Here is a 144,179-nt window from a genome sequence, read left to right on the forward strand (position 1 = left end):
AAATATAAATGAGTTTACTTTAGGATGTAAAAGTAAGACCCAAACTCCTCTGGAGGTAGGATGCGATACCCTACATATGCTGTATCATCTCAGTAGCATTATCAGCTGATTCATCTCTCTTACACTATAGATGAGAAAGCTGAAGCTCAGAGAGTTTGAGCAATTTGTCCAGGGTCACACAGCTGGTGAGTGATGGGACGTAGAGTCAAGATAGTGTTTATGGGGGCTGCAGAGCATGTTCATTTCCCCTAGTCTACCCTGAACCACTCTGAGGATGAAGCTCGTTCACTTGTGAGTTTCTCTTCTCCTCTGTTCACCTGTATCAGTTACTGATTGCTGAGTAACAAAGTAGTCCAAAACATAGAGATTCAAACAACATGCACTTTAAAAAGAGGTTTGTTTTTTTTTATTGAAATATAGTTGACTTCCAATGTCATGTTAGTTTCAGATGTACAGTGTTAGTTTCAGGGGTACAGCAAAGTGCATCAATTATACATATACATATACTCACTCTTTTCCAGATTATTTTCCCATATAGGGCATTACAGAGCACTGAGTAGAGTTTCCTGTGCTATACAGTAGGTCCTTGTTAGTTATCTACATTATATATAGTAGTGTGTGTGTTAGTTGCTCAGTTGTGTCCAACTCTTTGTGATCCCATAGAGTGTAGCCCACTAGGCTCCTTTGTCCATGGGCTTCTCCAGGCAAGAATACTGGAGTGGGTTGCCATTTCCTTCTCCAATATATAGTAGTGTGTATATGTAAATCCCAGTCTCCCAATTTACCTCTACCCCTACTCCCTGATGACCATAAGTTTGTTATTGACATCTGTAACTCTTTTTGTTTTGGAGATGCACCATTTACAATAGTCTGGACATGAAAGCAAACTAAATGCCCATTAACAGAGGACTGGATTAAAAGAAACATGGTACAAATATACAATGGAATATTATTCAGCCACGAAAGAGAAGGGATTAATGCCACTTGCAGCATCATGGATGGAACTAGAGAGTCCTACTAAGTCAGACAGAGAAAGATAAATATCCTATGATAGAGCTTATATGTGGAATCTGAGATAGGGGCACAAATGAACTAACCAGCATGCACTTATTATTCTAGAGTTTCCCTGGGTCATGGATCTGAGCCCTGCTTAGCTGGCTGGGTCCTCTGCTCAGGGTCTTTTTAGAGGCTGCGGTCGGAGCATGAACCCAGATCTCTCACATCGAGGCAGTAAAGGGGCCAGCAAAGGCCATCACCATCTCAAGGCTGGACTAGGACTGGACCATCTTCTGAGATGATGCATCAGGTTGTGAGCGGGATTCAGTTGCTTCTCGTGATGCTGGACAGAGGGCTTCAGTCACTCGCTGACTCTTGGCCTGTTTCTTCCCAGGTGGTCCTCTCCATTAGAATGAGTCTGTAAGAATGACCAGAGAGAAGTGTCAGTAAGAGGAGAGTCAGAGTCCTCTGTAACCTAGTCTCAGAAGGCGACATTCATCTTGTCTTCCGTGTCCTCTTGTTACATGGAAGTCACTAGGTCTAGCCAATACCCAGGGGGAGAGGACTTCACAGGATGTGAACACTGGGGATGGGGACTTTGGGAGCCATGTCACAATCTGCTGACCACATCGTCTTTCAAGATCTGAATCCCTGAGGGACTTTCACTACAACAATACTTGACAAGGGGGTAATAAGCTCTGGGTGGTTAAGGTTGTCTCAGGTCTTAAGACTCATGAGGGATGAGTAAACACTTGAACTTGAGTCCTTCTGCACTTATCTTTTCCTCTTCTGTGTGATATGCTTCTAACTCCATCCTCAGAGTGGTCAAGTCTAACCCAGTAGAAAGTATAGACTCTGGCGCTCCTGTAAATCTCAGCCAGATTCCATCACTTCCCAGCTGTGTGACCCTGAACAAGTCACTCAGATTCTCTGAGCTGGAGCAACCTCATCTGTAGAATTAATGATACTGCTGCTTGGCAGACATCACTACGAAGAGGAGTCCATGAGAATTCATATATGAAGTGGTATGGTTGGTATCTGTGGCTCACGGGTGCCCAGTGAGTGGAAACTCTTTCATCTCTGAGGTTCTCCTAACCTCCTCTCTCTTCTGCTTCCTGTGACAGTCTTGAGATGACTGGCAGGGGAAGTATGATCATCCCATTTCCCAGATGGGGAACCGGAGCTCAGAGTACCTTATCTGCCAAATATAACCAAAGTCTCCACCACCTGATGTTATCTAAAGAATCTGGTTATGAGTTTATTTATTGTCTCCGTGATGAGAATATGTGTTCTGTGGCTGAAGGAACCACATGGGTTATTTATTGCTTCACCTCCACCACTTCAATCCCTGGCTGCATGGAGTCTTGCTTTATACACAGTTGTTGGAGAAATCAGTGCATGAGACCTAGTTTTCTTCCCTAGACCTGGTCCTCATCTGGACCAACCTAAAGCCTTGCAGCACTTACTTAGTGGCTTGGAAGGAGACACAGGAACAGTGGTTTCGACAGCTTGTATTCATTCATTCATTTCTCATTGCTGGTCCTGGAGGAATCTGAAAAAATCATCAAATGAGCATATTTTGGGTAAAAGTCTCACAAATTCAGAAACTTTTCAAAAGGCTTTCAAAGCCTTTCTGAAGCCCACTCATTGACCCCTGGGGTAAGAACCCCAATTTTAGAGAGATATCTAGGTAGAAACGTGTTCATGCTCATATGAGTTAACCACCATCTACCCAGCATTGTCCTTTACTCAAACAAGCCCATGCAGCTAAGAGACAGAACTTGAGGTTCTACTGTGCCTGGTTGTTTGGCCACTAGCTTGGCTCTTAGGAAAGAGCCAGGTGGATCCCACTCCTTGCCACTCTCTTACCTCCAGCCCTGACAGACACAGCCTGGTGCAGGCAACGCTACCTCTGGGATACCAGAAGCCTGACCCTTGCCCATGTGGTTTTTCTCCACATCCAGTGCCCCCCTCCCAATGAATGTTCAGTGGAGGGGCAATCATGAATATTCATTAGAAGGGCTGATGCTGAAGCTGAAGATCCAATACTTTGTTCACCTGATACAAAGAGCTGACTCATTGGAAAAGACCCTGATGCTGGGAAAGCAAAAGGAGAAAGGGGCAGCAGAAGATGAGATGGTTGAATGGCATCATCAACTCAATGGACGTGTATTTGGGCAAACTTTGGGAATTAGTGAAGGACAGGGGAGCCTGGCGTGCTGCAGTCCGTGAGGTTCCAAAGAGTCAGACATGACTGAGTGACTGAACAACATGAGTGCCCACCTCCCAGCCCGAATCACCTCCTGGACCTGCTGCTGGCAAGCAGGTTCCTTCAGGGATTCCCAGGCAATACTCCCCATGCCAGGGTTCAGATGTGGGGAGAAGGGCCGGATGCTGTCAGACCCCAGCACTAGCATTTTGGTCTGGAGGTTCAGGCAGTGCCACAGGCAGCCAGCTAGCTCACACTCTACCTCCTACTGACTGGAAATGACTTGGGCAAGGCATTTACCTCCAGGGTCTTCAGCTTCCTTGTCATTAAACAGAGAGTACCTGGCCCCTACCCAAGCTCGCAGCATTTAAGTAGGGAAAAAAATGGCCTGTGGAACATGGAAGAGTTGACCTCACTGTCCAGGATTAATGTGGGGGCTGCCAAAGAGAAGGGCATCATGGTACTGCAACGAGAGATATGGTCTCTGTGAATTCAAATCCCTGCCCTGCACCCTCACCTGTGCAACCTTAGGAAAGTTATCTATGAACCTGAGCACCTGTTTCCTCATCAGTAACATAGGGATGATACCAGCTCCTGTCTCATCAACTGCAGTGAGGATTCAGTGAGCACAAAGCAGTTGGGACTGTCCCTGGCTCATCCTGACAAGGGGTTTAGGGATGCTTCTTGTCACATGATCACATCAGTGATGCTGAAACAAGCCCACAGGAGATGCCTGGTGTGTGCAAGGGAAGCACACACACCTGTACCACTAATTCCCTGCCCTGGGCCACAGTAATTTTGTACAACCTCAGTGCTACTACGTACAAATAACGAGTGGGTTGTTTTCAAGGATAATGGTGTAACGGTCTAGAAGCAGGGGTATTTCCTGAGTCGGGATTCAAATGAAGATGACTTTATCAGCATCCTTTGTAGTTAGGTGGCCTCTTGCCCCTGGGTTCTGGCCACCAAATGGGTGTGGAAGTCCGTTCCTCTTTCTCTCAACCCCAGTGCTCACTCCTCTTCTTCAAAACCCATGAATTATGGATGGGACCCACACTAGAAGGAAGTAGGTAGATCCCTGTGTCACTGCATAGAAAAGAGCTGCCAATAAAGGGCATCCACAATACAAGGCATGGTAACATGGCCAAGAAAGAATTCTAGAAGGGACTCAGTCTAAGATGAAAAGATGAATCTAACATCAATTCTTCTTTAGAAAAAATAAGATTTAACTTTGAAATTTAACTTTGAAATTTTAAATTTTCAAAACAAGATTTAACTTTGAATGCTTACCATGTGGTAGACGCTGGGCTAAGTGGTTTTTGTACATTATCTCAGTTTTCTGTTTTAACCATCATTGAATCTGATATTGTTGGCATCTCTACTTTACAGATAAGAAAATCAACACTTCAAGAATTTAAGGGACTTCCTTAAGGCCCCAAAGGTAGTGAGTAGCAGAGTCTAAACTTAAAACCCAGGTGTTAGGATTCTCAATCTATCCATGTTTTGGGCCACCTTGTTACCATGGTCTTTCTTCCTTAAAGGGATCCATGATCCATTAGTAGAAACAGTCCGTGGACAGAGAGAGTCAAGTTATAAAACAGAAAGGCTTGAATGCCATAGAAGAGGGCAGATAAAATGCTGTCAGGATTCAGAGGCTGCTGCTGCTGCTGCTAAGTCGCTTCAGTAGTGTCCGGCTCTGTGCGACCCCATAAACGGCAGCCCACCAGGCTCCCCCATCCCTGGGATTCTCCAGGCAAGAACACTGGAGTGGGTTGCCATTTCCTTCTCCAATGCATGAAAGGGAAAAGTGAAAGTGAAGTCGCTCAGTCTTGTCCGACTCCTAGCGACCCCATGGACTGCAGCGCACCAGGCTCCTCTGTCCATGGAATTTTCCAGGCAAGAGTACTGGAGTGGGGTGCCATTGCCTTCTCCCGGCTTCAGAGGAGGGAAGAGTAACTTCCAGCAGGGAATTCAGGAAGCCTCTCTTGTGGATGTCACATCAGTTTTATAAATCTCCATCATACTCTGAACACCTGGACTCTGCAGCAGCATCCTCCAAATTCACCTCTCTGTCCTTCACCAGGGTGGTCCTTTCTTCTTCTATTCTTCTTCCACCTCCGACCCAATCTTATCCACCTTGTTTGTCCACCTGACATCCCATATCTTCTGGCCAGCTGCCCTAAGAAAATACAAGAATCCCTACATATGTTTTGAAATAGTAATATGACTACAGCTATCCATATAGGGGTGTGAAGTCATAGATCACTGAGGTATCTCAGAGAACACTAGGGAAAAAAGGGGCAATGGGCTGGTACCTTGGAGAACTAACCATAGAGAAAGGCATAAAGTATTCCCTTGGAAACAAAAAAAAAGGTAAATACCAGCAAAAAAGCCATCAATGACAGCTGGTTCCTCTGAGAGATGGGAGTAAAGTCTGGGGCTTGAGCTGCCCTCAGCCCTGGGGATGAAGTTATGGATGTCAACTGGGATAACCATAGTACACTACATATTACTTTCCTTACAGAACTATTTGAGATATGTTACACTGGAAATTCTTTACATTTCTATCTGGGTGACTAATTATGCTACAATCTTTGGAACATGAGCCAGGAGTATGCATCTTGACAAAGCTCAGTAGATGATTCTGAGGCATTCTATTAGTCAATACAATATGTTCTGGAATAAATGGTCAGTAGTATGCTTCAGCTCTACCCAAGAGCCTGGGCATGATACAGGCAAGTCTCAGGCTCCACTGTGTGGAGATCAGACCTGGCTGGCTGTATGCTTTTCCCAGGTCATTTGCTCACTTGCTCCTGGAATGGGATTATTTGGCAGTCAATGACAGAGCAGGAATTTGCTTCAAAGATGAGAATTAAGGATATTTAATCTTTGCTATTGGCTGTAGAGAGGATGAGAAAATGCAAATTCAGGAATATGAAGGCTTCTTCTCAAACACAAGCATTTTTCACAGACTCCAGCAAAGAAGAAGAAGAATCCACCCAAACTACCACTCTGGGTGTTTCTGGAGTAACATACTGGAAATGTGTCTTCTCAGAATGAAAATCAACCCAACCATTGACAAAGAGTTTGGAGACCAAATAATTCCAGTGGTTATTTGATTCCACTGTCTTTGCTACATGATGAAGAGCATTCAAATTCATCTTTTCCTCTGGGTCATGCTACTAGATTAAAACATTTTGGACCACTTGATAAAGCAATACATAGCAGTGAGTTCCACACCTAGAATCTCCAAAATGGCTATCTGCAATCATGATCATTATATAACTAATCTAAATTACTTCTAATAATAAAATTATGAGATCATGTTGCCCAACTCTGTCACATGTAAATATGGGGAAACTGAGCCTGGTAAAAATAACAGGCTTGATTGGCATCACACAGTAAGTCAGTGGCCTGTGTTGTCAAAGTCACCCCTGCCTTATGGTCTCCTAAAGAAACTTGCAAGTCCCATGGCAGAATCACAGCTGTTGGAATGGCCCAACCAGGATGTCAGTAGAGGGGATCTGAAAACCATATGGAACAAACTATGCATTTTATAGAAGAAACCAAAACTTGAAAAATCAGAGGGCCAGAAACACAGCTTTTGGGATTTGATATTAAAAGATGCCAACAAACAATCTATTATCATTGTACTCAGTAAGTTTGTAAAAAAAATGTAATAATACTATTTATGGGACTAAGTACATCACGGGTCTTTTACTTACACACGAGCAAGTCAGGAATTCTTGTCCCCATGTTGAGGTTGAGGAAGTGGGTTCCTGGAGGTGAAGTGACTTGCTGTGGCCATGAAACTTGTCATTTGCAACGTCAGAATTCAACCCAGGGGTATAAGGATGCTTGCTTTTGACACCAATCTTCCCGTGCCTGCCATGCTTCTTCCCCCATCTAGGCTGTTCCATGAACACTCAAAGGTCATGGGAAAGGAAATGTAATACTTCAGGGAGATTTTGGAATCAGGACAATATTGCCTTTTCAGAAAGTGATAACTTGCTGGAAATAAATGAAGAGTGAAAAATCCAGACAGCTTGGCGTTTTCTCATAAAACAATAGGTCGCCTTGTAGTTTTGCTGTGAAAAATACCCATTCATTAATCAGACACTGGCTGAGTACCTACTACACATTGAGCCACAGTGCTAGATCTTATAGAGGTCACAGTGGAATTGTTCCCAGGCTCTGCTTTTCAGGGGCTCAAAACCAGGGCGGGTAAGACACGGTTAATTGTATAATTGCTCTTAAAGATTTCCTCCTACATCCCCACTCATTGCCATGTAGCTTGCTTCTACTCCCTGTGGAAGTTGTGTCACTCTTACCTCATTGACTTTAAACTTGGCCAGTAGGATGTGGGAGTATATTATATCCAAAGTTTTAAAAGATATTGCAAATGTTTTCCATTGCACTTCTGCCCTCTGCCATGACAAAGGCAGGTTCCAAAGAGCATTTGTTGCTCCATCCGTCTGGGTCCCAGTATGAGAAGACATATGGAGTAGAGCTTCTCCTGACAGGGGTGCTTCCTGGAGCTGAGTCAACCAACACCCTACATGAGTGAGAAAAGGATGCTGCTTTAGTTTGCTGGGTTTTTTTTTTTTTTTTTGCAGTTGTCTCTTACAGAAACAAAGTTGACTGACAGAGAACATGAAATCTGACACAAGGTAGAAGCTGATGAATTCTAAGAGAAATACAGACACCTTTTTTGTCTATAGAAAGAAATAGATTGCTTATGTTGATAAAGCACAGCTTATGTTGTCAGGGAGACCTTATAAAGATGGTGGTATGTGAGATGGACATCAAACTTACTAGGACTTGAATATGGAAATAAAGTGAGACCATTTCTGATGTTCCCATTATTCAGGGCTGGAGAAGAAGGTTGGGGAAGGGGAAGTAGGGTTAGAATATCTGAGAACAATCTGCTTCTTTGGTGTCATCTTGCAAATCCTTTAGGGCTGTACTCATTTTGGTGAACTACTCTTTATCTACAGAATCTCAGGAACTGATCAGAGTAGACTAACCTTGCCTGCAGATATGTTCTGGAGAATTAAGTGTCTGATGGAATATGCACCTGATCAAGATTGGGAAGTCTGGCTTAGATTCAGAAGTAGAGGGAAAATATGAGACAGGACATCAGACTAGCTGGGCTTATTGCAGTTCTTGAGATGAAAAGACTTTGTGATTTGGGTTTATGATCTTCCCTTACCTGTCCTCAATCCTGCCATCCATTTGCTGAGGGGATAGAGTAAGAGTCTCTGAAAAGTCTGAGCTGCTAAGGATTCATTTTTAGGAAAGACTCCAAGGTTAGATTTTATTTCAGCTGACAATTAAGTGTCATGTCACACAGGCATATAAGATTACCCTGTTGACCCAGACAGTGGAAAACATTAGCTTTGTCTATGTAAAGGTCTGCAGGTTAATTACCACTCTCCTTATTTCCCTTGATCTTATCCTTTTATATTCATATTAACCTTAAGTTTTCCTCTCTCATTTATTAAAAGCTGTATATATTCTTTAGAAAACTTTTCTTTCTCTCCTTCTTTAAATCCTAACTGCTTGTAAACAAGTACTGAATTCCATATTCAATTTCTTCTCTTATATTTCCTTATGACTTCCTCTAATTCTGACAGAACCTTAAGTTTCTTACTCTATGACTGTTTCTGAGCTGTTCAAGTTGAAAAACTTAAGTTATTCCTGCATTTTATCCTAAACACCAAAACTACCCTCTCAGAAAATTTCATTGACCTTATGTTAAAAATAGATCCGCCAGTCCAGGTTCGATGCACGATACTGGATGCTTGGGGCTGGTGCACTGGGACGACCCAGAGGGATGGTATGGGGAGGGAGGAGGGAGGAGGGTTCAGGATGGGGAACACATGTATACCTGTGGCGGATTCACTTTGATATATGGCAAAACCAATACAATATTGTTAAGTTAAAAAATAAAGTTAAATTTAAAAAAAACAAAGATTAAAAAAAAAAAAAAGATCCAAACTGTAATCTCTTCTCACCAACTCTAACATGATCACTATACTCGCCCATCATTGCTTCTGTAGTGTAACCAGAACCCCTAGTCACTACATTCTACTCTCTAATGGTTGCTAGGGTAATACTCTACAAAGTAGATTTGGCAGCCATGGAAATGTGCTGCTCAGATCTGCTTTCGGAAGCATACCAGTGAACCCAGCTACTGCTCCTTCAAGTATGTCACCATATCTGTGCCAAGGCTGTGCTTCTCAAAGTTTGCTCCTAGTCAACGATCGAGCATAATGGGTGTACTGATGCAGACCCATTCCTATAAGATGTAGGATTCTGCCAGTAAGTACCTTTGGCTCAAGAACAACCATTGGTTTGGCCAAACTCTTCTTAGAATGGTCTAAGACTATTCTTATTCAATCCTATTTCTTTCTTTCTTCTATTTTCTTAAGGAATCCAATCTACATTGAGATCTGAAGTCTTTCCTCAACTACTCCAGCTGTCATAGGCATTCGCACCAATTTAGTTCTAAATTTGAAGAACTCCATTCTCAGACACATCAAAATCAAACTGTTGAAAACTTAAAGAAAAACGTCTGAAAAGAGCTAGAGGAAAAAAGTGACACATTAGTTCTAGAAGAACAATTATCTGAATGGCAGGATATTTCTCATCTAAAGCCATGGAGGCATGAAGGAAGTGGGCAATATTTCTAAAGTGCTGAGAGAAAAGAGCTGTCAACCCAGAAATCATAGTCAGTGAAAATATCCTTCAGGAATGAAGGTAAAATGAAGATATTCTCAGATGAAAGGAAACTAAGTAAATTTGCTTATTGCTTAAAAATAATCCTGAAGAATGTTTTTCAAATGGGAGGTGAATAACCCTAGAGGGAAACTTGGAACACTGGGAATAAAGAACAAGAAGAAATAGTAAAAAAAAAAAAAAAAAAAAAAAAAAATTTAGTAAAATTCTTGGCATATAGATTATTTTCGTCCTCTTAAGGTCTTCAAAACACATTTGACAATTGAATACAAGAATTATGACATTGTCTGATGAGGCTTCTTGATATTTTAAAATGCAATGTATGTCAAAAAACAAGAGCAGGAGAGTATAAAATAATATGCATGATGGTAAGTTTTCTACATTGACTTGAAGCGGCAAAATATTAATTCTAAGTAGAAAGTGAAATGGTAAATATGAATAGTGTAATGCCTTGGGCAACAAAAATAAAACTTTAAAAGATATATAGTAAAATGAAACCCAATAGATTGATTAAAATTGGATAAAATATGATTTAAATAATTCAAAATAAGACAGGAAAGAGAAAACAAGGAGATAAAAAGGGTAACACATTATACATAACAAAATGGTAGACTTGACTCTAAAATTAAAAAAATTACATTGTACATAAATGATTTAAACATGATAATTAAAAGATAGAGCATATCAAATTAGATAATAAAGGATAAAGCCAAACTGTGCTTTATATCATGATATAAGTAGGTTAAAAGTAAACAAATGAAAAAATATATACTTTGAAAACTCTAATGAAAATAAAAATGAAATGGTTATATTAATATCAGACAAAGTAATCTTGAAAGCAAGGAAAATTGTCAGGTATAAAGTGAGATACATGAAATGACAAAAGGGTCAATTTACCAGAAGACAATCAAATTAAAATGCTTAAGTACCTAACAATAGAGCTTCAAAATATATGAAATAAAAACTGATGGAGTCAATAAAATTGAAAACAGGAAAACAATAGAGAAAATAAATAAAATCATAAACTGGCTCTTTGAAAACCATCAATAAACATAAATATCTATCTAGGCAAACAAGAGAAGAAAGAAGACATAAGTTACAACTTGATTATTGATTGTAAAGTGAGACTCCATAAATACTAATGAAGTTGTTATAAATAACTCTACATGTAGATATTTTGATAACAAATTATTATAAATTTTGACAGCTTAAATAAAAGACCAAAATCATGATCCATAAAAGGAAAAAAATGATAAATTAGATTTTATCAAAGTAAAAAAAAAGCTCTGTCAATGATAATGTTAAGAGAATGAATATACAAACAATACACTGAGAGAAATACTTGGAAATGAGATAATAAATAAAAGACTTGCATCCACAATATATAAAGATTTCTCAAAGCTCAATAGTAAGAACAATAGTCCAATTACAAAATAAACAAGACTTCAACAATTACTTCTCAAAAATATATAACAATGAAAAATAAACACATGAATCTGTGCTCAACATCATTAACCATCAGGAAAATTCAAGTTAAAACCATGATGAGATACTACTACACACCTTCTAGAATTGGAGCATTGCTAAGTGCTGGTGATAATACAGAATAACTCATACTTTCCTACTCTGATGGTGGGATTGCAAAATAGGATGGCCATTTTGGAAAACACCTTGGTAATTTCTTTAAAGTCTTGCATACATTGAATACTCACCATCTGACCCAACAATCCCAATCCAAAGAATTAATCCTAGAGAAATGAAAGATTACATTCACACAAAAACCTGTATGAATGAGTCTAGCAGATCTATTCATAATTGCCAAAAACTAGAATCTACCCAAATATTCTTCAATGGGTGAATGTATAAACAAACTGGTAAATTTATCCAAATAGTGGGATACCCTTCAACAATAAAAAGCACTGAAATATTGATACACATAACATAGATATGTCTCAAAAGCACCATGCATTTCAAAAGGTTAGAGGATACATGCATAAAATGTAAATAATAAAGCTCAATAAACTTTGAAAACAAGAAATAGAAGGAACCCTCCTTAATGTAATAAAGCATATCTACTTGAATTTATGACACATATTGTTCTTCATGTTTCATTAGAAATATTCTGTTTGAAATTACGAACAAGACAAAAATGCTCACTCTCATTGATTCTATTTCATATTACCATGTAAATCCTAGCCAACCGAATAAGGGGAAAAATCAACATGGAGGAAAACAAAAAGGTATTTTGTGGCTCATGATTGTCAATATAGCAAACCCTAAAGATCCCTGGGTCAGGAAGATCCCCTGGAGAAGGAAAAGATAACTCATTCCAATATTCTTGCCTGGAGAATTCTATGGATAGAGGAGCCTGGCAGGCTACAGTCCACTGGGTCTCACAGAGTTGAACATGACTGAAGTGACTTACCATGCATGCACAAAGAACCAACATATTATTAAAAATAAAGTTTATAAAAATTGCTACATATAAAATCAATATATTTTAAATTGCATTTCCATATTCAAGCAGAAACAATAAAAATAAGTTTTACTTTCAATAGCAATAAAATATATGTGTACATACATCTTCTTTAAAGATGCACACCTATTAAAGTAATAAAATATATTTGAAGTCTTTTTAAAGACCCAAATAAATGGATAGACATACCGTATTTAGCAACACAATGGCCCAATATTTTAAGAGGTCAAATCTTCTCATGCTGATCTGAAGATCCAATGTAATTCCAATCTGACTCCTCATAGGTTGTTTTAGAATTTGATAAGCTGGTAATGAAATCTACATGGAAGTACAAAGGCCTGGGAAATATAGAGGATATTCTGAAGAAGAATAAGCTGGGTAGAACCGTTTACCCTGTCAGGTTTCTAGTTTTGTAGCAAAAGTAATGAAGGCAATGTCATATTAAAGCTAAGTAGCTAAAAGTTCAGTGTAACAGAAGAGTTCTAATAGGGACCCATGTGTTGAAACAGAATTTGATAGAGAACACATTTTGGAAACTGGGGAAAATGATCAACACATGAATGGTGTACATCTTTTGGTTATTCATATGAAGAAAAAAGAAAATCAATCCCCCTTTACAAGAATTCCACATATATTCAAGACCAAATTGTAAGATACAACATTAAAAATGTTAAAACATTTCTATAATATCCAGGCAGATAAGGGTGTTTGTACATAAACTTCCCCTTTCACACTTGCCATTTCAACCAAGGAAGACATAATGACATAAAGGATGTGACTGTAAGTTTAATTGCATTAAAATCCAACACATTTATCCAAAGATACTATGCAAGTTACGAAAAGGCAAGTCATAAAACAGAAGAAGAGTTGAAACACACAAAGCAACAAAATACTTGCATCCAAAAAATAATGAAGGTTTAACCCAAGTTACAGAGAAGGCAATGGCACCCCACTCCAGTACTCTTGCCTGGAAAATCCATGGATGGAGGAGCCTGGTAGGCGGCAGTCCATGGGATCACTAAGAGTCGGACATGACTGAGCGACTTCACCTTCACTTTTCTCTTTCATGCATTGGAGAAGGAAATGGCAGCCCACTCCAGTGTTCTTGCCTAGAGAATCCCAGGGACAGAGGAGCCTAGTGGGCTGCCGTCTATGGGGTCGCACAGAGTCAGACACGACTGAAGCGACTTAGCAGCAGCAGCAGCAACAAAAGTTAATGAGAAAAAACACAAAAATTCAACAGAAATCTGGATAAAATCCTTGAACAGTCCCATTCATCTATACCTATGTCTGTATCTATATCATCTATTCAGTCTAATTAGTAACCATTTAAATACAAATTAAGATGATTGGCAACCAATAGATAAGTAAAAGGTAATATAATCAGCAAAGCTAAGTGTTAATAATTATACTATCTTGCTATTACTATTGAGAGTAGCAACTGGTACAACCTCTTTTAAAGCATTATCTTGTAAATGCACATTTCCATTCTCAAGTATGTTACATTCATTCTGTTCTCAGGTGTATATACTCTTGTTCATGTGACCTAAGACACAGGTACAAGAGTATTTATACAAGTATTGGTCATAGCAGCAAAAAACTGAACCCAGTTCAAGTATCTATTAACTGGTAAATTAAGTATTTTGAGGTATATTCATGTAGTGGAATTTGCACACTAGTTAAAATGAATCAATGCTACCTACCAACATAAATATATTCTAAAGTTTAAGGTAGGTTGAAAAGCGACAGGTGTAGAATGTTACGTAGATAATGGTTCTGCTTTATAAAACCCCAAATAATTAAAAAAAATAATAAATAGTTCAGGAATAAAAATAAATACATAATAAAATGTTTTAAAAAGGCAATATTGTATGACATCCCTTATATGTGGCATCTAAAAAAATATGATACAAATGAACTTATTTATGAAACAGAAAGAGACTTACAGACTTAGAAAATAAACAAGTTTGCCAGGGTGATGGGATAGTTAGGGACTTTTGGAAGGTCATGTACACAATGAATAACCAACAAGGACCTACTGCATAGCAAATGGACCTCTGTTCGATGTTATGTGCCAGCCTGGGTGTGAGAGGACTTTGGGGGAGACTCGATACATGTATATGTATGGCTGAGTCCCTTCATTGTTCACCTCAAACCATCACAATATTAATTGGCTATCAGTTCAGTTTAGTCGCTCAGTAGTGTCTGACTCCTTGTGAACCATGGATTGAAGCACGCCAGGCCTCCCTGTCCATCATCAACTCTCAGAGCTTACTCAAACTCATGTCCATTGAGTCGGTGATGCCATCCAACCATTTCATCCTCTGTCATCCCCTTCTCCTCCTGACATCAATCTTTTCCAGCATCAGGGTCTTTTCCAATGAGTCGGGCCTTCTTATCAGGTGGCCAAAGTACTGCTTCAACATCATTCCTTCCGATGAATATTCAGGACTGATTTCCTTGAGGATTGACTGATTGGATCTCCTTGCAGTCCAAGGGACTCTCATGAATCTTCTCCAACATCACAGTTCAAAAGCATCAATTCTTCAGAACTCAGCTTTCTTTATAGTCCAACTCTCACATCCATACATGACCACTGGAAAAACCACAGCCTTGGTTAGATGGACCTTTGTTGAAGTTACTTGTTGTTAAAGTAACGTCTCTGCTTTTTAATATGCTGTCTAGGTTGGTCATAGCTTTTCTTCCAAGGAGCAAGCATCTTTTAATTTCATGGCTGCAGTCACCATCTGCAGTGATTTTGGAGCCTCAAAAAATAAAGTCTGTCACTATTTCCATTGTTTTCCCATCTATTTGCCATGAAGTTATGGGACCAGATGCCATGATCTTAGTTTTCTGAATGTTGAGCTTTAAGCCAACTTTTTTACTCTTCTCTTTCACTTTCATCAAGAGGCTCTTCAGTTCCTGTTCACTTTCTGCCATAAGGGTGGTATCATCTGCATATCTGAGGTTATTGATACTTCCCCCGGAAACCGTGATTCCAGCTTGTGCTTCATCCAGCCTGGCATTTCACATGATGTACTCTGCATATAAATTAAATAAGCAGGGTGACAATATACAGCCTTGACATACTCCTTTCCCAATTTGGAACCAGTCTATTGTTCCATGTCTGGTTCTAACTGTTGATTCTTCACCTGCATACATATTTCTCAGGAGGCAGGTAAGGTGGCCTGGTATTCCCATCTCTTGAAGAATTTTCCACAGTTTGTTGTGATCCACACAGTCAAAGGATTTCGCATAGTCAATAAAGCAGAAGTAGATGTTTTTTTCTGGAACTCTCTTGCTTTTTTGATGATCCAACAGATGTTGGCAATTTGATCTCTGGTTCCTCTGCCTTTTCTAAATCCAGCTTGAGCATCTAGAATTTCACAGTTCACATACTGCTGAAGCCTGGCTTGGAGAATTTTGAGCATTACTTTGCTAGCATGTGAGATGAGTGGAATTATGCAGTAGTTTGAACATTCTTTGGCATTGCCTTTCTTTGGGATTGAAATGAAGACTGACCTTTTCCTTATAGTGGAAGTGACAAATAGAATCAAGGGATTAGATCTGATAGAAAGAGTGCCTTAAGAACCATGGACAGAGGTTCATGACATTGTACAGGAGGCAGTGATCAAGACCACCCCCAAGAAAGAGAAATACATGTTTCAATTCCATTCTCCAGAATCATCCCCCCCTCACCCTCTCCCACAGAGTCCAAAAGACTGTTCTATACATGTCTCTCTTTTGCAGTCTCACATACAGGGTTATTGTTACCATCTTTCTAAATTCCTTATATATTTGTTATTATACTGTATTGGTGTTTTTCTTTCTGGCTTACTTCACTCTGTATAATAGAGTCCAGTTTCATCCACGTATATTATCATATGTGAAACGAATTGCCAGTCCAGGTTCGATGCATGGTACAGGATGCTCGGGGCTGGTGCACTGGGATGACCCAGAGGGATGGGATGGGGAGGAAGGTGGGAGGGGGGGTTCAGGATGGGGAACACATGTACACCCATGGCAGATTCATGTCAATGTATGGCAAAACCAAGACAATATTGTAATTAGCCTCCAATTAAAATAAATAAATTTATATTTAAAAAAAGAATGGGAAATACAAACAGGCAAAATGGTTGTCTGAGAAGGCCTTACAAATAGCTGAGAAAAGAAGAGAAGCGAAAGGCAAAGCAGAAAAGGAAAGATATATCATTTGAGTGCAGAGTTCCAAAGAACAGCAAGGAGAGGTAAGAATGCCTTCCTCAGTGATCAATGCAAAGAAATAGAGGAAAATAATAGAATGGGAAAGACTAGAGAGCTCATCAAGAAAATTAGAGATACCAAAGGAACGTTTCATGCTAAGATGGGCTCAATAAGGGACAGAATTGGTATGGACCTAACAGAAGCAGAAGATATTAAGAAGAGGTGGCAAGAATACACAGAAGAACTATACAAAATAGATCTTCATGACCCAGATAGCCACAATGGTGTGATCACTCAACTAGATGGTGTGATCCTGGAATGCAAAGTCTAGTGGGCCTTAGGAAGCATCACTACAAACAAAGCTAGCGGAAGTAATGGAATTCCAGTTGAGTTATTTCAAATCCTAAAAGATAATTGGCTATATCCCAATACAAAATGATTTTTGGTGTTAAAAATTGAAATTAAAAAAAAAAAAAAGCAATAAACCCAAAGTTATCCCAATGGGGTGTTCAACAGAGCAATGGCGAAGTATACTTTATGGGATTTTATAATCATATTTCTTAGATTTCAGCAACAACAGACCTGCAGTTAGGGCAAGGCTCAGGAGAGATAACCCGAGTCCACCCTTCTCAGTGCCAGCTGGGTTGGTTCTCTGTCTGGGATGGGAGTCCTCAGAAGGCCTATTGACTCACACATCTGAGACTCATCAGCTGATGCCTGCAATGTCAGAGGCTGCTGCGGCAGCATCTCCTGCTCCCGCTGCCTCAACGTGGTCACTCCAGCTTCAAGGCTTCAGCAGGGCCAGCCTTCTTAGATGTTGGCCCTGGAATCCTGAGGTGTATGTCCAAAGAGAGAGCCAGGCAGCTGCTCCTCTTCAAACTCAGCCATTTGCAGCAAATGGATGGACTTAGAGACAATCACACTAGGTGAAGCAAGTCAGAGAAAGACAAATGTCATGATATCACTTACATATGGAATACAAGACATGATAAAATGAACTTACTTACAAATAGAAGTAAACTCACACCCAAGGTAAACAAGCTTACAGTTACCAAATGGAAAAGGAGGGTGTGTACTTTTGTGTGCTTAAGCGTTCAGTCACGTCTGATTCTGTGACCCCGTGGACTCTAGCCCAACAAGCTCCTCTGCCCATGGGATTCTCCAGGCAAGAATACTGGAATAGGTTGCCATTCCTTCTCCAGGGGATCTTCCTGACCCAGGGATCAAACCCAGGTCTCCTACATTGCATGCAGATTCTTTACCATCTGAGCTACCACAGCAGCTCAGATACACAGTAATAAATATAATATGGTCCTATTGTAGAGCACAGGGAACTACATTCTATATCCTGTAATAAACCATGATGGAGAATAATATGAAAAAAATATATATATATGTATACTGAATGGCTTTGCTGTACACCAGAAATGAACACAACATGGTAAATCAACTGTACTTCAATAAAACACACACAAAAAAAACAGAACCAGGAAGAAGCTGTCCTCTTTTTCAAATTCAGCCTCAGAAACCATTCAGAGTTTCTCTTGCTCTGTCCAAGACATCTAAAAAGCCCACCTACTTTCAAAGGAGGGAAAAATATTACTTTCTGCCTTTTGATGGAGAAATATGAAGTTTCTGGAAAAACATATGGAAGCAGAAATTCTACTGTGGCCATTTTGGAAAAATGTGTTCTGACACAGTGTTCTCTGTAGTCCTTCAGACTGGATGGAGTTGAGGTTTCAAGTAAAGAGATAAATGAGAACCAAGGCTGGAGGGAGATGGAAAGTCCTGAAGTGTAGCGGTGCAGCCTACACCGAAGGAGTCATGAAATTCAAGGATCAAAGGGTGATGGGAAGAAAACCATTTGAAGAGGATGTTTGTACCAAGGTAAGAAGGAAGTGGGAGAAGGTTATGGCACCCCACTCCAGTACTCTTGCCTGGAGAATCCCATGGACGGAGGAGCCTGGTAGGCTGCAGTCCATGGGGTTGTGAAGAGTCGGAGACGACTCAGTGACTTAACTTTCACTTTTCACTTTCATGCATTGGAGAAGGAAATGGCAACTCACTCCAGGGTTCTTGCCTGGAGAACCCCAGGGATGGCGGAGCCTGGTGGGCTACCGTCTATGGGGTTGCACAGAGTCGGACATGACTGAAGTGACTTAGCAGCAGCAGTAGCAGCAAGAAGGAAGTAAGCGAGGAGAAGCTGGTATCAGAAAGATTTGGAGGCTGTCTCGGCTAGCTAGGCAAGTTTAAGAGGACCTCAGGGACGGCTATAGAAATGGTGAGAAAAAAAATCAAACACAAGGGCATGCCACGGAGATGCGGAATGCTCCTGAGTAGGCAGCAGTTGCCAAGAGTCCACATGGATTCTGGTGACTTCATCACTAAACTCCATCATCACAAGGAAGAGTTCCTAAACGCCAGAGCCCTGGGTCGCAAAACTGTCTCCCCGAGCAACCTTGCGCCGGTGCATTGCAGGCAGAATGTGATGTCCTGTCAGAAGGGGAAGTGAATAATTTAGAGTGATGTCGTCCATAAATATTTAATGATATGAAAAAATGTTCATGAGACAATGTTAAGTTAAAAAAAATCACACACACATATTGCAACATAGTATAAATGGCCAGAAAGAAAGGAAGATGTTCCCTAAAATATTAACAGGATTTATCCCCAGCAGAGGAGGAACTTTCATTTAAATGTTTTTTATCTTTACTTTTTTATATGTCTAAATTTCTACAGTAAAAATATATTAACATTTTAGGCTGCTCTCGCCTTCTGAGATGGTCCAGTCTGTCTGTAGACTGTGTTTTTTTTTTCTCTGAATAAATTCACTTCTTACCTATCAAAAATATGAATATTTTAATAAATAAAAGATAGAAATAGTCATAATTTTTTAAAATATCCAGTCTTATGCTAAATAAAATCAGATATAGGATATTTTAATGAGACTTATTCAATCAACTTTTTACTGTAAAATTTTATTTCTTCTGTTGAGAGATTTGCTCAACTAAAGCTGCATTTTCTTACCTATTAAAATACATAGCAGCTCTCAAAGTATGACTTTTCTGGGGTTCAAGGATGGCATAATTATTTTTGTGATAATACTAAGATGCTATTTCTCTTTGTCAGTGTGGTGTTGACACAGGCACTAAGAGTGCAAAAGCGAGTCAGGGTGGAACGGCTGGTGCCGTAGCGTGAATCCAAGGGGTGGCACCACGCTGTCCCGCGCTTACTGTGTCCACAACCACAGGCGTAAAAAACATACAAACAAACAGGGAAATGCCAGATTTATTCAAGCATACCCTTAATGGAGCAGTAATATACATATATATTATATAATATATATTAATTGCAATTGTAATTGCAGTATATATTTTAGAGTAATACATAATATAATTAATATATAGTAATTATATATAGTATTTATATACTATAAATTAATTTAAATAAATTATATGTATATGTAATTATATGTATACAATTAATTGTCTTGAATTTTAGCCATTGAGTACAATCTTTTTAATATTCTGTGTGACGAAATGGGGAGTCCAGTTAGGACCCTGTGCTGCGTGACCAGGTACTTGGGGAAGCATGTATGTGACTGAGTTACAAATCAAAGCAGCTGTTTGTTCTACAAGCTCACCCGCTCACTCTTTTTGTTTGAAAGAACTACTGATGAACTCAGAGAAGGCAATGGCACCCCACTCCAGTACTCTTGCCTGGAAAATCCCATGGGTGGAGGAGCCTGGTAGGCTGCAGTCCATGGGGTCGTGAAGAGTCGGACAAGACTGAGTGACTTCACTTTCACTTTTCACTTTCATGCATTGGAGAAGGCAATGGCAACCCACTCCATTTTCTTGCCTGGAGAATCCCAGGGACGGGGGAGCCTGGTGGGCTGCCATCTATGGGGTCGCACAGAGTCAGACACGACTGAAGCAACTTAGCAGCAGCAGCAGCAGCAACTGATGAACTACAGTTACTAAACTTGGGTATTTGGCAGACGTTTTTGTAAAACCGAGTCAAGGGATCTTCCTGCTTCAGAGGAAATGGATGACATTATTTGTTGCTAAAGACAAAATTTGAAACTTGAAGGAAAAAACAGACTCTTTGGATAAACTTTACCTTCTACTATGAGCCTGACTTCTCAAAAAGAAAAGACTTTGTTTTTTTGATGGAACAAACAGTGACTTGTTTTTAAATATTGTATATAAAATATATCAACATTTGGAAGTTCTCCATTACTCAGTAAAACAATATTTTCCAAAGAACCAATGAATGATGTTATAAGATTGTGCGTAGGCAAAATTTCCATTTAAAGTGCAAGAGATCATGAAAGAGAATACAAAAAATATGTATCTTCAGATTCCACACTACTACTAACTTTCAAGAAACTACCATTTGTTGAGCTCTGATGCAGTAGAAATGAAAAATATCTACAATTATCTGCAAAGACTACAGAAGCACTTCTTTTCTCATTTTTGTGTGAGGCCAAAATTTTATCAGCGACTTGAACCGAAGTGGTATATCCAAGAACTTGTATGCAGAAGCTGATCTGAGAACCTAGCTGTGTTCCACTGAGCCGGCTGTTAGAGATTTGAATAAAAAGAAAAGCAATGTCATTTTTTACTACGTAAAAAAATATATATTGCTTTTGCTTTAGAAAATATGGAAATATTTTTGTTGTTTTTCATTAAATATTTTTAAAATACTTCATTATTTTTTAAATATTTCACTAAGTATTTTTGTTATTTTTCATTAAAATGATGCTTTATTAGCACACAATGAGTTTGTTTTTATTTGTAAATAGATAATTCAAAATTGTCAGTTTTAGTTTCTATTAAAGTAAATGTTGATACATGTAAATCACAAACAATCTTTGGAATTCTGAGACCAAACCTCTTGGGAACCACTATATTATAAGATAAAGGTGTATATAGTCAAAACCATGGCTTTTCCAGTAGTCATGTATGAATGTGAGAGTTGGACCATAAGGAAGGCTGAGCACTGAAGAATTGATGCTTTTGAACCTTGGAGCTAGAGATTTTTGAGAGTCCCTTGGATTCCAAGGAGATCAAGCCAGTCAATCCTAAAGGAAATCAACCCTGGATGTTCTTTGGAAGGACTGATGCTGAAGCTGAAGCTCCAATACTTTGGCCACCTAATTCAAAAAGCCAACTCATTGGAAAAGACCCCTGTGCTGGGAAAAGTTGAAAGCAAGAAGAGAAGGGGGCAAAAGAGGATAAGATGGTTAGATAGCATCACCAACTCAGTGGATATGAATCTGAGCAAATTCCAAGAGATGGTGGAGAACAGGGGAGCCTGGCATGCTGCAGTCCATGGGGTCACAGAGTCAGACACGGCTAAGAGACTGAACAACAGCTATTATAAGATGTGTATCGGATACATAGAAGAAAAGTCCCTTCTTCCTGGATGTCTTTATATTAAGACATAATGTATGGAGGTGTCATCGCCATCTTGAAGGGTAGATGAAATGTGAAACCAACCAGCTGAGGATGGCAGAGCACAACCACAGAACAAACGGGTTCTTGCTGGCATCCTTAAGTCACTGAGTTGATCAACTGTGTTGACCTCCCTTTGGACTTACGTGAGTTAATAAAACTGTTCTGATCATTCAAGCCACTCTTAGGGTCTTCTCTTACAGGATCTAAAGGAATCCCAGCTATATGATCCACCTCACAGTATGGGCAACCAGACACTTATCCAGTTATGTCTGGTCCTATGTTATGAGATCTTAGATATATTATCACACATAACCCTCACAACCAACGTGGTGAAAGATACGGTACTATTCCCACTTGACAGATTAGGTACCCGAAGCATAGAGTATGCATACTAATCATATGAGGTCACACAGATAAAATCTCAACCAGTACTCAGACCATAATCAAAGTCTGTCCTCTATCAATTATAACCTTCACTAGGTTTAATATCCCAAGTCTGTATTTCCCATTATACCAAATAAAAACATCTCAGAGTGCTTTTCAAGCACTATGATAATCTTTCAAATTTAATGATCAAATACAATTGAGCTTGGTTTGTTTTTAATTTTCAGTTTTGCTTCATAATTACCCAGGCAGTTAGTGCTTCCTTGTTGCACTTGCAAAATTATTTTCATAATTCACATAACTTTTCTCACTCTGTACTGTAAGTATATCTTGTTATACCTGTATTCCTAGTGGACTGTGAATTCCAGCACAGGACTTGACACATAATAGGGGTTTCATAACAGCGAGTGCAGTAACAAAAGTTTATAGGGTATTGGACTAGGTGTGAGTGTTCTCAGTTGCTCAGTCGTGAACGACTGTAGCCCATGGACTGTAGCCCACCAGGCTCCTCCATCCATGGGATTTTTCAGGCAAGAATAGTGGACTGGGTTGCCGTTTCCTCCTCCAGGGGATTGTCCTGACCCAGGGATCGAACCTGTGTCTTCTGCGTTTCTTGCATTGCAGGCAGTTTCTTTTCTGCTGAGTCACAGGAGCAGGAGGTCAGACTAGGCAGTTCATGTAAATCACTGTTTATCCTATTGGTAGCTCTTTCATTGATTTATTTGGCTGCACTGAGTCTTTGCCGAGGCATGCAGAATCTTGAGAGTCTGACACACAGACTCTCAAGTTGCAGAGTGCAGGCTCAATAGCTGTGGTACATATGCCTGGTTGCTCCACAGCATGTGGGATCTTAGTTCCCTGACCAGGAATCCAACCCATGTGGGTGGATTCTTAACCACTGGACCACCAGGGATGTCCCCTGAAGGTAGCTCTTAGACATGGTTATTATTATCCCCATTTTATAAGTGAGGACATCAAGGTTCAGCTAGGCTGACCCATGTAAAGAAATACAAATAGCGTGTGAGGCAGAATTCAAGCACTTATCCTTCTGACAACATTAAGGAACAAAACTGGAAAAGTTATTAAGCCTCTCTCACTTAATACCACTAGTGATTAGAAAGTCACTCTTTACTGGAATCCATTCTTTTACAGAGAGGCCTAATAATTGCAAAGTTCTTCCTTAGTGGGATTTGCATTTCCACCCATAATCCTTTGATGACAAGAATCAGACTGAACTGAATTGAGTTACAACTGAGCCCTGCAGAGACAGGGCAGGTGGGGCTGGTGTATGTGTGTGACTTCAGGATCCTGAGGGGAAGGAGGGGTGCTAAGGGTGTGGTTAAGTTGAGAAGGTCTTTAGCTGCTGAGATATGGCATTTCTGTTGTTTTTTGGTATTTTTATCTTTATCACATTCCTTCCTTTTCACATATCGGCTCCCTTGTACATGCTCAACACCATGATATGCACTTAAGGATGACCTCTTTGAATTCTCCTAATAAGTCAGTTAGGTGACTTTTATTGTTGGGAAAAATGAGTCACTAAGAGATGAATCCACTTGTTCAAGTTTACACAGTTATTGACTGACAGAGCTCTCCTAGGCCTTATCTCTCCAAAGCCTGTGCTTTTCATCACTGTACTTCACTGCTTTTTCTGCCTTCCTCAAAATGAAGGGATAAAATACGTAAAATCTATGGGAGACCCCTCTCTGCTAGCATAAGATAAAATACTCAATTACAACAAGCTTTAAATAGTTTGCTCGAGTAGCCAAATTATACATTATAATTCTTCAAAAGCAGAGTTTTGTGAATGACCCAATGAGCAATTTTAATTTTTCCGTTTGGCCTTCAGACTGTGTTTTGTCCTTTTAACTGATTCTGGAAAGAGAACTCAGCCAAATGAATTTCAGGAAATGAATGAACCTTGATATGCATTTGCTAGAAAGTCTTCCTTTTTGTGCTTTTATTTCCCATGCTCAACTAGAAAGGGTTAAGGTGAGAATTCTCAATTACCACATTTTAATATATATATAGTGAGATGCACAGATTTTAAAAGTATAGTTGGAGAATTTAGACAAATATGTATACGCGTGTGACCAACATTTAAACTGTGTTAAATGATATCCCAGAAGCTGCAAACAATCCCTTCTCTTCTCTCTCTTGCCTGCTGTCCCTCCCATCCAGAGATGGAATCTGTTTCTCCTTCCTTGGCTCTGGGCTGAACTTGTGACTTACTTTAACCAGCTGAATGTGGCAGAAATGAGGCTCTGTGAGTCCCAGACCAAACCCTTAAGGAGGACTGTATATGTCATGCTGTAAGAAAACAGTCCAGACCACTAGTAACCCTAGTGCACATTTCAGGGAGTCACAGAAATGCTGAACCAAGCTCTGCACACAGGACAGAAACTCATCAATGTTTTAAGGCACTGTAACATATGGAAACACAACAAAGGAGATGCAGGACATTTCATTACCACAGAGCATTTCCTTATGATCATCTGCGGTCAATCCCTGCCTGCCTCTCACAGCTAACGTTTCACTCTTTTCTACTCCCATAGTCTAGTTGTACTCGTTCTTACATGAACTTAAACTTCAAGTGATCTTTTATATGAAGGAAATGATGCAACATTTATTCTTTTGCATCTGGTTTCTTTCACGTAATGCAACCTTTCTGATATTCATCCATGCTGTTCATTGGCTTTTATTTAGTTTGTTGTTTTTCATTGTTGTATAGTATTCTATAATTATGCTAAAATCTGTTTATCTATTCCCCTGTAAAACACATTTGGATCTTTTCTAGTTTTCAACTTTAATAAATAAAACTGCTTTGAAGATTCTGATAACTCATTTTTGTGGGCATGAGCTATCATTTCTTTCCCATAAATCCCTAATTTATGGGAAAGTGACTGGTTCAAGGGATATGTGAACCTTTAACATGCATCTTTAACTACTTAAAGGCTTCCCGAAATGATTATGCCATTTTACAGCTCCCCCACCCCCCTGCAATGTCTAAGATCTAGTTACTGTATATCCTTATCACTATTTGAAGTAGTCAGTGTTTTCGTTTTACTCATTATAGAGGGTGTGGGCTTATTCCACTGTGGTTTGAATTTATATCTCTTAGATGACAGATATATTTTAAGCATCTTCTAGCATTTTTTATCTTCTTCAGTGAAATAGATGTCTATATCTCTTGCCCACTTTTATTGGACTGTGATCTTTTTATTTTGATATGCGGACATCATTTATATGTTCTAGATACAAGTCCTTTGTGTAGTAAATTCTTATTTTCCACTCAGTGGCTAACTTGTTAATCTTCTTGATAATGTCTTTTGATGACTAGAAGCAATTGATTTTCATGACGTCAAATTTGGTAAATTTATTTTTCTCATATGTTTAATGCCTTTTGTATTCTAAGAAATAAAGTCACAACATTGTTTTTCTGGTTTTTTTCCCTAGAATCTTTAGAGTTTGGGGCTTACATTTAGTTTTATGGCTCATGTCAAAATAATTTTTGTGTGTGTGTTGTCAGGTAATGTTCTGTAATCAGTTGTTTTTCCAGATTGCTACCTAGCTGATACAATACCATTTCTTGAAAAGACTTTTTCCCACAGTATTGCATAATGACTTGGCCAAAAATTAATTGGCCACATGTTTGTGAGTCTACTTTTGGATTTCTTATCAAGTTCTAATGATGTATCTTCATACCGTCACTCCAAAAACAAACTCTTTATAATATTGTAACTTAGAGAGACAATCAGAGAATATAAGTTCTTTAACTTTATTATTATTTAATGATCATTTAAATTTCTACATAAATTTTAGAATTAGTATGTCAATTTTTTAAATAATTCTTCTAGATTTTCAATGGGATTGTATTAAATCTACAGGTCAATTCAAAGAGGTTTGACACTTTGACAGGTTGTCCCATTCATGAATATAATATGTATCTCCATTTATTTAGGCTTAAATGTCTTTCAGCAATGTTTGGCAGTTTTTCGAGTAAAGGTCTTGCACATTTTTGGAAAATATATCTCTATGTGTTTTGTGAGTAAAGAGACCACCTGCAATGCAGAAAGACCTGGGTTCGATCCCTGAGTAGGGAAGATTCTCTGGAGAAGGAAATAGCAACCGACTCCAGTATTCTTGCCTGGAAAACTCCATGGACAGAGGAGCCTGGTGGGCTACAGTCCCTTGGGTCGCAAAGAGTTAGTCACGATTTAGCAACAAAGACCATGTTATAAATGGTTATTTAAAATATTTCATTTTTGAGTTATTCATTTCTCATATAAATTCATTTTTTTGTATTTTTCTATTGTATCCTATAATTTTGCTGGATTCATATATTAATGCAGTATTTTGAAATTTGGCTTATTTTTAGATTCCCTAAAGGATTATTTTTGTTAATATGTAATCAGTCATCTATAGCTAAAAGCAATTTCATGTCTTTTGTGCAAATCTTATTGTGTGTGTGCTTTGTTGCTCAAGCATGCCCATGGGACTTTGTGACCCCCATGGACTGTAGCCCTCCAGGCTCCTCTGACCATGGGGATTCTCCAGGCAAGAATACCAGAGTGCGTTGTCATACCCTCCTCTAAGGGATCTTCCCGACCCAAGAACCAAACCTGTGTCTCTTATGTCTCCTGCATTGGCAGCAGGTTCCTTTACTGCTGAGCCACCAAGGAAGCCTGACCAGAATCAGACCCTTCATAAAAATACTGATATTAACAGGAGTCTTGCGTGAATATAGTTATCAAAGTTTAGTCTAGACATTTCTATTAATTATTTTTCAGGAATCTGAGATCACACACAATATAAAAAATACTTTCTTCAGACCCCATTTTGTGCCAAAGACTTGGCAAGCAGTGTCACTTGGGACTGATTATATCTGTAGGCAAGTAACAGATTTTCTTACCATCACATGAGACAACTGAGTCATAAAAAATTGCCTTGATTTCATCAAAGCTATAGGATTTGAATGTGTGACCACTAGGATTCAAGAAATTACCTAGGAAAAAGAGAAATTATCTAATATCTGTAATTTTTCCATTGATCTTTCCATTAACCTAGATATTTCTCAGATCCCTGAGACTTCACCATATCAGAGATGTGAGTGTCCCCATTCTTCAGGCTCACCTGGGAAGTACTAAAACATGTATGAAAAATTGGTTTCATATAGATTTGCAAATGTTGATTGGCAGTGGTTTATGTGATACTATATGTTAAAAAATGTTGAACTTTCTTTGGAATACTGTGAAAAAAAAAAAAAAAACTGCGAAATATCAATCCTGTTTATCATACCCCAAAGTTGGAACTGTGAATACAAGTGCCAAGTAGTTGAAATGAACAGGAAATGAGGCTTTGCTTCCTGGAGGAAATCATTTATTAATATAAATAATAGAAAAAGGAAAGAAGATGGCAAGGGTTCTGAGAGGGGATGATTTCCACAACAAATGCCACTCTATATTCTACCACTTCCATACTGAGTGAGTCCAACTCTCTAGCCAATACAATGAGGCAGAGAGTATTTAAGCAGGAGTTCTTCAAAGCAATCCTAGGATAAGCTGCATAGATTGCTAGAGAAAGTCACTTATGCCATTTCTCAGTCCAAAGTTTCACCCAGGCAGCACGCTAACAGAATATTCCAAGTGGATTTGCAACGACTTTGGTGTAGTTATCACACTAAGTTTGAGAAACCACTGGAGAACTCTGGAGAACACAGGGTCAAGAGCACCCTTTTAGATGTGATTAATTCCTCCTCTTATGACATTTTTTTCATCAAGCTAAGCATCTTTGGAAGCCTAGGAATACCTGATGGCCTTAGGGAAATTTTAGGTACCATTATTTATACAGGCTGTCATAGACTGAAAATATGTGTGGTCCCCCAAATTAACATATGAAATCCCTAATCCCCAGTGTGATGTGTTTGGAGACAGGGCTTTGGGAAGATAACTATTCATGAAGCTGAGGCCCTGATCCAATAGGAGCTATGCCTTTATAAAGGAATAGAAATAAAGCTTTCTCTCTCTTGTTGTCTCATCCATAAGAAGACACATCAAGAAGGTAGTCATCTGCAAGCAAAGAAGAGGTCATTGACCAAGAACCATATTAGCTAACATGTTGCTCTTGGACTTCCTATCTGCCAGAACTGTGGGAAAATAAATTTCTGTTGCTTAAGCCATTTAGTCTATGGTATTCTGATATGGCATCTCAGGCTGACCAATACATAGGTTTTGTAGCTATTCATTTCTATTATTTTCTATGAGCCATGCAACATTCTAGTCTCTTTGTTTGCACTTATTACTTTAATCCTCCCCCAAATCCCCTTCACAGTAATCCCATGAGTTAGGTATGTTATATCCATTTTACATGGAGGGAACTGAAACATGATGAAGCCAATAAAATACATGATTAAGACTCAATGTAGAAGAGTTGGGAAGAATGTTTGGTTGCCCACAGCTATATACGCTGGGTTGGCGTGCATTTGAGCATTAGATACGAAATATTCCATCTAGCTGATTCAGACAGACATAGACCTTGTTATGGAAGTGTAATCTTCCCTTGAGTTCCTCTCAGAATCTTGTGTCAATTATCCAGGACCCTGATGTTGGGAAAGATTGAAGGCAAGAGGAGAAAGGGGCAACAGAAGATGAGATGGTTAGATGGCATCACTGACTCAATGGACATGAACTTGAGCAAACTCAGGGAGACAGTGATGGGAAGCTTGGTGTGCTACAGTTCATGGGGGCACAGAGTTGGACACGACTGAACAACTGAACAACTGGATACTTACCTCTCTCCTTTCAGACTTTTACCTAGGAGACACTGGCTCTAGCAACCCTAGTAACATGTGAGAACTCTTCCAAAATGAGCCAAATCATCTGAAGATTTGACTTTGAGTGTTGAGTAAGGCCTGCTGAATAAAACTTTGTGAACCCAACTTACCTGCCTGACCAGGTTCATGTGCTCACACCTATTTGAATAGCATCCTTAGGGTCTGGTACTGTGGCTCACAGGGTCCCCTCAGTCCCAATCTTAGACTATACTCAACCCTGACCCACGACACCCACTTAGTGATGATATCACAGCAGAAAGATACAGACCTGTTTCTCTCAGAGGTCAGAGGAAAATGTCCTTTCCCTTAAAATATATTACTGTTCTCAGGTTCCAAGAGGTTCAACCTCAGCATGAAATTATAAATCTGGAAGCTTCTTTAAAAGTCAGGCATGGGAATGTCTGTTACGTTTGACTTTAGTTGAATTACTTCAGCTACTTTCTTCCTCTCATATCTGGAGTTCAGCCAACCACAGGACACTTGTTTTCTGTTCATTTGTAAATTAATATAACTGGAAGCGAAGATTGTCTCTGAAAAGAGCAAATTCACTTTCCTCCTGATATAATGAAATTATGTTTGGGAAAGCCTCTGTTGATGTCCAAGAATCTTTATGAGCCTTTTAAAGCCATTGTTTCCTTCTCACAAATGAGAACTTGCTGATGCCAAGGAGTAATGAACTGGAAAACCACATGGCCACTTGGTTCTTAAGCTGGCCTGCTGGGGGAGGAAACGTACGACTTCCTTAATTCTAGCTTTCCCTCTCTTTGCTGTTTTCCCTCTTTTATCTGCCCCTCCCCCCCCCCTTATTCCTCATGCAATAAATAAAGGCTTTGGAATAGACTGATTTGGGTACAAATTTCCTTCTGCCACTAGTTGTGTGGTCAGTTAGTTCTACTGTGTGGACATGATACTTAATCTCACTAAGTCTCAGTTTTCTGCACATAGAGGTGATACATTCATTCCTCACCCTCTGTCTCCTAAAAGAATCTATCTTCCATTCAGACATCTCACTCCATCCTCTGTAACTCTTGCAACTCGCAGGGGTGGGAAAGACCCCCAGATCCAGCGATGAGATTCAAAATGTCACAGTTAATATTGATCATTAATTCCTCTGGAGAGCAAGGGTTTCAGGAGGCCAGGCTCCCCTCTATCAGAGCTTGGGATCACTGATAGATTAGCTATGATGTAGGGAAGCAACCTTCTTAATCTGCCCCCTGGAAGCATGCTGACTTGGAGATTTTATCCATCAGATGACTTGGAGAAGATACCCTGCAGATGAAGCTATCACACCAAAAGGAGACAAAAAAAATAGGAGAGAACTGAAGTTTGGTCCCTGATATATCTCTACTGGATCTGCACTTCCCAAATGTGAGATAAAATCCTTTATCCTCAAACTAGTGTGTGTGTGTGTGCATGTGTGTGTGCATGTGTGTGTGTGTGCACCATGTGCTGTGCTCAGTCACTCAATCATGTCTGACTCTTTTTGACCCCATGAACTGTAGCCCTCAAGGGTCCTCCATCCATGATATTTCCCAGGCAAGAATAATGGATTGGGTTGCCATTTCCTTCTCCAGGGAATCTTCCAAACTCCCAGGGATTGAACTTGTATCTCTTGTCTCCTGCATCTCCTGCATTGGTAGGTGGATTCTTCATATATGGAATGGCTACCCACTGCAGTATTCCTGCCTGGGAAATCCCGTGGACAGGGGAGCCTGGCAGCCTACAGTCCATGGAATCACAAAGAGTTGAACATGACTGAGTGACTAACACACACACACACACACACACACATATATCCAAAGCAACCTAATATATGTGAAAAACTAAATGTGTTAATTACACCCACACAATTAGTAGCAATTACCAGGTATTCAAGAGATGTTCATTAACTTCCTTCTATTTTGTATTTCTCTCCTTTCTCATGGATTCTTTCATCTTCTCTCTGTAGCACAAATATATATGGACATTACCAGGTCTTAAAAACCACAGAAAGCATGAAGATGTTGCTAGTATGTCTTGATTTCTAAAAAGCAAGAGATCCTCTGTATTTATTCAAGGCATGGAGGGTTTAGTGTAAGGAGACACATGTGTGAAAGAGAAAACTGGATTATTAGCCACTCGTCCAATCACTGCATGTGGGCTAAGTAGCTTCAGTCATGTCTGACTCTTTGTGACTCCATGGACTTTAGCCCTTCAGGCTCCTCTGTCCATGGGATTCTCCAGGTAAGAATAGTGGAGTGGATTGCTGTGCCTTCTTGCAGGTTATCTACTCAGGGATCGACTCCAAGTCTCTTATGTCTCCTGCATTGGCAGGTGGATTATTTACCACCAGTGCCACCTCGGAAGCCCTGTCCAGTCTTTGGATAGTTTCAAAATCATCTGGGAAGAACAGGAATCACAGGACTTCTGAGACACATGATTCAGTGCTTTTCCAAGTGCTGGAACTCTTGAGTATTCTTTTTATGCCTCCAACTGAAGAAATTTGCTCACCCATACTCTAATGGGACCTAGTAGCTGTCTTCCTACAAATTATCTCTGTACCAAGTATCTCTGCCTCAGGATCTACCATTCCAACCCCAAAGACAAAAGATCTGATGGTTACATGGCCCCCCGGAGGCAAAGCTCTTAAGCCATCACCCACCCTATAGATTGGCTGTTCCATCTTTAGTCCAATCTTCCTACCAGAGTTCCTGGATCTCACAGCATAAGATATGAGCACTTATATTCACTTCAACAACTGTCACTTATCAAATGATTAATTTTTTACTTTGTGCTAGATTCTGCTCTAAATTCAGGTCATGAGTGAAATAATCAAATAGTTTTCCAAGTCAAGTTTTATTTTTGGAAGTGGGGGGATGTGTGTATACTGATTTAAATTGAGTTGTAATACTAAAAGGAAATTTGGAGTAGAAGTTAGAGATCATATGTGTGAGAGATGGTGCACTTGATACATGGAAGGCAGGGAATGCCACTTTGGACTATACCTGAGTCAAGATCTAAACGCAGAGTAGAAGTGGACTACTTGAATATGGAAATAAAGTACTGGAAGGGAACCTCAGTACCAATGTCCTGGGAAGTGTTTACTTTGTTGGCAAAACATCCTATAAGTCAGTATGGTTGCAATGATGTGAGAATAGAAGCAGATAGGAGATTTAAACAGGTGGTTGAGTCAGAGCCCCCATCTTTCCAGAGTGTTCTTGCTGTTCAGTCACTAAGTCGTGTCTGACTCTTTGTGACCCCATGGACTGCAGTACACCAGGCTCCCTGTCCTCCACTATCTCCCAGATTTTGCTCAAATTCATGTCCATTAAACCAGTGATTGAGTTGGTAATGTATTTCCTGAGTAGTGTCCTTAAGGAATAGATTTTCAAATAAGTTTTTTTTTAGAATTTATTGGCGTATAGTTGCTTTATAGTGTTGTATTGCTTTCTACTGTACATGGTGAACGAGCTGTATATATATATATATATATATATATATATATATCCCCTCCCTTTTGCACACCTCCCTCCCCCGCAGCATCCTGCCCACCTAGGTCATCACAGAGCGCTGAGCTGAGCCCCCTGTGTTATACAGCAAGTTCCTGCTAGTTATGCTAGTTATCTGTTTTACAAATGGTATTATATACATGTCAATCCCAATTTCCCAATTCATCCAACCTCCCCTCACCCCAATGTCCACACATCTGCCACAACAGGCATGCTTACATGAAACAAACAAACAAAATATAACAAAGCTTTTAGCCTATTTCTACTCTAAGGTCCATACGTGTGTGCAAGCTAAGTCACTTCTGTCACGTCTGACTCTTTGCAACCCCATGGAAAGTAGCCTGCCAGGCTCCTCTGTCCACAGATCCTCCAGGCAAGGTCTCTACAGGAGCACACATATTTAAAGGACAGGGCCATACCTACTGCATTCCCCAAAGTGTCACAGGGAATAAATGGAGAGAATGGGTTCCCAAGAGTCACTGGACCATTGGCTGTGAAGTGCTCTCAAACTGAAATGCATCAGAAAGCAAGAATTGTGAATCCAGTTGCCTGAGGTTCTGCATCTCAAAGTTGAGCATCCTCACTCAGCTCACCTGGTCTACAACTTGGTGCTGAAGTTGAGGCTCTCAGCAGCTCATCCTTGTCACTGGCTTCACTGCTGATCATGGTTATTTCAGGTGCTTGGTCATGAACTCTCCTTCTCTCCTTGCTCAGGAGTGGGATCAAACTTGTGTGGATACCCTGTGGCTTTTTTTCTGGTAGTGCGAACTGAGACCCACATCTTGGACTTCAGTGTTTCACAGAATGAGGCCATTTGCCCCATTTCTTCCCATTAGATCGTATTAATGGGTTCAGGGTTTTCTCCAGTTTCTGGTACTTCCCTATGGCTTGCAGTCCTCTCAGACACACTTGCCTTCTGAGATGTCTCATTCTGCAGTCAATTGGAATCTCCTGGGGGAATCTGAAGACGTAGCATGAGTCCTGCATGCCTCCTGCAACCACAGCTGCTAAAAGATGGGAGCTTTATTTTGTGCCCAGGACTAACCCTGGTGGCTCAGATGTAAGGAGTCTTCCTACAGTGTGGGAGACCTGAGTTCGATCCCTGGGTCAGGAAGATCCCCTGGAGAAGGAAATGGCAACCCACTCCAGTATTCTTGCCTAGAAAATCCCATGGACGGAGGAGCCTGGGGGCTACAGTCCATAGGGTTGCAAAGAGTCGGACACGACTAAGCGACTTCACTAATCTCACAGCCTCACCTGGCACCTGGCATGTAACAGGCACATAGAAAATCTTGGTGACTGACAGTCTCTCTGGGGTCAGCATGATTGCCTTTGACCCTCAGTGAAAGCCGCTCAATTGTGTCTGACTCTTTTGCAACCCTATGGACTGTAGCCTGCCAGGCTCCTCCATCCATGGAATCTCCAGGCAAGAATACTAAAGTTGGTAGCCACTTCCTTTTCCAGGGGACCTTTCCAACCCAGGGATCAAACCCTCAGGTCTCCTACTTTACAGGCAGACTCTTTACTGGCTGAGCCACCAGGGAGGCACACTCGACCCTCAGCTGAGCCCATTTACAGTTATTGTAGCCCTGAGGTCCTGCAAATTGAAAAAGAGTTTGTCCTCTGCCCAACAATATGAATCACTCTCTGGAATCTTGGCTGGGTTGAATGCATATGAGTTCAAATTTTAATAGTTTCCTGTGGTGTAATTAAAAAAGAAAAAGAAAAAACTGGTCTTTGTCCACAGTTCCTGATCCAATGCTTCTAAAGCCTTTCTGAGTAATAAGAGTGCTACCTATATAATAAGATGATTCATGGAATTACAAGGGGCTAAATGACTTGGTCATCAGAAAGACCAAGTCATGATTAGAAAATTGGCATTTTCAGTCCTGCTTCTTTACCTCCCTTGGGAGAAGAGAGCAACTGGAGATTGAGTTTGATCCCCAATGGCCAGTGATTTAATCAGTTATGCCTAAGTATTGAAATCTCCATAAAATCCCCTAAAGGATGACGTTGAGGAGCTTCTGAGTTGGTGAACACATGGATGTTCTGGGAGAGTGGTATACCCTAGACTGCATCCACTCCCTGTGTCCTGTTCGTCTCTTCTATTTGACTGCTCTTGAGTTGTATCTTTTGTAATAAACCAGTTGGATTCCCTGGTGGCTCAGATGGTAAAGCACCTGCCCGCAATGTGGGAGACCTGGGTTTGATCCCCGGGTCGGGAAGATCCCCTGGAGAAGGAAATGGCAACCCACTCCAGTATTCTTGCCTAGAAAATCCCATGGATGGAGGAGCCTGGTGGGCTACAGTCCATGGGGTTGCAGAGTCAGACAGGACTGAGCAACTTCACTTTCACTTTCAATAGTAGGTGCTATCTTGAGCTCCATGAATTGTTCTAGTGAAACTTCCAAATTTGTAGCTGGCCAGCTAGAAGCGTGAGTTGCCTGGGATATGACTTGTGTGGGTGTGAAGTGTGACTTGCAGTGAGTGTCTGAAGTGAGGGCAGTCCTGTGGAACTGAGCCTTCAACTTGCGGGACCAGCGTTAATGTAGGTGGTGTCAGAACAGGATTGACTCGTTGGACATGCAGCTGGTGTTGGAGAATTGAAACATTGTTGGTGCTGGGAAAAGGCATGCAGTTCCCAAAAGGCAGCCTATTATCTCAGTGTTCTTAAATCTCTCCTGTCAAAGATTACGGATTAATTCTTGGAAGATTATTAGAATATCAGTACAGAAATATGATCTAAGAAACCCTATCTCTAGGGATAAGAGGCAGAGTGAAATAGGTCAGTGGCTGAGTTGCTGAGTTTGGCTGGGGATGTAAGGTATTTGCAAAAACAAGCTAAAGAAGCCAGAATTAAGATTGAGCCAAAGGCATAGGAAGTCTCAAGGATCAAAGCCTGTGAAAACAAGAACCAACATGTATGACCTTGGAGCCATAAAGGGTTGCTTAATCCAAGGGTCAGGATCTAGGCCAGGACTTGAGCCAGCAGGTACAGCCTGGGACTGGGTGAGGGGTGGACAAGAGCGATGGTACTGAAAGGCCCTGGAGAGTCTTTATCTCCCTTTTATCTCTTAGTTCGGGCAATTGAGAATCAGCTTCCCTTAAGGGAAGCTTAATTCTTAAATTAAACCTCATCAGAGAGGTTACCTGGTATCTTATTCCAGGATAATGGAGAGGATTAGTATTGCAAGGAAATGGAAGGTCAAATAGGCAGCCAACAGAAGTCATGGATGCCCCGTAGGATAAATAAAAAACAATTGTTCTCTGAATTCGGTAGACTGCACCACAGATACCATGCATGTTTATTTACCACGTCTGAGGATGATTGCCCTGGCAGCCTTGGGGAAAATTATTTAACAGGAGGTCTGCTGCCTCTCCATTCCTGTGATGTGGAGTCACGGAAGGAACTCCATGGTTCTAGGGATGGCTGAGGAAGCAGACTGAAGTTAGAAAGGTTCTGCCTTTAATTGCAAGGTGAGATAGCATCCAGCTAAGGCCAAATACGATTAGATTGACTAGTTTTCTGTGAGTATGGTTTCAGTGTGTCTGTCCTCTGATGCCCTCTTGCAACACCTACCATCTTACTTGGGTTTCTAGGACCACAGCCTTGTCTAACTCAATGAAACTAAGCCATGCCCGTGGGGCAACCCAAGATGGGCAGGTCATGGTGGAGAGATCTGACAGAATGTGGTCCACTGGAGAAGGGAATGGCAAACCACTTCAGTATTCTTGCCTTGAGAAGCCCATGAACAGTATGAAAAGGCAAAATGATAGGATACTGAAAGAGGAACTCCCCAGGTCAGTAGGGGCCCAATATGCTACTCGAGATCAGTGGAGAAATAACTCCAGAAAGGATGAAGGGATGGAGCCAAAGCAAAAAGGATACCCAGCTGTGAATATGACTGGTGATAGAAGCAAGGTCCAATGCTGTAAAGAGCAATATTGCATAGGAACCTGGAATGTCAGGTCCATGAATCAAGGCAAATTGGAAGTGGTCAAACAAGAGATGGCAAGAGTGAATGTAGACATTCTAGGAATCAGCAAACTGAAATGGACTGGAATGGGTGAATTTAACTCAGATGACCATTATATCTACTACTGCGGGCAGGAATCCCTCAGAAGAAATGGAGTAGCCATCATGGTCAACGAAAGAGTCCAAAATGCAGTACTTGGATGCAATCTCAAAAACGACAGAATGATCTCTGTTTGTTTCCAAGGCAAACCATTCCATATCACAGTAATCCAAATCTATGACGCAACCACTAACTCTGAAGAAGCTGAAGTTGAACGGTTCTATGAAGACCTACAAGACCTTTTAGAACTAACACCCAAAAAAGATGTCCTTTTCATTATAGGGGACTGGAATGCAAAAGTAGGAAGTCAAGAAACACCTGGAGTAACAGGAAAATTTGGCCTTGGAATATGGAATGAAGCAGGGCAAAGGCTAATAGAATTTTGCCAAGAAAATGCACTGGTCATAGCAAACACCCTCTTCCAACAACACAAGAGAAGACTCTACACGTGGACATCACTAGATGGTCAGCACAGAAATCAGAATGATTATATTCTTTGTAGCCAAAGATGGAGAAGCTCTATTCAGTCAGCAAAAACAAGACCAGGAGCTGACTGTGGCTCAGACCATGAACTTCTTATTGCCAAATTCAGACTTAAATTGAAGAAAGTAGGGAAAACCACTAGACCATTCAGGTATGACCTAAATCAAATCCCTTATGATTATACAGTGGAAGTGAGAAATAGATTTAAGGGCCTAGATCTGATAGATGAAGTGCCTGATGAACTATGGAATGAGGTTTGTGACAGCGTACAGGAGACAGGGATCAAGACCATCCCCATGGAAAAGAAATGCAAAAAAGCAAAATGACTGTCTGAGGAGGCCTTACAAATAGCTTTGAAAAGAAGAGAAGTGAAAAGCAAAGGAGAAAAGGAAAGATATAAGCATCTGAATGCAGAGTTCCAAAGAATAGCAAGAAGAGATAAGAAAGCCTTCCTCAGCAGTCAATGCAAAGAAATAGAGGAAAACAACAGAATGGGAAAGACTAGGGATCTCTTCAAGAAAATGAGAGATACCAAGGGAACATTTCTTATAAAGATGGGCTCGATAAAGGGTAGAAATGGTATGGACCTAACAGAAGGAGAAGATACCAAGAAGAGGTGGCAAGAATACACAGAAGAACTGTACAAGAAAGATCTTCACAACCCAGATAATCACGATGGTGTGATCACTGACCTAGACCCAGACATCCTGGAATGTGAAGTCAAGTGGGCCTTAGAAAGCATCACTATGAACAAAGCTAGTGAAGATGATGGAATTCCAGTTGAGCTATTCCAAATCCTGAAAGATGATGCTGTGAAAGTGCTGCACTCAATATGCCAGCAAATTTGGAAAACTCAGCAGTGGCGTGGCCACAGGACTGGAAAAGGTCAGTTTTCATTCCAATCCCAAAGAAAGGCAATGCCAAAGAATGCTCAAACTACCGCACAATTGCCCTCATCTCACATGCTAGTAAAGTAATGCTCAAAATTCTCCAAGCCAGGCTTCAGCAATATGTGAACCGTGAACTTCCTGATGTTCAAGCTGGTTTTAGAAAAGGCAGAGGAACCAGAGACCAAATTGCCAACATCCGCTGGATCATAGAAAAAGCAAGAGAGTTCCAGAAAAACATCGATTTCTGCTTTATTGATTATGCCAAAGCCTTTGACTGTGTGGATCACAATAAACTGTGGAAAATTCTGAAAGAGATGGGAATACCAGGCCACCTGACCTGCCTCTTGAAAAATCTGAATGCAGGTCAGGAAGCAACAGTTAGAACTGGACATGGAACAACAGACTGGTTCCACATAGGAAAAGGAGTATGTTAAGGCTGTATATTGTCACCCTGCTTATTTAACTTATATGCAGAGTACATCATGAGAAATGCTGGGCTGGAAGAAACACAAGCTAGAATCAAGATTTCTGGGAGAAATATAAACAACCTCAAATATGCAGATGACACCACCCTTATGGCAGAAGTGAAGAGGAACTAAAAAGCCTCTTGATGAAAGTGAAAGTGGAGAGTGAAAAAGTTGGCTTAAAGCTCAACATTCAGAAAACTAAGATCATGGCATCTGGTCCCATCACTTCATGAGAAATAGATGGGGAAACAGTGGAAACAGTGTCAGACTTTATTTTTTGGGGCTCCAAAATCACTGCAGATGGTGACTGCAGCCACGAAATTAAAAGACGCTTACTCCTTGGAAGGAAAGTTATGTCCAACCTAGATAGCATATTCAAAAGCAGAGATATTACTTTGCCAACAAAAGTTTGTCTAGTCAAGGCTATGGTTTTTCCTGTGGTCATGTATGGATGTGAGAGTTGGACTGTGAAGAAGGCTGAGCACCGAAGAATTGATGCTTTTGAAGTGTGGTGTTGGAGAAGACTCTTGAGAGTCCCTTGGACTGAAAGGAGATCCAACCAGTCCATTCTGAAGGAGATCAGCACTGGGATTTCTTTGGAAGGAATGATGCTGAAGCTGAAACTCCAGTACTTTGGCCACCTGATGCGAAGAGTTGACTCATTGGAAAAGACTCTGATGCTGGGAGGGATTGGGGGCAGGAGGAGAAGGGGACGACAGAGGATGAGATGGCTGGATGGCATCGCTGACTCGGTGGACGTGAGTCTGAGTGAACTCCGGGAGTTGGTGATGGACGGGGAGGCCCGGCGTGCTGCGATTCATGGGGTTGAAAAGAGTCGGACACAACTGAGCGACTGAACTGAACTGAACTGAAGGCCAAATGCTGGGTCTGCCACTTCCTGTCTGCATGATTCATCAACAGCGACGTCTCCTTGCTAAGAGGGTACCTTGTTGTTACTCAGTAAGTTTTTGTTGTTCACCCATATATAAAAATAGTCTATCAGGGTAAAATAAATAAATAAATAACAAAAAAAACTTCCGTTCTTGATTTCTGGTATCCGTTTCAGCTGTGTGTGTTAATTGTACCCTTCCATCCAGTTGTATGGACTCACCTCAACTCATCCCAAAGCATTATCTTTAGCTCAAAAATCTATTCAAACAGGAGCTTCTCCTTGAGCACCTGTAAGCAAAGTGGTTATGGATCAGTGAGCTCTCTGAAGTGCTCAAACACCAAGACCAAGAAGAAAGTGCTAAGCAGGAGTCCGTATTTAGAAACAGGACAGAGAATGTACACTCGGAAGGGTGCTTCCCCATGGAAACTGAACGTGATGGAAGAAGGGTGACTTGCCTAAGGATGCAAGGTTGGTCAGTTAATTGGCAGAACCTAGAGTAATGACCAAGAATCTCAATATACTGTTCAATCCACTTTACCAAGCTTCTTTTGTATTATAGGCAGGTAAACATGATTTTTTTTTTTCCAAGGAAAGGAAAAAAAAATTAAGGCATTTTTTATCTTTTTAGTTGTTATTCAATACTGTAATTTTAGCACATAAGTACTTCCTAGAGGGGGGAAAATGGAAAAATCCCATACCACCCATCATTCACCTTCCCCTAGGTGGTATTTATACCCCCCTCATCAGAGGCAAAATGTGGCTTATTGAGTCAGAGTCAGAATAAAACCCTTGTCATCCTCTCACTTGGTTGCCAGGAAGGAACCTTTCTTCTAACGCAGGTTGCATTAAGCAAAAGTGGTTGTGTGTTTGAAATTAAATCACTCAAATATGATTAAAAACCGGATACGTGAGCTTCCGTTGGGGTGCCTGCTTGAATGGGGCACCATACAAAATCAAGTTGTATTGTATTGTACGGAATGGCTTTGTATTAATGTTCAGAATAACAAGGTCCCACTGAGAGCCCTTCATGTTTCTGAATGGTGCTTGGAGTTTGTCAAAATTTTTCAGGAAGGGATCTGCACCGCCCTGACTGCATGAACAATAGTTTTTTTCTAAAAAAAAAAAAAATGATCGGTGAATAAAAATGACATTTTTTTACATTGCGCTCAGGTTTCGAGCTGCAGCTAAATGAGAACCTAGGGAATCTCACGCTTGCACATTTACCTTCTTCGTATTTGTGAATTTAACTGAGCCATGCAATGTGACAGGAGGCACTTGGGTTGTGTAGCCATGTGTCAGGGGCCAGCTCTCCTTCTTACCAGCTTTAACAGTTTCCTTGTTTATAAAGAGAGACATAAAGATAGCAAGTTTAAGAGGTTGTTGCAAATAACGAAGAAATGAATTTTGTGGAAAGTTTACAGCACATAGGAAGGAAAATTGCCAACACTGAGCAAATGGAGAATGAGTAGGAGACAAAGAAAAAAATAAATAAGTAAAGTGCAGCCTTCTTGCATAAGTTTGCTAGGGCTGCCAGAACCAAGCACCATGGATGGGGTGGCTTAAACAGAAATGTATTGTCTGGCAGAGCTAGAAGTCCTAGACCAAAGTGTCAGCGGGGCGGGTTTCTTCAGAGACTTCTCTCCTTGCAGATGGCTGTTTTCTTATTGCCTCTTGACATGATCTGTGCTCTCCAAATGCATACCCCTGGTGTCTGTCGTGAGTCCAAAGATCCCCCTAAGGACACCAGTCAGATTGGATTAGGGACCACTCTTAGGATCTCATTTTAACTTAGTTACTTTTTAAAGTCCCTATCTCCAGAAATAGTCACACTCCAAAGTTCTGGAGGTCAAAGCTTCAGCATGTGATTTTTGAGAGAATGCAGTTCAACCCAAAACAAACCCATCTTATAGTTTTAACTCTAGAACCATTTAAATATGTTATACATGTAAAAGTAAAGTTAAATCAAAACTTTCTGAAGATATATATATATATATATATATATATATATATATATGTATTTAGATCCAATTCTGGCCAAGATAGAATGGTCTAATAACATGTAAAATAATTGAACATAATGCAAAATGAAACTACCTAGGGATTCTGGAAACTAATCAATAATGGCCAGCAGTGGGGTGCAGGGGGGTTGTAAACAGAAGTAAACACATGAGTAACTTTTCATTACTGGGATATTTTCAGGGTTTTTTTTTTCCTTCCTTCATCTCCCAGCTTTGACTCAAGAATGACTTAAATGATCAAGTATAGAGTGAGCATGGGGGAAAAAAAAAAAAAGCTTCTAGTGAAGCCCTCTGTTTCCAGGCAGAGGACAGAGACAAGTGCACGTCAGCGAGTATGAGACGATAAAGTCTCATAAAGATGATAAAGTCTCTTTATACTCAGAGAGTATAAAGATGTCCCCTTTACATTTTTTTCCCTCTCCCAGTCATGTCGTGAGGGCAATCACAGTAGCAAACAGTCCTGCAACCACGGCAGCATCACAGACATCTAGAATTCCAAGAGAAGACCCTGCTCTCTCTTAAGGGGATGCTAAGAAAATATTGTTTGAAGAGAATATTTGAGAGAATACTCTTACTACTTTGCACTAAGTTTGTCTTACTGACATGGAATTAGTCCAGTATCTTTGTGAGCTAGTATCTAGAGAAAACTCTGTCTTTCTCGCCAGAGGGAATGGAAAAAGTGGCCTCTGAAAGTTTGTGTGGAGGAAAATACAAAGAAGAGCGGTCTGAAAGGGTTCCCTATTTCTATGCATGAATCTACACAAGCTTCAGACTCATTCCTGGACCACTCATGGGTGGAGCAGAGCCAAAGAAGCTGAACAAAGGCTTTAGGAACCAGACTCTGAAATTACCCACAGACTAAACTTCAGAGTAACTTCTGGGTGGTACACGTGCAGAGACAATGCATAACAAGTGTTGGTGAGGACGTTAAAAAAAAGGGAATCCTCATGCACTGTTGGTAACAATGTAAATTAGTACAGCCACTATGGAAACATTATGGAGAGTCCTCAAAAACTTAAAAATTAGAACCTGTTGGATACGATCCATCAATTGTACTACTGGGTATTTATCTGAAGAGTACAAAAACACTAATTAGAAAAGAACCATGCACCCCCTATGTTTATTGCAGCATTATTTACAATAGCTGAGATTCGAAAGTCAACTAAATGTCCATCAACTGATGACTGGATAAAAAAGATGTGGTATATATGTGTGTATATATGTATATATATATATATACACATCCAAACAGCAGAGCAAGAAATTTGAAAACGTAACTGATGTTAGAGTCACCAACCAAAAAAGGTAAGATAGAAGTACAATGTCAGTCTAATCAGGGTGATTGCCAGTTAAAACAAAACAAAAATAAATTGTTCTCTGTGGGATTTTAACTGAACTCAGAGCCTCACAAAATAATAGTTAAAATGTCCAGAATTCAATCCAAAAGTCACTTGATAAACACAAACAAAAATCTGACCAATTCTATAAAGTTGAGGCAATCATTATATTCCAATCTCAAGATCAATCATATGTCAGAATTGCCAGAAGAAGCGTTTAAAGCAGCTATTATGAAATCATCCTTGAAATAAAGGCAAATACTCGAAACAAATGTAAGGGTAAAAGTTCTGAGCAGAAAAATAGAAACAATAAAAAGGAACACAATGGACATTTTAGAAGTGTCAAACTCAATATATAAATAAAAATTCACTGAAAAGGCTCGTAGCAGAATGAAGATGAAATAGGAAAGAATCAGTGTGCTTGAAGATAGATGAATAGAAATTATACAGTCTGAAGGACAGAGAAAAAAATAAAAAATGAGCAGATTCAGAAACCCATGAGAAAGTTTTAGAGGTCTAACAATAATATTGCAGAGGAACAACAACAAAAAAGTAGGTATGGAAATAAATTTTGAAAGAAATAATGCCTAAAATCTTCCTATATCTATCTATCTAGAAAGATTCAGAAAATTCAGCAAAATGAAATCAAGATAGGTTGAAATATGTCCAGCAAAGTAGTTGAAAATGCTGAAAACTAAAGATAAATTACAAAAAAATCGCCAAAACACAAACATACAAAAAAGGAAAATTTCTTTAGAGCAGTATAAGAGGAAAATAAATTACATGTAAAAGAAAAACAACTCAGAGTGACTAAGGATTTTCCTTGGTACCATTAATGCTATTTCATTAATGCCATTCCCTTCTCCAGTGGACCATATTTTGTCAGAAATCTGCACCATGACCAGTCCTCTTTGCATAGCCTTACAAGGCATGGCTCATAGTTTCCTTGAGTTAAACAAGGCTGTGGTCCATGGGATCAGTTTGATTAGTTTTCGGTGATTGTGGTTTTCATTCTGTCTGCCCTCTGACAGATAAGGGTAAGAGGCTTATGGAAGCTTCCTGATGGGAGAGACTGAGCGTGGGGGAAACTGGGTTTTGTTCTGATGTGCGGGGCCATGCTCAGTTCAGTTCCAGTTCAGTTCAGTCGCTCAGCAGTGTCCAACTCTTTGGGACCCCATGGACTGCAGCTTGACAGGCCTTCCTGCCCATCACCAACTCCCAGAGTCTACTCAAACTCACATCCATTGAGTCGGTGATGCCATCCAACCATCTCATCCTCTGTCATCCCGTTTCCCACCTGCCTTCAATCTTTCCCAGCATCAGGGTCTTTTCCAGTGAGTCAGTTCTTCGAATCAGGTGCCCAAAGTATTGGAGCTTCAGCAGCAGTCCTTCCAATGAATATTCAGGGTTGACTTCTTTCAGAATTGACTGGTTTAATCTCCTTGCTGTCTAGGGGACTCTCAAGAGTCTTCTCCAGCACCGCAGTTTGAAAGCGTCAATTCTTTGGTGCTCAGCGGAAAAAGCTACCCACTCCAGTATTCTGGCCTGGAGAATTCCATGGACTGTATAGTCCATGGGGTCGCAAAGAGTTGGACATGACTGAGTGCCTTTCACTTTCACAGCCATCTTTATGGTCCAACTCTCACATCTGTACATGACTACTGGAAAAAGCATAGCTTTGACTCTATGGACCTTTGTCAGCAAAATGCCATCTCTGTTTTTTAGTATGCTGTCTGTTTGCCGTAGCTCTTCTTCTAAGGGGCAGGCATCTTTTAATCTCATCACTGCAGTTACCATCCACAGTGATTTTGGAGACCAAGAAAATAAAATATGAACAAATGCAAAAGACAAAATTGTAATATGGTCTGGATGCAATTCTAAGTATATAGATGCAATATATACAACAACTTTAACATAAAGTGGAAAAGGGAAAAGTTTAAATGTAACTTCAAGTAAAATCTAAAACTTTGTAGTAATTATAGTATCAGTTCAGTCACTTAGTTGTGTCTGACTCTTTGGGACCCCCTGGACTTCAGCACACCAGGCCTCCCTATCTATTATCAACATCTGGAGTTTGCTCAAGTTCATCTCCATTGAGCCAATGATGTCATCCAACCATCCATCCTCTGCCATCTCCTTCTTCTCCTGCCTTCAATCTTTCCCAGCATCAGGGTCTTTTCCAATGAGTCAGCTCTTTGCATCAGGTGGCCAAAGTATTGGAGCTTCAGCTTCAACATCAGTCCTTCCAATGGGTATTCAGGACTGATATCCTTTAGGATTGACTGGTCTGATTATTCTAACTAATGTAAGAACAAGCAAATAAATAACTATTTTGGCAGTATTGAAAAGTGGCTTATTTGTCACAAGACAGTGAGTATTTGTATGTGTGTTCTAAGTTGCTTCAGTTGTGTCTAATGTTTTACAACCTTATGGACATATAGCCCACCAGGCTCCCCTGTGAATTCTCCAGGCAAGAACACTGGAGTAGGTTGCCATTTCCTCCTACAGGGGATCTTCCTGACCCATGAATCGAACTAGTGTCTCATGTCTCCTGCATTGGCAGATAGGTTTTTTACCACTAGCACTGCCACAGATAAAATATCAAAGAATAAGTAAAAACCAATCTGATAAAGATAAAAAAAAATAACTCACATAAAAATATTTTTAAATAACTAGATACTCAAAAAAGAACAGAAAATTTAAAAGACCCAAATAGAATTATAACATTAACAATTCAAACTGTAAAATTTAAAACTCAAAGGGTAAGTTACACAGTAGATTAAAATCAGATAAAGAAAAATGGTAAACTGGAGGACAGATTTCTTATGGCCCATATAATCAACAGTTACAAGAGCAGTCAGTTGAGTCAGACCAGAGAACAGATCACAGTTTCAAATTGCTGGAGGAAAGAAGAGTCCACTAGGAATTCTACAACCAGCTAAACTATCATACAAGTGTGAAGGTAAAATAAAGACATTGTAAGAGAAGTGAGAATTTACAAGGAAGAGAACTTGCTGAAAGAATAACTGAATGATGTGCATCAGAAAGAAACACACTCTTTCTCTCTCACACACACATGTCCAGAAATAATGAGGTATTAAAATATGAAATAGTGCTTAAAATAAAGGATTTTTCTCTTGTTCCAGAAGTGAGAAAAGATAGTTTTTAATTTTTGACTGTGTTAAATCAAAGATGAAAGAAAATATAAGCACAATAATAAAATGAGTAACATAGCTTGGTGGGGGAAAAGAGGAATAGAAAATACTTTATCAATTCAATAGAAAATAAAAATTAAAATGGAACAAAAAACTTAAACAATAGAAAACGTAAAATAAAAAACTATAACCCAATACAAATATATCCGTAATCATAATAAATGTAAATAGGCTTAAGTTGCCAGATAAGAAGATAAACTCTCAGATTGTACAAGAGAGAGAAAAGGAAAGATAATCACTTAGTAAAATTTGAAAATCTCAAAAGATTGAGAAAAACTAACCAAAAGAAAGGTTGTGTAGCTGTTTTAATACAGGAGGAAAAAAAAAAGACAGACGTCCAAAAGTATTATGCATTTATGCTCAGTCATGTCTGACTTTTTGTAGCCCCATGGACTGTAGCCCACCAGACTCCTCTGCCCATGGAATTTCCCAGACAGGAACACTGGAGTGGACTGCCATTTCCCCCTTCAGGGAATGTTCCTGACCAATGGATTGAACCAGCCTCTCTTACGTCTCCTGCATTGGCAGGTGGGTTCTTTACCACTAGTGCCACCTGAGAAGACCCAAAAGTATTATAGGGAACAAAAAGGCATCAGGAGGATATTGTGATTTAGGATTTACATAATCCAATTTTATACCCTCATGTTAAATAAAAGAAATGAGAGAATAGGAACAAAGAGCTGAAAAATCTGATATTATATTGGAAGGAATTAATATACCTCTCTCAGTTACTGATGTTTCAGAAACAAAATAATAAAGATATAGAACATTTAAATAACATAATTGCTGAGTGTGATGTAATGAAACATACAGAACCTTGTACCATCTAAACTGGAGATTAAATGTTCATTTTGAGCCTGTATGGAGAATACACGTATGATCATTTCCTAGACCATAGATCTCAAATGTTTGCCAGAATGTGAAACAAAGGAATCTTTCATGCCCTAACAGCTCATGTCTATGTTGGAACAGCCATTTTGGACAGCAATTTGGCAATAGCTAATAAAAGTAGAAAAGCATATACCCTGTGCATCATCACTTGTACTTTTAGAAAATTTCTCTTCATTGCACAAGGATTCATGTACCAGAGTCATATTGCAGCATTGTATGAAATTGTGCAAAATTGGAAATACCCTAAACGTCTATCAACCAGAGGCTGAATAAATAAGTTGAATCATATCATACAATGTAATATTACCAAGCTGTTAAAGCAGTTAAAATTAATGTACTAGAGCTTTGTGAATCAACATGGATTGACTTCAAAAACATACTCGTCCAAATCCCTTTCCTAAAATCTTGGGGGGCCAGATGTGGTGTGTTTCAGAATTCTTTTTTTTTTTTTTTCATTTCAGAGAGGCACATATTTATATTTTGGTAACACCGCCCCCCTCCCAAAGCTGGGCCAACAGTATAAAACCAAGAATATCAGTATTTATACAGAAAAAAATATTTAAAAAAATAAAGTAGAATAAATCAAGGCCATAAATAGCCTCATGTCAATTCTGGTCGTATTTTACCACATAATGGGTTCAGGTTAAGTTAGACTTTGCTGCCAAATATATTATAGAAAAAAAAATTGCTTTTGACTCCTTTTGATGCTGTGGTCTTAGTAAGAGATTCTGGTTTTATATTCAATGAAAAATTGCAAAAAAAATTTTTATTTTATTTTATCTTATTTAAATTTATTTATTTTAATTAGAGGCAAATTACTTTACAATATTGTATTGGTTTTGCCATACATCAACATGAATCGGGGATGATCCTGAGGGATGGTATGGGGAGGGAGGTGGGAGGGGGGTTCAGGATTGGGAACATGTGTACACCCGTGGCAGATTAAAAAAAAATATTTTAGATAGCACAATATTATGATAGCATAATAGACATATTGTGTATTTAACATATATAATATGTTGTATTGTTAAAACATGCTTAGCAATACAATGTATTTTATGGCAATATGTACTTATAGATACTTATAAAAACTACTCAAGAGACTGATATTTGCCAAGTTGAAAAAGAGTGCTTTTATTGCTGGGGAGGGGAAAAAAAATGAGATTAGTGAAAGGGACCAAGAGAATTCAACTGTTTCTGTCTTGTCTTCTCATGGTTGTTTTGTTTAAATAAAAAGATGTGGTGGGGGGGTGGGGGCGGTCTGCTTACAAACTACACCACTAACAGAAACACAATATTTAATCCGATGGAAATAATGAGAAGAGATACTCCAGGCAGAAAGAAAAGAACATGAAGGTCTCTGATGTCTGCAAGAGGATGACCTAAACCAAGATCATAATATGGCTGCTTGGCTGGGGAACAGGCTTCTTGTTAGATGGGGTAAGACATGAAACAAAATATCTAAGCATTATGGAGGGGATGGGATCCAGGGGACAGTATGGTCATATGTGTGGCTTCCAACAGATGGATAGTCGAGGTACTTAACAGATACGGCTACTGTTATATACATGTCTCTGGACGGCAAATTCTTTTGACACGCATCCTCCTTTTAGATCTTCCAAGAATTACTCTGAAGTAGGTCAGGGCAAACGCTACGTCTCCATTTTGAGAGGAAAAAAATTCAATTTGTAAAGATCCCTGTAAAACCTGCTCCAAGTTATAAAGGAGAAATAAGCAAATTCAGATCATCTGATATGATCCATACAATAGTCTGTTTTCTCTCCCAACAGTTGTCATCCCAACAGGAGGGCAAAGAAATAATTAAGGGTGTCTTTGAGATAATTTTCTTGATTGCCAAGAAAGATGTTTTATTTTCCCCCCACAAAAAGTGATAGAAAAGATTCAGTTATTGAAAAGTTTGGATAAGAAATTCTAGATATAAGCAAGCTATTTTTTCAGAATTTCTCCATGTAGGAAGATGATGGGAGGATAGTAAGAAGTGGACCCTGGAGTGTGATCTAATCTGATGTCATTTACACAAAGGGCAAGGCCAGGCTCAAGAGAAAGGCAATGAGACTTGTATTTAGAACACGGTTGTCTTTATTTCAAGTGCTGCTGCTGCTGCTCAGTCACTTCAGTCGTTTCCTACTCTGTGCGACCCCATAGACGGCAGCCCACCAGGCTCCCCCATCCCTGGGATTCTCCAGGCAAGAACACTGGAGTGGGTTGCCATTTTCTTCTCCAATGCATGAAAGTGAAAAGTGAAAGTGAAGTCGCGCAGTCGTGTCCGACTCTTTGCAACCCCATGGACTGCAGCCTACCAGGCTCCTTCGTCCATGGGATTTTCCAGGCAAGAGTACTGGAGTGGGGTGCCATTGCCTTCTCCATTTCCAAGTGCAGTGTCTATTTTTCCTTCTTTGTTAGTAGAAGAAGGTTTTGAGGAGAGACCAAAGGCTGATAAATTTGTGGACTTAGGTAAGAAAATGACAACAGAGGCATGTGAAGAAAAGGTGGTATTAAGAACAGGAATCGGGGGGACTTCCCTGGTGGTCCAGCGATTGGGACACTACAGTTCCACTGTGGGTACACAGGTTCAGTCCTTGATTGGGAAACTAGAGTCCTACCTGCCACGCAACTAGGTGAATAAATAAATGAATAAAGCATGCTTCTCATACAGTTCATGAGGTTCTCATGGTAAGTATACCGGAGTGGTTTGCCATTCCCTTCGCCAGTGGACCACGTTTTGTCAGAAGTCTCTGTTATGACCCATCCATCTTGGGTGGTCCTGTACAACGTGGCTCATAATTTCACTGAGTTACATAAGCCCCTTCACCATGGCAAGGCAGTGACCAGGAAGGAATCTTGGCATGAGGCAGGCCATAGGGTTGAAAACAGTTGGGCACAACTGAACGACTGAACAACAACAACAATCAACAACAAAAATATGCAACTTTAAAATCATTTTAAAAAAGAAAAAAAAAAGGAAAGAAGACCCTTACCTCAATTAAAAGATTTAATATTAGAGATTCTTAGAAGAGATTTTGTGTATGCACAAAGACACACAGAAGCTCTGAGTGCGGGTGGAGAGCTGATCCAAATTCAACAGGAGCCTGAAATGTGTTCTCCTGGGACTTCTTGACAACAAAAATAACTTGGAATGCATCTCCCCCTTTAAGACTTGAAAATATCTGAAGTATGGATTCTACATGTTGGGGATCAAGTATATGCTTTTGTAATGGATTATATTGAATAGTTTTACATCAATCATGAGCAATTGACAAATTATAAGGCTTTAATCTTAGCTCCCAATTCTCCCTGTAAGAGCTGAGGAACTGTGAGTTTAATTAATACCCAAATGGTCAGTTCAGTGTATCAGGTTGAAAGGGTCCATCTTACCATGTGCCAGTTCTTAACTCCAAGCCAGCACCCATGAGACATACCCTCCTGTCCTTTCTGGAGTCACTCGCCTGTCCAGCTTTGTTCTTCCTCCTTCAGTGCTGGGCAAAGAACCCCAGTTCTGCCTCTTGTGTTCCCTTTAAGGACAGCCTCATTCATTCCTTTGGTCACTTTAAAGTCACAGCAAACAAAAATGCCACAAAATGATCACTGAATTTTTCTTACCACAAAAGCAAATTTTCAGGAAAAAAAAGGAAAAAAACAAAAAGCTGCTGTTTTCTTTCCAAGAGTCAGCTATCACTTCAGTGTCATATTCTAACACCCATGAATGTCAGCAAAACCAGCAATCTTGTTCGTCTGGAGACCTGAAAAAATAATTTAAGTCACATATCCTTAATAATGAAGAGATATTAAGCCTTTCCTCTGGGGAGTATTATAAATAATATTCTTTTGTTTATTCAGTTGTACAAAAACACATTCAAGCCATGAAGTTTTAATATCTGCATTGAGCAAAGGTTATTGAAAAGGCATAATATCGAGTTTATATAAGAAACAAACACATTTCTACATGTTCTCTATTTCTTAACCTTGGGGATCTAACTCTTTCATCTCTGGCAAGACCGAGTGTTACTTTCTTCTTCTTTTTCTTCTTCTACTTTTTTAAACCCTGATTTTATTGTCTTTTCTTTGAGTTGCTGATGTATTAACTTGCTCACTTTTTAATAAAATGTTGCTTAAACATCCAGGATGATTGAGATTGTGTCACATGTTTTGAACCAGGTTAAAATATGAATGCCCTGTATGTGTAATGTTCTGGATTTTTCTATATGATTTTTAAACAATTTCATTTTACACTTTTGTAAAATCATCTACTAAAAGGAGCAGAGTATGAGGATATGATCTCTGTGGAAATCATTAACACAACAGCAAGGGAAGAAAGAATGTGGCAAAGGTTGAGTTTTGAGGACTCTTCCACTTTTCTTTTCTTTTAGCCTGCTGGTGTGTTATGGGGATTTTATTTTCTTGGGGTTCAAAATCACTGCAGATGGTGACTTCAGTCATGAAATTAAAAGATACTTACTCCTTGGAAGGAAAGCTATGACAAATCTATACAATGTAATAAAAAGCAGAGACATCACTTTCCTGATAGAAGGCCATACAGTCAATGCTACAGTTTTTCCAGTAGTCATGTACAAATGTGAGAGTTGGATCATAAAGAAAGCTGAACACCAAAGAATTGATGCTTTTGAACTGTGGTCCTGGAGAAGAATCTTGTGAATCCCTTTGACAGCAAGGAAATTGAACCAGTTGATCTTTAAGGAAATCAACTCTGAATGTTCACTGGGAGGACTGATGCTGAAGCTGAAGCTCTAATACTTTGGCCACCTGATGTGAAGAGCCAACTCATTGGAGAAGACCCTGATGCTAGAAAAAACTGAAGGCAAAAGGAGAAGGGGGCAGCAGAGGATGAGATGGTTAAATAGCATCACTGACTCAAGGGATATGCATTTGAGCAAGCTCCTTGGAAGAAAAGCTATGACCAACGTAGACAGCATATTAAAAAGCTGAAACATTATTTTGCCAACAAAGGTCTGTCTAGTCGAAGCTATGGTTTTTCCAGTAGTCATGTGTGGATGTGAGAGTTGGACTATAAAGAGAACTGAGCACAGAAGGATTGATGCTTTTGAACTGTGGTGTTGGAGAAGACTCTTGAGAGTCCCTTGGACTGCAAGGAGATCCAACTAGTCCATCCTAAAGGAAATCAGTCCTGAATATTCATTCAAGGACTGATGATGCTGAAGCTGAAACTCCAATACTTTGGCCACCTGATGCAAAGAACTGACTCATTGGAAAAGACCCTGATGCAGGGAAGGATTGAAGGTGGGAGGAGAAGGGGATGAAAGAGGATGAGATGGTTGGATGGCATCACCGACTTGATGAACATGAGTTTGAGCAAGCTCTGGGAGTTGGTGAAGGGCAGGGAAGCCTGGTGTTCTGCAGTCCTGCTGCTGCTAAGTCACTTCAGTTGTTTCTGACTCTGTGCGACCCCATGGACTGCAGCCTACCAGGCTTCTCCATCCATGGGATTCTCCAGGCAAGAACAATGGAATGGGTTGCCATTTCCTTCTCCAATGTATGAAAGTGGAAAAGGAAAATGAAGTCACTCAGTCGTTGTCCAACTCTTAGCAACCCCATGGGTTGCAGCCTACCAGGCTCCTCCATCCATGGGATTTTCCAGGCAACAGTACTGGCATGGGGTGCCATTGCCTTCTCCATTCTGCAGTCCAAGGGGGTGCAAATAGTCAGACACAACTAAGCAACTGAACTGAACACACTATCTCTGGGAGATAGTGAAGGACAAACAAGCTTGGCATGCTACAGTCCACGGGGTCAGAAAAAGTTGGGCAGGACTTAGTGACTGAACAATGACTAGAGCAGTGTCATGGGGAAGAGCAAACCTCAAGATGCCCAGGTGTAGTTTGGAATCAGTCTCTAGGTATTTTTATTTTTTGGCTTAAGGTCTTTCCAGAGGTTTGCATGGAGTGTGCCTCGTTGTTCCATAGTGTCAGCATCAATGTGCATGGGTTCAGAAGGAGCTGATACTGGGGAGACAGAGAGGAGGGAAAGTGAGCAATGGAGGAGGAAGATATCCCCCTGACTTGCGCAGCTGAGGATGGGGGTGAGGTGCGCTCCTCCAGGTCCTGACACTTGTGCCTTGGTTTCCGTGGGCAGATTTAAGGCCTAGACTACAACAATAGAGTGTGAAGTGGAAAAACCACCGGGATGCCTTTCAACTAAATTAAAGGATAGAATGACTTCTCCAGGACGGTAGCCATCTGAGATTTCACATTCTGGGCCTTCTGGGCCTTCCAGGACTTATCAGAGGAAGGGGAGAAGCAGGAAAAACCCATCCCTCCCCCCCTCAGGTAAACAGAATGGTATCCCTCCTCAAAGAGGTTCACATTCCTAAACCTGGGAATCTGGGAATATGGTACTTGACATGGCAAAGGGGACTTTGCAGTTCAGATTAAATTAAGAACCTTGAGATTAAATTAAGAAGATTAAGAATTAAGAGAGGATTCTGAATTTTCTAAGTAAGCCCAATTTAGTGACAACAGTTCTTATAAGAAGGGAAGCAGGGGAGTTAGAGGAAGAGCCAGGTGGTATGAGCAAGGAAGCAGAGGGATAGGTGTGAGGTGGAGGTGGCCAGAGTAATACCATTGCTGGGAGGGGCCACAAGCCAAGGAATGCAGGTAATCTCTAGAAGCTGGAAGGGACAAGAGACACATTCTCCCTAAACTTTCCCAGAAGGGATGAAGTGCTGATGCCTTGATTTCAGGAATTCTGACTTTCAGATAATAAGATAAGAAGTATATTATATAGTAAATAATAATAAACACATGTTGCTTGGAACCACTGAAGGTGAGGTAACTTACTACAGAAGCCATAGGAAACTCCTACCCACTTCTTGGAATTTTTGTTTTGACAGCTCCTCTCTCTGAACATGAGGGTGTAACATTTTCAGTGAGTGCAAAGATTGGTGATTTTTTTTTTTTTTTTTCCGCTAACATCTCTGTTTCCCTTTCCCCTGAAACTGATCAGTCTTCAGGTAATATATTCCACATTGAAACCACTACACACCAAGAATAAGCCTTACACCTCTGTCAGACCCCAATTACGATAGTTAACTTAATTCCCCAAATAACTAATAGATAAGAAATTACCCTAAAAATCTTTGCACTAAATTTTTACAGTGATCTTATATCCCTAATATGACCCTGCTTACCCAAGGATCAGAGACCAGAGCACATTTGCAAAATCTGGAGGGCAGAAGAGCTTGCACACTCCCCCTCCCATCAGCTGCAGAGGGGGACAGTATGTGAGGAGAAGACAGGAGAGAAACTATCCATTCTGGCTTCATGCTTAACTATCAACATCTTGGCTCAAAGCCAAAGCATTCAGCTTATAATAATAACTGGCAACAATCCAGAACCTTTTAGAAAATAAGAAAGGAAGGCAGAAAGGAATTCAAAGAAGAGGAGAGAGAAAGAAATCCAAGTGGAGAGAAGAGACTCAGGAAAAGAAAGCCAGCAAAATTATATTGTTGATTTTTCTTTTTTAAAAAAAAGGAAAGGAAAAAACCGCATACAACATAATTTTCAAAAACCATCTGTTTTAATCATACTCTGTGGCCTGTAATTAAATTTAAGTGAACATCTTACCTTTCCCGCTTTCTGAAATCAGAATGTAAACATATTCAGCTATATGGTAGATGTCATAAAAATAAAACAACAAAGCAAAAGCAACAAAAACCACACACACATACACTAAAATCATTTGGGCAGGAGCTTTCTTGGTACGAGTCATAAATCAGGGTCATATGTACAAGCCTGGTCTCACTGAGCTCAGAAAAGATGCCATGAGGACACGGAAGCAGGGGCTGCAGGAAGCATGTAGGCATGAAGAACGTGTCTCTCTCTGCCAGACACTATGTTAGGCATGAGAAACACACACAGTCCAATCACCCTTGAAACTATGGTGACTCCCCTCCATATGAATGAGTTCCATTCTGAGAGCACATTCATAAGTCTAATTTGTTCCTAAGTCCAACAAAGTTGGCCTAGGTACCCAACTAACACAATCGGCTATAAAGTACCGTATTGTAATAATGCTATAATGCTTTTCACACAAATAATAGATAAAAAAAAAAAGGAAAAATAAAGCACTTTTAATTTTATGCTACAGTACCTTGAAAAGTGGGGGCTTCCCAGGCGGCATAGTGGCAAAGAATCCGCCTGCCAAGACAGGAGATGCAAGAGACCTATGTTTGATCAGGAAGATCCCCTGGAGTAGGCAATGGCAACCCACCCTAGTACTCCTGCCAGTAAAATTCCATGGACGGAGGTGCCTGGTGGGCTACAATCCAGGTGGTCGCAAAAGAGTCAGACATGACTGAGCATGCACACACACACACACACATACACACACACATGCACACACACACATTTCTTGAAAAGCTCAGTTGTACCAGTTATATCAGCTCTACTTTTATGCTTGCTTCAGGACATCCTGGGCTTAAAATAAAAATATCATACTACTGTACTCCATACAGTTCTGTACAGCAAAGCACACAAAAGCACAACCTCTTGTACAGGATGCACACGTGACAATGTACACTGGACACCTGAACTGACTTGCGTGATCGGACATGCGAACACCCCTTCACATCTTTGAAAGTTTGCAACTTGAAAGCTTGTATGGAGGGGACTTACTGTATGTCGGGAGACAAGAATTGTCAACTCCACTTTTCATCTGAGGACAGTGAAACTTGAAGGGAAGAATGACTTCCTCGTGTCACACTTCCAACAAACAACACAGCCAGTCTGAACCCAGAATAAAGCCCAGTTGATGTTTTGCAGGATCTTTCAGCCTCACTCACTCTGGTTTTCAGGCTGTTCAACAAAAATCTTCCCCAGGTCACCCTGGGGAAATGGCACTGTGGGATACTGTGCTCTGTTGAGAGGGACCAAAGACCCTCAGATTCAAAGCCCCTGTGACTTTTAAGTTTGAGCATAAAAATAAAACATCTACCTTCCTTCCCCCTGGAAACCCTAAAAACTGCCAACAGTCTCTCAGTTTTCTTAATTGGCTGATGTCATCTGGCACTGGAGGAGTTAGACTAAAAGGAACAAGTTATTTGTACTGAAGAAATGAAGTCAAACTTGCATTGATTGGGGGGGAAAAAAAGGAAAGGAAAAAACAGAGAGGTGGTGAAAAAGAGTGAAATTGAAATCTCTTTGTAACAACAGCAAAATTAATAACAGAGACCAGTTCAGTTCAGTCGCTCAGTCGTGTCCCACTCTTTGTGACCCCATGGCCTGCAGCACACCAGGCTTCCCTGTCCATCACCAACTCCTGGAGTTTACTCAAACTCATGTCCATTGAGTCAGTGATGCCATCCAACCATCTTATCCTCTGTAGCCCCCTTTCCTTCCTGCCTTCAATCTTTCCCAGCTTCAGGGTCTTTTCAAATGAGTCAGTTTTTCACATCAGGTGGCCAAAGTATTGGAGTTTCAGCTTCAACATCAGTTCTTCCAATGAATATTCAGGACTGATTTCCTTTAGGATGGACTGGTTGGATCTCCTTGCTGTAGACCTGGGTATGGCATAAGCCCTCTTGGAGGAGGTCGCCATTAACCCCACCATACAGCCGCCAGAACTTACACAGGACTTGAAAATAGACTCTTGAAGGGCACAAACAAAACCTTGTGTGCACCAGGACCCAGGAGAAAGGAGCAGTGACCCCACAAGAGACTGGTCCTGACTTGCCTGTGAGTGTCCAGGAGTCTCTAGCGGAGGCGTGGAGTCAGTGGTGGCCTGCTGCAGGGTTGGGGGCACTGAGTGTAGCAATGCAGTAGCCATTATCTTCATTACCTCCACCATCATTTGGCCTCAGGTCAAATAACAGGGAGGAAACACAACCCTGCCCATTAACAGAAAATTGGATAAAAGATTTACTGAGCATGGCCCCACTCATCAGAACAAGACCCAGTTTCCCCCTCAGTCAGTCTCTCCCATAAGGAAGCTTCCAAAAGCCTCTTAACCTTACCCATCTGAGGGCAGACAGAATGAAAACCACAATCACAGAAAACTTACCAATCTGATCACATGGACCACAGCCTTGTCTAACTCAGTGAAACTATGAGCCATGCCGTGTAGGGCCACCCAAGACAGATGGGTAAGGTGGAGAGTTCTGACAAAACGTGGTCCACTGGAGAAGGGAATGGCAAACCACTTCAGTATTCTTGCCTTGAGAGTCCCATGAACAGTATGAAACACGGAGACCAGGATTGTTCATTTCCATTCATATGGAGGGTATCAAAGGAAAGCATTTTATACTCCCCTGTGAATGTATCTTTGGGTTTTTGCTCCCTACGTGGTTGTAGCTGGGCTACAGTGTGCAGCCCAGGATGTGGATGGAGGGAAGGTGTGGCCATCACATTTGGCTCTTGAGAAATGGTGATGATAAGAAACCATGGTCGGAAGCTGCCTTGGATCTACTGGGTGGTGGGTCATAGCCTGAAGATCCCCACTCAGGGAGCCAGAGACTTAAATACTAGTCTGTTGTACCCCAAGCCCTAATTTGAGAAGGTTCTCATGCTCCTCATCTACTGATGACTCATGAAAGGCTGAATGCACACCAGGCATGTGCAGCCCCCAGAACAGGACGGGGTGGATGGCACATTGCTCAACTCATGTTTCCATCTGAAAGACAGGTGCTCACACTGAAAATGAGAACTGTTAGTCTGAAACTCGAGGGTAAAGATGGAGCGGGCTGAGACGAGCATGACTTTAGTGAGTGCCAGCTCTGAGCTGGACACCTTATGTGCATCACTCACAGTTTCATTCTCAAAATTGTTATTGTTTAGTCGCTCAGTCATGTGCTACACTTTTGCGACCCCATGGACTGTAGCCTGCCAGGCTCCCCTGTCCATGGAATTCTCCAGGCAAGAATACTGGAGTGGGTTGCCATTTCCTTCTTCAGGGAATATTTCCAACCCAGGGATCAAACCCATGTTTCCTGCATTTAGCAAATGGTATAGCGGGTTCTTTACCACTGAGCCACCTGGGAAGACTATTCTCAAAATCACCCAAAGTAAATGCTAATTTTTATGTAAATGTAACCTGAGGCCCCAAAACATTAGATGACTTATCAATTGGAAAGAGATGACATGTATCAGTGCTGAGATTCAAACCCAGAACTGAGTCCAAGACTTCTGTTCTTTGAAGCCATAAACCTTGCCTCAAAATGGAAGATAGAGTTTTCTCCACCCTAAACTGTAGATATGAAAACCAATACACATCAAGGATCAGCCAGCTTCTTCTATCTTCTTCTGTCAGAAAAAGAAGGGGGTATTTTCAGTCTCACTGACTCAGGTAAAGACAGAAGGCCCTGAGATTAATTGAGTTCCCATCCTGCCAGCTGCTCATCCAACATCCAAGCTCTGGACAAGTCTCTCCCCCTTTAGGGCTTGGTCTCCTTCTCTGTTCAGTGAAGCACTTGACATAGAGCTCCTGGAAATCCTTGGTCCTCAGAGTGTCAGCTACCTGGGACTTGTAGCATCAGAATTACATGAGATCTTCTGAGAACTGCAGAATCCCAGGTCCCAGCTGAGACCTGCCAGAGCAGAGCCTGCTCTTTAACAACATCCTGTTCAACAACGTTTATGTTCATGTTAAAGTTTGAAAAGCTGTGCCCTGAAGGTCCTTCCACTTTTAATGCTCTGAGGCTTGATTTTATGCGAAGGGTGCCAACTCAGGCTAATGTAAGAAGGAGAAAGGGCAAGAGAAGGAGGTGAAAAGAAATGCAAGAGGTGAGAAGCTGAGAGGCCATGAAGAGAGGCAAATGAGGGAGTCAGGGATGGAAATCTGAGATGTTGCGGAAGCAGAGAGAGAATATAAACAAAAGATGGGGGAGAGGCAGAGAGATGAGTGAGAGATGCGTAAACATCAAAGGTAAAACAGAAAGGAAAGGAGAGAAAAGAAAGAAGAATAGTAAAGAGGTAGAGAGTCGCTTATTTAGGGCCCAGGCACCAGCCAGCTGGTGTCAGGAGGGAAACTCAGAAATTCTGAGTGGCCAGGAGATGCTGATGGAGAGGGAAATGCCAGTCAATGTCCCAGGCTGGTGGTTAGGCACAGGTGGCCGCCCCAACCTGTCCTCCAGTGTCCAGCATGGTGGCTTTTATGATCCTAACACATTTGTGTGGCAGATTAATCACTCAAGTCAGTTCTGTTGTTAATGAGGAAAATTATCATTACCCATTCCTTCCACACGCATGCACCCTTTGCTTGGATGTGCCCAGTTATAAATTAGCCATTTTCATTATTCATTGTTCCTGGATGACTCATGCTTCAGGAACTCGACTTCAGCCCAAGTCTGGAGAGTTCGATTTCTGTGGTCATCTGCGCTCTCTCATTCCGACAGGAGTTAACCCTTGAGAAAGTCTGGAAGCAGCTGTAGCAGGGATCAGTGATGGCTGCAGAAATCATGCTGGAGATCAGCTCCCCAGATTCTTGGTCCACCTTCTGGAAGCAGCATGGGGTGGACAGGAAGCTGAGATAAGAACTGACTCTATCCCCTTCTGGTTTTAGGGGCAGGTGTGCAGGTGAGGGAACGGCCAACATAAAACCTCTGGAAATAAGCTGGTTAAGGGTTAGTAGGCATCTTGCTTATTCATTTTGAACCAGTTCATTTTCTTTTTGTTGTTGTTATTATAGCAATAATATCTTTATTTGCTTCATCATGATATTTTATATTGCTCCAGCTTCAAACTCTGGCAGGACATCAGGACAAAGGGAAGGACAGGGCTCAGGTCAGTGTTTCTCTTTGCTGCTTTTATTCATGAACTTGGGCAGATTTCTGATACTCTGTTTACTCAGGGGTCAAGTGGGAAAAATGATGCTCACCAATGATCTGGTCACAAGGATAAAGAATAATTTGAATTTTAACTGTATTATTAAAAAAAAATTGCCAAACTCAGTTTAAAAATCAAGCAAACAATTATCAGAGTGTTAAAATGTCCTAAAGAAACTGGTGTTAAAAATACTAGAAGTGGTTTTGTCATATAGAAGGATGTCATGGACGGAGGAGCCTGGTGGGCTGCCGTCTATGGGGTCACGAAGAGTCGGACACAACTGAGCGACTTCACTTTCACTTTTCACTTTCATGCATTGGAGAAGGAAATGGCAACCCACTCCAGTGTTCTTGCCTGGAGAATCCCAGGGACGGGGGAGCCTGGTGGGCTGCCGTCTATGGGGTCACACAGAGTCGGACACAACTGAAGCGACTTAGCAGCAGCAGCAGCAGCAAGGATACCCTTATATAAATACATAAGGATGTGAATAACTTAGAGAAATGGCTTCCCAGGTGGCTCAGTGGTAAAAAATTAAAATCTGCCTGCCAATGCAGGAGATGTGGGTTCAATCCCTGGCTTGAGAAGCTCTCTTGGAGAAGAAAGTGGCAATGCACTCCAGTATCCTTGCTTGGGAAATCCCACGGACAGAGGAGCCTGGCGGGCTGCAGTCCACTGGGTCACAAAGAGTCAGACACGACTTCATGACTAAACAACAGCTTAGAGAAAAAGAAAAAGCTTAAAAATATATAGTAACTATTATTTTTAAAAGCAGTGAATAATCCAGAAAAGCTGACAGTCTGAAACATGCTTTCTGTAGTTTTTACTTTTGTGTGGGGTCCAATGATGGCTGTAAGGGCCTTGGGAGCTTCCTTGCCCAAGTGAAGGTGTAAGGAGAAGCTCCGGGTGCTGCTTAGAAGAGGGCTCCACCAGCACCCATCCATGATGACACCCTGATCCTGGGCTTCCAGCCTCCAGAACCATGATAAATAAATACCTGTTGTGTATAAGCCAGTTAGTCTGTGGGGTCTGTTACAGCAGCCCCGAGGGACTAAGGCACACATGGAAGCTCCCCTCCCTTCCGCGTTGTTGTTCAGTCGCTCAGTTGCGTCTGACTCTTTGCGACCCCATGGACTGCAGCACACCAGGCTCCCCTGTCCTTCACTATCTCCTGGAGTTTTCTCAAACTTGTGTCCATTGAGTCAGTGATGCTATCTAAACATCTCATCCTCTGCCACCCTCTTCTTCTCCTGCCCTCAATCTTTCCCAGCATCAGAGTCTTTTCCAATGAGTCAGCTCTTTGCATCAGGTGGCCAAAGCATCAGAGCTTCAGTTTCAGCATCAGTCTTTCCCCTCCATGTTCCACCTTCTTAATCTTTGCAATTCTATTTCCCGCCTCCTGGTGCTTTCATCATTTACTGATTGGCAAACTTCCGTTCGCCCTTCAAGACCCAGCTTAAACATCACCTTCTCTGACAGTGGTCAGTTCCTTTTCATACCCTATGAACAGGGCTCCCCTGGGGCTAGGGACTGGGTTAGCAGTTGGAGAAAGGCAAAGACCCTTCAGGCAGGGCTCTGAGGGCTCCAGACCACTCTGAGCACCTCCATGCACTTAAGGAAATCCAGGGTCAACACCAGGATTCTCTCTGTTAGCTCAGCTCTCTTTGAAGAGAAGGTGTACCTCCTATTTATTTCCTCCAGGTTCAGAATATTGCCTGGCACATGGTCTGCACTTATTAATATTTGTGGAAATGAATACTGTATTAATGATCTTTAAATCAGTGTGCATCTTCAAATCAAGTTGGCTTTGCTTGTGTTTGTTTCTTTATCTGGTTTTGTTGGTACCAGGGTGGCTAAGCTGGATGTCAATTACAGATACCATTGTGAGGGGAAAAAAGGACCTTCATATCCCTGTCAACATTATAAATCTAAATACTGTTGCAGGCAGAAACAATGAGCAGGAACAAATTGGTCAGCTGCCTATATCTTTCAAGATAATATAAATGAGTTGGGTTGTGGGAGGATCTGGCAAAGGAGGCTCTACCTCCTATCCTTTGGATATCCTTGTTCATTGTGTTCCAAAAGCCAAATGCTAGGCACAGCACTTTGGCCATAAATCGAGCCCTCTCCCTTGAAAGCTGTGATTCCAGTGGTGTCTGGTGTGTGTTCCGTGGTGTGAGATCCCAGAGAGATCACATTTTCACACTTACCCATCTGCCACAGCCTGCCTCTCAAAGAACCAACTCAGTCATACTCTTTAAAGAGCCCCGGCTGCCTCAGGAATGTATTTTGAAAATGAAAGAGAATCAAAAGATGGATGCACCCCCTCTGCAGCCCCCTCCAGGCAGGGTCAGAGGCAGAGGCAAGGCCCTGAGCTTTGGTCCCTGGCCGCCCTTCAGTTGCCTCCCAGCCCAGCTCCCTGCACAGGGATAATTCAGAAAGAAGTCTTTGCTCCTGCACAACCATTTGTAGCAGGAGCTACTCAGATACTCTGAGAAACCAACCTGAGCAACTTGGGTGCCTCACACGAACTGTCATTTTGTAAATTTCTTTCCATTTGGTTTCAGTGATTATGCCTTTGACTTTGTGATATATCCATCGCTGTCTCTGTGTCGCTTTGTTCTCTACAATAGACAAGGGCTTGAGAGATGTTCCAGGAGAGAAACCTGGTTCCCAAGGAAGAGAAAGGGGGCACCTAGCTCGCAGGAGACGATGGACAGAGAAATGCAAGGGATCCAAGGATCGGACATAGATATCTGGCAACATCTGAACAGGAAACACAGTTACTTCTGGCTTCCAAACATCCAGTCAGAACTTGAAGCAGGTCTCTTTTTTATCTTTGCTGAAATTAGCTTTTATCCCCAGTCAAAACCCAGAGCCTGGTTTGTTTTGATTTTTTTTTTGCTTTCATCCCTCCCTCCTCCTTTTTTTAGTTCACTTCATGCTAAAACAGAGAAAACTCGAGTGCTCACTAAACAACCCAGGCACTGGGACTCTCTACCACTTCTGTGCTTTTGCCAACAGTTTGCTTAACACAGGATTTTAGTACATGTGCTTAAGACACAGCGGTGGATTCCCACCCTCACTGGACCTTCCGCAGAGAAGCTGTGAGGCCTGGGGCAAGTCGACTGCCCTTTTACAACTTCGTTTTATTTGTTCATTAGGAAAATGCAGGTAATAAAACTGACTTCCTAGGATTGTTGAAAGGATTAATGAGTAATCGGTAGAGTCATTTAGCACAGAGCCTCTCACAGGGTAACCCCAGAGAAAGTGGATCTTGTTTTCATCCACATTCTCTCCATTTAAACACAAATAAAAAGGCATCCTGGCTATAATTGTGACAATCTAGTTAATGAAATATCATGGGAGGACAGTGGTCAACATCACAACCTTCTTACCCATCACAGTCCTGTCTTCTGAGCAGGGAGAGAACTAGCAGAAAATTGGCTATGCTCTTTCAGACACTTGGATTCCTGTTAGGGATATTCACTCCTTCAGGCCAGGCGTGGTCACTGCCTGTGTGATCTCAGACTACCCTCTCCAGCCAAGTGGTACTGTTTTCCTGACTTGACTGCCCTCTGGCTTCTTGGACAATTAGTCTACAGAGAGACTAGAGGGTGAAAAAAGGGGAGAAACAAGAGTTTACTTCTCTGAGCATCTCAGCAGTTGTTGTGTATTTGTTGGTTCTGGTTCCAGTGGAAGATCTTTTCCTCCATGGTCTCCCCTCCCCTGGGCAGTCCCTGCTGTGCATACCCCTTGACTTAGATGACATTTCTCCACTGTCCATCTCGTGTGTTGCTAATTCCCATAGTAAACATTATGCTTCTAAGATACCTAGATTGAATTCTCTTTTCTTGACTAGACTTTGAATTCAATTGGAAAGATGCCTTTGCACTTGAACTTGACACTGTCATGAATCAGGGAAACTGCAGATGATCCCTTTGGTCTACGTCTCCCCTAAGCCACGTGAGCAGTTTTTAGTCCACTTGGTTTCTTCTTTGCATTTTCAGCTTGGTCTGCTCATTTGCTTGGTAGTTACTGCCTGTTGAGAAGCCTTCTTAAAAATCTAGTGAAATTCAAGATGAAGCCAAGGGTAGTACATGACCCAGTTGATCAGTTGTGGAGAATCAGTTCTGGATCTTTTTCTGGATCTAAAGTGACTGGAAATGCTGCTCTATCCATGGGATCTGTGTCTCCAGCAGAGCCTGTTGCCTCTCTAAACCCTCTCTGAAACCTTCTTCCTTGTGTGCTAATGTTGGAATACCAGCATTCAGCAGTGGTGCTCTCATAGATTAGTGAGGCTGAGTGTTTAACTCCAGGGCACAGAGTGGGAGATAACACACTAGACAGACTAGAATGTTGGTCCAACTCTTACTGGTGTCTTGCAAATCATTCTCCAATTCAGAAAGAGCAGATTGTTGGAGCAAGAAAAAATGAAGTAACAGGATACCCAAGAAATGCCACATTATGTGGTGTTTATAAAAGTAGAGCCTGTCCCAGGGCGGTCTACCTTTGAACCTCAGCATCTTCTTGGTGGACCAGTTTCTTGCCAGTGTCCAATTTCAATTGACAAGCAAGAATACTGCTTGGTTCTTAGAAAGAAAATATTCACCCAGCGTTTGCAAAATGTGGGTAAAACAAATCAAGGGAAACTAACTCTGAGACCTCATTGCACCTCACTGCTTTCTCACTGAGGAAATGAGACAAACTCAGTTTGCAGGGCTCTTATTTCAAAACAATATTTAGGGCAGGTGTTGCCCCACTGAAAGGCCAGCAGAGCAGTTCCACATACTGGCTTTAACTCACTTGAAACTCCAGCACTGTGGCTTTGGGCAAATCAATTAACCTCCATAAAGTGTAGTTTCCTACAATGTAAAATGGACCTAGTGAGACCTAATCAGATTGCTGGGAATGTTTAATGAAAACAATAAAGTACTTACTATAATAGAAATGTCTGAGCTACTATGGCTCAGATGGTAAAGAATCAGCCTGCCAATGCAGGAGACCTAGGTTCAATCCCTGGGTCAGGAAGATCCCCTGGAGAAGGGATTGGCTACCCACTCCAATATTCTTGCCTGGAGAATTTCAAAGGCAGAGGAGCCTGGCAAGCTATAGTCCATAGGGTTGCAAAGAGTCGGTTATGACTAAGTAACTAACACACATAATAAATAAAGTAAATGTGAAATGAGAAGTTTCTCTTTATTATTTTATAGAATCTATATTACTAATAAATAGTCACAGATATCACTCTTTTCAAAATATACACATGCAAAAAATCTAATAGCTAGATTCCTCAATTCCCCCCTGCCTACAAAAAGTCTACTACAGCAAGGAGATCAAACCAGTCAATCCTAAGGGAAATCAATCCTGAATACTCATTGGAAGGATTGATGCTGAAGCTGAAGCTCCAATACTTCAGCCACCTGATGTGAAGAGATGACTTATTGGAAAAGACACTGATGCTGGGAAAGATTGAAGGCAGGAGGAGAAGGGGACAGCAGAGGATGAGATGGTTGGACAGCATCACCAATTCAACGGATGGGAACCTGGGCGAAATATGGGAGATAGTGAGGAACAGGGAGGCCTGGTGTGTTGCAGTCCATGGGGTCGTAAAGAGTCGGACAGGATGGCAACTGAACAACACCAACAAAAATAGGAAGTTTCTTTGCAGTTGAGAGGAAGCCTGAGTGGATCTATATTTTAAGAACTGAGAGATCTAAAAGAAAGTGGAAGGTAGAAAAAGAGCCACATGAATAGAGGATGGAAGACAAGATGTTTCTGTGTGTTTATTGTAGGGAGATGTGTTTAAGAAGAGTGACACCACAGGCCAGGGAAGAGCATCCGGGAGCATGCTGGGAACTCTCTGTGAACCATCCTCATATCCCTTTCAATAGACTGCAGAAAAATGCAGTAGAGGTTTGGAATGTTTTTAATTACTCCTGTTCTATAAACGTCTTGGACATAATAAAACTGCATGACCAAACTATGTGTGCTCAGTGCAAACAGGTTTGGAGCTATAAGCCATCACTTCCGGGAACAGAGTATTTCTAGTAACATCAACACTGACAGCTTTGTGCTTTGGGATGGAGAACTCCTTATCTCAAAGGCCAGAAGTTTTTCACTCATCTTTAGTACAACTGATATAAACAGAAATCTTTCCCAGCCTACAAATTAATAGAAAGTATCTCATTCAGTCTAAAAGAGCAAAAAGCAAAAGAACAATGACAACAACAAAAGCAAGTTCTTCTAACTCAAGCCACCCCAACTGTAGTTCTTCATTGACTGGTCCTCCCACCTGGACTGGTGGCTCAGGTGGTAAAGAATCTGGCTGCAATGCAGGAGGCCTGGGTTCGATCCCTGGGTTGGGAAGATCCTTTAGAGGAGGGAATGGCTACGCATTTCTCTTGCCTGGAGAATTCCATGGACAGAGGAACCTGGCAGGCTACAGCCCATGGGGTCGCAAAGAGTTGGACACGACTGAGTGACTAACACTTTTACCTGGCTGGGCAACGATCAGCTAGTTGACTTCAGGGATGGGATGGCAAAGTAGAATTTTAAGGAAACACATCTTAGTAAACAACATCTGGGCAAAGCAAAGAAGAAACGGGAATGTAGTCGGGTATCACCCGTGCAGTGACAGATTGCATCTTTAATACGCAGGCGCTTAATTAGAAAAGTAATTTGTAAGAGACATTAACGGAATGTGAGTATTCAACTTTGACCAACACACTTGCATTGGAGTCTAGGCTCTGTCACATACTGAGGCTTATGTTTCAAATCTGAGGATGATGGCCCCCATCCGTGAGCTCTCAATGTGGATGCATAACTGTACTGGTTGTGAGAATAATACTGACTACTTGCAAGTACTTTAGAGAGAGAGTTTACATCTGCTTGCTTCCTTTCCCCCAGCAGAAAGCTAATCAAGAGATGAAGACAGAGCCTGGGGACTGAGGGATGGGAGGGTGCCCCTTACCACAGTCATGGTATATGCAGTTAGGAGACACACTGAAGCCTGCTCAGAGGATTTCCTCATTGCCAAGAGTGGATGCCTGAGGTCGGTTGTCAGTCAAGGGACAAGGTGAATTACAGACATCAAGGAGGTGGAACAAAAGCCCAGGCTGAGATGAGACAACAAGAAATAACAAGAAATTGCAGCTCAGGACAGAAAACTCCATCCAAACAATTGTTTTCAACTCCGGTTGGACAGAAGAGTATAACTTTTTAATAACAATTTTAAAAAATATTCATTTATTTATTTGGCTGAGCCATCTTACTTGCAGCACATGGGAACTTCAATCTGCACTATGGCATGTGAGATCTTTTGCTTGAGGCTTGCGAACTCTTAGTTACAGCATGTGGGATCTAGTGCCCTGTTGTGATATTTAGTCACCGATTCCAACTCTTTGTGACCCCATGGACTGCAGCACACCAGGCTTCCCTGTCCTTCACTATGGCCCGGAGTTTACTCAAACTCGTGTCCATGGAGTTGGTGATGCCATCCAACCATCTCATCCTCTGTCACTCCCTTCTCCTGCCCTCAGTCTTTCCCAGCATCAGGGGTTTTTCCAATGGTCAGTTCCCTGAGCAGGGATCAAACCCAGCAACTCTGTGCTGGGAACATGGAGACTTAAACCTCTGGAGCACTGGGGAAGTCCCAGTAGGGTATACATTATAAAAACACTGATAACAGTACCCCAATCTTGATCCAATGTGATGAGAAATTTGGTCACTGAGACAAGACCTTGTATGTTTGTTGATTTGTCTGCTTTAAGTTCCCCCAGTTGAAAACCACCTTAATGTGAGTGTCTGAGAGTAGCATGGTGTGAACATGAGAAAACAGCTGTGGAATTAGCCATGTAGAAGTTCCTGTCCCACATTTGTAAAAACACTTTTTGTTCATTTTTGGTTATCATGCAAACAGGATGGCTTCAAGCAAGTAGGTCTGAGCCTTATTTTTCCCATCTGTAATACTGAAATAATAATATTGCCTGCTTAAGGTTTTTGCTAGGATTAATTTGATATTATCTGCAAAATTTTGATACCCACTATGTCACTCAATCTGCCTTCTAGTATAAAGTTATTGTGTTAATTTCATAAATACTTATTAAACACTAAGTATGTGATCCCATATTCCCAAAAGAAGAAGTCATAAATGGTATTTATTCTCCAGAACAGCAGCTCTCAAAGTTAACGTCCATCAGAATCGCCTTAAAAAAAGACGGCTGGTCCCCAACCCAGTGTTTCCTCTTGTAGGTCAGGGTTGTGACCTGATTATTAATGTTTCTAAGACGTTTCCTGGTGATTCTGGTGCTGCTGGTGGTGTGTGCGTGCATGCTAAATCACTTCAGTCATGTCTGACTCTTTGCGACCCTATGGACTGTAGCCCACCAAACTCCTCTGTCTGTAGGATTCTCCAGGCAAGAATACTGCAGTGGGTTGCCATGCTCTCCTCTAGGGATACTTCCTGACCCAGGGATTGAACCTGCCTCTCCTGTGATCCCTGAATTGCAGGTGGATTCTTTACCTCTGAGCCACCAGGGAAGCCTCAATACCCGTGGTGGTAGGGGACCTCAATTTGAAAACCATTGTCTTAGAAAGTGAGAGACTATTAGGAGGAACAGGCAGTTAATGAATAAATTCTATGAACCGGGAGTGTCTAGGTGGGAGATATGACATTAAGAGAAAAGAGGAGGTGACTTTGAACCTATTCCAGAGAGTGGGGATTTCAGGGAAGGCTTCCTGGGAAGAAGTAAGGATGAGAAAGACTTAAGGGACAGGAGAGGTGGAAGAGTCTCCCTGTGGAGGAAATAGAAAAGGGAAGATTGTGCTTGGGGTGCATGGGGAGCCAGAGAAGGTCAGTGAGGTTGAGGCATGGAGAATGGTGGAGCGGAAAGAGGGTGCTGAAGACTGACAGGTAAGGGGCAAAGCTGGGGAGGGAGCTTGATGCTTTGTTGTTGTTCAGTCACTAAGTCCTGTCCAACTCTTTGCAATCTCATGAACTGCAACACCAGGCCCCCTTGTGCTTCACCATCTCCTGGAGTTTGCTCAGACTCATATCCATTGAGTTAGTGATATCATCCAACCATCTCATCCTCTTCCACCCTCTTCTCCTCCTGCCTTCAATCTTTCCCAGAAAACAGGGTCTTTTCCGATGAGTTGGCTGTTCGAATCAGGTGACCAAAGTATTGGACCTTCAACTTCAGCATGCAAAGGGTGATTGGGGGTAGTTGAAGAGTGCCAAAGAGGTGCACTGATAGTCAGGATTCTTTTATGAAAAGATCTCTATGAGAGCCCCCGCCCCTAGCTGTTCTGTTCATGGGGAGCATACTGGGATGAACATGGAGACTGAAGGGTCCCCAATCTGAGAGTGCTTGGGCTGGAACTTAGAGAATTTCTTGTCTTGAGTGAAAGATAAAGACTCTGGTCCACCAGACAAAGAAGCTTGGATATCCAAAGGGGAGCCCCTTCTGAGACTTGGGATCTCAACATCTTCCAGGGTAAGTTCTGAGAGGTTTGAAAGAAAAACCAGTGAGGAAACCTTGAGAAAGCACAAATTCTAGTACCACCTGGAAGCATGTGTTCCCAGTGAATGCTCTGACAAATTCCCACAAACTTAGTGGCTTAAAACAATAGATTTTTTTTTTTTTTTTTTAAGTTCTGGAGGTCTTCTGGATGCTCTAGGGGAAAAAAATCCATTCTCTTGTCCTTTCCAACTTTCAGAGGCTGCCCACACTCCATGGTTCATGGTCCCCTTCGGGCAATGGCATCACTCTGAACTCTGACCCCTGACCCCTGTTTCTAATGTCATATCACCTTTTATTGTAAGTACCATTGCAACTACATATGAATTGCTAGATAACCCAGGATAATCTCCCCATCTGAAATTCTTCATTTAATCACATTTGCAAAGTCCTTCTTATGGTGCAAAGTAACATATTTATTTACACGTTTTAGGAATTAGAGGATGGAAATATTTGGGGACCTTTATTATGCCTATCATGATGGCAAAATGGTAGGTGGATGATTATTTGAGGGCACAGTCTACAACACAATGGAAGACACGAAGGGTCAGAATGCCAAAGATTAAGAAGGAAAAATATAAAATGAAATGAAATGAAATCCCTCCCATGAGCCAGTTTTGTGTCTTTCTTTTTAAAATAACTCAGTAAGAAAGACATAAGTCCAAGCCTTCTGTGTAATGATTGATGGAATGATTTTATTTTCTCTTAGTTTATTTATTCAAGATAGGTTGAAGGTTTTAAAATCCAGCTTCCTTTTCTCCCATTTCTTTCCTCTTTCCCTCTCTCCTTCCTTCCTTTTCTGATGCTCTTTCAGTGGACTCTAATTTCAAAACTTTTGAAATAATACAGCAGTAGCTATGTGATAGGACCTGAGATAACAAACTCATTTTCCAATAATACAAATGTTTTTAAAACTCCCTGAATCATCCCAACTTATTCTTGCATTAACAAAATATACCTATAAATCTATGGAGTTTTGTCTTTTCATCTCTTCTTCACACTTTCCTCTTATTTTTGAAGTTCACTTTCATGTAGTTTGAAAAGATTTATTTTTCCTTTGGAAATTATCTCCCACACTCACTAAATAATGCAATTTTTAAAATATGTGTGTTTTAAGTCTAAAAACAATTATCTTTATGGAGTATTTTGATGAATCCCCATGGTTTCATGTGAAGTGCTTTTCCACTTCTAAAATAATTTTGCTAAAGAAAATAGGACAGTACTTTTTTCTTTGTAGTCTAGAAGTACTTTCTGACATATGATAGCAGTATGGCAATGAAATAAATTAGATTATTTTTAACTTTTTAAAAAAAATCTGTAAATTTTTGAGGTAAATATGTACACACTTGCATATGTACAATATTATTCCCTTTTATTAAGACTCTTCCGAGGCCAAAATGGTATTATATCCATTTTTGAACAGTTGAGGAATTTCAGTTCTTTGCAAGCTAGTAGAAAAGAATATCTACCTATTGGAAACAGAATTACTTGAACAAACATAAAATTACTCATTAAGATGCACCCACAGGGCAAGTGAATTCCACACTTAGCCATGTTATAGGTAAAGAATTAAAGACACAAAGATATTTGTTTCACACACAAGATCTGAAGCAATGTACTAATTCTAGAATCTCAGTAGAAAATAGAAAACCTTCATGGGTGTAATCTAGAAAGAAAATATATGAACTGAAAAGCCAAAGGTGAAATTCAGCAAAGACAAAAAGTAACAGAGGACAAATAAAATATGATAAATAATAATTACTGACAGTAAGAATAAGGTCCTGTAGTGGAAGGTCTCACAGCTACAAATTTAAGACCGATAGACAAAAAGAAAGGAAAAACAACCATGTCTCAATACAAGATTTTATTTTTATTTAAAATAAATTTAATTTTTACTTACAATTTTTATCTGAAACAGTTAATTTGCCAACATTTTGGGCCGAGTTTTTTTAATCTATGTGTGCCTTTGCTGAATAGTTTTCTGTATGGCATTTCTGACAAATCATTTGCTTTACATCACTAGCATTTTTTTTCTTTTTCTTTTAATTTCTTTTAATTAGAGAGAGAAATAATTAATTTGACAAGAAATCAGAGTGTCAGATCTTTCTAGTATTTTATAAATGTTTTCATTCTTATACATTTATCTTACCTACATGTAATTAGACAGCATTTTTATTTTTTTATATATTTTTTTAAATTTTATTTTATTTTTAAACTTTACATAATTGTATAGAACAGTCTTATGGACTCTGTGGGAGAGGGAGAGGGTGGGAAGATTTGGGAGAATGGCATTGAAACATGTAAAATATCATGTATGAAACGAGTTGCCAGTCCAGGTTTGATGCACGATACTGGATGCTTGGGGCTGGTGCACTGGGACGACCCAGAGGGATGGAATGGGGAGGGAGGGAGGAGGGTTCAGGATGGGGAACACATGTATACCTGTGGCAGATTCATTTTGATATTTGGCAAAACTAGACAGCATTTTTATGTTACTCATCTTTCTTGAAACATTCAAATCACTCAGGGTGGTTTTCATGGTAACAACTCTTTCCTTTTGTACTTAGGTGCTGATGATTTGTGTAATATTTAATTAAACCACGTAATTTACACCTGGTATAATCAGCTTTGAGGGGAAACATAAGTGGCCCTTTCTATGAGAGCAGAGGCCTGTAAGACAGCAGCTTTGCCCCTTGGCGGTGGGCTCTGGTCTGCATTTTACAGAGAAAATGCAGAGAATTGGTGAAGTCAGTTAATTACACGTCAGCTGAGGAAGTCTCTGCTGTCCCTCTGTAGCAACTCATATTAAATGGTGATTTTATGTGTTTAATGATAGACTGAAGCTAAATTTCTGGGAAACAATAACATGGAAAGAGTGCAGAGTAAATAAAAGTAAAAGGAGATGAAAGTCTGTGTCTTCCTCAGGTACATGGAGGGCATAAAGATAAATGTCAGCTTTTGTTTTTTAACTTTTATGGGCTCATAGTTGAGTAACAAGTTGTTAGTTTCAGGTGTAAAGCAAAGTGAATCAGTTATACATAGATATAAATCCACTTTTTTTTAGATTATTTTTTCATGTAGGCCATTATTAATGCAGCCTTTTTCAGAAAGAAAAGTTAAATGTGGGTATTAAGATACAAAAATAGTCATAACATTTATTAAATGAATCTATAGCTTATATACCAAAAGAGGGTAAAACAGTCTTTCTAATACAAGACTAAAAAAAAAAAAAAAAAACCCTGACAGAATAATAATAACAAAAAGCAAAATAATATGATTTCCTTGTGTCCCAATATATATTTAGTACAATAAGTATAAGGAAATGTAGTTTAGATTCACCTATTTTAAAAGAGACTAAGATTTAATTTTTTATTTAATTGAACTGTGCTTACAGTTTCTGCATCATGATGGTCTTGTGGTTATATAAGAAATGATTCATTCACAGTTTTAAAAAATACTTACTGAGAACATTTACAGAAATGAAATATGTGTGAATTTACCTTAAATTATTTCATTTCAGAAAAAAAGGATAGATAAAGTAAATATTGTAAAATCTTAGTAGTTGTTGCATCTCAGTGAAGAGAACACTCAAAGTTCATTGTTCTATTACCTGCTATTGATGTTTTTATGAAGAAAATCTGAGGGATTTAGCTAAAATGGTGTTCAGAAGAAAACACATAGCTGAAAAACATTTATTATAAAAGAACAAAGGTTGAAAATAAATGAGTGTTCAACTCCACCAGGTTTTAGGTCAGCTTTATTAATTGTTACCATTTAAAGGTGAAAGAAATCAAAGAGGACACTAATAGATGAAGAAATATACCGTGTTCGTGGATCAGAAGAATCAATATAGTGAAAATGAGTATATTACCCAAAGCAATCTATAGATTCAATGCAATCCCTATCAAGCTACCAATGGTATTTTTCATAGAGCTAGAACAAATAATTTCACAATTTCTTTGGAAATACAAAAAATCTCAAATAGCTAAAGCAATCTTGAGAAAGAAGAATGGAACTGGAGGAATCAACCTGCCTGACTTCAGGCTCTACTACAAAGCCACAGTCATCAAGACAGTATGGTACTGGCACAAAGACAGAAATATAGATCAATGGAACAAAATAGAAAGCCCAGAGATAAATCCATGCATCTATGGACACCTTATCTTTGATAAAGGAGGCAAGAATATACAATGGAGAACAGACAATCTCTTTAACAAGTGGTGCTGGGAAAACTGGTCAACCACTTGTAAAAGAATGAAACCAGAACACTTTCTAACACCATACACAAAAAAAGACTCAAAATGGATTACAAAAATAAACTCAAAATGGATTAAAGATCTAAACGTAAGACCAGAAACTATAAAACTCCTAGAGGAGAACATAGGCAAAACACTCTCCAACATAAATCACAGAACAGGATCCTCTATGACCCACCTCCCAGAATACTGGAAATAAAAGCAAAAATAAACAAATGGGACCTAATTAAAATCAAAAGCTTCTGCACAACAAAGGAAACTAAGCAAGGTGAAAAGACAGCCTTCAGAATGGGAGAAAACAATAGCAAATGAAGCAACTGACAAACAACTAATCTCAAAAATATACAAGCAACTCCTGCAGCTCAATTCCAGAAAAATAAACCACCCAATCAAAAAATGGGCCAAAGAACTAAACAGACATTTCTCCAAAGAAGACATACAGATGGCTAACAAACACATGAAAAGATGCTCAACATCACTCATTATCAGAGAAATGCAAATCAAAACCACAATGAGGTACCGTTTCACACTAGTCAGAATGGCTGCGGTCCAAAAGTCTACAAGCAATAAATGCTGGAGAGGGTGTGGAGAAAAGGGAACCCTCTTACACTGTTGGTGGGAATGCAAACTAGTACAGCCACTATGGAGAACAGTGTGGAGATTCCTTAAAAAACTGGAAATAGAACTGCCTTATGATCCAGCAATCCCACTGCTGGGCATACACACCAAGGAAACCAGAATTGAAAGAGCCACATGTACCCCAATGTTCATCGCAGCACTGTTTATAATAGCCAGGACATGGAAGCAACCTAGATGTCCATCAGCAGGTGAATGGATAAGAAAGCTGTGGTACATAACACAATGGAATATTACTCAGCCATTAAAGAAAATACATTTGAATCAGTTCTAATGAGGTGGATGAAACTAGAGCCTATTATACAGAGTGAAGTAAGCCAGAAAGAAAAATACCAATACAGTATACTAATGCATATATATGGAATTTAGAAAAATGGTAACAATAACCCTGTATGCAAGACAGCAAAAGAGACACAGATGTATAGAACAGTCTTTTGCACTCTGTGGGAGAGGGAGAGGGTGGGATGATTTGGGAGAATGGCATTGAAACATGTATAATATCATATGTGAAATGAATTGCCAGTCCAGGTTCAATGCATGATACAGGATGCTCGGGGCTGGTGCACTGGGTTGACGTGCACTGGGTTGACCAAGAGGGATGGTATGGGGAGGGAGGTGGGAGGGGTGTTCAGGATGGGGAACAGGTGTATACCTGTGGTGGATTCATGTTGATGTATGGCAAAACCAATACAATATTGTAAAGTAATTAGCTTCCAATTAAAATAAATAAATTTATATTAAAAAAAAGAGAGATTAGAAACCAAAACAAAACAAAACAAAAAAAGTAAAATTTGGTAAGTTTTGAGAAAATGCATACAGTTGGGACCACCACCCAAACTATGCTACTGAACATGGAAGATTCAATATTTAAAGGATGTTACTTATCTCTCATTCAAGCTATAAATGTATAGTTCAATGCAATTCAATCAAAATCCAGTAGCATTCTTTAGGATATATGACTAATTGATTGTAATATTTATCATGGAAAATAAAAGTACAAAATAGACAATAGAAATTCAAAAATTAAAAAAAAAATATATGGTTGAATTTTCTCTACCAGATACCAATATATATTAGATGCTATGGAACTTAAAATGCCAGTGCATTGTCCAACAAATGATAAACAGGTGATGAACTATCAGGATGAATACAGAAGCAGATCACTACGTACAATGAGAACTGAGCATGGATGGAGGAGAGATGACCGCCAGTGGATGAGGACGAAACACTGCCAGATGTATTTCATTTTCTTCCTGGGCCCGCAGGAAACTGACATATTCCATCTCCCCTTGTGTCTAGGGATGAGTCAGTGGATGTAGATGGAAGTAACATACGGCATTTCCAGAAATGGCCCATAGAATGTTCCAATGATGATTCACATTTTCTTCACTCTGCATGACTGGAAGTGAAGGACACCAAGATGGTACAAGTTCAAGAGGGAAGGAACTGGATCTATGAACTTTCCATGAGAAAGAGGTCCTGGGGGAGCACATTTATCTACTCTGAAGTATGTAAGTCAAAGGGAAACAAGGATTATTTCAATAGTTAAGTTTAATTCCTAATTATACAGTAGGGGAAGCAACCATCAATATGTGATTGGAGGAAATGGCTATCCATTATAAATAAAAAATAAAATCTCCAATATAATTAGCACTCTGCTTCTAAGCAGAGAGAAAAGAATTTCAAGGAGGAATGAATACCCAATAATTTTAAAATACTCTTAAAATTACAGTAGGAGAATACCCTGTGACTTTGGAATGAAGAGGGCTTCCTTAAACAAAATACACAATGGAACAAAAAAAGAATCTTAAAAAATTTTTTTTTAAAATGACACTTAAAGATATCAAAATCCTAAAAAAAAAAAAAAAAGAAGAAGTAATCTCAGACCAAAAATCTCAATAGACACAACACAAAACTTAACATGAGGTACTAGGAGAGATGACCTTCACCTTCACTATATAAAACAGTATCATTATTTACAATATATAAAGAATGTCTAAAAATTTATGCAGAAAATTCAAACCACAAAAAAGAAAATAAGTGAAAACAATGGGTAGAAGAGCAAATTCAAATTGTCCCTACATTGAGGAAAAGATGCTCAGCTTCTCTAGTGAGGAAATGCAAGTTAAACAGGAATGAGATAGCATTTATCATATGTTAGATAGTTCAGTTCAGTTCAATCGCTCAGTCATGTCCAACTCTTTGCAACTCCATGGACTGCAGCAAGCCAGGCCTCCCTGTCCATCACCAACTCCCAGAGTTTACTCAAACTCATGTCCATTGAGTTAGTGATGCCATCCAACCATCTCATCCTCTGTCGTCCCCTTCTCCTCCTGCCCCCAATCATTCCCAGCAACAGGGTCTTTTCCAATGAGTCAGCTCTTCATATCAGGACCCCACAATATTGGAGTTTTAGTTTCAACATCAGTCCTTCCATTAAACATTCAGGACTGATTTCCTTTAGGATGGACTGGTTGGATCTCCTTGCAGTCCAAGGGACTCTCATGAGTCATCTCCAACACCATAGTTCAAAAGCATTAATTCTTCAGTGCTCACCTCTCTTTATACTCCAACTCTCACATCCATACATGACCACTGGAAAAACCATACCCTTGACTAGACAGACCTTTGTTGGCAAAGTAGAGTCTCTGCTTTTGAATATGCTATCTAGGTTGTTCATAACTTTCCTTCCAAGGAGTAAATGTCTTTTTATTTCAAGGCTGCAGTCACCATCTGCAGTGATTTTGGAGCCCCAAAAAATAAAGTCAGCCACTATTTCCACTGTTTTCCCATCTATTTGCCATGAAGTGATGGGACTGGGTGTCATGATGTTTGTTTTCTGAATGTTGAGCTTTAAGCCAACTTTTTCACTCTTCTCTTTTACTTTCATCAAGAGGCTCTTTAGTTCTTCTTCACTTTCTGCCATAAGGGTGGTGTCATCTGCATATCTGAGGTTATTGATATTTCTCCCGGAAATCTTGATTCCAGCTTGGGCTTCTTCTAGCCCAGCATTTCTCACGGTGTACTCTGCATATAAGTTAAATAAATACGCTGACAATATACAGCTTTGACATACTCATTTTCCTTTTTGGAATCTGTCTGTTGTTCCATGTTAGATAGGGAAAGATTAAATAGTTGGATAAGCCAAGTGTTGGAGAACGGATCCACTGCTGACAGGACTCGGAGTGCTGGAGACCCCTTGGACCTCAATTTAGCATTTCCTGGGACAGCTGTGCATACCCATCTACCAAGCAACATTTGTAAGTGCTTTCCTAGACCAACACTTCCACACAGGCATGGCAGAACCAAGCAGGACAGCCAGTGAATCACAATTTGCAGGAGCAAAAGTATTGGAGATTATCTTAAGGTCCATAAACATGAGAATGGTTAAATAAAATATGGTGTCTACATACAGTGGAGTATTTTAAAGAAAAAAAAAACTGGATGATGGATTTTCTCAATAATACATATCAAAGAATGTAATAGTCTCTGTGTTGTAGAACACTATATCTAGAACTGTCCCAGCTATCTAAGTATGTAATTGTACACAGATCATATCCATTACTTTTTTCTTTGGCATGCATGCAAATGTAAAAGTATAATATCGGGATTACAGAAGCACACACTACTGTTAGAGTTTTAACAGATAAATGCTGACACACTAAAATTGAGTAATCTGGGATAATCCATATTTCGTTCCATTTGTTTTTACTTTTTATGGGACAATTTATAAAGATGTGGTCAGCTTTGGTGGTGTTATTAAGACATGGTGCAATAGCTGGGTCTTCTAAGAGTAGGAACCTGGGCCAGCCCTAGGCCTGAATGGGTCCATGTCAGGAGTAGTTGCTGGAGAGGAGTTTGTATGCAGGGGGACACCGTCCATGGCACCCCTGCACAGATGGAGCTAAGGAAAGAAAAACTCCAAATTCAGTTATTTGTTCACTTGATAGAGTTCCCATCTACACTTCCATTGTCTCACTTACTCTTTTCCCAAGTCTCTACAATATGAATGGTTCCTTACCCTGATTCATGATGAAAGTTTTATTTTAAAATCCTAAAAAATCAATACTTCCCCTCTGTTTCATTCTGATCCAATATCCCTTCATTGTATTGCAGTTGAAGGACCGGAAGAAAGATCTGTGGGTTCTTCTCATCTTGTGTCTGCTGCTCTTTGGACATGAGAGACAGCAAGTCATATTTGCTTTCTGGATCTCAGTTTTCCCATCTCTAGAATAGGGATGATGATAGTGACAGCAAAGGGTTCTAGGGAAGGTCACATGAGACAAGATGATCTCCTTGCCTCCTAAATATTGCCTCTCAGACTTTGATGTGAACAGGAGACACCTGGGGATCTTGTTAAAATCAACATTTCAGATTCGCTGCATAAGAGGTAGAGTCTGAGATTATAGTGCCCATGATGTCAAAGAAATGATCATACCTCTTGTGGCAAGACTCTGGACATAGAGATGAAAGGGTTGCATCCCAAAACAAGTCTAGGAAACGCTAAGGGAAAAAAGGTATGTTTACTGCTAGACTTTCCAATAGCTCAGATCTACTCACTGTTTTCAGGGACTCCTCAGGGAGATTAATAGTGTGCACAGCAGAATCTGAGAAAGGGTGGTCAACAGAATAAATTAGAAAAAAATAGCTTGAAACTGGGACTTACAGACCACCCATGATTCAAAGCCTTCTTACCTCGCCAGGCCCAGATAAGCCAAAGCAGCAAGTAAAATATTCTACATGCAATGAATAGATTTCACCTTTTAATAATCAAGCCCTTAATTAAAAATAAGTAATTCATAAGAGTGATTAATATTAGGTGGCTAAGTAGGTTTGTTCAATGCTCTTGGCATTTAAATAGAGGATGTAGATTAGAATTCCTTTCTTATCCCCCCAAAAATATTTCTTTAAGAAATGAGTCTTGAGCAAATGCATTTTTTTACTTAATTTGAAAAGAAATATAATCTTCACACTGGATGATACTGTAATGCTAGGCTACTGGCAAACACATCCTTGGATAGAGCACTTTTAAGATTTACTTATCAGCCAACAAATATTTATTTATAGTCTATTAAGCACCAGTATAATATAAGTTGTACTGTGGAAAAGAACAGCCACGGAGCTTATCACCACCTTCAAGAATCTTACATTCTAAATGGCCAGACACTCACATATAAATAAGCAGGGAGTTCAGTGAAAATATAAGACAGGGTGATCTAACAGAGTTAGTGGGGAGGCTGTTTGACTAGGAAGGCCTCCCAGAGGAGGTATTCTTTAAGAGGAGCCTGCAGAATGAGAATTGGGAACTTTACAGCCTGGGAAAAGGGACAAAGCCTCGAAACAGTTCAGTTGGCTAGAATATTTGGAAACAAAGAGGTAAGTAGCACGGCATGAAGTTGAGAGAAGTATGTAAGTGGAGACCAATTTCTATATACTGTATTGTATATCAAGAGAGCTTTGAATTTTAATTTTACTTTAGTGAGAAGCTGTAGGGGTGTTGTCTTTTTTAATTTTTTAAGATTTAAAATTTCAGATTTAAAATTTCATCCTGGGACTTCCCTGGTGGCCCAAAGGTTAAGAATCAGCCTTGCGATGCAGGGAACACCAGTTTGATTCCTGGTTGGGGTAACTAAGATCCCAAAGGCCTTAGAGCAACTAAGCTTACACACTGCAACTACTGAGCTCACCTGCTAAACTCATGAGTCCAGGAGCCACAGCAAAAAATCCCACATGATCTAGTGATGATCTCAAGTGCTACAACTAAGACCTGGGGCAGTCAGATGAGTAAATAAATGAATACGAAAAAAAAAAAAAAAAAAAAACTTCACTCTGGTTCTCTGATGGGCCAATCAGGAAGTCATGAGCTGGTAGTCTAGTGTAATAAGTATTGCAAGAGGTGATGGTAGCCTGGACCACCAGCCAGTATCATGACATTGGAGTTGGGGCTGGTGGGGGAATCAGGGATGTGAGTATGGTTCTGAACCATCAGGAGTTGGACTGGGGTGGGTGGTTGAGAGAAAAGAAACAGCACAAGATTCCTACCACTGACTCTAACACTGAGGGTGAGGGAAGAGCAGGCAGGGGAAGGGATGTAGGAAGTGATCCAGGGAAGATTAGGAAGGAAAAAAGTTTGGGTGATAAGGGACTGATTTTGAACAACACATTTTTGAGGTTCCTATCATATACCCAAGCAGAGTCAAATGTCTAGAGCTCATTAAAGTCTGGGGCGGGGGGGGCGTTGGTTTATCCATGCTATCTAAAGCCACGAAAAAGAATGAGAAAATCTGGAGAGAGATTAGAGAGAAAAGAAAGATCAGGACCTAAGGTGGTGTGAGGGTTTACCACATCTGGAGACTGGTGAGGTGTGTCCCATGTGCAGGAGGAGCACTGGGGGATGGTGGTGTCAGAAAGTTAAGTGAGGATAGTTTCATGAAAGGGAGGTAGATCAAAGCATAGGATATTCAGCCAAGGGGCTGAAAAAGCAGCCAGCAGAAGTCCAGTCCTGGACCTCGCTGTATGGTGAGTAAGGTGGGACAGTCTCTGCCTCAAAGGACTAACCATCTGGAGGGGACATTCGTGTTCACAGTGATGAGTTTGCATTTGGAAGCCTAGTGGTGATGCCATCCCAGGGGCTGCCAGCCAGTCAACCACTCGTGCTCTTCCGAGAAAGTAATAGACATTTACTTCCTTCCACTTCATGTTTTTGTTTGTTTTTCTTTTTTATCTCTAACACTAGATTATGAACTTCTCAGTTCCCCCTATTAGAGCTTCATCAGAGAAAACACTCAATGAACATGTACTGAATCATGAGTGAAATACATGGAAACTCTCACAAAACTTTATGTTTTTAAGTACCATATGCATACTGTTATTTTTATTATTTTTGTTGTGCTAATTGGTCCGTTAACATCTTCATCAGGCCTAGCACAGTATCTGAGAAAATATAGTGATAGTACTTTCATAGCAAATGACAAGCACCACAAACCTCCTTCCACCACTGCCCAGAATGTAAAACAGAATTTGAGGTGGGAACGAAATGACACACTATCATCCCATTCATCATCTACTGGTGCTCTTTCACTAGGGTTGATTCCTCCTCCAGTCTTCCCACTCAACCTTCCAACTCAGAAAGGACAGAGAAGAAGAAACTGCAAGAAAGTCAAACGTGGAATGTGTCATAAGTGAGCCAGAGAACCCACAAGACTTTGAATCATACTGAGGTCTGAGGAGTGAAAATAAAGAGGCCAGGGGGACAGAAACCAGCCACCTCTCTATTAGAGGATGTCTCCATTCCACTCCTGCTCACTGTGTGTGTGTGTGTGTGTGTGTGTACTTAGTCACTCAGTCATGTCCGATTCTTTGCGACCCCATGGACAGTAGCCGGCCAGTCTCCTCTGTCCATGGGGATTTTCCAGACAAGAATACTGGAGTGGGTTGCCATGCCCTCCTCCAGGGGATCTTCCCAACCTAGGGATGAAGGCCAGGTCTCCCGCATTGTAAGTGAATTCTTTACTGCCAGAACCACCAGGAAAGCCCAGGAATATGGGAGTGTGTAGCCTATCCCTTCTCCAGGGGATCTTCCCAACCCAGGAATCAAACCGGGGTCTCCTGCATTGCAGGTGGATTCTTTACCAGCTGAGCTACTAGGGAAGCCTGCTTGTTGACTAGCCCCTTTATCAACACACCCCGAGCTCCCTCCCATTCTGCTTGCTCATCGTCCTGTCCAGGCAGCCATCAGAGTGGCCTCAGGGGACCCAAAGCTTCAGGTTGAAATAGTAGATTTGACTATAGAAGGGAAGCCAGCTACTCCTAAAGCACAAAACCAAACAGTCCAACCTGAAGAAAAATCAGCCTCCACTGCTTCAGGATATACAAAAACTCTGAGAGCTGGCAAAACACTACTCCAGAGACTTTGGGAAAACTGCAGCCTTTGCCATCACCAATAGAGGGGTAAGCAGGCTGGAATTCTACATAGTGGTGATGGTTTGGTTGCTAAGTTGTGTCCGACTCTTTTGCAACCCCATGGACAGTAGCCCCCCAGGCTCCTCTGTCCATGGGATTTTCCAGGCAAGAATACTGGAGTGGGTTACCATTTCCTTCCCCAGGGGATCTTTCAGACCCAGGTGTTAAACTCAAGTCTCCTGTGTTTCCTGCATTGCAGGCAGATTCTTTACTTCTGAGCAACCAAGGAAGCCCAGGTCTATGCATGGGAGGTATCAAATGACATGTTTATTGTATACAAAGTGACCATGGAGATGTGGATAATCAACAGCATTAATAGCAACACTAACTTTACAGTTTTTATAAGCCACATTCTTGCATTCTCCTATATGATATACTTTGAGTAAATTATCATCATCTCCACTCTACAAACTGAAAACCTAAGTAAGAATGAGGAATGTGTGTGAAAGCCATGACAAGCTTCCCCTAACCTGATGTGTCCTACCACAGTCCCTCCTCAGGCTCCAGGCACAGGTTTCAGGATGAGGGTGGGTGAGTATCAGCGTCTTGTGTTCCCAGTACCATTTCTGGAGAAATGGTGTGTGGAAGTCATATCTATCACAGGAGGAAAGGGTGACTTTGAGTGGTTAAACCAAGAAAGCTGATCAGAGATTGCAGAAGAAGATACAAAGGACCAGGTGCTGTGGTGAGTCTACTGTATGACGTATACACTGAAATCGGAAGGGAATGGAAGCCAAGAAGGGAGATTCATGCAATGGCAGGCTGGTGAAATTCCAGCAGCCCAGCCCTTCTGCTGAAAGACCAGATGCACACGTCATTTGAGAGCCTCGATTTGGGGGCCCTTTGGCTTTGACCTCCTGGAAACTCCAGAAGAGCTTCTCAAGCTTTGGTTCCTCTGCTTCTTTGCGCATGCTGTGTCCCTCAGCTGGAATGCCTTGCCCTCTTATTCCCCTCCACATGTCTTTCTTCTTTGCTTCCCCATCCAACAAATGGGGTGCTCCTCCCAAAAGCCACCTGGGAACAGATGAGCTCCAGGATTCGGTCTGTTCCTCCATCTCCATGTTGCATGGCCTCTGAGGCCACTGGATACCGAGGATTTGTTACAGAGTTGCAGTAATGGTAGTAGTAGTAGACGTAGTGGTAGCAGAGATGGTGAAAGTACTAGAAATGGTAATCACCATCATTGTCGCCATGATAGCAGCAACAGGGGTACCAGCAAGGACAACAGTAGCAGCAGTAGGAGTTATCACAGTAGTAGTACTGAGAGTAACATAAAGAACAATAATAGACTAAAGGCTAGGACTTCCCTGGTGGTCCAGTCGTTAAGACTTCACCTTCCAATGCACGTGGAGGGTTGAGCCTTGCTCTGGGGAGCTAAGTTTCCACATGCCTCACCACTAAAATATCAAAACATAAAACAAAAACAGCAGTCACGTTGTTACAAATTCAATAAAGACTTAAAAATGGTCCACATCCAAAAAATATAATAAAAAATAGCATTAGTAAGAAGCAATAAAGAAGTAGTAAGAAGAGGTGGCAAGAATATACAGGAAGACTATACTTTAAAAGTTTTAATTACCCAGATAACCACAATGGTGTGATCACTCACCTAGAGCCAGACATCCTGGAGTGTAAATTCACATGGGCCTTAGGAAGCATTGTTATGAACAAAGCTAGTAGAGGTGATGGAATTCTAGTTGAGCTATTTCAGATCCTAAAGGATGATGCTGTTAAAGTGCTGCACTCAATATGCCAGCAAATTTGGAAAACTCAGCAATGCCCACAGGACTAGCAAAGGTCAGTTTTCATTCCAATCCCAAAGAAAGGCAATGCCAAAGAATGTTCAAACTATTGTACAATTGTGCTCATTTCACATGCTAGCAAGATAATGTTCAAAACACTTCAAGCTAGGTTTCAACAATACTTGAAGTGAGAACTTTTAGATGTACAAGCTAGATTTAGAAAAGGCGAAGGAAGCAGAAATCAAATTCTAGCATCCATTGGATCACAGAAAATGCAAGGGAATTCCAGAAAAACATCTACTTCTGTTTCGTTGACTATGTTAAAGCCTTTGACTGTGTGGATCACAGCAAACTGTGGAAAATTCTTTAAGAGATGGGAGTACCAAACCACCTTACCCGCTTCCTGAGAAACCTGTGTGCAGGACAGTTAGTACTGGACATGAAACAATGGACTGGTTCCAAATCAGGAAAGGAGTATGTCAAGGCTGTATATTGCCATCCTGTTTATTTAACTTATATGCAGAGTACATCATGTGACATGCCGGGTTGTATGAATCAGAGGTTGGAATCAAGATTGCCGGGAGAAATATCAACAACCTCAGATATGCAAATGATAGCACTCTAATGGTAGAAAGTGGAGAGAAACATAAGAGCCTCTTGTTGAGCATGAAAGAGGAGAGTGAAAAAGCTGGCTTAAAATTCAACATTGAAAAAACTAAGATCATGGCACCCAGTCCCATCACTTCATGGCAAATAGATGAAGAAAAAGTGGAAACAATGACAGATTTCATTTTCTTGGGCTCCAAAATCATTGCAGATGGTGACTGCAGCTATGAAATTAAAAGATGCTTGCTCCTTGGAAGAAAAGCTATGACAAACCTAGTGTGTACTCATGCTCAGTTGTTTATCATGTCTGACTCTTTGTGACCCCCATGGACTGTGGCCATGACAAACCTAGACACTATATTAAAAAGCAGAGACATCACTTTGCCAACAAAAGTGCACGTAATCAAAGCTATGGTTTTTCCTGTTATCATATATGGATGTGAGAGTTGGACCATAAAGAAGGCTGAGCACCAAAGAACTGATGGTTTTGAACTGTGGTGCTGAAGAAGACTCCTGAGAGTCCATTGGACAGCAAGGAGACTAAACCAGACAATCCTAAAGGAAATAAACTCTGAATAATCATTGGAAAGACTGATACTGAAGTTGAAGCTCCAATACTTTGGCCACCTGATGGGAAGAGCTGATTCATTAGAAAAGACTTTTATGCAGGGAAAGACTGAGGGTAGGAGGAGAAGGGGTTGACAGAGGATGAGATGGCTGGATGGCTTCACTGACTCAATGGACATGAGTTTGAGCAAACTCTGGGAGATAGTGAAGGACAGTGAAGAACAGTGAAGGATAGTGAAGGACAGGGCAGCCTGGTGTGCTGCAGTCCATGGGGTTGTTGCAAAGAGTCAGTCATGACTGAGTGACTAAACAACAATAGTAGTAGTAGGCATATCAGTGGTATTAGTAATTGTTAACTTGATAGTTCATCTTGCTTTATTATCTCCAGTCATAAACAGCCATAGTTTTGACCACTCAGGGCAGTATCAGGAGACAATCAGTCTCATAATAGAAAAATAAATAAATGCCTTTTAAAATGTGCTTCCAAAAGTCGATAACTAAAGGTGTTTCCATTAGTTTTGCCAATCCAAAGGGAAAAAAAAAATCAGATCTAGAATTATGATAGTGTTTTCAAAGTCTTCTACTAAGAAGTTATTAAAATACAAAAACAAGTGTATCTGGAATGAGAAACCAAATTTCCTATTTCAGGAAGAGCTTCGAGGGCTGTAGGACCACTGGTCATGGTGAGGCAGCTGCCCAGCTTAAGACTCAGGAGACAAATGAGAAATTGGCTGTCCTGCAAGGCACGGGTTTATTCTAAAAGCTGGACCCAGAAGAACTTAGATCCCAGTGGTGTCCGCAGGCTGTGTCTCTCCTTCTGGCTTTCTGACTTGGCTTGTGCAAACAGTCTTATTAATCTGTGGTCAAGTGCAAGCATGCAAGCGCTTGATGAAAGAGAATGAAAGAAAGGATGGTCCTTGGATCAACAGCAGCATGAAGATTCCCAGGATGACTCCCTTCCAACTCTAACAACAGCCAGCGGGTGCCTGACGGAGCAGCTGAGCATGGTGTCTGTATCCCCAATCCTGCTGGCCAGCAGTTTGGTTTGGAAAGAGCCTCCAGCAGACTGATCTGATATTATTAACAGACCTCTGTTTTCTAATGCTGGATGCATCCAAAATTGTTTGTGACAGTCCTGCCTCCACCCCCATAATTCTTTTGGAATGTGGAAAATTGGCATGAGGCACCGGACTGGGAGTCCATGGCAAGTCGGCTTCCTTCTCTATTGACCTAGAACATCTTCCTACCTGGAGTTGCCAGGATGGGACAGAAGTCCATCGGAGAAGAGCTTGTTCATTCTGGTTGTAGTTGAGATCAGACTTGACTGATGAGCTCAGTGCTGAAATGACTGGTATCTACTTGGGAGACAGTCAATGGACAGCTCCCAAAGTAAATGGATTTGTGATCCTCTTTCTTGCTGCTTCTCTTTCTTTTTTTAAGATGATAAAATTGCAAAGCCAAATCCATTAAACAATTCATACTTTGATTTGCAAAAGACAACAAACATATCCTCTGAGCAAGGGGAGCAAGTCTTTTCTTGCATCCGAGTTCAGGAACACTGAGTCTTTCCATTCAGGCCCTTCAAAGTACATCAAGTTGAAGGGTGATCTAATCAGTTTTCAAGGCAAAAGGAGTGTTCATTGTCCACGTGGTTTTATTCAATAATTATTCTGCCACTGAACACACATAGACTCTTCATTTAACACTGATTCTTACATCTGCAAAATGAAATCAAACGTCCCATTCAAAGTGCAAATACAGAGAAATGGGGTGCTCCCAGCACAAGACTTGACCCTGGGTAGATGCTCAAAAGCATCTGTTAAAGGAAAGAGTGACTTTGTCTAAGTGAACAGGATAATGATTCATAGAAGTGAGAGAAGGAAAGGAAGTTTAGCACTCCCACTTCACTGACGAAGAGCTAGACCCACACAGGCATAGTGACTAAGCCAAGGTCAAATGAACGTGTCATGGCAGAACACAAGAGTGAGTTCTCCAAAATTTTAGGCCAACATCTGCCAACTCCAGGTCAACGGATAAAGTTGTTGCTAACTACAGGACAGCTGGAAATTCCCCTTCCTCTCTCTGTTTATGTTCAAAATAATTTGAATGGTAGTAGTACGAAGAGCATTAAAAGACTAGCCCTCTTGACAACTTCTCATTTTCTTACAATCTTTAGGAAACAATGATGCAAATAATACCAAAAGGGATACTGAGTCAGTGGTACTTGGAGTTCAGTTCATGGATCAGCAGCCTCAATATCCCTGGGTAGCCTGTCATCCTGGGTGGGTCCCAGGAATCTGCATTTTAACAAATTTTCTGGGAAATGCTTCTTTAGGCTACATTTTGAGGATCGCTGATCTATAGACCCATGCCCATAAAAGCACCCAGAGCCTGGAATAGCATGCTGTAGCAAGGGTTGTTGGCTGATTACTTACTCTCTTCTCCCTTGTCTGTCCTCCAGTGCAGAGACTTCAAAAGTCAGGGGTTTTCTTGTAGCTAGAGATGGTCCTGAAGCTGAATTCTCCCCAGTGAGATGTACATAGGGATCTAGGAAGCAGAGGTTTTCCTGATCCGAAAAAGCTGCATGAGGGAAAACCCCATGTCTATGTCAACTTAACGTTCCTGACTTTGAATGCAAGGCATGTAGATCTGACAAGTGTTGTACTATAGCTGTCTTGTAGCCAAGAAGAGGAAGTCAAGAGAACAAAAAAGATGTCAACCCAAAACAGGGACTTAGGGACACTAAGCTATGCCAGTATATCCCTGCTAGAGAACAGCGATTGTGTTTCTATTTACATATATATATTATTAAAGATACCATTTTTCTCAATTTGCCTCCACAATAGCCATGGGTAACTATTATATAACAAAATGAAGTGTACATTTCTGCACAACTTGCATTAAAATGAAATACATTCAACTCCTAGATGGAAGCTACCAGAGAAAGTGGTAAAAACTATGTAGAAAAGGAAAAGGTGAAGAAAAGCAAAGAATGACAGGACATGGACTTGATGAGGCATCTATTCCTTTCCTAGGGTTGTTGTAAGAAGCTACTCATAACCCAGGTAGCTGAAAGGAACAGAACTGTATTCTCTCCTGGTTCTAAGGGCCAGAACTTTGACTTCAAGGTATCAAAAGCGTTGTTTCTTTCTGAAGGCCCTAGAGGAGATGCTACTCTGTCTCTTCGGTTACAGATTGAACTGTGCACCCAGCAAAAAATGCGTAGACGTTCAGTCTTGTGCGCATGCGTGTTAAGTCGGTTCAATCATGTCTGACTCTTTGTGACCTGGTGGACCATAGGCCGCCAGGCTCCTCTGTCCGTGGGATTCTCCAGGCATGAATACTAAAGTGGGTTGCCATGCCTTTCTCCAGGAGATCTTCCCGACCCAGGGATTGAACCCCAGTCTCTTAAGTCTGCCGCATTGGCAGCTGCATTCTTTACCACTAGAGCCTCCTGGGAAGACCCCTACTCTCAGTCCATCTGCTGCTGCTGCCAAGTCACTTCAGTCCTGCCCGACTCTGTTCGACCCCATAGACGGTGGCCCACCAGGCTCCCCCGTCCCTGGGATTCTCCAGGCAAGAACACTGGAGTGGGTTGCCATTTCCTTCTCCAATGCATGAAAGTGAAAAGTGAAAGGGAAGTCGCTCAGTCGTGTCCGACTCTTCACGACCCCATGGTCTGCAACCTACCAGGCTCCTCCATCCATGGGATTTTCCAGACAAGAGTACTGGAGTGGGGTGCCATATCGAGTACCTACAAATGTGAAAATAGGATTTTTACAGATGCAAGTTAAAACGAAGTTATTAGGGTAGGACCTAATCCAATATGACTCTGTCCTTCTAAAAGGGAGAGATTTGGACACAGAGGTAGACATACATAGAGGGATGGCAGTGTGAAGCAAAGACAATGCCACATGCAAGCCAAGGAACATGTGGCTCTTCCAGAAGCTAGGAGAGGGCCAGGGCCTGCCAGCGCCCTTCTGGCTTCTGGTGGCTGCCAGCCATCCTTGGAATGCCTTGGTTTGAAAGTGTGTGCCTCTCCCATCTCTACCTTCATCTTCGTATGGCCTTCTCCTCTGTGACTCTGTGCCTTACCTTTTCCTCTCTTTTCTCAGGAAGCATCTGTCATTGAATTTAGAGCTCACTCTAAATTCAAGATGATTTGACTTCAAGATAATTATTTACATCTGCAAGATCCTGTCTATAAATCAGGTTACATTCACAGGTACAAGGCTTAGGGTTATACATATCTTTGGGGGGAATACAATCCAACCAGGTACAAGGTGTTATTATGAGTGTGTGTGTGTGTGTGCACAGTCAATTGCCCAGTCATGTCTGACTCTTTGTGACCCCATGGACTGTAGTCTGTCAGGCTCCTCTGTCCATGGGATTTTCCAGGCAAGATACTGGAGTAGGTTACCATTTCCTCCTCCAGGGGATCTTTCCAGTCCAGGGATTGAATCTGCATCTCCTGTGTCTCCTGTATTAGCAAACAGATGTTTTACCACTGAGTTACCTGGGAATCCTGTTAATATTCTAGTAGGAAAATAAAATTTTATGGTTAATAATGTGGTAACTCTATAAAAGATCCATTCTATGCCTTTTCATTTCCTCAATAACCACAGGGTCAGAAAAGAGAAAGAAAGGTTAAACTGGAGAATAATTGATTGGCTTTGAACTGTTCCTTCAATCCAGAAGGCTTCCAAGAAAAGGCAGAAGTTCTATCAGGTTGGCCAAAGTTTGTTCCGGTTTTTCCGTGCCATCTTAATAGAAAGCTCAAGCAAACTTTTTGACCAACCCAATACCTTATTAGATTCAGGGAAAATTTTTTCATATCTCTGTATCTCTCTTTCCACCTTACGGATTTACTTAAAACAATAATTGGCCCTGTGATTAGAAGGATAAAAGTCAGCACAATAGGTGAATATGCTAATTATTCTTCCTTGCTGCGGACATAGCCAGCTTCAGTTTTTGGTCCTAACCTAAGTATGACATCTCAGTGACAAATTAAATCAATTAAGTTGAGAGCTCCTGGAGTGTGAATAATGGACTGGGAGAAGGATCCCAGAGTTGAAGTAAAGCCTCCACTTCTAATTAGGAAAAGGAGTGTCCACAAGAGCCTGCCCTTATGTGGCCCTTACTCCTTCATCTGTAAAAAATAGAGGTTGGCCTGGCTTGTGTCTCCAATTCCTTCCACACTATGATTCTTTTGCAAATACTTCCTTCAGAATTTGGACAGGAATTGAGTAGTGCTTTTTTTGTTTTGTTTTGTTTTTTTAATGCACATGATCAGTATGGAGATTTATGGAGACACTTGCTTTTTATATAGCGAAAGAGGGAAACACACACACACACACTGCACACAATAGCAGCAAGAGAGCCTCTGCCAGCCTAACACACATTTATGCGGCAACAGCAGACACAGTGACACCAGACTGCAAGTAGGGAAAGTGACTCTGTCAATATTTACAGAGACCGAAATGGGAACGCAGGCTGTTTCCTTCCTTCCACTCAACGAACATGTGTGCAGGCCTTGGTCTCAGCCCTGTGTGCCAGGCACTGGGTCCAGACACTGAAGAGAGCCATGAATAAGACATGGGAGCTGCTTCAAGGCTCCCAGCGTCCATCTGAGAGATGGACAGGGTGGCAGAGCAAGGTGGCGCGTGTGTTATGTCAGGGCCAGGCTTCAGGTGCTGTGATAGCCCCACCTACAACCTTGGGGTCGTTCAGAAAGGCCTCGAAGGTGTTCTGAGCCAAATTCTGGAGGACGTGTTGGAGGCGAAGGTGTGGGTTGCTTTGTTGCTACCTCAAGCTTGTAGGCAATTCGAAATCTACAGTTTCTCAACCTTTAAGTGAACCACACTGAAGCAGGAAGCTTCTCATGCTCTCCTCTTGGCTGAGATGAGCCTCTTTGGACGTCTCCCAAAGTATATCAGTTAATTCCACCAGTTATCATCTTAAACCATAATTCAGATCAAGCCACATCACTTCCCAAAAATGTTCAAGGATGCATCCCAGCCTGGAGTCTGACACCGCCATCTGGACCTTTCTGCTAGTCAAGACCCTTTGGTCTTTGGTTGACCTTTTCAGTATCATCTCACACCACAAATTAAAAGAAAACATGATACATCTACAGGAAGTAGCTTCGCCTTATTTTGTGAGCTTCCTGGATGACTCGGACGGTAAGGGCTCTTCCTTCAGTGCAGATTCCAGGCCGATCCCTAGGTCAGGACGATCCCCTGGAGAAGCGAATGGCTATCCACTCCAGTATTCCTACCTGGAGGATTTCATGGACAAAGGAGCCTAGTGGACTACAGTCCGTGGGGTCACAAAGAGTCAAACACGACTGAGCAACTAGCATTCACTCATTCATTCACTTTATTTAGGTACAATAAACCACATGGATAATCTGAAATTCACGTCAGCTGGCCTATTCTGTGTGGTTATAAATGTTTATATTCAGATAGTTTGTATAGGGATAAACCCCGGGGCATGGAGTCAAAAGATTTAATATCCACACCTTGCTGTACTGCCTGTGGACCTGGCCCGCCCCTTTTCTTCCATTTGTAAACTGGAGGGAACAATCCCTGGTCTGGCTGCCTCCTGGGAGTGAAAACCAAAGAAGTCACATGAAATCTTAGTCGTGCAACCTCCTTCATCAAGGCCCAGAGAGTTAAGCAGAAAGAGACTGAACTGTGATATCAGGAGGCTCAAGTTCCAGTCAAGGATCTCATTCTTTCTTTAACTCTTCTTCTTATCTGTCCCAGACTTGCCTCTCCATCTAGAAGCATGTATAGGTCATAGATGACCTCTCAGGTCCCCCAGAATTACTGAAGAATTCTATGAGTCCATCTGTTTCTTTCCCATTAAGAATCAGCATTTCCTCTGTTTAAGTGATATGAAAACTTTTGAAAGTGTGCACCCACCAGAGAAATAATTTATGATCCCATTACTTGATCTGTGCATGCAGCTGATCCTGGAGTTGTTGTTTCCTCATGGCCCAGGCTGGACATGGTGTTGGAAGGCTACATTCAGTGCCCAACTTCAGGGATACCTCCTGTTCAGAGTAAGGGTGTCTGTGAGGGTTAGTTTGCTATGATGCATATATTCCTTCCAGTTCACCAGGGTAAATGGGCATCCATGGCTGGAGACATCACTGTGCTTGCCTGGGACCAGGACTTGGAGCCAGGGCTTTGGAGATGTATGCCTGGAATCTCTGTTCTCCAGGGCCCAGATCCAGCGTCTGGCAGAGTCAAGTCGCGGTAGCATGGTGGAGGCTCTCCAGCCCCCACCGTGGAAATTGAATTTCTGTCTGAACACAAGCATTCTCCCAGATCAAACATTCTGAGCAGACTAAACATCTCTGACAATGAGCCCAAAGTTTCATAGCAAAGCAATTTCACTTGGTAATTTGTTCAGTACTAGATGCATTTAGTTCTCCTAAGTTCATCTCTCACTAAATTATTTTCCCAGGACCATTCATTTTTAACATAATAAGGCTAGCATGCCTACGCTATAATAGGACCTTTGCAAAACGAGTGCATATGTTACAATGGCTTATTTTCTGTCATGGAGATTTAATCAAATTCACTAAGTTGGAGGGCTATAATAGAGATTTTCAATAATATATGTTAAAAGGGTTTTTATAGGATGTCTTGCGACTTGTGAATAAGATCAGATGGAGTGTGTGTTTGGTACTTCCACCAGATGTTGAAATAACTGGCCCAGGGGAGTCCACAGAGTTCCTCCTAGAGCAGATCTTGTAAGCCAGCACGTTCTGGACCAGTTTGTTTGGTAAAGTTTCAGCAACTAAAGAGAGGTGCTTTTTTTCACAGAGTAAACATAAACATTTTCTTTGGGCTTTCTAAAATCTAAAAAGAATAGGAAATAAATATTAATGGCAAATGAGCTCCTTTATCAGTCCACTTCACCATTTACCAGGGGCTTCACTGGTGGCTCAGTCAGTAAAGACTCTGCCTGCAATGCTAGAGACCTGGGTTCAATCCCTGGGAAGGAAAGATCCCCTGGAGAAGGAAACAGCAACCCACTCCATCATTCTTACCTGGGAAATCCCACGGACAGAGGAGCCTGGTGGGCTACAGTCCATGGTGTTGCAAAGAGTTGGACATGACTTAGCAACTAAGCTACCATCACCATGTACAATATCCAATCCATTGTGGCTTTCTTGTTTGTTTTTATTTTTTGACAAGCCATTATAATAACTCATTCAGGTTCAAAATACCTATAATTTATTCCAAAGATGCTCGTTTATTAATTGAAAGAGTAGAAAATGGCCTGGCTCTTGCCTTTCACATAGAAATGGAATCTGTGTGGATTTTCCAGAAGGGCCTGTTAGAGTTATACCTGTCATGCCTGCATCATTCTTTCCCCACAGCTTGGATAGTTGTGTCCTTTGCCTCTCATCACTGTTTCTGTCTTTTCCTATGTCTTAAATTTTAAAATGATGCAAGGGTAATGAGGCCCTTTTATCTCTCTGAGAAGAGAGAGGGACAGGACCTCTGGAGTGGCCTACTGAAAACACACAACATGTGAAGAGGATGGGGTTCTCTTCTCACGTGTCTTTTTAATGCAGCCACATGAAATTGCCAGAGCTATTTGCAAAGGAACAGAGCAGAGATTGCCTAAATAGCAAGCCCAATATTTTTTAAAGTTCAACTACATATGCCCACAATTCTATAATAAATTCATTCTACTTTTACCTCCTAAGGATTACTTCCATCTAAGTGTGTAAATGGCACCCCACTCCAGTACTCTTGCCTGGAAAATCCCATGGATGGAGGAGCCTGGAAGGCTGCAGTCCATGGAGTCGCTGAGGGTCGGACACGACTGAGTGACTTCACTTTTCACTTTCATGCATTGGAGAAGGAAATGGCAACCCACTCCAGTGTTCTTGCCTGGAGAATCCCAGGGACGGGGAAGCCTGGTGGGCTGCCGTCTATGGGGTCGCACAGAGTTGGACACGACTGAAGTGACTTAGCAAAGTGTGTAAATCCACCATATCACCTTTTGTTCTTGATTGAAGACTTTTAATTACTGACCCTTGTATTGTCATTGTTCCCTTATATTGCCATTTGAGAGATTCATAGAATCATAGCAGACAATTCAGCATACTGTGATATTATCACTTCCTTTTTTGGTCATTTATTAAATATTTATTGGATTTGTACACCATGCCAGGTGCTCTGCTCAGCTTGTAATGCATCAAAGCAGGCTGTGACTGTAAGCTCCTTGAAGACGATGATTCGATCCCTTCTTGTTCATCCCTGTGCCCACTGGGGTTGAGGTCTTAAGAAATAAACCCTGACAAGACCTGCATACACAGCTTCCATTCTGCTCCTGGCATAACTTGTTTGGTTCAAAAAAAAAAACCAGTGAGTTAATCTCAGTGAAGCTTAGTGTTCTTACCTGTGCATGGGGATAAAAAATAAGACATCACTGAAACAGAGAAGAAAATCAATTGGACCACACTGATGACATTTAAAGTGATATATAAAGCTTAATGAGCCAATATAAATACTTATATACAGATACTGGGTCAAAGAAAGGATGTGAATCCCAAATGTGGAGATAATGTTTGGAATGAGCATTTGTTCTAAAGACGAATAATAAATTAACCTCCAGCAACAAAATGAAGACTGCTTAGAAGGGGGAGGTATAAGGGTACTCTTATACAAGGGTACTCTTGTACAAAGGTACAAGGTGGCATTATTAAGTACTTGATCACAAGCCCAGCTCAACAACTAAGTCCAAGTATGTGTTAATGGTAATAGGAAATAGCCGCTACCCTGTTTGCCATTTAGAAAAAGAGTCAGATAAGATTTTCCTCCCCAGTGAACCACGGGTGGGAATTGTGTTTCTTCAGTTCTTTCATTCAGTCAATATTTATTAAAGACTTAGAATATATCAGGGGCTGTTTTAGGTCCTAAATAAAGAGTAAAATTAAGTCAAAGCCCACTCTGTCATGTGCCCAAGAGATAGAAAATCAACAGACATAAGTAAGTAATTCTAGAAAAGCCAGGAAGTTCACAACTAAGAGAACTTGAAGCAGTGATAGAGACTGATGGTGCTCATGGAAAGTTGAGGTTGAGTGGTCAGGAAAGACTTGATCAAGGAGGTACCATTTAAGCAGAAACCCATCTGTTGAGAAGGAGCCAGACATCCACAGAGAGTGTGAGAAGAGGGTGGGACTGGGTCCCAGGAAGAGGGGCAGCAAGTGAAAACACTCTAGTGCAGCAAAGAGATGGACATGTTGAAAGAAATAGCAAAAACAGCCTAGAGGGAGCTTAGAAAATGAGCAACCAGGAGTGGAAGATAATGTTGCAGAGGCTGGAAGGAACTGTATGAGTTAGGATGACTTTAGTAGGCAGTTGTTGTTAAGCAAATATGGTTCATTATACATATAACTTTGGTAGGATTCTTCCAAACCGAAAGCTATCTTCAGATGGACAGCTCTATGGTTGAGATATTGCTTTATCTAGACTCTACCAGATGGGATTCTGTCACATGGGAAGTAGTTCATCTTGTAAACCTCCCTATGTGGAATGCATCATGTGTGTTTGAGAACCATGTTTGACTTTAGACCAAAGTAATCGCCACTTCATTCTCCAACCCACATTGCTGTTGACCTGGAAAGAAGCTTTTCCTTGTGAACATATAAGAGTAAGTTAACAAGAACTTCAAACTGCTTATACATCCAACAAGGAGGGAGAGGCTTGGAATAAAGATGGCAGCTGTAGCAGAAGGTCACAGACTTCAGAATCAGGTAGCTTTGGGTCAAATCCCTTGTGATGTAAATTTATAAACCTACTCCCACTCCTGCCAGCCTTGTGTTCATTTGTGAGATAGAGATCAAACTTTCTTATCACAATCAGGCTTCACCCTTGCCCTTCTGTGGGCTAACTCCTGCTCGTCTTTGAAGACTGAACCCAACCAAATACTCTCTCCACTCTGTACCTTTCCCTTAGCCCCCTAAAACAACTGTCTTTCCCAGGGCTAAGTCTTCTTTCATGGGCCCATATTGATTCTTGGGGTTACTGTTATTACTAGGATAGCCCATACTTCATTATAAGAACATCCACAGAGCATTTTGGTAGTTATACAATGTCTGCTTCAGCTTGGTGTTTCTTAGCATAGAATAGGGGCTAAATATGCTTGCCCAGCTGAACTGAACTCAATTTAGGAAATCTTTACCTGTACATACTTTCAAAAATTTTAATTTGCACTCAAATTAGTGATCTATTATAAGCCAGGAATGAGAATATAGTCATTTTGAATACACATCACCGTTCTAGTCACTTCTTTTGAACATTTTTTTAAAAATGCCAGTATTTTAATTATAAGAAATTTAATGTACATGAATATTTTAGTGTGCTTCATTTCATTAATAAAAAGGCACTTAGGATTAAATTGTATAGCTTGTACTTTATTTCTCTAGACTAGATTTATAGATAGCTACACGTTTTTCTATTGTTCAGAGTTTTTAATTCATTATGTCTGGGTGTGCAAGAAAAAAAAAATCTGTAGTAAATATCTTGTTTGATTGTATCTCCTTAATTGCATGAGATAGTTCCTGCCTGGAACTCTAGGGATTTGTTGGAAAGAAGGCGTATCCTCAGCATCATTAATGGATTTAATGCAGTAAGGGATTGCTCTGTCTGTGAGAAAAATGTCCTTGGAATAGAGTCCAACAGCCTTAAAGTAGGTGTATGTTTCTCCCAGAAGTGAGCACCTGTGCAAATTCCCTTGTGCATCCCCACTAAGACCTAAGAGTTCACACTGGGGAAAGGTACAAAATGAGTAAGTCACTCTAAATAATCGTGGGTCCCTGAAATTGATAATGTAAATCTGAACCTATTCAGCAATGCCTCACACAGTGCCTTCAGTTCAGTTCAGTTCAGTTCAGTCACTCAGTCGTGTCCGACTCTTTGCGACCCCATGAATCCCAGCACGCCAGGCCTCCCTGTCCATCACCAACTCCCGGAGTTCACTCAGATTCACATCCATCGAGTCGGTGATGCCATCCAGCCATCTCATCCTCTGTCGTCCCCTTCTCCTCCTGCCCCCAATCCCTCCCAGCATCAGAGTCTTTTCCAATGAGTCAACTCTTCGCATCAGGTGGCTAAAGTACTGGAGTTTCAGCTTCAGAATCATTCCTTCCAAAGAAATCCCAGGGCTGATCTCCTTCAGAATGGACTGGTTGGATCTCCTTGCAGTCCAAGGGGCTCTCAAGAGTCTTCTCCAGTGCCTTAGTCATAGTAAAATCTTGCCAAATATTTCTTAAAATAAACAAAGAACACTGAAGCACTGGACGCTGAGGTCATTTCAGGGCAAAGACAAATATTCATCCACTGCTCAAAGGTCATCACTTCATTTCATCTAGTGCCATAGTTTAGAGACCCTTATCAGCTATCTATTGCCAAAAATTGTAAGTAACAGATAGCCACAGACTCCCAGAGGGATGCAATAATAAGCAGTGAGTGTTTTTCAGGAGGCTATGTGTCCTGGGAGGGTCTAGGCATTGGGTTGGGCTAGTTTCTGTCATCTGTGCTTGACCATAAATCTTTGGTCAACTGGTAGTTAGGCCACAGGCAGGCTATTCTACATGGTCTCAACTTAAACCATGTCTCTACAACATATAGTTCCTCAAACTTGAGCAGCATAACTTGAGCTTGTTTTTCTGATAACTGATAGGGGTCTGAGAAAGCCAGAAAGCCCACAAAGACTCCTAAAATCTAGGCTAAGGACTGGCATATAATCACTTCTGTTACATTCTAATGGTAGGTCACAGGCCAATCCAAGTTCAAGGAAATGGAAAACAGACCCTAACTCATGATGGGAGACATTGCCAAGTCTTGTTGCAGAGGGTGTGGATGGAGGCAGGAGGGGAAATTGGTGAGTTTCTGTAATCTCTTGTGATTGCAAAGAAAAGTTTAGCTTATATACTTCATTACATATCTCAAGGAGATCAGGATGGTATGTGAAATATTTTAGAGGGCTTTTCATACAAATTGATGAGAGAAAGCTAAGCAACTAAGTATGAGCTTAGAAAATGCAAGTTATGGAACAAAAAAGACTGTGTTTTAATATAACTAAAGGTATGCATAATTCTATATAAAATTTGGAAATTCTAAGAAGCACAAAGAAGAAAACACCATTTAATTTGCCACTTCTCCAAGATAATTCTGCTATTATCTTTTTTAATCATGAAAATTGCTAAACATGCAAAAGGCACCCACGTGTCCTTTGCCCAACTTTGGACAATTTATTAGTCTTGTTTCATTCATCCTCCTCCCATTTTTTTTTTTTCTTCCAATTTTTACCTGAAGTATTTCATCAGTGCAATTTCCTTACAGGTAAGGGCAAAGTACACACACACACACACACACACACACATACACACACATATACACACTCATGCACTCAATAGATGGCACTTTAATTGATAAGAATTTCTTAAGATCATCAAATAGCTAGTTCATACAGTATCAAATCCACGTCAGTTTTCTCCCTTGTCTCAAAAATACATATCCTTATAGTTTGTTTGCTTGAATTATGAGTTAAGCAAAGTTCACACCTTGAATGATTATTATTATTATCATCATCATCATCATTATTCTCTTGTCATATGTGATAAGCAGTCAGTCTCATGGATCTACAGTTGGCTGAAGATAGACTAATCCAGTTGAGCTAAGCCAGGGCTCCATTCAGGCTGAGACAGCAGAGCAGTCCTGCTTCCTCTGGAAAGCCACGGTCATCTGGGGGGCTGCTGATAGAGGGCAAGCCTGCTTCATCAAGATCTGAATAGAATCAAGCTGCAGAATGAGTTAATACAAAGACATTAGCAAAATGATGACTGTTTCCTTGACCTCAGGCTGCTCTTTTCAAACAAACTACTGGAACAGATTCCACCTAGCATCTGCACTAGACAAATCTTGGAAACAGAGTGTTGGGTGAAGTAGGAAAGAATAACATCATTGCTTTGCCAGGCAAAGGGGGACACTGTGGGCTCCTGCCCCCCGAAAACTGTGCCCCATCTGGGAGGATTTGATGAGGCAATTTATAGCAGTGGTTCAAGGGTGGGGTGCTGGTAGGATTGTGCTTAGTTGCTTAGTTCTGTCTGACTCTTTGCAACCTCATGGACTGTACCCCCACTAGACTCCCCTGTCCAGGGGGATTCTCCAGGCAAGAATACTGGAGTGATTTGCCATGCCCCCCACCAGGGGATCTTCCCAACCCAGGGATCAAACCCAGGTGTCCTGCATTGCAGGTGGATTCTTTACCATCTGAGCCAATAGGTGAATTATCTCTCTGCTCCCCTAGTCTGGTCTCAGGTGATCTTCTTGATAAGCTTCCCTGGTATGAAAAACACTGACATCTTCCATTGGCTGAGCTTTAATTCTCTAAAGAGCTTAAGGACAGGGACTTCCTTGGTGGTCCAGTGGATAGGAATCTACCTGCCAGTGCAGGGGACATAGATTTTGGGAAGATCCCACATGCTGAAGGGCAAATAAGGCCTATGCACCACAACGATTGAGCCAAGATCTGGACCCTGGAGACTGCAATGACTGAAACCCAAGCATCTAGAGCCTGTGCTCTGCAACAACAGTAGCCACCACAATGAGAAGTCCGTGCAATGAAACTCACTGTAACTAGAGAAAGCCTGGGCAAAGCAATGAAGACCCAGAGCAGCCAAAAATATAAATAAATAAATAATTAGAAACTTTAAAAAAAAATTTAAAAAGAAAGCTTAAAGACAATGTTCTGTGCATGCCTTGAAGGCAACCAAGTCACTGCCCCAAGACTTCACTACTGTTTCTTGACTGTCCCTCCCTTTTTTAATGTGCATTCCATTAATTTCTGGTTTAGCGATTATTCTTTTCTGCCCTTTGGAACTCAGGGAAGGTCTTGAAGGATGGAGTCTGTTCCCTACAAGAAATGGGAGCCAGAGAAGCTTCTGCGCCCAGGAGCCCCACAGGGTCCTGCTCTGTTTCAGTTGTTTTGAGGACACAATGGGTGTACATGTGTAACAATGCCTGGTGAGAAATAGAATATTTCCTGCCTTGTCAATAAACAAAGGATGTCACAGGCATCAGAAATTGCACCATCCAGGGATGGTGAATTGGTGCCACTCCAGTACTCGTGCCTAGAAAATCCCATGGATGGAGGAGCCTGGTGGGCTGTGTTCCATGGGGTCGCTATGAATTGGTTGCGACTGAGCAATTTCACTTTCACTTTCACACAATGGAGAAGGAAATGGCAACCCACTCCAGTGTTCTTGCCTGGAGAATCCCAGGGACAGCAGAGCCTGGTGGGCTGCCATCTATGGGGTCGCACAGAGTCAGACATGACTGAAGCGACTTAACAGTAGCAGTAGGGAACTCAGAAAGGAAAGAATATCTGCCATCCAGCAGCCATCAGACTGCAGCCACTCCCCACAGTGAGTCCTGAGGAAATTCAGAAGGTTGTAAAAACTCAAGAAACTGGCCCCAGAGAGCTGAGATGCATGTCAAAACAATGATTTCAGTGAGTCCCAACTCTTGCTTCTTCCCATAGATATAGAAAAGCACTAAATTCCTTAAAGCGGAGTACTTGATTTTCTTTCATTCACAATAATTTTTGATGTTCAGAAACCTGCCTTTTGTTAAAAAATTCCTATAAAACCTGGCTTCTCCACTAGGCTCCTCCTCTGAGCAGTTCTCTCAGGGTTACCTGAGATGCTATTTCTGTGGCTTGAAGTCCTAAAAAATTCTCACTGAATCTTAAAACATAATTCTCAACTTTTAGGTTGTGGATATTTTTAAGTGCACACTGGAAATCAGTAGCTGGGCCTTGCCTTCACTTGAAGAAGGGCTCAGAAGATAGAACCAAGTTCTGGATTTTCCAGCCAATGGGTATCGACACGGGACTGTGGTGGAGGGTGGGGCATTGGATGAAGACCTCCTTCCCAGCATCTGTTATGTGAGGCAAGCCAGCTAGAGGAGCTCCGACTTCACCACTTCCTTCCACAGCCAGGTCTCTAGGATTTGAGCCCCGGGGATCAGTTATTATTGTTCAGTCGCTCAGTTGTGTCCAACTCTTTGTGACCCCATGGACTGCAGTACACCAGGCTTCCTTGTCCTTCACCATCTGTGAGTTTGCTCAAACTCATGCCACTGAATCAATGATGCCAACCAACTATCTCATCCTCATCCAAGGGCTTGAGGCTGTGTCTAAAATGACTTTCTTCCCCAGAAGAGAGCACAGTTTTCCTGGGGCAAGGTCCACAATCAAACTGACACAAGAAATTAGCCTGAGACAACACTTCTGGGGTGGTTCCCTGACTTCCCCTTTCAAGCCAAATTTGCCGCTTGAGCTGATGAGATGTGACTGAGAAATTATTTGTACCTGCCTGCAGTTTACGAGGACAATGAATAAAGTAAGGCAAAGGTACCTCCTGCCAGGTTCATGCCTCCTGGCATCCTGAGGATACAAACATCCCTCCCCCGACGGGCACGTAGGCAGTGCCTCTCTGTCCACACCTTTGACAGCCCTGACGTTCTTTGTGGAGCTGCCAAAGAATGTTGCTGTACAATTAGTTCTGTTGGCAGGACCTGTGTCCCAGGCCTCTGTGTTTGCCTACCTCTTGGCAGCTTGGCCCTTTCCCAGGTTAGAATGGCACGTCAGGAGGCCTGGTTCAGGACCCTTTCCAAGCTTGGAGGGGGGTGGTTGGGGGAAGTGGACCCAGGGTGGTAGATAGGGCTCATCCTTCAATGACAAAAACAGCTTTGTATTATGGTAATCTCCTACTCATGAGGGATTCAAAAGCTAAATTTTTGTCATATCTTAGCCTCTTCTCCAAATAGGATCACAAGAAACTCAAACTAATGTTCAGAAGAATCAATATAGTGAAAATGAGTAAATGACCCAAAGCAATCTATAGAAAGCATCACTACGAACAAAGCTAGTGGAGGTGATGGAATTCCAGTTGAGCTATTCCAAATCCTGTAAGATGATTCTGTGAAAGTGCTGCACTCAATATGCCAGCAAATTTGGAAAACTAAGCAGTGGTCACAGGACTGGAAAAGGTCAGTTTTCATTCCAATCCCAAAGAAAGGCAATGCCAAAGAATGCTCAAACTACCGCACAATTGCACTCATCTCACACGCTAGTAAAGTAATGCTCAAAATTCTCCAAGCCAGGCTTCAGCAATATGTGAACCGTGAACTTCCTGATGTTCCAGCTGGTTTTAAAAAAGGCAGAGGAACCAGAGACCAAATTACCAACATCTGCTGGATCATGGAAAAAGCAAGAGAGTTCCAGAAAAACATCTATTTCTGCTATATTGACTATGCCAAAGCCTTTGACTGTGTGGATCACAATAAACTATGGAAAATTCTGAAATAAATGGGAATACCAGACCACCAGACCTGCCTCTTGAGAAACCTGTATGCAGGTCAGAAAGCAACAGTTAGAACTGGACATGGAACAACAGACTTGTTCCAAGTAGGAAAAGAAGTACGTCAAGGCTGTATATTGTCACCCTGCTTATTTAACTTATATGCAGAGTACATCATGAGAAACACTGGACTGGAAGAAGCACAAGCTGGTATCAAGATTTCCAGGAGAAATATCAATAACCTCAGATATGCAGATGACACCACCCTTATGGCAGAAAGTGAAGAGGAATTAAAAAGCCTGGCTTTTTTAGGGAGGCCTGGCATGCTGTGATTCATGGGGTCACGAAGAGTCAGACATGACTGAGTGACTGAACTGAACTGAACTGAATCTATAGATTCAATGCAATCCCTATCAAGCTACCAATGATATTTTTTCACAAAACTAGTGCAAATAATTTCACAATTTGTATGGAAATACAGAAACCCTTGAATAGCCAAAGCATTCACAAGAATGAAGAATGAAACTGGAGGAATCAATCTGCCTGACTTCAGACTATACTACAAAGCTACAGTCATCAAGACAGTATGGTACTGGCACAAAGGCAGAAATACAGATCAATGGAACAAAATAGGAAGCCTAGAGATAAATCCATGCACCTATGGACACCTTACCTTTGACAAAGGAGGCAAGAATATACAATGGAGAAAAGACAATCTCTTTAACAAGTTGTGCTGGGAAAACTGGCCAACCACCTATAAAAGAATGAAACTAGAACGCTTTCTAACACCATAAACAAAAATAAACTCAAAATGGATTAAAGATCTAAATGTAAGACCAGAAACTATAAAACTCCTAGAGGAAAACATAGGCAAAACACTCTGACATAAATCACAGCAGGATCTTCTATGACCCACCTCCAAGAGTAATGGAAATAAAAGCAAAAATAAACAAATGGGACCTAATTAAACTTAAAAGCTGTTGCACAACAGAGGAAACTATAAGCAAGATGAATAGACAGCCTTCAGAATGGGAGAAAATAATAGCAGAGAAAGCAACTGACAAAGAACTAATCTCAAAAATATACAAGCAGCTCATGCGGCTCAATTCCAGAAAAATAAATGACCCAATCAAAAACATGGGTCAAAGAACTAAACAGACATTTTTCCAAAGACATACAGATGTTTAACAAACACATGAAAAGATGCTCAACATCACTCATTATCAGAGAAAGGCAAATCAAAACCACAATGAGGTATCATCTTATGCCAGTTAGAATGGCTGCCATCAAAAAGTCTACAAACAATAAATGCTGGAGAGAATGTGGAGAAAAGGAAACCCTCTCACACTGCTGGTGGGAATGAAAACTGGAAGAGCCACTATGGAGAACAGTGTGGAGATTCATTTAAAAACTGGAAATATGACCCATATGACCCAGCATTCCCACTGCTGGGCACACACACTGAGGAAACCAGAACTGAAAGAGACACTTGTACCCCAAAGTTCATCACAGCACTGTTTACAATAGCTAGGACATGGAAGCAACCTAGATGTCCATCAGCAGATGAATGGATAAGAAAGTTGTGGTACATAAACACAAAGGAATATTACTCAGCTATAAAAAAGAACACATTTGAATCAGTTCTAAGGAGGTGGATGAAACTGGGGCCTATCATATAGAGTGAAGTAAGTCAGAAAGAAAAACACCAATACAGTATATGAACACATATATATGGAATTTAGAAAGATGATAAGATCAGATCAGTTGCTCAGTCGTGTCCAACTCTTTGTGACCCCATGAATCCCAGCATGCCAGGCCTCCCTATCCAACACCAACTCCCGGAGTTCACCCAGACTCACATCCATCGAGTCAGTGATGCCATCCAGCCATCTCATCCTCTGTCGTCCCCTTCTCCTCCTGCCCCCAATCCCTCCCAGCATCAGAGTGTTTTCCAACGAGTCAACCCTTCGCATGAGGTGGCCAAAGTACTGGAGTTTCAGCTTTAGCATCATTCCTCCAAAGAAATCTCAGGGCTGATCTCCTTCAGAATGGACTGGTTGGATCTCCTTGCAGTCCAAGGGACTCTCAAGAGTCTTCTCCAACACCACAGTTCAAAAGCATCAATTCTTCAGCGCTCAGCCTTCTTCAAAGTCCAACTCTCACATCCATACATGACCACAGGAAAAACCATAGCCTTGACTAGACGGACCTTTATTGGCAAAGTAATGTCTCTGCTTTTGAATATGCTATCTAGGTTGGTCATAACTTTCCTTCCAAGGAGTAAGCGTCTTTTAATTTCATGGCTGCATTCACCATCTGCAGTGATTTTGGAGCCCAAAAAAATAAAGTCTGACACTGTTTCCACTGTTTCCCCATCTATTTCCCATGAAGTGTTGGTACCAGATGCCATGATCTTCGTTTTCTGAATGTTGAGCTTTAAGCCAACTTTTTCACTCTCCACTTTCACTTTCATCAAGAGGCTTTGTAGTTCCTCTTCACTTTCTGCCATAAGGGTGGTGTCATCTGCATATCTGAGGTTATTGATATTTCTCCTGGAAATCTTGATACCAGCTTGTGCTTCTTCCAGTCCAGCGTTTCTCATGATGTACTCTGCATATAAGTTAAATAAGCAGGGTGACAATATACAGCCTTGATGTACTCCTTTTCCTATATACAGATAGAAAGAACAGACTTTTGGACTTTGTGGGAGAAGGCAAGGGTGGGATAATTTGAGAGAATAGCATTGAAACATGTATATTACCATATGTGAAAAAGATGACTAGTCCAAGTTCGATGCATGAAACAGGGCACTCAAAGCAGGTGCACTGGGACAACCCAGAGGGATGGGATGGGGAGGGAGGCGGGAGGGGGGTTCAGGATGGGGGACACGTGTATACTGTGGCTGATTCATATCAATATACGGCAAAAACCACCACAATATTGTGAAGTAATTAGCCTCCAATTAAAACAAATAAATTAATTAAAAAGATAAAATAAAGAATAGTTTAAGAAAACCTTTCATATCCAAAAGATGAAATAGTTTCTAGCTCATTTCAATTGTGAAGACTTTTAACAAAATAATATGGCAACAGACTTGTGTGTAATATAGGTGACAAATGCAAAATGTAAAATTAAATAAGAAACAAGTTCAAGATTGTCCCAGGATGAATTGGTACTGGAAATAAGCCATTTTCAATAATCGATTCGGAAGAGAAAAGAATAAACATTTCACAGTTAATAATGGAACAAAACATTCAATTGGCAATTTACCTTGAAAAACAAAAATGTCATTATGAAAATGAATGTGTCATGTCTTTCATATATGTAATATAAATAGTTTATGTTATAGACCCATGTAAATTTTTAAGTGAACAAAGAATGAAATAAGGGGGATTTGCTTTGATTTTTTTTTTAATAAAATTGATTACTAACATGATGAAATAACCTTTGTATGGTACTTAGCTTTTTTGAGAAGTTCATAAAGAAGTCACTTTTTGTAAAAATATGCAAGATTTGCAGCAACTTTGCCAAGGACTTCTCTTCCCTTTTCTTCTTCAAGTTTGCTCTTTGGAAACATGTGTCATTATTTTATTCATTCAACAGATATCCACTGAGTATCTATTGTATGTCAATCATTTTTCTATAAACTGGGCTGAAGGAGTGAACAGCAACAACAACCTTTGGTAATATTCTAGACAGGAAAGCAGAGCATTAATTTATTGAGCACGCATTGATTGACCATCTACTATGTCCTGAGGCACACTTTCTAGGTGATTGGAACACATTAGAGAACAAGAAACACAAGAATCTCCGTAGTTCTGAAATGTGTTTTCTAGGAGGGCTAAAATATAGAAACAAATACAGCATCACACATGGGGACAAACAGAGTAGGGAAAGGCAGGAATGTGGATGGTGACAGTTTTCCCCAGCCAGACTCTACAGGTGATTCGAGCAATACTCCAACACTTGCAGCAACTTTAGGCCATCTTACATTTTTGCAAGACTTGTAAATTTAGTTTTCAAATGACAAGCATCCTCTTTGTTTTGAATTGATAGATTCTCCCAGAATCTCTCAGTTGGTGAGTCAGTGTGACACTGACCAACAAGGATGATGACAGGCCTTTGTCAAACTTGTAAATGGGAGGACTCTGACATTATAATGATGGTTTTGTGTTCCAGACCAGCTAACAGGCATGGAGAATTATGTGAATACTCCTACAGGAGTCGTCTGTGCATGGGTGTGTGTTATCAAGCATGTATATCATAACGGTGTACCTTATGGATAGAAAGACTAAGGAAAACTGTTCTCCATTCAGCTGTGGTTTTTCACATAATGTGCCATGTACATTGGAGATATAGTAAGTCCCCTCCATATGAATGAGTTCCATTCTGAGAGCATGTTCGTAAGTATAGTTTGTTCCAAGTCCGACAAAGTTAGCCTACGTGCCCAACTAACACAATCAGCTATATAGTACTGTATGTGTAATAGGTTTATAATACTTTTCACATGAATAATACATAAAAAACAAATTAAAAAAAATTTTAATCTGACAACACAGTACCTTGAAAATGAAAATACCAGATGGCATGCAGGGGCCGGCATTCACTGAACAGGCAAGAGGAGTTACTAACTGGAGGAGGGAATGGAGGTGGGAGATGGTGGAGTTGAAGGATCGTCCAGCAATAGGAGATGAAGGCAAACTGCAATTTCATGCAAGCCTGATGTTGATGCAACACCCCTTTGCATCTTGGGAAATTCAGAACTTGAAGGTTCATATGTAGGGGACTTACTGTACCCAGTGGCAAATAAATGAGAAAAGTCATGTTCTGATCCTAAGAAAGTTCTCCAATACCCGTTAGCTTCCCTCAGGGAGTCAGACAGGCTGACCTTCTAATTCCCTAAAAGGAAGTTCCAAACGATTAAAACAGTCCCTCTTTTCTAAATATGAGAAGTTCCATCTTCAAAAGTCATCTTGTTCAAGTAAAAGAGAAGGACTAATTTCAACTGCTTCTCTTTCCTGGGGTTTCAATGCATCTATAGTAGGTATGCTGCTGCTACTGCTGCTAAGTCGCTTCAGTTGTGTCCGACTCTGTGCGACCCCAGAGATGGTAGCCAACCAGGCTCCCCCGTCCCTGGGATTCTCCAGGCAAGAACACTGGAGTGGGTTGCCATTTCCCTCTCCAATGCATGAAAGTGAAAAGTGAAAAGTGAAAGTGAAGTCGCTCAATCGTGTCCGACTCCTAGCAACCCCATGGACTGCAGCCTACCAGGCTCCTCTGTCCATGGGATTTTCCAGGCAAGAGTACTGGAGTGGGATGCCATTGCCTTCTCCGATAGTAGGTATAGGATATATCTATAACTCTATATAGGATTTTTTTTTCTTGCATCTTCCAGTTGGTAATTTAGATATTTTCTTTAAGCCTTAGGGGATTGTTTTACAAATTTCTATTATTTTTAAAGGTATGGATTTCTCTTATGAGCTTCCCAGCTGGTTCAGTGGTAAAGACTCCACCTGCCAATGCAGGAGATGCAGGAGATGTAGGTTCAGTCCTTGGGTTGGGAAGATCCCCTGGAGGAGGAACTGGCAATCTACTCCAGTATTCTTGCCTAGAAAATACCATGGATAGATGACGGTTATGGGCTACAGCCCATGGAGTTGCAAAGAGTCAGATATAATTGAGCAAATGAGCATGTATTTCTCTTATAAGGATTGAGAGGGGAAACATTACATGATGTCTTAATTGGATTACTAAATATTAAGGAAAAATAGAATAACCCCAAACTTTGTAACTTTCATATTTAAATACATTCTAAAAGGTACACTTTATATAATTGCAAGTATTTTCCTTTAACCTCAGTTAAAATCTTTAGACAAGTTCCTAGGACCCCAAGAAAAGGTCATGTCAAGACTGAGCCCTGCTCTGTGTTTTCAGACAGTGTTTCATGGTCAGTTCCACAGAGTGATAGCACTCCATGCTTTATCCAAAACCAACTATTATTACTGTCTGGTCCCTGGAAGTTTCCAGAAGGCCCATCCCTCTATTGTTGTGTACTCCTTTCTTCTAATAATTCTCATCTCCCAGCTCTTTCTTCATGGTCCCATTCAAGCACCACTTCTTTGAAGTCAGTTTCCTTATCCTTTGCCATCTAAACATTTTAACTGGAGCTCTTCTCTCTACTTCTAGGGCACTTTGTGGGAATTAAGACAGGCTATTCCATGGACTCGGAGAAGGCAATGGCACCCCACTCCAGCACTCTTGCCTGGAAAATCCCATGGATGGAGGAGCCTGATAGGCTGCAGTCCATGGGGTCGCTAGGAGTTGGACACGACTGAGAGACTTCACTTTCACTTTTCACTTTTCACTTTCATGCATTGGAGAAGGAAATGGCAACCCACTCCAGTGTTCTTGCCTTGAGAATCCCAGGGATGGGGGAACCTGGTGGGCTGCTGTCTCTGGGGTCACACAGAGTCGGACACAACTGAAGCGACTTAGCAACAGCAGCAGCAGCATTCCATGGACTAGTGAAGTAATTGATGCTTTCAAACATAAGCTCCAAACCTGACTTGCTATGAGACCTTGAGCAGCTGTACTTAAACTGTCTATTATCTCAACTTCCCCATCTATAAAAGATAGGCAAGGATAGTTCATAGCTCATTGGGTCAATGGTGTTAGTATCAAATATGTTGACATGTGTGGAGCACTTACTACAATTCTTGGCACAAAATACATTCTATGAAAATGCTTGATTTTAAAAATAAATAAGAATTGTAAATGCATTTCTTTTCTCTCAACATATATACATGCAGAGAAGCAGTCACTAGTCATCCGTGGAAGTCCTGCTTTTGAACACAGCTCCCATAGTTGCTGCTGCCGCTGCTGCTAAGTCACTTCAGTCATGTCTGAATCTGTGTGACCCCATGGACAGCAGCCCACCAGGCTCTTCTGTCCACAGGATTCTCCAGGCAAGAATACTGGAGTGGGTTGCCATTTCTTCCTCCAGAGGATCTTCCAGACCCAGGGATAGAACCCAGGTCTCCTGTATTGGCAGGAGATTCTTTACCATCTGAGCCACCTGGGAAGCCTAACATCACATAGCAAACACCCTGACATCACGTAGCAAAGTCAGATAAGTTTACCAATGTCAGCAGTGGCCGGGGATGAGAGGTGATGTCTATAAAAGATGATAGAAGATGTGTTTGATAACACAGAATTCAGTACCTCACATACACACAACAAATAGTTTTGCAAAGTGTAGGGATGGTTCAATTGTGTATCATGATTCTGAAACAACTCAGGATCAATGCCAACAAAACATTAGTGCAGAGTCTGCAGGACAAAACTGATGGAGGACAAGGAAGAAAGGAGAGATTTGAGAGATTTGAGGATCAAGAGGAGAGCACAAATATAAGGCCCAACGGATAAAACACCAAATGCAAATTATTAATGAAAGGCATTGAAGGAAGATTATACCCTGGAACAGAACTGATGTATTTTTGAGCCCATCAACACCCACAGACCACACTGCATAGCATGCATGCTTCTATTCTCATATGACATAAACATGCCATCAATTCAGTTCAGTTCAGTCACTCAGTCATGTCTGACTCTTTGTGACCCTGTGGACTGCAGCACTCTCCTGTCCATCACCAACTCCTGGAGCTTGCTCAAACTCATGTCCCTCAAGTCAGTGATGCCATCCAACCATCTCATCCTCTGTCATTCCCTTCTCCTCCTGCCTTCAATTTTTGCCAGCATCAGAGTCTTTTCCAATGACTCAGTTCTTCACATCAGGTGGCCAAAGTATTGGAGCTTCAGCTTCAGCATCAGTCCTTCCAATGAATATTCAGGACTGATTTCCTTTAGGACTGACTGGTTTGATGTCTTTGCAGTCCAAGGGACTCTCAACATGCCATGCATACTCCAAAGAAGACAATTCCCTTTATTTGCCCTCCACAAGGATCTCCAGGAAACCCCAATGGCAGAATTTTCACAGCCCCTGTTCAGGCCTCTTGAAACCTGTATTTAATCATAGACTAAGGATTGCTCTCCCAAGAGGTCAATCACTAAATTAATGATTGCATGTGAGAAAAAAAACAGTATATGCCTTGTTTTTGCAGTGAAATATATGAAAAAATAAATAAAATGCATTAATATTTTATTAACAACTTTAAGAGCTACTAGAATAGACTACATTATGCTAGTAATAAAAGTGATCATAACATCACTACAACAACAATAAAAACAGCTGCTTTCATACAAGGCTGGGTTTCTCGCCATCAGGCACTATGACGCTGACTTTATAACCAACATGTGAGGAAGGTGTTATAACCAACATGTAGGTTAGTTCCCCTTTTTCTGTCCACTTAATGTGTTTTAGGCACTGTTTAGGTTTGCAGAGGAATTTCTGGCCTCTGGTACCCTCTTTGCTGCAGCCAGGACCCAGACTTGTCATTCCTCCAGATACACTCCAGGCACACTATGATAGTTAATTTTATATCACCTTGATTGGATCACAGGATACCTAGATATTTGTCTAAACATTTTTCTCTTTTTCTGTAAGGGTGTCTCCAGATGAAATTAGAATCAGTGGACTCAGTAAAGCCAATCTCCCTCCTCAGTATGGTTGAACATCCAATCTGTTGAGGGCCTGAATAGAATAAAAAGGCAGAGGGAGGAAGTATTCTGCCTTTTTCTGCCTCATTATTTGAGCTAGGATATTGATCTTTTCTTGTCCATAGCACTCTTGGCTCTCAAACGTTCAGACTCAGTGAATTACACCACCAGCTTTGCTGGGTCTCCAGCTTGCAGATGGAGGATCAGTCATGGGGATTCTCAGGCTCCATAACTTTATAAACCAATTTCTTATAATAAATATCTTCCTATACATACCATAGAACACCTGTTGGTTCTGTTTCTCTGGGAACTCTGGTTAATACAGATGCTGAGATGGGAAGAGACGCACAGAAGGGACCATTAGACCCACTGCAGGGCTGTCAGCCAAGACTAGGTTTTCAGAGAAGAGAGCTGTTGCAAAGATGGGTGTCCTTGTGGCTTCACAAGCAAAACTAATAGGGTTGCCATACGGCCCCACCATCGGAGTCAGCAGTGACCTTTTCCCTTCAGCCCACTTCTGGAAACTTAATATGAAACCAGGTTCCACAGATATTTCAACTGCTCTGCAAGATATTCGGTTTTCTTCTTTGTATTTTTAAAAATTGTGCCAAATACACATCACCTGAAATTTAAATTTGCACTCTAACCATTTTTAAGGATACAATTCAGTGGCAGTAAGTATCAATACATAGACTTTGTCTGGCAACCATCCCACCATCCGCCTCTAGAACTATTTTCATCCTGCAAAACTGAAACTCTGTCCCCATTAAACACTAACTATCCATTCCACCCTTCCCACAGCCCCTCACAACCAAACAGCAACTTTCTTTCTCTATACATTTGACTACTCTTTTGCTGTTCTTGTTGTTTAGTCACTAAGTCGTGTCCAGCTCTTTTGCTACCCAGTGGACTGTAGCCCTGCAGGATCCTCTGTCATGGGATCTCTCAGGCTAGAATATTGGAGCAGGCTGCCATTTCCTTCTCCAGAGGATCTTCCCAACCCAGAGACAGAACCCATGTGTCCCAGGTCTCCTGCATTGTCAGGCAGGTTCTTTACCATCGAGCCACCAGGGAGCTCTAGGCATGCCATGTAAATGGTATAATAATATAGTATTCATCTTTTTTTAACTAGATTATCTCACTTAGCATAACATTCTCAAGATCTATCCATGTTGTAACATGTGTTGGAATTTCTAAAGGGTAGAATAATATCCTGATATATGGTTATACCACATTTATTTATCCATTGACTACATTTTGCTCTATAGAATGTGCATAACACAGGTATCATACCTACAATTGTAGAAAATATTCATGATGGTTCATTTTATGTGTTGATTTGACTGAACCACTGAGTAACCAGCTACTTGGTCAAGCATTATCTAGATGTCTCTGTGAGGATGTTTGTAGATGAAATGAACATTGAAATCAGTACACTTTTTATTGATAGACTAATCAAACCAGTCACTCTTAAAGTTCAGTTCTGGATATTCATTAGATGTTGGCTGAAGCTGAAGCTCCAATACTTGGGCCACCTGATTCAAAAAGCTGATTCACTGGAAAAGACCTTGATGTTAGGAAAAACTGAAGGCAAAAGGAAAAGGAGGCAACAGAGGAAGAGGTGGCAGATGGCATCACCAACACAATGGACATGAATTTGAGCAAACTCTGGGAGATATTGGACGACAGAGGAGCCTGGCGTGCTGCAGTCCATGGGGTCACAAAGGGTCAGGCACAACTTAGCGACTAAACAACAACAAAATATTCACTACATAATATAGTTACATATAACTGTTATTTTATTTTTTATATAACAAAACATCTATTGGTCCTCTCATTCTGGAGAACTCTGACTTTATGGCATTCCAGTCTGTGGTTTGATTATAGCTCTAATAAAGTCTTAAAATAAATAAATAAAATGAAGTAAAATTTGAAGTTCACAGCAAAAAAAAAATAAAAGGAACCAGTGTGGCAGAGGAATTGGAGACACAGAGAGCTGGAAGGGTACCTCCTTGCAGAGTGATGCTGCCAAGATTCTGGTGAGTAACTAACCTTAAAAATTCCTGCCTTGGTGAGTCTGTTTGCTATAGCTGCCGTAACAAATCCCCACAGGCTGGGTGACATCAACAGGAGGAATTTCTTCCCACAGTTCTAGAGGCCAGAAGTCTGATGGCGGGTCATCAGGGTGGATTCCTTCTGAGAACTGGGAGGCAGTCTCTGCTCTGTATCTCTCTCCTGACTCTCAGCTGGTCTGCTGGCAATCTTAGGCATCCCTTAGTCTCCAGAAATATTGCTCGCTGTCTACTTCCATCCTCATGTGGCTCCTCCCCGTCTGCCTCTCTGTGTCCAAATTTCTCCCTTTTATAAGAACACTTCACATATACTGGACTTGCGCTCACCCTGCTTCAGGATGGCAGCATTCTCACTTAACTGGTTACAAATCCTACAACTCTATTTCCGATTAAGGTCACATTCTGAGGTCCCCAGGGTTAAGATTTCAGCATACAAATCTGTAGGGGCTACAGCTCAACCAAAAACACGTTGGTGAGTGTTATATGTTTCTATGATGCTCAGCTATCTGAGCAAACTCACAGCCATTTCACATAAGGAGTCTTGCCCCACGACTTCCCAGGTAGTTCAGTGGTTAAGAACACACCTCCCAATTCAGATGGAAGACACAAGAGTTCGATCCCTGGATCGAGAAGATGCCCTGGAGTGGGAAATGGTAACTCACTCCAGGATTCTTGCCTGAAAAATTCCACGGACAGAAAAGGCCGGAGAGCTACAGTGCATGGGGCCACAAAGAGTCGGACATGACTGAGCACAAACACGCAGTCTTCCCCCAACCTGCTGACTGCAGACGTGACCTCATCAAGGCCCAGGAGTAACACAAGTCCCTTCTCCCCACACAGTCTCCTGGCCTTGGGGTGGATGCAATGCTGCACATACATTATTGATAGCTCACAAGCTTGCCAAGCTTTCTGGCTCTGTGTGTGTGAGTGTGTGTGTGTGTGTGAGAGAGAGAGAGAGAGAGAGAGAGAAAGAGAGACACAGAGAGAAAGAAAGCAGACAAAAGGCGTGGACATGGATAGCACCTCTCACTGCTAGGAGTTCACTTTCATTGAGAACATGTTCTGCCTGTTTTTCAAGGGCACCCTTGACAGTGGCTGGGAAGCAGTGGAGGGTGGAGGTGACTTTGAACTCCAGTGGATACATCCAAAGCAAAATGCTTAAGTTCTTGCTAACATGCTTTCAAAGCCCAGTACCGCAGTGTCCTTCACACCCCCGCAAGGCCCTGCCTCACCTCGACACAGCCTAGAGGCTTCCTGTCCTTATATTCCTCTCTCGCCCCCACCCTCCCACCGCCTCCTGCTTCCCCTTAATGCTCCCAGGTCCTCTTGGAAGACCCAGCCACTTACAGTTGTGCAGTGATTAAATATTTATAATAAGGGCAATGAGTGAGGTGTTGAATAATAAATGCTAAGGCTGAAGCAGCCTTAGATAATTTCTGCAGATTTCTTCATCCATGCCCTCTTTGATTTGAAGACATGCGCAAAAAAATCCTTTAATTAACTTTTTTCGGGGTGCAGCTGTGACAGTCGAGAGACTTTTATTGCTGTTTTGCTCATGAACCTCTGCCCAGCCATTGGGCCATTCTGCTGTCAGCGCTGGGCCCCCCAGACAAGGAGATGCCAGGTGGTAAGGTGGATCGTGCCTCATTCATTTCTGAACACCCCAGGGGGAATATATCTTTACAAAACTCAAATCCCCAGACCACGATCTCACTGTAACCATTCTTGGATGTGGAATAAAGTCATTGAGGCTCAGGAACAAGAATGGATCTTGCTTTCCATGGGCCCGCCTGTAACATTTTAAGAATAGCATTTAACTCTCACCACAGCTCTCTGGGGAAGCTACTGGTATTATTCTGACTTTTGTAGTTGAGGAAGCCGAGGCACAAAGAGGTAAAGTCATTTGCTGAAGACCGAGAGCTGGTAGATATTGGTTCTCGGATGAGGGCAAGCACCAATTCAGAGAAGAGAGATAAAGAGATGGACCAGAAACAGTCTTTGCCCAGTGGAAGTTTCAGAGACAGAAGGGAGAGATATCTGAGTACACAGAACAAAGAGTGAATTGGTGTGAGAAAGGCAAATAGAAGAAACATGTTTGAGCGGGAGAGCAAATGGCCAGTTCTGTATGGATGGATCTGGGAAGTGTTACAGGGAAGACATGTGAGCTGAAACTAAAACTTTGGGTGGAAGTTTGCCTGAGAATGAGCTTGGGGGCAAACCAACTCTTCCATTTTATTGAGTGGTTCTATCCTGTCCTTGTCATGGACATGAACTTGGGCAAACTGCAGGAGATAGTGATGGACAGGAAGGCCTGGCATGCTGCAGTCCATGGGGTCACAAAGAGTCAGACATGACTTAGCAACTAAACAGCAACAACAACCTGCCCACTTGAAATCCTTTCTGAAGGAACCTGGTACAGAGTGTCTTTGTCAAACTGGCTTTTCCTTTTTGGGTCAGCATTTTAGTCCTGGATTCAGAAACCACAGAATCAGAGGGTAATAGAAGATAATTTACATGTGTTCCTAATGACCAGTAGAAAACTTATTACTGTAATAGATCAGTGGTCTCACCCCGAATTCATATACAGAATCAAAATCCCTAATGTGATGGTGTAAGAGGAGGGGACTTTGAGAGATGATGTCATGAGGTCAGAGTTCTCATGAATGGGATCCATGCCTTTATAAGAGCTCACAGAGAACTCGCTTGCTCTTTCTATCATGTGAGGGCACAGCGAAAAGATGGTACAAACCAGGAAGTGACTCCTCAGATCAGATCAGATCACATCAGTCGCTCGGTCATGTCCAACTCTTTGCAACCCCATGAATCGCAGCACACCAGGCCTCCCTGTCCATCACCAACTCCCAGAGTTCACCCAGACTCACGTCCATCGAGTCAGTGATGCCATCCAGCCATCTCATCCTCTGTCGTCCCCTTCTCCTCCCGCCCCAATCCCTCCCAGCATCAGAGTCTTTTCCAATGAGTCAGCTCTTCACATGAGGTGGCCAAAGTACTGGAGTCTCAGCTTTAGCATCATTCCTTCCAAAGAAATCCCAGGGCTGATCTCCTTCAGAATGGACTGGTTGGATCTCCTTGCAGTCCAAGGGACTCTCAAGAGTCTTCTCCTAATCTTCAGGCACCTTGACCTTAGACTTCCAGTCTCCAGAACTATGAGAAATGAATTTATGTTGTTTATAAGCCAGTGTGTGGTATTTTGTTGCATCAAAGGAACTAAGACATTTTTCAATCTATATTTTGATGATATCAGAAGTTATCTAAGTTTTTTGTTTTTTTGTGTTTTCCAGGACTAGGGGCATTTTCTCTACAGAAAAGAATGCTGGGGGGAAAAAATCTCTTCTCTAATGCAAAAGGAAAATTGTATTCATAACCAGAGCCAAAGTCTTAAGTACACCTATTTTCATGTCTGCTTTTGTGTCTATTCTGATTTAAAATAAGTCGCTTTTTCATAGCATGAACAGTAGTGCAGAACCAGTTTTCACCATGATATAAAGTGAAAAGTGAAAGTCGCTCAGTCGTGTCCAACTCTTTGTGACGCCATGGACTATACAGTCCATGAAATTCTCCAGGAGTGGGTAGCCTCTCCCTGCTCCAGGGGATCTTCCCAACCCAGGAATCAAACTGAGGGAAGCAAACGAGTCCATAATCTACTGTATGCTGTATTCTATCAAGTTTTCAAAATCTCATGCTTTTCTCTTTTCCTGTATACTTTCAGGGTCATTAGCAAGTCCTTTGGGAAGTTGGGGTGTTACCTTGTGTAACTGATAGAGGGGCAACTGGCTAGGGGAGAGACCTCTGTATCCTCAACAATTTATTTATTGTTGTAAAAAATAAGTTATTCCTTTCAGCATTAAGGAACTTTTTTTCTGGCTCTCTTAATGCAGAACATTGAAAAGTTATATTCTTGCCTGTTTTTGATGATATCTGAGCAGAGGGAGATCATAAGTTCACATGCAAACTCTACTTATCAGTGGTTCTCCAGGCAAAGCACTTTCTCAGAAGTGTCTGATCCATTACAGCATCCAATTTCTCTACAAAATTTCACGGGTGAGAAATCCAGATCTCGGAAAATGTTCAGTGACAAGCTCAGTATCACAAGGATAGAAACTGAACCTTAGGCTTCTTGATTCCAAATATATCCCTATTTCTACTAAAATCCTTCTTCCAATATGTGGGCTTCCCAGGTGGTGCTGGTGGTAAAGAACCTGCCTGTCAATGCAAGAAACATAAGAGACGACGGTTTGATGCCTGGGTGGGAAGAACCCCTAGAGAAGGGCGTGGCAGCCCACTCCAGTATAATTGCCTGGAGGACCCCATGAACAGATGAGTTAGTGGGATACACAGTCCATAGGGTCACAAAGAGTTGGACATGACTGAAGTGACTTAGCATACACGCCAATATGTACTCACGTAGACATGACAGTGAGAACTTGCACATGTTCCTTTTTAAGAGGCAAGGATAGAAAGTCTTATTTCCCTAGAGTAGCATTTCCCTAAACTTGTCTCTGTGGACTATTATTTTCGTTATGAATCTGTGCAAAAAAGAATTCTGTCAAACAAATTTGGGAGATGCTGGCTTAAACAATGTTAAGGCAATTTCTTTGCTATTGGCATTTAGGAAGCTTTTAATATACTGTTGTACACTGTGGAATGCTATGTTCTTCTTCGGTATTAAATGTGTTGAACAAATATGTATTATGGGCAGGGCTGTGATGGGATAAAATGGTAACAACACCCCACAGAAGTTTCTGTCAGTACAGAGCATTATTGATCCAGTAATAAACTCACTGGTTCACTTAGGTTACTCTTCTAATGCCTTTTACTTCCCCATCAATGAGTTTCTGTTTCAGAGCATCTAGAGTCATTCAGATCTATTATTATTATTACTTTACAGATACTGAGATTTTAACATCTTTGAGGCCATATGACTACTTCTTACTGCCTGTTAAACTCCTAAAAAAAACTTATCACAGGAGCTGACAGAGTAGACTATATATTAAATTTATTTGATGAAACGACAATAGCAGTTAAGAGCACAGATTTAAATAGTGTTGTTACCACTTGCTATTTGTATCAAGTACATTAGGTTTTTTTGTTGTTGTTTTTTTTTAAGTCTCGGTTTCCACCTCTGTAAAGTCTAGATAAATACAGACATTCAATGGACTATTGGGAGTGCCTCATATATGCCTGGTATGCAGTAAGTGAAGGCCACCCTAATGAGACCTGCAAGAACTTCCTGCTCAAATTGCAACTTCCTTCACCCTGCCCCCCCCCCATCCCGAGCACTTCCTAATACCCATTGCTGCTCTATTTTATTTTATTTTTTATCACAATTGATAACCTTCCACCATAGGGTCTGATCCCTGTGTCAGGAAGATCCCCTGGAAAATGAAATAGAAGCCCACTCCAGTATTCTTACTTGGACAATTCAATTCCATGGACAAAGAAGCCTGGCAGGCTACAGTCCATGGGATTGCAAAGAGTCGGATATGACTGAGCGTCTAACACACACATCTTTTTGTATGCTTTATTTCACTATTATGTCTATTTTTGTCTGTCTCTCCCATTAGCACATTACCCCCAAGAAGCAGAGAACTTGTTTATTGATGTAACCCACAGATCAAGATAAGAGGTGGGCATATAGAAGGTGCTTCAGTAAGCTGTGCAAAGAGCGATTGTTTATCAAACAAAGAGTGAGCTATTATCTCTTAGGAAGGTGGTGCTGGACATGCAGGGTAAGTAGGCCAAGATCAGAGCAGAGAAGGGTTGCATGTGAATATTTTCAGTTCTCCAGAACCTCTTGCAGTCAGAACTAATAATACTTATTATCGTTGTTGTTGTTCAGTCACTGAGTCATGTTTGACTCTTTGAAACCCCATGGACTGCAGCGCACCAGGATCCTCTGTCCGCCACTGTCTCCCGGAGTTTGCTCAAATTCATGTCCATTGAGTTGGTGATGCTATCTAACCATCTCATCCTCTGCAGTGCCCTTCTTTGGCCTTCAATCTTTCCCATCATCAGGGTCTTTTTCAATGAGTTGGCATTTCACATCAGATGGCCAAAGTATTTGAGCTTAGCTGCCCTCTGCTATAAGGCAGAAACTATCCAGCCTGCATTATGGTTGAGAAAATTTAAGAATGAGAAAGAAAGGGCAATAATGTGCCCAAGTCTATGGAGTGAGTCCCGGGCCTTGGACTTTAAAAGCCATGCTATGCCATGCTGCAGAGAAGGCAATGGCACCCCACTCCAGTACTCTTGCCTGAAAAATCCATGGATGGAGGAGCCTGGTAGGCTGTAGTCCATGGGGTCGCTAAGAGTCGGACACGACTGAGTGACTTCACTTTCACTTTTTACTTTCATGCATTGGAGAGGGAAATGGCAAGCCACTCCAGTGTTCTTGCCTGGAGAATCCCAGGAACTGGGAAGCCTGGTGGGCTGCCATCTATGGGGTTGCACAGAGTCAGACATGACTGAAGCGACTTAGCAGCAGCAGCATCCCATGCTGTCTTGCATGTGGATGAAACTGTAACAGTAAGTAGACACAGGAGAGAAGAGTGAAGACGGATGGTGATCAGGGACCCACCTATGACATCAGGAGGAAAATGCTTTAACAGCTGCAGCTCCAGGCTGTCTCTGATGACGGCTGCATCCTCCCTTTCTTTGGGGTGCTTTTTTCACACATGCTCTTGATATCTGACTGTGTCCGTTAACCTGTGAAAGTGAAAACTCAGTCGTGTCTGACTCTTTGAGACCCCATGAACTGTACAGTCCATAGAATTCTCCAAGCCAGAAAACTGGAGTGGGTAGCCTTTCCCTTCTCCAGGGGATCTTCCCAACCCAGGGATCAAACCCAGGTCTCCCGCATTGCAGGCAGATTATTTACCAGCTGAGCCATAAAGGAAGCCCAAGAATACTTGGGGGTAGTCTACTGTTTCTCTAGCAGATCTTCCCGACCCAGGAATTGAACCAGGGTCTCCTGCATTGCAGACAGATTCTTTACCAGCTGAGCTATCAGGGGAACCCTGATAGGAGATAGTAACCTGTAAGAGACAGCAAACCCAAGACATTGCACATGAAAAATCAATACCCAGGTCAAAGCTCTCTTGCTAGGGACAAGCTGTTCTTTTCAAGCACAGTTTGCCAGCCTCAAAGCAGTATTTCTAAAGACTTGCTCTTGGCCTTGGATGCCCAGAGCCATAGCCTACACTTCTGGCTCACAGCAAGTGGGAAAGAACTCTGGGTTACCACGGTCGCTGTTTCATTCTCTTCCCAATGAGGGAAGGAGAGTAATTGCTAAGTCACCAAAGGATACAGAGATTTATCACCAGCTGCCAATGCTCGCAGATAGTTCAAGACATCCTGATCCCAACAGGAGCCACGGCAGAGCATTAAGCAGGAAGCCCATGGAGGTAAGGATGAGTGCAGAGTGGGAGCTGGCACCAGGTAAAGATGAAAAATGCCTCTCTGGGAGATTAATCCTTCCTGCAGTCCACTGTTAAAGTAATAAAAGGTTTATGATTCATTTCTTCCCTGATAATGGAGGAGACAATTAGTAATTACTGGATTTATGGTATTTGTTGTGTTAACTCAACCAATAAAGTAGCCAGCAAAATTGTTCTTTGACGCACCCTTGTTGTAGAACAACACGATAGAAGCTTTAAAGGGGAAAGCAGCTGTGTTCACATGTCATGTATGTTTACAAGCAGCAGGGGGGTTAGATGATGATGATCTGTGGCCTCAAGACTCTAAGCATTCTCCCCCTCTTTCCCCACTTTATCCTTTGTAGAATTAATTCAAAGAAATACAGTCCAGCCACCAGTGCTACCATGGGAGTGTTAGTTGCTCAGTCATGTCCAACTTGTTGTGACCCCATGAACCGTAGCCCACAAGGCTCCTCTGTCCTTGGAACTTTCCAGGCAAGAATACTGGAGTGGGTAGCCATTCCCTTCTCCAGGGTATCTTCCCCAACCAGGGATCAAACCCAGGTCTCCTGCATTGTAGGCAGATTCTTTACCATCTGAGCCACCAGGGAAGCCCCCAAATGATGATGAAATGATGAAAATTGCTCAGTAATGTCCAACTCTTTTCCTCTGTCCATGGAATTCTCTGGGTAAGAATACTGGAGTGGGTAGCCATTCCTTTCTCCAGGGGATCTCCCTGACCCAGAGACCAGGCCTCCTGCGCTGCAGGCAGATTCTTTAGTGTCTGAGCCCCCAGGGAAGCTCATGCAATTCTACAACTTAACTTTCATTTACTTTCTCAGGAAGATCATTACCCTCTTCCAGAGTACCAAACATCACCCCTCTAATACATCTAGAATGTGATTTTTACATGTAATTGTGTCATTGTTTGATTGATGTATCTCCCACCTTAGGCTAAACTGGACCTGAAGTCAGGAGCTAGCCCCCTGACCCTCCTGTCTCCCCTAAGGCAAATCGTTGGTAACTGCTGGGTGTTTACGGATGGAGGTCTTAAAAAGACTCAACCAGCAAAGGTTCTGCATATTCAGAAATATTCGGGGCGGATGCTTAAATTCAATAAGAATGACCATGGGTGTGTAGCTCAGGAAAAACTCTTTTAAAATGTGACAGTAGAATTACTTAGGGAGATCACAGTGGCTATCAGGGCACATTAAAATTGCAACATACAACTACTGTAGAAATACAGTAACATTCTTACAAATTATATAAATGGTTAAAGCAGATAACAAAATTTGTTTTTCTCTTTCTTACTTACTTCACTCAATAAGTCAGACTCTAGGTCCATCAACATTTCTCCAAATGACTCATTTTATTCCTTTGTATAGCTGAGTAATATTCCATTGTAATATTCTGCTGTATATATATAGACATCTTCTTTATCCATTCATCTGTCATTGGACGTTTTTGTTGTTTCCATGTCTTAGCGATTATAAACAGTGCTACAATGTATATTAGGATTCAGTTCAGTTCAGTTCAGTCACTCAGTCGTGTCCGACTCTTTGTGACTCCATGAACCACAGCATGCCAGGCCTCCCTGTCCATCAACAACTCCCGGAGTCCACCCAAACCCATGTCCATCGAGTCTAACCATCTCATCCTCTGTTGTCCCCTTCTCCTCCTGCCCTCAATCTTTCCCAGCATCAGGGCCTTTTCCAATGAGTCAGCTCTTCGCATCAGGTGGCCAAGTATTGGAGTTTCAGCTTCAACATCAGTCCTTCCAATGAACACCCAGGACTGATCTCCTTTAGATTGGACTGGTTGGATCTCCTTGAAGTCCAAGGGACTCTCAAGAGTCTTCTCCAACACCACAGTTCAAAAGCATCAATTCTTCGGCACTCAGCTTTCTTTATAGTCCAACTCTCGCATCCATACATGACCACTGGAGAAAACCATAGCCTTGACTAGATGGACCTTTGTTGACAAAGTAATGTCTCTGCTTTTGAATATGCTATCTAGGTTGGTCATAACTTTCCTTCTAAGGGGTAAGCGTCTTTTGATTTCATGGCTGCAGTCACCATCTGCAGTGATTTTGGAGCCCATAAAAATAAAGTCTGACACTGTTTCCACTATTTCCCCATCTATTTGCCATGAAGTGATGGGACCGGATGCCATGATCTTCGTTTTCTGAATGTTGAGCTTTAAGCCAACTTTTTTACTCTCCTCTTTCACTTTCATCAAGAGGCTTTTGAGTTCCTCTTCACTTTCTGCCATAAGGGTGGTGTCATCTGCATATCTGAGGTTATTGATATTTCTCCCAGCAATCTTGATTCCAGCTTGTGTTTCTTCCAGCCCAGCATTTCTCATGATGTACTCAGCATATAATTTAAATAAGCAGGGTGACAATATACAGCTTTGACGTACTCCTTTTCGTATTTGGAACCAGTCTGTTGTTCCATGTCCAGTTCTAACTGTTGCTTCCTGACCTGCATACAGATTTGGTTCAGGTGTCATTTTAAATTATGTTTTCTCCGGAATAGAGATGCAGGTGTGGAGAACGGATGTGTGGACATGGGCTGCGGGGAAGGAGGAGACAAACTGGGAGAGTAGCGCTGACATACACACACTGTGGTGTGTAAGATTCAGAGCTAGTGGGAACCTGCTATGCAGCGCAGGAAACTCAGCTCGGTGCTCTGTGATGACCTAGAGGGACGGGATCGGGGGTGGGGGGAAGGAAGCTCAAGAGAGAGGGTATATATGTATACACATAGCTGATCCACTTCCTTGTGCAGCAGAAACCAATACAACAATGTGAAATAATTACATGCCAATAAAAAAAAAAGAGTACATAAAAATCTATACTTGGAACAGTTACGCACATTTCATTAAAACCAAATGCTAGCCCAAGTCCTTGCAATTCAGTCAGTACTTTATAAATATTTGTGGAATAAATGCAAAAAATACAGAAAAAAAAGACACTGGTATTAAGATGGCAGGAATACATATGCATATTAGTTTAAATAGTATTTATCCTGTAAAGCTATGTCCATTCAAGTAAATGCTTAAATGAGTGATATTTCAGTTGGATATTCCATTATCTATCTCCCATTTTGTGTTCAAACTATAGTTAAATATTGAGTCCCCTAACTGAGAAGGTTAGCCTATGTAATTTGGAAGAAGGAAACTGAAAATTCTTGTCCCTTACTATTACTTGGCTCCTGGGACTTCACAGTTTAGCTGTTTCGCTGTCCCCAGTGGAGGTCATCTTAAGCATAGTCTCACTCTGTGTTTCCCTCTCAGTACTGAAGCACAATGAGTCTCAAGAGTCCACTAAGTTTGGGTAAAGCATAAGACCCCATTCAAAATTTCAGGTCCTTCCCTCAAGGCCCAAGTGAGAAATATAAACTCAACTTAAAGTGAAGTAACTTTCCCAAGGTCAAGCCATCATGATGACACCCTTAGGGCATATCCTTTTTTGCTTCTATAGAACCTGAAGATTCCTCAAATCACACTTAGAAAGACTGAAGCACTGTGAGTTTGAAAGTAAAATCTGTGAGCATTATTTTTGAAAACTCATGAGAAGGGGACACGGGGAGATAAAGAAAGAAACTAAGCTGATTTATTGAATGTCAGACTGACCCAAGATAGAATGACACATTCTCCATCCTAATTTACATGGCTAAAGATGGCTGTTTAAACAATTAACTTCCACTGGCCTTGGCTCTGGTCCTCTGAGACCCATGAACTCAGCTGTTAAAGTCATTATGCACCAACTGTGACCTGTAAGCCAAGTCCTGTTAGGCAACAATAGAGAAACATATTAACAAATGTGTCTGTCAAAAAGCTAGAGTCTTTACAGAGTACTGAGTAGAGTTCTCTGTGCTATACAGAAGGTCTTTATTATCTATTTTATATCTGCTGCTGCTGCTAAGTCGCTTCAGTCGTGTCCGATGGTCTGACCCCATAGATGGCAGCCCACCAGACTCCTCTGTCCCTGGGATTCTCTAGGCATGAATACTGGAGTGGGTTGCCATTTTCTTCTCCAAGGCATGCAGCCATGCTGAATCGCTTCAGTCTACTAGTGTCTATATGTCAGTCCCAATCTCCCAATTTGTCCCTCCCCTCCTTTCCAATCTGGTAACTCTAAGATTGTTTTCTACACCTCTGACTCTGTTTCTGTTTCGTAAACAAGTTCATTTGTGCCATTTCCTTAGGTTCCACATATCATGTGATATTTATCTTCCCTGTAATGACCTAAGGGAAAAGAATCTTAAAAAGACTGGGTATATGTATATGCATGGGGGCTTCCCAGGTGGCTTCAGTGGTAAAAAATCCACCTACCAATGCAGGAGATGAAGGAGACATGGGTTCAATCCTTGGGTCAGGAAGACCCCCTGGAGAAGGAAATAGAAACCCACTCCAGTCTTCTTGTTTGGATAATCCCATGGACAGAGGGGCCTGGTGGACTACAGTCCACAGGGTCACAAAGAGTAGTAGATGACAGAGCGATTGGGCACACAGACACACATGTATAATTGATTCACTTTACTATATACCTGAAGTTAATAAACACTGTAAATCAACTATATTCCAATAATTTAAAAATATAAATTTCATTTAAAATAATGAAGTAAAAAAAAAAAAAAAGCTAGAGTCTACTCAGAACCAAAGCACCAATAAACTGTTGATTTCTTAGTAGGTTGTTGTCCCAATATAGATCCAAGAAAACAGCACTGGACTTATATTCAGAAGACTTAATTGTATTTATTAAGACGTTTTAGTTCTTAGCAGCCATGTGACTTCGGGCTCCATTGCGTTGAGTCTGTAAGTCTCAGCTTACTCATCATTGAATGAAGATAAAATAGCATCTACTTTGTCAATCCTCTTCCAGTGGGAACTATAAGACTTACACCATGTGAAAGTGGTCCTTTCTGGGAGTTAATGTCCACCACAGCCTTGTCTAACTCAATGAAACTAAGCCATGCCCGTGGGGCAACCCAAGATGGGCAGGTCATGGTGGAGAGATCTGACAGAATGTGGTCCACTGGAGAAGGGAATGGCAAACCACTTCAGTATTCTTGCCTTGAGAACCCCATGAATAGTATGAAAAGGCAAAATGATAGGATACTGAAAGAGAAACTCCCCAGGTCAGTAGGTGCCCAATATGCTACTGGAGATCAGTGGAGAAATAACTCCGGAAAGAATGAAGGGATGGAGCCAAAGCAAAAAGAATACCCAGCTGTGGATGTGACTGGTGATAGATGCAAGGTCCGATGCTGTAAAGAGCAATATTGCATAGGAACCTGGAATGTCAGGTCCATGAATCAAGGCAAATTGGAAGTGGTCAAACAAGAGATGGCAAGAGTGAATGTTGACATTCTAGGAATCAGTGAACTGAAATGGACTTGAATGGGTGAATTTAACTCAGATGACCATTATATCTACTACTGCAGGCAGGAATCCCTCAGAAGAAATGGAGTAGCCATCATGGTCAACAAAAGAGTCCGAAATGCAGTACTTGGATGCAATCTCAAAAACGAGAGAATGATCTCTGTTCGTTTCCAAGCCAAACCATTCCATATCACAGTAATCCAAATCCATGATGCAACCAGTAATGCTGAAGAAGCTGAAGTTGAACGTTTCTATGAAGACCTACAAGACCTTTTAGAACTAACACTCAAAAAAGATGTCCTTTTCATTATAGGGGACTGGAATGCAAAAGTAGGAAGTCAAGAAACACCTGGAGTAACAGGCAAATTTGGCCTTGGAATATGGAATGAAGCAGGACAAAGGCTAATAGAGTTTTGCCAAGAAAATGCACTGGTCATAGCAAACACCTTCTTCCAACAACACAAGAGAAGACTCTACACATGGACATCACCAGATGGTCAACACTGAAATCAGATTAATTATATTCCTTGCAGCCAAAGATGGAGAAGCTCTATTCAGTCAGCAAAAACAAGACCAGGAGCTGACTGTGGCTCAGACCATGAACTCCTTATTGCCAAATTCAGACTCAAATTGAAGAAAGTAGGGAAAACCACCAGACCATTCAGGTATGACCTAAATCAAATCCCTTATGATTATACAGTGGAAGTGAGAAATAGATTTAAGGGCCTAGATCTGATAGATAGAGTGCCTGATGAACTATGGAATGAGGTTTGTGACATTGTACAGGAGACAAGGATCAAGACCATCCCCATGGAAAAGAAATGCAAAAAAGCAAAATGGCTATCTGGGGAGGCCTTACAAATAGCTGTGAAAAAGAAGAGAAGTGAAAAGCAAAGGAGAAAAGGAAAGATATAAACATCTGAATGCAGAGTTCCAAAGAATAGCAAGAAGAGATAAGAAAGCCTTCCTCAGCAGTCAATGCAAAGAAATAGAGGAAAACAACAGAATGGGAAAGACTAAAGATCTCTTCAAGAAAATCAGAGATACCAAAGGAACATTTCATGCAAAGTTGGGCTTGATAAAGGACAGAAAGGGTATGCACCTAACAGAAGCAGAAGATATTAAGAAGAGATGGCAAGAATACACAGAAGAACTGTATAAAACAGAGCTTCACGACCCAGATAATCATGATGGTGTGATCACTGACCTAGAGCCAGACATGGAATGTGAAGTCAAGTGGGCCTTAGAAAGCATCACTATGAACAAAGCTAGTGGAGGTGATAGAATTCCAGTTGAGCTATTCCAAATTCTGAAAGATGATGCCGTGAAAGTGCTGCACTCAATATGCCAGCAAATTTGGAAAACTCAGCAGTGGCCGCAGGACTGGAAAAGGTCAGTTTTCATTCCAGTCCCAAAGAAAGGCAATGCCAAAGAATGCTCAAACTACCACACAATTGCCCTCATCTCACATGCTAGTAAAGTAATGCTCAAAATTCTCCAAGCCAGGCTTCACCAATATGTGAACCGTGAACTTCCAGATGTCCAAGCTGGTTTTAGAAAAGGCAGAGGAACCAGAGACCAAATTGCCAACATCTGCTGGATCATGGAAAAAGCAAGAGAGTTCCAGAAAAACATCTACTTCTGCTTTATTGACTATGCCAAAGCCTTTGACTGTGTGGATCACAATAAACTGTGGAAAATTCTGAAAGAGATGGGAATACCAGACCACCTGATCTGCCTCTTGAGAAATTTGTATGCACGTTAGGAAGCAACAGTTAGAACTGGACATGGAACAACAGAGTGGCAACAAATAGGAAAAGGAGTACGTCAAGGCTGTATATTGTCACCCTGCTTATTTAACTTATATGCAGAGTACATCATGAGAAACGCTGGACTGGAAGAAACACAAGCTGGAATCAAGATTGCTGGGAGAAATATCAATAACCTCAGATATGCAGATGACACCACCCTTATGGCAGAAAGTGAAGAGGGACTCAAAAGCCTCTTGATGAAAGTGAAAGGAGAGTGAAAAAGTTGGCTTAAAGCTCAACATTCAGAAAACGAAGATCGTGGCATCCAGTCCCATCACTTCATGGGAAATAGATGGGGAAACAGTGGAAACAGTGTCAGACTTTATTTTTCTGGGCTCCAAAATCACTGCAGATGGTGACTGCAGCCATGAAATTAAAAGACGCTAGTGCACTGGGACGACCCAGAGGGATGGTATGGGGAGGGAGGAGGGAGGAGGGCTCAGGGTGGGGAACACATGTATACCTGTGGCGGATTCATTTTGATATTTGGCAAAACTAATACAATTATGTAAAGTTTAAAATAAAATAAAATTAATTAAAAATAAATAAATAAATAAATAAAAGACGCTTACTCCTTGGAAGGAAAGTTATGACCAACCTAGATAGCATATTCAAAGTAGAGACATTACTTTGCCAACAAAGGTTCGTCTAGTCAAGGCTACGGTTTTTCCTGTGGTCATGTATGGATGTAAGAGTTGGACTGTGAAGAAGGCTGAGCACCAAAGAATTGATGCTTTTGAACTGTGGTTTTGGAGAAGACTCTTGAGAGTCCCTTGGACTGCAAGGAGATCCAACCAGTCCATTCTGAAGGAGATCAGCCCTGGGTGTTCTTTGGAAGGAATGATGCTAAAGCTGAAACTCCAGTACTTTGGCCACCTGATGCGAAGAGCTGACTCATTGGAAAAGACTCTGATGCTGGGAGGGATTGGGGGCAGGAGGAGAAGGGGACGACAGAGGATGAGATGGCTGGATGGCATCACTGACTCGATGGACATGAGTCTGGGTGGACTCCGGGAGTTGGTGATGGACACAGAGACCTGGCATGCTGCAATTCATGGGGTTGCAAAGAGTCAGACACAACTGAGCAACTGATCTGATCTGATCTGATCTCTGATAGCAGCTAGAATTTTAAATCTCATTTTTCAAGGAAGAAAATAAAGATTCCAGAGAAAAGCTCAAATTTGAACATCCATTAAGTTAATGAAAACAAGAATGCATTTGGTTATCCCCAGATCAGCTTCAGTGATGCCGATGGGCTGTGCATGCCTAGACTGCATCTTGGTGTTTCAGTAACCTTTGAGTGTAAACCTGACCTGTTGGAATGTTTCCTGAATAAGGAGAAAAAGAAATGGATTTAATTGCTCCTAGCTCAGGCAACTAGAGAAGGAAATGGCAACCACTTCTGTACTCTTGCCTGGAAAATCCCATGGACAGAGGAGCCTGGTAGGCTACAGTCCATGGGGTCGCGAAGAGTCGCACATGACTGAGTGACTGCACTTTCATTATATATTTGTGTATATATACATATATATTATGATTATTATATGGTAGAATAATATATGTAACAATACATATGATATATATTATATATACATATATAAATAACATAATCTGTCATAAAAAGGGGAAATCCTGCTATTTGTGACAACATGGCTATATCTTGGGACATTATGCTAAGTGAAACAAGTTAGTCAGAAACACACTGTATTATCTCATTTATATATGTTATCTGAAATGTGTATATATATAGTACACTAAATTGTTTCTTGCCCACAGTTTTTACTTTTTCATCTACTATCAGAGATGACTTTAGACCCTAGGCTACCAAATCTTTACTTTTCTTCAGTGTCAGAGGCTTGATTTTAATAAAAAGCCTTTTTTTCTCTTGCACAAAGATCATCATAGTAGGTTCACACATACCTGTGTCTTTAATATTGTTCAGTTGAACAAAAACAGTCCAAAAGGTTCAGGCGATTTTGCAAAATGTTTTTTCACATGTTCTGAAGCAGACATGGTCCTCCAGTCCCATCAGGTCCACAGGGAGCCCTGGGGGTTTGGGGAAGCCCTCTAGACCAGGCCTGTTAGACCCCTGCCCTGACAGGCCTTTGCCAGGCCCCAAACTATCCTTCTTGCTTTTTCTGGTGTAAATGCCATTCTCAGCAAGTTACTGTCAAGTCTGGAGAAGCTGCAGAGGGGAAAAGTTAAAAGCTGATTTTTCTCTCCTTTGAAATTTTTATGTGCTGAAATGTGAAATCCACTGTCAGAAAAGTAACACTTCTTTGGGGCCTCCGGCATTGGAATATCCTAGAACTAGTCCAGGAGCAGGTAACTGTGAATGCTCCTCCAGCAGGCTCTCGCACCTTCCCTGGAAGTCTACACATCTCTTCTCAAGTTCACGAGCACGTCTGCCCCTGGGGGAGAGGCCCACAGTGGCATCTTTCTCATTCAGAGTCGGGGACCATATGATCTCGAAACACATGACCAGCTGGCAGAGGACCTGGGAATGGGCTCCAGAAAGCCCGGGTCAGGGTGCCTCCTCTGACTTCGTAAAAATAACTCTTCTCCCTTGAGCCTTGTATGTGAAGTAAGTAGTTCAAGTAATGGATTTTCATGTCAGCTTGTAAATCTAAATGAGAAAAACATCCCCAGTCTGATTTGATGTGTTTGTATGTATGTGCGTGTGTGCATGTGTGTGACAAGGAAGAATCATGGCAATGATGTACGTGCTAAGTAGGGAGTAGAAAATGATGGAGGAGACATAATGCTCTTGGCTGTGGTCTCCCCTGTCATTGGACAATTTATGAATAACAGACGAGGACTTGCTCCAATCACACAATTGTAAGATGATAAAATCAGGAATAAAATTAAATTGCAATTTACAAACTGAACTGTATATGACCCAAAGCTCTGTGCTCTAATCACTGTACTATTGCTGTCTGTTGAATCATAGGAATTTAGAGCCATGGGGTCTATCATATAAGCCATGTGGTCCAACTCTGCAGAAATTCCTTTCTAGTATCCCTGTACCTAAAGTCTTCCTGGAGTCCTTTAGGAATGGAGACATCACTTGTGACTCCATAAGGTAGCTGACAATGAACACATCCCTCCTCACTCAGGACCCAAACCCACTTCCCCACTCTGCCATTCTGAGTCACAGGGTGAGTATATATCTCTTAGCCACAAAGGCAACAGCTGTTTGACTCATTCTCCTCTAAGCACTTATTAGGCTCCCGATCTGTGCCAGACCTTGTTTGTGGCCCTAGAGACACTGTCCCACATAGAAAGAGATAGTTGCTGCCTTTACAGATTTCAATGGTTCAGGTTTTCAAGATACAACTGTTACCCTGAGCATGGACCCCAGTCTGCTGGACAAGACAGAGATCTATTGTGGGAGCAAGGAGGCCTGTTGGGTGCAGGTTGGTTTCCAAATTAGGGGGGAAAAAAAACTCAGTTGTAGGAATGTTCAAGATTGCCCAATAACTGTCTGAGATAGAGTTCTTGAAAATCACCAACTTAAATGAGGCTCAATTGCAACCCTGTGGAGAACCAGTGGGCTGGGCTCACAAGGAGATGATGTGACGTCACCTTGCAGGGAGGTGGGTAGAAGTGGATGTGGGAACCGGGCCAGCTTTGGCGGCACCCTTCCTATTCATCAGGATGCTCTCTTCATTGCCTGCACTCCATTGCCCCCCAGCACTAGTTTGCATTTCCTGTCCTCTCCTGAAGTCCTGTGGGACTGGCATCTTAGCTGTCCTCTTAGGGTGCAGGCACTTAGTCCTGGCCTCACCAGCCTCCTCACAAAGTCCATACACTAACTTCTCAAAGCCCTGCTAATCTGCAGAGACTTTTACCTCCATCCAGAGGATCTATGTAGAGGGGACCAGAAGACTGTGCTCAGATGGTCTTGCAGCAGATCCTCTCCCCAGTGGATGGAGAGCTTGTCCACTGCTGATGCCCCTTGAGGGAAGATGGGATTAATCCAATTAAGCAATTAGACTTAATGAAACAATTAAGTAATTAAGAGCAAAAGGGAGTTCCTGCTGATCACAGAGGAATGGCCTTTCTACTGTTGGGGAAAGACAGGCAAGAGAAGATAAATATTTCCTTGGAGCCTGGGGGAGCACAAGAGCACTTTCTCAGAATCCACTGGTGTAATCCTTTGGGAAGTAGAGTGAGAAGTGGCCAACTGCCTCTATTGGTCCAGTTAACAAATATCGCTTAAGTACCTGTTGTAAGTCAAGTAATGTACCAACCACTATTCCAACTCTCCCAGATGTTAAATTTTAGCAGAGATGTTATGCATTAAGCAAATAGTCATGTAATTAATCAACTGATTGGCTACAAATAAGATCAGGATTCTGATGGATGTTGTGCACATGTTGTTATCATGGAGGGTTTCCTGAAGGAATAAAGAACTAAATAGATGAACAGGAATAATCAGTAAAGAAAGGAACTGGTGGGTAATCAAAGAATGCTTGAGACTCCAAAGTGAGACCCTCAAAAGTAGATTATGTTGGCCTCAGTAGAATGATGCAGTCTGGTCAACTAGAAAAAAATATTGAGGAAATATCCAGGGAGGAGACATGAGGGAGCATGGGTCAGCCATGCCAACTAGAAAGGAGAGGCCTGCCCTCACCCTCCAGGAGTTAGCACCATATGGTAGGAAGGATACTGCCTTTTCAAGCCAACACATGAGTTTGATTTCTAATTCTTCCACATTGAGTTGTGAGACCTCAACACATGCCAAATGCTCTCATTTTCATTGTCTGATAAGATGACCACAATTAATTCTCTCCCAGAAGCTTGTTGAGAAGATCAAATAAGTCAGTGGATGTACTGTCTACCAAAAGGGCCTAGAAATAGAGATACTCAGTAGCAATGAACATTCTTAGAACCCAGATTTTGGTTTCTAGGTATCATCCTCTAATAAAAGAAATCAGTCCGGATAAACAGCCGATTCCAGGACTGGTGCAAGAAAAGTACAAGATGAGCCCATATCATCTTCAGTTCAGTTCAGTTGCTCAGTCGTGTCCGACTTTTTGCGACCCCATGAACCGCAGCATGCCAGGCCTCCCTGACCATCACCAACTCCCAGAGTCCACCCAAACCCATGTCCATTGAGTTGGTGATGCCATCCAGCCATCTCATCCTCTGTCGTCCCCTTCTCCTCCCGCCTTCAATCCTTCCCAGCATCAGGGTCTCTTAAAATGAGTCAGCTCTTCGCATCAGGTGGCCAAAGTATTGGAATTTCAGCTTCAACATGTCTTCTTAGTCCCTAAAAAATAAGATGTTCAAGAAAAAACGGGGACTTCTTAAATGTACATAGGTACCAATTTGAACTTTGTCCTAATGGCCAAAAGTAGAACAATTTAAACAACAGGATATATAATGATGGTGATGGATTCTAATCACAGGACAAAATCAGAACCCTTAATCCATGCTAACATAAATATTCAAATAAATAAGAACATGGAAGGAAAGAGAAAGTCCTTCCTTATAAGAGAATCTCAACTTAGAAATATGTACAAAACAATGTAAAATTTTGAAAACTCAACTTTTTCAAACATTGCAGTAAAAATTGTTCCAGTCAAAAGTCTTCAATGAATGCTAAAAATAGTAGGTGAAGGAACAGCGAGAGACAGGATATTCACATGGTCTCACAATCTGGCGCCATATTAGAAAGGAACAAAATGACTTGCTAGGAGAGAAATCTGGCTGATACCATTTGAGCCCAGTGACCAGTGACCAAAGTGACCAGAGGTGAGACACATTTATCTCCGGGACCCTTGAAGATGAGAAGAGCACTAAATCACTTTTCTGCTGTTTTTACAAAAAAGTGGAAAACTTGAATCCAAACATGAAGAAACATCAGATAAACCCAAATGGAGGCCAAATCTTCTACAAAACAACTGACTAGGACTCTTCAAAAGTGTCAAGGTCATGACAAATGGGGAACATTTGGAATCCCTCTAGATTCCAAAAATAAAGGGACATGGCAAGCAAATGCAGTATGTGGTCCAGAACTGGATTCTAGAACAAGGAAAAAGGGAAACGGACAGTCTTTGAATAAGGTCTGTAGATTACTTAATAACAATAGTATGTGAACATTGATTTGCTATCTTTGATCATTATCCTGTGGACGCGCATGTTTGAGGAAGTTTGGTAAAAGGCACATGAAAATCTTGCACTCTCTCTGCAGCCCCTTTATAAATCAAATTCTCTCCCAATGAAAGGTTTAACATTTTAATTAAAAAAGAAAACAAACTAGCTTAGTATTCGGCATATAAAAAGGCACTCAGCAAATGGCATCTATCGTTACTTTTAATGAGAAGAATTGATCGCTGGGGAATTTTCTACCTATTGTCCCTGAGAAAACAAGCCTCGGCCTCCAAAGGGCAAAGCCAAGAGGCAAAGTTGTTTATTGTAACTGCTGCAAACTTCAAGGTTGCTGAGTGACTATGGGGAGAAGAAAAATGCCCTGTATTCTGGAAAGAATGGCCCCCTTTCTTTTCATGGGGAAGAAAGAAAAGGACACACAACAAAATTCAAAGAGACAATAAGTCTTCAACAGCCTGTTGCTATCAGGCAAGCCATTGTGAAGGCCTGAGAGCTCAGGGCCACAGCCTGAAAAGAGACTGCAGCTTCCCCAGATCTTGGGCAATGCACTTAGAATCCCATTGTTTCTGGGAGAAGAAAAACACAGAGCCGGGTAAGGGCACCGCCTGGCGCACACCTGTACGAGAGAGTTCAGGAGAGGAGCACCTCCACTCTGGCAGTGAAGTGGGGGTCCAGCACCAACGAAGACTCCGGGTGCCTCTCCTCTCCTATGACCTCAAGGTGCACGAAATGACCTTCCTTTGGTTAAAAAACAAATTGGGCCCCACAGATGTCATCTTGATGTGATCCTAATATTGGATCTTGGGATTCTGTGCCACAGAAGATGGGGAAAGGAGGGAGGGAGGTGTTTCAGAGGCCACCTTGGATTTTGGCTCCTGCTCTGCCGCAAACAATGGATTGTCTCCTAGCCACTCTCAGGATAAATCCTAGAGTATTTAACAGGTGGTGACAGATGTTCTTTTCTTGGGCTTCAAAATCACTCTGGACAGTGACAGCAGCCATGAAATTAAAAGACACCTAGCAGAGACATCGCTTTGCTGACAAAGTCTGTGTAGTCAGAGCTATGGTTTTTCCAGTAGTCACATACAGATGTGAGACTTGGACCATAAAGAAGGCTGAGCGCCAAAGAATTGATGCTTTAGAATTGTGGTGCTGGAGAAGACTCCTGAGAGTCTCTTGGACTGCAAGGAGATCAAACTAGTCAATTCTAAAGAAAATCAGTCCTGAATATTCATTGGAAGGACTGATGCTGAAGCTGAAGCTCCAATACTTTGGCCACTTGATGTGACTCAGCTGGAAAAGACCCTAAAGCTGGGAAAGATTAAAGGCTAAAGGAGAACGGGGGAGACAGAGGATGAGATGGTTAGATAGCATCACAACTCAACGGACATGAATTTAAGCAAACTCTGGGAGGTTGGAGGACAGAGGGGCCTGGCATGCTGTAGTGCATGGGGTTGCAAAGAGTTGGGTATGTTTTAGTGGCTGAACAACAACAGGTGCTTCTGACCCGGTCTCCATTCTTATCTCTCCTTCCTTGAATGTTATGCTCCAGGAATGAGGAACTGCTTAGCTTTATGAGCACTTCTTAAAATCCCATGCACCCATGACATTTCAGTTCAAAAACCCCCCTCTTCTTAGAAGTCTCTCGCAAGCCCTCATTTCAACCACTCTGAAGAGTTTTGATCATTCCCTGCAACGTGGGCACTCCCCTGTTTCCTGTGATGCACTCACCTCAGCACTGTGTTTCATCATCTGAAGGTCTGTCTTCAGCCCAGACTGTGAGGTCCTTGAAGTCAAGGTGCTGGACCAATTCTGCCCCTATGTCCCCTGTACTAAGAATAGAAGCAGAGCCCATAAGTCTTCTCTGATTTCAACTGAGAAGTGCTTGCCTATTGAATGCATTGGAATTTAATGAACAGTCTTTTTTGGTGTGCACATTAGTTGTTAAAATTTATGTATTGATCCACTATAAATTCAAATTTCCCTATTTCCCCAATGATGAAGTATTAGAAATGAAATGTTTATAAAATTTAATGAAAATATGACACGTTATTTAAAAATGCCTAATAAAGAAGAAATATTTCACTTTTAAAGATATCATTCATTACTGTCCATAAACACACATCTGCTCAAATTGATTTCTTACTTTCTGCTAAAGGCTTGCTAGAAGCAATTGACTACGGTTTGATGTAATAGCCTTAAATCAGGGGGTGAAGAGAACTGACGTTACTGATTTTTATTCTTGCAGGACATTTGATACTTTCCAAAATCTTCATGGAGACATGCGATCCATACAAAAGGACCTTGATATTTGGTCCTGTCCAAAATGCACATTGAAATGATTGGTCCTTGATTTCTTAGATAATATAAACATTTAACTTCATTGAAACTTGCTTTGCCAGCCTTCTAACACATTGTCCATCTGGTGATCACCATTCAGTACTGATGTACAAACTTTCCAAGTTTCTGGTGGAAATCTTAGAGCTTCTGACCTTCTGGTTCTGCCATACTTTTCCCAGACATATACTCTCTCTACAGAATCCATTAGGTTATCAGTGCTTTCTTCTGTAGTCTCCACAAGGTACTCAAAAGTTTCATTTACTTCTTCCAAACACACAAATAGAAGTCCAAATAACATGAACATACACTTATGGGTTTTGCTGTCTGTTGTCACATATGAACACCTACGTGTTAGACTCAAAGAACATGTTTTTTGCCACAGTGATAGTGAAATATGAATCTTCATGAAATTCTGAGGTCAAAGAATATTTGCCCCAAGAATTTTCTGTTGTCAACTTTATTTTGAATATAAAGAAAGATAAATATATTGTCAGAACGACAAGTCTCAGAACAAAAGTAAAACCTCAACCTAGCTCAGCACTGAAAGAGCTTCAGATTATGATCAATAAAATTAGCCAATTAAATCAGAAACTCATAGGCAACAGAAATATACACAAGTCCTCTGAATGGTGTAACTTAATCCGTATATCTTTTTTACAGAAAAACAAAAAGATACACTACAGACAACTAATAAATTATTAATATGATTATGGAATTTAACACTCACGTCAGAAATAATTCTGGAAAGAGTCTCTATGCAGTTTAAAAGACTTTCCCAACTCACTGAATGGTGTTTCCATCCACCCACTTATTCATGGCAGATAACAGGAAGTCATTCTCACCATCTTTATTCAAGTATTTACCAAGTCTTGCTTATATTAGGTCCTAATTACCTTCCTGATACATCAATTTCTTTCCAGCCCCATTGTCACCTCACCTGGCCACCATTATGTCTTTGGTGAACTCTCACATCTTCCCCACAAATCCCTCTGCATGAGGTCTCTACAACCCTCACTCCTTGTCACTGGACTGATCTTTCTAAAGCAAACATAAAACTCTTTCCTGTAAACTCTTGAGTGGCTTCAATTGGCTCAGGGAGGAATGTCCACATTTTTGTGGTACCAACCCCCTGCCTCCCAGTCCTGTGTTCATCTGTCCATTCATCAGTCCACTCACTCTTTGATGAACTAAACTACTATGTATGTGATACTGCCTGTTTGCCAGAGAGTACATCAAGCACTGGGGCTCATATGAGAAAATACTAAATAAATAAAATGCCCTGCTCTTGACCATATATGCTCTCACGGGGGCCCAGTCAGACAAGGATATAAGAGTTAATAATTTAATAAATAATATAAGATATGTTTATGCATTCACCTATGGTATTGTGAGGAAAGGGTCACTTGAGAAGTGTTTTCTGCAGAGATGGACAATAACAGAAAATTTGGAGAGTCAGGAATCCCATGCATTCAGAATGTAAGGGGATGGGGTTGAATTAGAGACATAGGCGGGCACCTGATTGAGGGATACACAAACACCATGCTGGAAGTTTGGGCTTTTTTTTTTGCAGTCAACAGTGATCCAGCAGAAGTTCTGTCATCAGGGGAACTTTCATAACCAATTTACCTCTAAGCAGCCCATTCTTTCAAGGTACTTTTGTCACTTGCTTGCTAAAACCTCTTTGGCGAGGCCAAAATATGTCTCTTCTCCTAAAATGATTGAGTATTTGACCCCCGTTGACTTTCAACAAATTTGGAAGCTGCTTGCCACAAAATTCAGAAAGGTTGAAATAGTCCAGGGGTGGTTTGAAGTAGCTGGTAGAGGTGCTGTCCCAAAGGCACCTTGTCATTAAATGTTATGCAAGGTGATCAGGAAGGTCCAGTAGAAATCCAAGCACTAAATTAGACTTGAAAAGGGACCTTAGTGCTTGTTTTTACAGCAACAGTGACTGCATCCCTTGATTGACCTAACATGTCACTGGCTAGCTTGCCTTCCACGGTGAAGAGGGGACACTGCTGTAGTGTTTGATAACTGATCTAATAGCGAGTCAGACATCTCTCTGTTGCCCTGGGTTCATTATGCTCTATCACCTTAATAAACGTCCTCATCCTCTGCCTATTCAGCCGTGGCCTGGTTCTCTGACTTGAATTGTTTGGGACAGCCAGGTCTCTCGTGAGTGACTTGTCGAGTTCTATTATGGTACCTGACCTACTTTGTACAGGTCTCAGACTGCAGTGCAAGCAGCAGGAGGCCCGTAAGTGTCCTCTGGACCTCTGGGAGGGACAGCAGAGACTCAGAGTCTCAGAAGGGACCCTCAGGATCTGCCAGCCTCATCCTATCCCTTCCCCACCTTTTCTGCACAGCTCCCAGCTGCCCCATCACTGAGGAGTGGCCAGCTGGCCAACACTGACACATGCATCCCTGATAATGGGTAACTTGCATTCATCCACTCAACAAATATTTATTGGTCACTGGTTCTGGGCCAAACATTGCCTTAGGTAGCTTGCTGAATAGGACAAGGTAGGCATTGTCTCTGCCAGTCCAAGCAACACTCTAGGTAGTTAATATACAGTTGCATAACTGCAGCTTTAAAGGGACAGTATGGGCAATGATGGCAGAGGGACTGCACCTAGGCAGCGATGTTAGAAGATGCTTTATAGGGTATAGGGACTTCCCTGGCAGCCCAGTGGTTAGGCCTTTGTGTTCTCACTGCCAAGGGCCTGAGTTCAATCCCTGATCAGGGAACTAAGATCCCACAAGCCACATGGCCCAGCCAAACAAAGAGAGCTAGAGGATAAGTTGATCTTAAGCAAGAGGTTGATGACTATGAAGCCTACTCCATTTCTTTTAAGGGCTTCTTGCCCACAGTGGTAGAGATAATGGTCATCTGAATAAAATTCCGTATGGTTTTTCCAGTAGTCACCCATGGATGTGAGCATTGCTAAGCTGCTTTAGTCATGTCCAACTCTTCCTGACCCTATAGACTTGCCCACCAGGCTCCTACATCCATGGGGATTCTCCAGGCAATAATTTTGGAGTAGGTTGCCATGCCCTTCTCCAGAGGATCTTCGCAACCTAGGGATCAAACCCTGCTCTCTTACGTGCCCTGCAATGACAAGTTCTTTACCACTAGCGCTACTTGGAAAGCCCACAAAGAAAGCTGAGCGTCAGAGGATTGATGCTTTCGATTGTGGTGCTGAAGAAGACTCTTGAGAGTCCCTTGGACTGCAAGGAGATCAAACCAGTCAATCCTAAAGGAAATCAGTCCTGAATATTCATTGGAAGGACTGATGCTGAAGTGGAAGTTCCAATATTCCAGCCACGTGATGCGAAGAGCTTACTCATTGGAAAAGACCCTGATGCTGGGAAAGATTGAAAGCAAAAGGAGAAAGGAGTGGCAGAGGATGAGATGGTTAGAGAGCATCACCGACTCAATGGACATGAATTTAAGCAAATTCAGGGAGATGGTGAAGGACAGGGGAGCCTGGCTGCAGTCTGTGGGGGTGCAAATAGTGGAACACTACTTAACAACTGAATAACAAAGGGGTTGGGGAAGAGATTTGCAGCAGAGAGAAACTAAGTACAAATTCTAAGTGAACAAGGAAATCCTGAAGGTTGTAAGGCTAGCGTGGTTGGATCCAAAAGCAAAGGAGTTGGGTGGTCTGTGTCCTGTAGGGTTCCATGGGCCATATTAAGAAAACTTGTCTTTGACTTAGAACAATGGGAAAAGTTTTAAGCAAGAGGATGACATGATGAGAATGGCCTTTGAAAGGAAATCTTCAGATGGAATTATTACCCTAGGAGATTTTTGTTTTCCTATGTTGCACAGAGCACCACAGTATTTGGGGCCACACACTACTGGGTGTGAATTCTAATTTGATCTCTTACTAGGTGAATTATCTGAGGCAAGTTTCCTATCAGTTCAGAGTCTCTTTTTTTCTTACCCATCCATTTACCAATTTACATTTACCTGATTGAGCCGATAATCACTCAGGGTGGATCAGAACTTGCACAGTCATTGTTTTCAAAAGCTCTGCTGGGAAAGCTCACTACGATTCAAACACAAACAATTCCTAAACACCTACTCTTTCCTGAGCTCCAGAGATTGGAAAATAAATAACACATCAGCTCTGACCCAGGACCTCACTGACAGAGGTCACGCATGGGAGGTTACTGGGCCAGATATATGCGGCAGAGGTGTTCTCTTTGGCTGGCTCAGAGTCTGATTACAGCAAGACCGTGAATTTGAAATAGGGCGTGTGCTCTCTAGATCCTCAGAGGCCTCACCACTCCCTGTTTTCTTAGCCCTCCCCAGATCCATAACTAGGATTCATCAGCTTTCTGGCCCAGGGTGGTATTTGAGTCTGTGACCCTGGACAGATATATTTTCACGTAGAAGGAAACACAGGTTGTTGTGTGAGCAGAAGAGAGAGGAAGGGAGAAAATGCAAACAAGCAAAACAAAACAACAACAAAAATACAAACACAACAGAACCCATAGCAAGAAGGTACCAAAAGTATTTGGCCTCCAAACCTATGCCTGCCCTGAATTAAAAAAAAAAGAATCCCAATCTTGAAACACCCAAGCCTGACCCAGGTTATTGGGGAATACACTACTCTATATAAAATAGATAACTAACAAGGGCCTACTGCATAGCATAGGGAACTATTCTCAAGATGCGGTAATGATTTATCTGGGAAAAGAATCTGAAAAGGACTGGCTATATATATATGTACAACTGAGTCACTTTGCTGTACACCAGAAACTCACACAACATTGCAAATCAACTATACTCCAATAAAAAATTTAAGAAACAGAGAGAAATTGGACACCTATGGTAACCTTATAGTTCAGGCAAGGAGAGAATAAACTGTGGATATAAAAGAGCTACAGAGAAAGTACTCAAGGAGAAAGTACTCAATAAGAACATGCCAAGTTCACAAGGAGAAAGTACTCAAGGAGAAAGTACTCAATAAGAACATGCCAAGTTCACAAGGAGAAAGTACTCAATAAGAACATGCCAAGTTCAAGGTGCACATGCCTTGGTACTTGGCTTTCTGCCCCTGTGCCTTCTGTCTCTGCCTCGTTCTCTGGGCTTCTGCCTAGGGGACACTCAGCCTGAGGTAGCCCTCCACAGCCTTGCAAATGGGATGAAGGGCCTGCCTCCTCTGCTGTCCGCGTAGGGGGACCACTGTGTGTGCATCTCCCATGCCCTGTCCATGCCTCTGTCTTTCTGGGCAGCCATGATTCCAGAGGGCAGGGACAAAATCATTTCTGTTACCATTGTTCATCTTACTGTGCAGCGAGGTGAGAACCACTACTATGTGTGCAGAACAGATAAGAGAAAAAGTTAAGGGAAAAAAAAGGATACACACAGTACTTGTTGTGATGTGGCACTACTCCTCTCTAGAAGAAAAGGTGAAAATAACTCTAACAAGATAATCTTGAATGAGCTGGAAAATCAATTTGTTAATTGGCTTGTTCAACGAATGTTTACTGATCAAAGTTCGCAGCTTGGGAATATACTATGGGAATGTAAAAGTAGCTCATTCAGGCCATGCCAATGGGATGCAGGGGAGATAGAGAGGGCAAGGGAGGGGCATAATATAGGAAGAATTTCCATGCGAGGTGACCATGTGGCTGAATCTCTTAATACTCACAGAAACCATATATTGAAGGTCTTTTTTGAAGAAAATCAACAAAGTTCATATTGTGGTATAAAGCAGTGAGCTAGTCACATAACTGCAAGCAATCCCTTTGCAAGACAATTATCCTGTAGAGCTATCATCTCACAATATTTCTGCAAAAGAGAACTTTAGAAAACAGAATCTGCAAATCACTCTGGGAGCTTGTTACAAATGAAGATGTCTGTTGTTTTGTCTCTAAGTCATGTTCAACTCTTTGTGACTCCATGGACTGTAGCATGCCAGGTTCCTCTGCCCTTCACTATCTCCCAAAGTTTGCTCAAATTCATGTCCATTGAGTTGGTGATGCTATCTAACCATCTCATCCACGGCCGCCCATTTCTCCTCTTGGCTTCAATCTTTCTCAGCATCAGGGTCTTTTCCAATGAGTTGTTTCTTTGCATCAGGTGGCCAAAGTATTGGAGCTTCAGCTTTAGCATTAGTCCTTCCAATGAAAATTCAGGACCTATTTCCTTTAGGATTGGCTGGTTTGATTTCCTTGCAGTCCAAGGGACTCTAAAGAGTCTTCTCCAGCACCACAATTTGAAAGCAACAATTCTTTGGTGCTCAGCCTTCTTTACGGTCCAACTTTCACATCTATACATGACTACTGGAAAGGTCATAGCCTTGAATATACAGACCTGTGACAGCAAAGTGATGTCTCTGCTTTTTGATATGCTTGTCTAGGTTTGTCATAGCTTTTCTTCTAAGGATCAAGAGTCTTATAATTTAATGGCTGCAATCACCATCCACAGTGATTTTGGAGCCCAAGAAAATAAGTCTGCCACTTTTTCCTTTTCCCCATCTATTTGCCATGAAGTGATGGGACTGGATACCATGATCTTCATTTTTTGAATGTTGATTTTCAAGCCAGCTCTTTCAGTTTCCTTTCACCCTCATCAAGAGGTTCTTTAGTTCCTCTTCACTTTTTGCCATTAGATCGGTATCTGCGTAACTGGGGTTGTTGATATTTCTGCTGGCAATCTTAATTCCAGCTTTTAATTCATCCAGCCTGGCATTTCGCATGATGTACTCTGCCCATAAGTTAAACAAACAAGGTGACAATATACAGCCTTGATGTGCATGAACAAATACATATTTAACAAAACAAAGCATGGGAAAAGAAATGTATCCTTCCTTGATCCCCCCACCCCGCTGCCCAAAAAATGCTCTAGAGGGACTTCCTCTGTGGTCCAGTGGCTAGAACTCCTCACTTCCAATGCAAGAGGCTCAGTTTCAGACCCTCATCAGGGAACTAGATCCCATGTGCCGCATCTAAGACTCGGAGCAGCCAAAACAAATAAGTTAATTAATTTTTAAAAAGACAATGCTCTAGAAAAATCTTCTCCTAAAGCTTCTCTTCATTCACTCCTACATTTAACAACAGCAACAACTAACCCCCTGTTCCTCTGTGGCACGGTTCTGTGGACATGGGGTCATTTAGTGACTCAGCATGTGAAACAGAGGAGTGAGTCAGCAGCATAAAATTCCTACACACAGAATACTGAACAGCACAGTCTTCCAAAACTGAAGATACCCAGTCATCTCACATCCACAGTTGTGGGACTATAGGATACACAAGTCAGAGAGAGCAGAGGCCATCTAAGATTTACAACAAATTAGTCCAAGTGTCATTTAGCTCCAAAATCAAAACATAGCCTCCACTGATTTACAAGTCTCTTGTTAACTGTGAGGGGGCTTCCCAGGGGGCACAAGTGGTAAAGAACCTACCTGCCAATGCAAGAGACATAAGAGATACAGGTTTGACCCCTGGGTCGGGAAGATCCCCTGGAGGAAAGCATGGCAACCCACTCTAGTGTTCTTGCCTGACAGAGGAGCCTGGTGGGCAATAATCCATAGGGTAGCAAAGAGTCAGACACAACTGCATGTCAGTGAACTGGGTAGAGGGTCTACTCTACACCAACCCATTCTTCTAAAAAGGTGTTGGAGGATGGGGTCAGGCAAGATGCAGGCTCTCTTGTTCATACTGAGGTCAGTTGGCCAACTGAAATAGAAATGAATTTATTGGAGTTGCTGTATGGGTCTCTCTAGATCAAACCCTCTGGGAAATTCCTAAAAGCCAGAAGCAGTCACTAAATTTGACTTGCTAGTCTTTCACTATTTTTCAATCAAGCATTTTTTATGTGCTGAGCTTCATGCT

The sequence above is a fragment of the Bubalus kerabau genome, chromosome 19, assembly GCF_029407905.1.
Source record: "Bubalus kerabau isolate K-KA32 ecotype Philippines breed swamp buffalo chromosome 19, PCC_UOA_SB_1v2, whole genome shotgun sequence".
Taxonomy (NCBI): Eukaryota; Metazoa; Chordata; class Mammalia; order Artiodactyla; family Bovidae; genus Bubalus; species Bubalus kerabau.